At 46.5% G+C, this 125,923-nt stretch overlaps 5 protein-coding genes and 1 pseudogene across 8 annotated transcripts; 3 read left to right on the top strand and 3 right to left on the bottom strand.

Moving 5' to 3' along the window:
- Positions 1–17,974: 17,974 nt before the first annotated feature.
- Positions 17,975–20,230, top strand: LOC136540264 (uncharacterized). The gene has a single exon (XM_066532265.1). It carries the CDS (start codon positions 18,049–18,051, stop codon positions 19,990–19,992), a length of 1,944 nt encoding a protein of 647 aa, XP_066388362.1. The 5' UTR covers positions 17,975–18,048; the 3' UTR covers positions 19,993–20,230.
- Positions 20,231–37,108: 16,878 nt separating this feature from the next.
- Positions 37,109–40,249, top strand: LOC136540263 (ACT domain-containing protein ACR8-like). Its single transcript, XM_066532264.1, has 4 exons — positions 37,109–37,644; positions 37,771–38,578; positions 39,344–39,448; positions 39,635–40,249. Exons 1-4 carry the CDS (start codon positions 37,583–37,585, stop codon positions 39,989–39,991), a joined length of 1,332 nt encoding a protein of 443 aa, XP_066388361.1. The 5' UTR covers positions 37,109–37,582; the 3' UTR covers positions 39,992–40,249.
- A 2,213-nt stretch (positions 40,250–42,462) lies between these two features.
- LOC136534497 (autophagy-related protein 9-like) lies at positions 42,463–53,624 on the bottom strand. 4 transcript variants are annotated; one of them, XM_066526944.1, is made up of 10 exons: positions 53,316–53,624; positions 51,937–52,570; positions 51,532–51,852; positions 50,581–50,803; positions 50,231–50,410; positions 49,476–49,682; positions 45,055–45,123; positions 44,896–44,966; positions 44,693–44,803; positions 42,463–43,612 (listed from the first exon to the last, which is right to left on the bottom strand). In XM_066526944.1, exons 2-10 carry the CDS (start codon positions 52,509–52,511, stop codon positions 42,712–42,714), a joined length of 2,658 nt encoding a protein of 885 aa, XP_066383041.1. In that variant the 5' UTR covers positions 52,512–52,570; positions 53,316–53,624; the 3' UTR covers positions 42,463–42,711. The 4 variants fall into 4 exon arrangements, with proteins under 4 accessions (XP_066383041.1, XP_066383028.1, XP_066383023.1 ...); XM_066526931.1 differs by having other exon boundaries at positions 45,046–45,123; positions 53,310–53,623; XM_066526926.1 differs by having other exon boundaries at positions 45,046–45,123; positions 53,316–53,623.
- A 2,303-nt stretch (positions 53,625–55,927) lies between these two features.
- On the bottom strand, positions 55,928–64,663 carry LOC136540262 (geraniol 8-hydroxylase-like; annotated as a pseudogene).
- A 1,249-nt stretch (positions 64,664–65,912) lies between these two features.
- On the bottom strand, positions 65,913–66,710 carry LOC136540260 (protein TOPLESS-RELATED PROTEIN 2-like). Its single transcript, XM_066532263.1, has 2 exons — positions 66,327–66,710; positions 65,913–66,232 (listed from the first exon to the last, which is right to left on the bottom strand). Exons 1-2 carry the CDS (start codon positions 66,404–66,406, stop codon positions 66,046–66,048), a joined length of 267 nt encoding a protein of 88 aa, XP_066388360.1. The 5' UTR covers positions 66,407–66,710; the 3' UTR covers positions 65,913–66,045.
- A 29,311-nt stretch (positions 66,711–96,021) lies between these two features.
- Positions 96,022–96,426, top strand: LOC136537320 (predicted GPI-anchored protein 58). The gene has a single exon (XM_066529331.1). It carries the CDS (start codon positions 96,022–96,024, stop codon positions 96,424–96,426), a length of 405 nt encoding a protein of 134 aa, XP_066385428.1.
- Positions 96,427–125,923: the final 29,497 nt, after the last annotated feature.

Here is a 125,923-nt window from a genome sequence, read left to right as displayed (position 1 = left end):
CGTGGATAGTGTAAGAGGGCCCACACTGATGCACCTCCATATAGGTGCCAAGCGAGTGTTTGCCAGAAAAGAGTAAGAAGACAGAATGACATACTATACCCATTTGCTTTTTTGACCAGGCGTGTTAGACTGGACTTGGCAGAGAATAGAGATAAATAAATACAACGAATAAATACATTTATGGCGTTCGAGTTTTTGATGCCTGTTTCGAGCTCAAGGATGGATCAGACTCTTACAATGCTCTGGGACCGCTCAGACCACTGAAGTGCTCGGGGACTACCTAGACCACTGCTATGCTCGGGGACTGCCCAGACCACTGCCATGCTCGTGGACCGCCCAGAACACTGAATTGCTCGGGGACTGCCCAGACCACTGCTGTGCTCAGGGACTGCCCAGACCACTACCCTGCTCGTGGACCGCCTAGACCACTGAAGTGCTCGGGGATTGTCCAGACCACTAACGTGCTCGGGGACTACTCCGACCATTATCATGCTCGGGGACTGTTCCGACAACTGATGTGCTCGGGGGCTATCCCGACCACTGATCGGAGAATCGTTCTTCTCGGCTACATGTGATATGTACTCACATATAGTGGAGAGATATTTATTTAGACCTTGCTACAAGGCTCATACTTCGCCTTCCAGCAAGCTTGGGGACTACATCGGTACGATGCACCTGCCGATGTATCTCGTATTGCTTGTTCAACAATTGGGTTCTTAACTTAACTGGAAATTCTTTTTAGACCCTAGCACCACGTGCCTACTTCACCTACTACCAGGCTCGGGGACTAAGTGGGCACACTTCACCTTGTGGTGAATGTGTTTGTTTTTCGACCACTACGCCTCTGATGATCAAAGATGCTACGCTCCAAGACGCACTTACATTTCTTTTCAGAAATACAAGTGGTCACACTTCCCAGGATAGAAATCTTTTTCTTTTTTCTTAAGAGCACCATACATTCTTCGGACAACCTATTTCTCTGGCGACAACGGTGGTCGAAAGATGTCAAGGACTCGGGCATAACTTGTCGGAGAAGGTCGAAATGGCGTGTCGCAGCATAATACATGGTGCTCGGGGACTAGCTGTGGGGGTATTAACCCCTATACCCTTACGGCTAAGCTTGGACCGGCTCAGATCGATGGGTCCGGTCCATCCAAAAGACGGCGTGCGGCCCAGCCAACCTGGTTGGAGTCCTGCGCAGGGAGTCAAGGCGGATTTGGCGATCAAGCAAGATCCTGGTCGGTTAGAATAGGAATCCTTGTCCGGCCACATATGGCAATTGTAACTGACTAGGATTAGTTTCTAGATCTATAACCCTACCCCCGGACTATATAAGGCGGGCAGGGGATCCCTCTAAAAAACATCTCTCATTGACATACAGCAATACCAATCAGACGCAGGACGTAGGTATTACGCCTTTTTGGCGGCCGAACCTGGATAAAACCTCATGTCTGTCTTGCGTCACCGTCTTGTTTATGACTTGCGCATCTGTCTGCCAACAATCTACTATCTTGGGCATACCCCTAGGTAGACTGCCGACCGTATTTTGTCGATAGGATGCATAAAGAGCTCATCACTAGCCATAATATGCTAAAAGAAGAATATACAACTCTCAAGATAAATCATGATAATCTTGTTATTGCTCAAGAATTTTTATCCAATGAGCCACATGATGCTACTAATGATGTTGTTAAGATTGATATAGCTACATCATGTGATGATTTAATTGTTGAGAGCATTGAGCAAGGATCTAGTAGTAAAGGTAAGCATGTGGTTGAAACCGACAACTATGATGAGTATGTTAAGCTCAAGCATGATAATGAAAAGCTCAAGAAAGATCTTGAAGAGCTCAAAACCACCAACACTATAGTGCTAGAAACTCTTGATCATGATGGTGATTTGATTCTTGAGAATGAGAAGCTCAAAGAAGAGAACAAGAAACTCAAGGAAGAGAAGAATAATGATGTACTCAAGGAAGAAAACAAGAAGCTCAAGTTGGAGAAAGAGCATCTCAAGATTGGATTGAGCAAGTTCACAAGAGGCAAGCATCTTCAAAGTGAGCTACTAATGAACACCATCATGAATATTGATAGAAGTGGCATTGGGTATTTGAAAGCTCTAGTTTGGTTTTGGTTAATTGATGAAACCCTAAGTGCTAACCTAGTTTATCAAGATGATTATGAGATAGGTAGCACTACTCCAAGTGATGATGCAATGGCGAAGATCATGACAATGGTGATGGCATGGTGATGGTCAAATGCAACTTGGAAAAGAAGAAAGAGAAAAACAAAAGGCTCAAGGCAAAGATATAAAATGTAGGAGCCATTTTATTTTAGTGATCAAGACACTTAGTGAGTATGATCACATTTAGGATAGATAGCCATACTATTAAGAGGAGTAAAACTCGTATCGGAATGCGGTTATCAAAGTGCCACTAGATGCTCTAACTCATTGCATATGCATTTAGGATCTAGTGGAGTGCTAACACCCTTGAAAATATTTGTGAAAATATGCTAACACATGTGCACAAGGTGTTTGCAGGGTTGAGATGGGTTTGGGATTCGGTACTTTTGGAAAAATGAAATGTCTATTTTCTATTGCGCCGGATGTAAAATTCTTGGTGGTTAGCACATTTGAGCAAGGGTGAAGAAGTTAGAGTTGAAATGGAGTTGGTCGAAATGATGCTGGCGTTGGTCTACTGACCGGACGCTGGGTCACTCAGCGACCGAACGCTGAAAGGCTGCGTCCGGTCAAGCTGTCAGACAGCACAGCGGGTAGGTTTGAGCACCGGACGCTGGTCTGCGTCTGGTCAAGGTGGACCGGACGCGTTCGGTCGAAAAAACATGCCTCGGGGAGCTTACTGGAAACGATCAGACGCTGGGGCTTCAGCGTCCGGTCAGTTTTGATCGGAGCGTCTGGTCAGCTTCGTAGCCGTTGAAATCTGATGAACAACATTTGAAGCTGGTGACGCGTGGCGTCCATCGAACGACCGGACGCTGAGGGCCAGCGTCCGGTCAGTATGACCAGAGCATCCGGTCAGAGCGTGTTTTGACCAGTGAAGGGGTATAACGGCTCTATTTGATTGGGGCTCTATTTATAGCCCCATGGCTGGCTAATGGGAAAACTCTTGCACATTTTCATTGACATAGCAACCTTGTGAGCTTAGCCAAAGTCCTCCCACTCATCTCCATCATTGATCCATCATCATTGTGAGATTGGGAGAGAATCCAAGTGCATTACTTGAGTGATTGCATCTAGAGGCACTTGGTATTCGTGTTGCGCTGCGGATTTTGCTTGTTTCTCTTGGTGGTTGCCACCACCTAGACAGTTGGAGCAGCGGTGGAGGATCGGCACGAGTTGGTGATTATTCGTGGTCATCTCCGGTGATTGTGAGGGGAGTTGTACCTTCCCCGGTGGAGCGCCGAAAGGTAACTCTAGTAAATTGCTCGTGTCATTGAGTTACCTTACTTGTGGGTCGGTTCTTGCAGTGTCCAATCGTATGGACAAGGTTTGTGAAACACCTCTTAGCCGCCGAACCACCAAGTGTTGGTCGACACAACGGGGATGTAGCATGTTGGCAAGCACGTGAACCTCGGGAGAAAATCGATTGTCTCTTGTCTTTGGCATTCTCCTGGTGATTGGCTATATATTCATCTTGTGATTGGTTCATCTCCTACACGGCGGTATAATCACCCTACTCACTTATTTACATTCTTGCAAACTAGTTGATACAAGCTCTTTAGTATAATTAGAATTGAGAGCTTGCTTTATTACTTACATTCATCTAGTTGAGCTCTTTAGAATAGCAAGTTTGAGAGCTCTTAGTGAGTAGTTACATAGCAAATTTGTGTGCCTAAGTAATCATTGCAACTAGAATTATTGGATAGGTGGCTTACAACCCTTGTAGAGCTACAGCAAGTTTGCATTACGCTATTTGTCATACTAATCAAATTGCTCTAGTGGATTTGTAGATTTTTAAATAGGCTATTCACCCCCCCTCTAGCCATATTAGGACCTTTCAGTATTTGACAAACCAAGAGAAGAAGGCTCAAGCTCAACAATAACAACATAAGTCAAAGTCAAAGAGGTGTTTTGAGTGTGGACAAGAAGGCCACTTTGCCCATGAGTGTGAAACTCCACCACCATAACCCTTGCCCAAGCATGCTAGACCCTTTGCTTTTAATACTCATTACATGCTTAGAAAGGACTCTAGTGGAAAGATGAAAGTCATATTCTAAGGACCTCCCAACAAGAATAGGCCTAAGAAAATTTAGGTTACAAAGTCACTTGTTGAGAAAGCCAAGGGCCCTCAACAAGTTTGGGTTCCTAAAGCTTGGTCTCTTGTGTGTAGATGAACTACAAGACCGGTGGAAGTCATTGGGTAATTGATAGTGGTTGCACACAACATATGACCAGTGATCCTCGTATGTTCACCTCACTAGATGAAGAAGTAGATGGACAAGAAAAAATCACATTTGGAGATAATTCAAAGGGCAAAGTTAAAGGATTGGGCAAAGTGGCAATATCAAATGATCATTCAATCTCAAATGTGCTATATGTTGCTTCATTGAGATTCAACTTGCTATCCATTGGACAATTGTGTGATCTTAGCTTTCAATGCCTATTTACCGAGAAAGAAGTGGTTGTATCCAAGAAAGATGATGATCAAGTGATATTCAAGGGATTTAGATATAACAACCTATATCTAGTGAACTTCACCTCCAAATATGCTAATTTGAAGACTTGTCTATTTACCAAAACAACACTTAGGTGGCTATGGCATAGAAGACTTGCTCATGTTGGGATGAGCTCACTTAAGAAGCTAATGAAGAATAATTTGGTGAGAGGGTTGAAGGATGTGAAGTTTAAAAAAGATAAGCTTTGTAGTGCATGTCAAGCCAACAAACAAGTTGCAAACACTCATCCTACAAAAGCTTTCATGTCAACCGCAAGAGTGCTAGAGCTCCTTCACATGGACTTATTTGGACCAACAACATACAAGAGTTTGGGAGGAAATCTTTATTGTCTTGTGATTGTTGATGACTACTCAAGATACACATGGGTGTTCTTCCTTCATGACAAATCCGAAGTTGCATCATGCTATAAGAAGTTTACCAATAGAGCACAAAATGAGTTTGAAGTGAAGCTCAAGAAGATTAAAAGTGATAATGGTAAAGAGTTTAACAACACAAATATTAAAGCCTATTGTGATGAAGTTGGAATCAAGCATGAGGTCTCCGCAACATATACTCCTCAACAAAATAGTGTAGTTGAGAGAAAAAACCGGACATTGATCACACTAGCAAGAACAATGCTTGATGAGTACAACACTCTCGAAGCTCTATGGGCAGAAGCTATCAACACCGTATGCTATGCATCCAACCGCATATTCCTTCAAAAGTTTCTTGACAAGACACCTTATGAGTTGCTTAGTGGGAAAAAGTCAGACGTCTCCTTCTTTAGGGTGTTTGGTTGCAAATGCTACATCTACAAGAAGCGACAATACCTAGGGAAGTTTCAAAGACGTTGTGATATTGGTTTTCTTGTTGGTTACTCATCAAAGTCCAAAGTATATAGAGTATTTAATCATACCACTAGCTTGGTTAAAGAAACATATGATATGGAATTTGATGAATCTAACGGCTCCCAAAGCGCACATGAGAATCTTGATAATATAGGTGATGAACCATTGAAGGAAGCAATGAAGAATATTTCGGTTGGAGACATCAAGCCTAATGATGATGAAGATGATGTACAAGTGATCAATCCACCTTCTTCATCAAATGTGCCACAAGATGGTGATAAAGATGGGAGAGTAGAAAATAAAGACACTCATGTCTCTCGTGAGCAAATGGTGGTACAAGCACAAGATGTTGATGCTCCACAACCTCCCCCTCAAGTGGTTGATAGAAGAAATTTACCTCTACTACAAGCTCATCAACAAGATCTCATCATAGGGAGTCCATCAAAGGGAGTAATGACTTGCTCTCAAAAGCTTGCTTCATTTATTGAACATCACTCTTTTGTCTCTTGATTTGAGCCTACTAAGGTAGAAGAAGCCCTTCAAGATTTGGATTGGATAAACGTCATGCATAAAGAGTTGAACAACTTCACCCGCAATGAAGTTTGGACTCTTAAAGAGCGACCACAAGGTGCAAGAGCCATTGGAACAAAGTGGGTATTCCACAACAAGCAAGATGACCAAGGCGTTGTTGTGAGGAACAAGGCAAGACTAGTTGCAAAGGGGTTCTCTCAAGTTGAAGGGTTGGATTTTGGAGAGACCTTTGCATCGGTTGCAAGACTAGAAGCCATTCATATCCTCCTTACATATGCATCACATCATGAAATGAAACTATATTAAATGGATGTGAAAAGTGCATTTTAAATGGCTTTATAAATGAACTAGTCTATGTTGATCAACCTTCCGGGTTTGAAGACCCTAGATATCATAATCATGTTTATAGGTTGTCCAATGCGCTATATGGGTTTAAGCAAGCCCCAAGAGCTTGGTATGAGCGTCTTTGGGATTTCCTCATTGAGAAGGGCTTCACCATTGGGAAGGTCGACACCATACTATTCACCAAGAAGCTTAATGGATATATCTTCATTTGTCAAGTATATGTTGATGATATCATCTTTGGATCATCAAATGAAGATTCTTGCAAAGAGTTTGGTGAATTGATGTCGAAGGAGTTCGAGATGTCAATGATTGAAGAGCTTACATTCTTTCTTGGTTTTCAAGTCAAGCAAATGAGAGAAGGGATTTTCATCTCTCAAGAGAAATATACTAATGATCTTCTCAAGATATTCAAAATGGACGAATGTAAGCCAATCAAGACACCAATGCCAACTAATGGACATCTCGACCTAGATGAGGGAGGTAATACGGTTGATCAAACTCTCTATCACTGTATGATTGGTAGCTTATTATATTTAACCGCATCTAGGGCCGACATCATGTTTAGTGTGTGTATGTGTGCTAGATTTCAAGCTAATCCTAAGGAAACTCATTTGATTGCTGTAAAAAGAATCCTTAGGTATCTTAAGCACACACCAAGCATTGGCCTTTGGTATCCCAAAGGAGTTATATTTGAATTAGTTGGCTATTCCGATTTGGATTATGCCGATTGCAAAGTGGATAGAAAAAGCACACCCGGAGGGTGCCATTTGCTTGGTAGATCACTTGTGTCTTGGTCCTCCAAGAAGCAAAATAGTGTGTCTTTGTCCACCGCTGAAGCGGAATACATTACCGTGGGTGCTTGTTGTGCACAAATACTTTATATGAACAAACTTTGCTAGACTATAGTGTAGTTCTAGAAAAGGTATCTCTTTTGTGTGACAATGAGAGTTTGTTAAAACTTGCTAATAATCGAGTTCAACCCTCTCGCACCAAGCACATAGATATCCGTCATCACTTTCTTAGAGATTATGTTGCTAAGAATGATATTTCACTAGAAGGTGTAAGGATCGAGGATCAATTGGTGGATATCTTCACTAAACCGCTAGATGAGGCAACATTTTGTAGGTTGAGGAATGAGCTCAATGTGCTTGATTTTAGCAACTTCACTAGAAAATGAGCTTGTGTTGTCCCTTGCATTGCATTGTAATATACAACATGTTTACTTTGTGGTAATGCACTTAGGGCTTGTCTAACATGGTTAAGATAACCGCCAAAAAGCGTGCAAAGAAGCTTAACCTTGGATCAAACTTGACAAGCAACTAGAATTACTTTCAAATATTGCATTGCATATGCATGAATGTTGTTTTGTCGTTTCTCTTCAATCACCCTTTTTATTACCAATTTTCTTAAAAAGAATTATAACCTAAGGGAAAATATTTTAAAAAATTTGAGGGATTGAGAGAGGTCACTCACATCAGTCCCAATTGGTGTTTATTTAGATCTTATTAAAGTTGGGACTTGATTGGGAATAGGTAGCACGAAGGACTTTGAAGAATTACTGAAGAAGAGTGACCGAATATTGGACCAGACTCTGCTCCCCTGCGTCTGGTTAGTTCACAAGCGGTGAACCTTTGCTATGAAGGAGTGGCCGGACGCTAGAACAGTGTTCTCCCTGCATCCGATCAGAAGGTGATCCTGCGTCTGGTCAAGCGAAGAAGATGAAGACAGGAACGACCGGACTCTATCTGCGTTCGGTCAATTGGGATTGGACACATTCGATCGTGACTCTAGTGGATTTGGATCTCTCTAGAGTCGACCGAACTCTGGGTGGCAGCATCCGGTCGTTGCCACCGAAGTGTCCGGTTAGTAGAAATCGTGCGGGACTCTTATCTCGTTTCCTTTTCTAATCCGTCGGGGGCCACCATATAACACCGTGCACACTAACCTATTCCGCATCCACGCCCGTGCCAACATCAACATTTCCTGAGCTGCCACACCGCATGCCCTAGCCATGCTACACCGCTCACCGCGCTGCCCTACTCATGAAGTCCGCACCGCTCCTACGCCGCTGCTCCCGCGCTGCCGTCCCATGCCTCTGTGCTGCATCGCCACGCCCATGCCATCCGTGCCCGTGCCTTCCTTGTGCCATCTCACCAATACCGCGTGCCACCCTTCACTGCACGTCGTGCCCTAGCACCAGAGCCGACAGCTTCCTTGCATTGCATCTCCATGGCTAATCCACAACAAATTGCTGCAACCCTAACCCTAGCCTCGCATTGCCAATCTGGTGGTTCCTTGATTCGTTCCTCTTCTCGTCGGTTCACCGGTTTATCAGGTAGCAAGCCCTCGATTCTAATTTCATACCTATTGCTTGCTTTCTTAGGGTTTTCTATCTCTAGATGTATATTGAAATTATTCATATATCCGATCTATTCCATCGTGTAGTGAGTCGGTGTTGTTGAGGTCTCATTGGCAGTTGTCAGTCAACTTGAGGCTAAGCTCGTGAGTATGGATCGAGGCCAAGCCTCGAAAGTGTCAGTGATAGTTGTTTCTAGTTCGAGGTAGCAGATTGTTTCAGATGGCACATGCCAAGAATGCTGGAGGTGGTCCTGGTGATGAGGATCCGAGGCCTCTGCCTCGCTTGCCTACTGATGTGAAAGGTAAGGCAACGAAGAAGATGGCGACAAAGAAGAGGAAGTATGTAGATGCTGACACATAGAGAGCAACAGTAGTTATAGCTGTTGCAGATTGTGTAGAGAGAGGAGGTGCTAGGAGTAGAGTACAGATTACAGATCAGCTTTCACCAGCATAGAGAGTAGCTATTGAGTAGGTTGAACATCGTCATGGTAGTCCAGCTAGGACTGTCATGCTTGAGGGATGCCATGTTGCTTTGGAGGAGCATTAGCCTTAGGAGGAGCCACAGCCAGCAGAGCAGACTCAGGAGGGAGAGCAGGCCAAGGAGATAGAGCAGGCACCATAGCTTCGCCGCTCTAGTCGTACCCATACCTAGGTGACACCGAGGCTAGAGACACAGTGGAGGGGTTCTCATCCACCTCCTAGACCATAAGGTTCGCCTCCAGTGACTCATTTGGATTTGAGGGCCACCACGGCCAAGTAGGTGCAGCAATTTAGGTTTATGCAGTTTGAGGAGTGGTTCCTGCCTAGGAGGGATGAGCGTGCATCAGAGGGCTTCTACACACCACTGCATGAGGATTTTTATAATGCATATCTTAATAGTGGGGCAGCATTTAGGTCCTAGAGGGTTTGTTATATTGAGGCCATTATAGCAGCATCTGGAGAGTAGATTTGCCCTTACCTATCTTATTTGCCAGGGCTGATAGACTTACTTAGACGGACAGGTAGATATGTTCTATCTTGGGTTCAAGAGTTCTATGCTACACTTTGGATTGACCCACAACATAGATTCATTCACTTTGCTTTCAGATGTAGAGATTATAGGCTGATGAGCTTTAGGGTTAGGGAGATTCTCAGGCTTCAGGAGCAACCCGTCCGGCTACATGAGGTGTGCTATGGTCAGACAGTGCCTCCTAGATGTCCACATGGTGATCTTGTGGCTCCTACAAATTTGGTCTGCCATTGCTTCACAGAGCCATTCGTGCGAGGGGTCAAGCAAGACACCCAGTGACCTCACTCCTACAACTAGAGTACTTGATGCTATAATGAGAAGGACCCTGCTTCCGAGGATGGGATATCGCGAGGGGTTGACCCGCATTCAGTTGTGGCTACTGAACTCTCTGATGCAGCTGTCGATGTTTTACCACCGATAGCCTACCACGGGGGTACCCAGGGCAGTATGTTCGGGCTTTGACGTATGCTGAACTCGATGGTTAACGCAACGCGAGAGACAAGCAACTTATCCTAGTTCGAACCCTCGATCATTGATCGAGTAACAGCCCTACATCCAGCCGGCGTTAGCCTCTACGTTGGATTAATTATGAAGTGTCGTACAATTGTTCTTCTATCATATTCAGCCAACTCTGACTCGTATCTGATCCAGGCTTCCCTACGCTGCCTAGCATGGTGTTGGCGCCCTTGCTTCAACTTGTTTTTTCTTTCTCTAGCTTATTTCTGACTCTCGGTTTCTCCATCGTAGCCCTAGGCAAAGGGTGATATGTTGGATTCTGATTCATCTGATGACCTGACATCGGGTGCTTCTGGGGGATTTAATGGTGACCGAGGACGTCAAACCATGAGTACTTTCTGTGTGTGAGCCGTTCTGTTATTGGTGTTGGTTTTCATATTGTCGGAGTTGCTGATAATTTCAGTAGATGCTTCATGATTACAGATCGAATCCCCTTCTTGATAGGGTAGGATTGTTGTTGTTGTTGTGCCGACTAGTTGGGTTCCGCTATCTTCAGGAACAGAACCTGGCCAGTGGATGATACAGTCTTGCGATATTATCATTAGCACGAGACCCTCCTGGGCTCCCGTCAGTGGTATCCCAAGCATTAGATTGAAGGATCTTTCGAACTGTCCCTGATAGGATTTTGCCATGTTGTCGAGCCCAAATGGAAAAGAATTCGATTTCTTGAAAGAACTCTGAGTGTAATCCGAGTTGTTTTGGGTTGTGCTCTGGAACCCTACCGAAAAAGAACTCGGTTTCTTGAAAGAACTCGAATAAAACTCCACCTTGGACACGGAACTTGAATTCGAGTCAGATGCGCGTAGCCGTGAAATCTAATTTGAATCGGATATCATGAGCTGTGTGAATCTTCTGGTGAGCTGATCCGTCGTAGTTGTCGAAATAGGAAATTCTTCATGATGATCTGGATCTTTGAGGAGATGGCCTTGAAGCTTGCCGTAGTTGTCTGCCTCGTAGATCCATGAGCCGAAGATGAAAGTTGATCCCGTCGGGAAGATCATGTTATCGAGGTCCATCGAGCTCTCGGATGCAAAGTCACCAAAAGCCCCTACCTGGCGCGCTAGCTGTCGATGTTTTACCACCGATAGCCTACCACGGGGGTACCCGAGGTAGTATGTTCGGGCTTCGGTGTATGCTGAACTCGATGGTTAACGCAACGCGAGAGACAAGCAACTTATCCCGGTTCGGACCCTCGATCGTTGATCGAGTAACAGCCCTACGTCCAGCCGGCGTTAGCCTCTACGTTGGATTGATTATGAAGTGTCATACAATTGTTCTTCTGTTGTCCCCCAGGAGCCCTATCCTTCTTTATATAGTCAGGAGGCCAGAGTCCTAGTCGGTTTACAATGAGAGTTCTTAGTAGGATTACTGAATAGTACTACTACTAAGATTATATGGGAAGAATCCTAGTTAGACTATATCTTCTTTCTCCCTTGCGGGGTATCCTATGGGTCCCGCATCGATAGCAGCAGACTGTATTTGATATTTGGGATTTCTTACTATTAGAGATGGAGGATACTATTGCAGAGGGGTTTAGAGGTCACCGATAGTTGCCCTATGCTCATTGGATTACTTTTTTTATTCATAGAGCAGTCATAGTGAGGCCTCCTGAGATGCTAGCAGAGTATTCTGGTGCTACTACAGAGTTTCTAGCTTATAACATGGCCTAGATGCTCCGTCACAGCAGGTCAAGTGCACCTAGCTAGTCACACCATCGTCTAGAGGTGCCTGAGACTGTAGCCCAACAGGATGAGATCATTAGGGGTATAGCAGCTATAGAGGAGAAGGAGCTTGATGCTTAGCAGGAGGGAATGGTCGAGAGCGACCCCAGTGATAGTTCAGATGACAACTATTAGGATATCCCTCATATGCCTCCTCGACGTCATGACCATGAGGCCGGTAGCTCTAGTTCAGCTCCACCTGCACCACAAACAGACCTTGCTCTACTTGAGCGGATGAGGCAGGATCAGGCTCGCCAGGCTCAGGAGACCGCTGCTACATTTGCATAGTTCTAGGCCAGACATGATGAGTTTCAGTGATAGCAGCAGGCGATCCAGCAGCAGCAGCAACATGCCATGCATCAGCATCAGCTCCTCATGCAGTAGCAGTTACTCGAATTTATGCAGCATGTAGTTACTGTTATTGGGGCTCCACCGCCACAGCCTTCACCCTAGATTAGCCAACCTACCACCACTTCTACGACTCCAGCTTTACAGTCTAGTGGGCTTTAGAGTCAGGGACAGCCAGCGACATAGTTTCCTTCACCTATAGAGTAGGTGTCCTAGTCGTTTGCCTCGCCAGTGCTAGCTCCGCAGTTCACATCTCTTTAGACAGGCTTCACACCAGCTCAGACTTCCTCGCTGCTTGTGCCATATACCTCAGTCTTCAGGAGCCTTGGTGCGACCTTCAGTGAGTTGACAGGGTAGCCTACTCCACCATATCTACATGTCCCTGGGCCTTCCATAGTTGCACCTATTACTGGGACTACAGAGATGCTCCCTTCTTCAGTTGCATCATCAGAGCCGCCTGCTATAGTTATATCTGTAGAGTCACAGGGCACACCAGTCCCGAATCTAACCCAGATCACTTTAGTATTGCTTCCAGCTATAGAGGGTCATACAGCTCAGAGCTTAGGATCAGATGATGATGGCACATAGTTCTAGCTCGCTCCACGCACCTCAGCGCCCGACTCGTCCGCTGTAGCCCCGCCGACCGACCCTTAGATTTTGGTGTTTGATGCCAAAGGGGGAGAGGAATCGAGTATGTTAGACTTAGGGGGAGCAATACATTTAGGGGGAGTCTATCTATTATATTTGGTTTTTTATGTGTGATACACTATTATGCATTCATGTATTTACTTTCATGCATCAAACTATATTTATGTGATAGTGATATCAACGTGATCATGATATTCATGTGATATATGACATGTGTGATCTCTACTTTGAATTATTTATATGTCATATCACTTGTGTTATGCACATTTGCTTTGTTTCCACGTTTAACTACGATGCAAATGAGCTTTATTACTTGTACTCATGCTTATTTTATATCTATTGAGTACATCATGTTGGCTTGGGTTATTTAAGCTTGCCTATCTCTTTCGTTCTTATTGTCAAAAGTTTATATGAACCAAGCATGTTGAAAACCTCAGCTCTTTTACATACTCGAGGTGGTATTGTCATCAATCACCAAAAAGGGGGAGATTGAAAGCATCTAGGCCCTAGTTAGGTTTCGATGATTAATGACAATACGTGATTACTATAACTAATATATGTTTTGTAGATGCAATTAAGTTAGGTCATGGTAATGGCAATTGATTGGGCAATCATGGTTGTCATACCCCTACGATGGAAATCATTTTGGTTTTCAAATAATGGACGACAAGGTTAAGGATGGACTAGTTCTAAGTGTCGTTTGGTGTTGAAGAGATACTTAGAGTAGTTTAGGACTTTGTTTTTCCTTTGGCCGTACTATTAAGGGGGGTATAGATGGGTAGCTTGACCTAGGTGAGTCTAGTGGGTTAGGTATGGTGCACACTTGTTAAATCTAGCACTAGGTAGCTTCTAAAAAGCCCTTAGATTAATTGGAGCAAACTTCATTCATATATGATTGTGAGTTGGAAGTGAATGGAGGGTCAAATGTTGACCGAACGCTGGTTCCGGTGTGATCGGACACTGGCGCAGAGTCCGGTCAGTTCATTTGGTCAAGGTGAAGTCATCTGGATGCGACCGGATACTGAGCAGCAAAGTGATTGGACGCTGGGTGCTAGAGTTCGGTCAACTCCAGTAAGGTTCTAGAGAGGGAGAATCCTGATCGGACGCATCCGGTCAGTGATGACCGGACGCTGGTCAGGTTCTGGCTACTGACCGGACGCTGAGCAGCAAAGTGATCGGACGTTGGGTGCCAGAGTCCGATCAACATCAGTAAGGTTCTAGAGGGCAGTTTTTGTGACCGGACGCTGGCTAGTGTTCGGTCACAACTTAAACTACATAGAGGCGGGTAAACTGACCAGAGCGTCCGGTCACCTTGATCGGAGTGTCCGGTCACCCTGTAGAGGCACATAACGGTTTGTTTTGAATAAGGGGTTACAAATACTTCCTCTATTCACTTAAGGAATCACTTTTGCTCATTCCAACAGCTAAGAAACACTCTTGAGAGTGCCAAAAAGAGCAAGGTCCTAGTGAGATGATTGAGATTTGAGAATCCAAGAGAGAGACCTCATTAGTGAAAGCAATAGTAGCAAAGTGTGCATCTACCCTTCTTATTAGGCTTGTCATGGTCAAGTGAGAGTTCATGCTTGTTACTCTTGGTGATCGCCATCACCTAGATGACTTGGTGGTAATTGGGAGCTTGGTGATCATCCGATGAAGCTTGTGGATGACCCAACTCAAGTTGTGAGCGGTTGTGGGTGATTCACCACGACAGAACATCAAAGAATCAACCCATAGAGAGCACTTGATCCTTGTGCGAATCAAGGGGGAGCTACACCCTTACGCGGATGCTCCAACGAGGACTAGTGGGGAGTGGTGACTCTCCGATACCTCGGCAAAACATCGCCGCGTTCCTCCTTCTCTCTTTACTTTAAGCATTTACTTTGAGCAATTCAATTCTTGTCCTTACATTCATAGAATTGTCATGCTAGAGTAGGATTGGAACATAGGTTGCTAAACTTTTGTGCGTTAGAATAATAGAAATACTTTCTAGGCACAAGGGGTAAAGTGGGCTAACCATAGGGTTTAATTATTGCAAAGAATTTTAGAATTAGCCCAATTCACCCCCTTTTGGGCATCTTGATCTTTTCATGGTCATTATCCACTCCTCTAGCTAGACAGGCAAGCCGAAAGTCTTCGAGCCATATACTGGGATTCGTCTCCTCAGTATATTTGGTGATGTTGGTAGGCAGTCGGAAGCGTTATGGGGACGGTGCCTTCTGGATGCGACGGCCAAAGGCCCGTGGTCCTAGGCCGTCTAGGCTAGGACTTCGGTCGTCCAGTCGGCAACCATGCCTGGGGCATGTTTTCCCGCTCCCCTCGATGGTCCGGCTAGGGCTCGTGCCGCCTGCTCTCACTGCCCCATGATGGACGTCATCATCACCCCGGGCTTGACGCCGATTGTTGATGACGCTGCGAGCGTCTCGGTTTAGCCTAAGGCGTTCATGCACAGGCGGTCAGTGTGGAGCGAGCGCCGGGTAAGGTTGTGGTGCAGTTGCGGCCTCCTATTCCACGCGGCAGCGACTGTAGTGGTGAGTGGATGGAACAATTCGACTAATGTGGCCCCATGCCTCCGGTAGGGAAAGAGGTCACGAGTCGGTGTCGCGACGTGGAGCTCTCCGCCTGTTGAATGATAGTGGTTTCCACCAGCGCCCGAAGGTTCTTGTGGATAATCTGCTAGGGGAACCGGTCCCGGGACAGAGGGTGGCTAGATGCCATGACGTCGCCGATGCTAGTGCCATTGCTTTCAACCTCGTTATCCTCAAGGTCGTGGAAAGAGGCAGGAGCATAGCCCACCGTCCCCACGAATTTGGATGTGAGAGGGGGCGGCGTCAGCATCCTTCAGAGCCCCCATGCGTACATGTCTGTGGGGGGACATGAGGCCATAGGGGAACCGGTCGCATGGTGGTCGCAGTGAGGACAATGGGGTCCCTCCGGAGAGTCGGCGGAAGATATTAAATAGGGAGTAAAGAACAATATGTATGTTACTCACAGTGGATTTTGAGCCCAGCGTGGGCTCGGAGCGAAGCGCAGTTGCCTTATCGTTGGGGTTGCTGGGTGGCCCGGAGCCCGTCGGAGGGACAAGTGCCTCCTCGCGGAGGTGAAGCACGCCGAGCCGGTCAGCGATGAAGTCCAGGTTTCCGAAGAGGAAGGTCTGGGACGGCTTGAAGATGGGAGGAACCCACATCCCAATAGGTGGGAGTGTGGGAAACTCCAATAAGCCGAAGCTAGTCGTATCGCTTGAGCCTGCCATGATGGAGATGGCGGAAAGATGGGCCATCTGATGACCAAAAGCATGAATGTACGACGTCCTCCCCATGAACGGCGCCAACTGTCGGTGTGAAAATTGACCAACAAGTAAATATTTATCGTTTTGCCGTACGTTGTGATCGGATGTGGCCTAACACTCAATGACATAAGGTTTATACTAGTTCAGGCAATGTGCCCTACGTCCAGTTTGAGTTAGTCGATGACTATATTTCTAAGCCCAGGTGCTCGAAGTTTGTTGTGGGGTTACAAACGAAGAGGAATAAGATGGGGGTGTCAGAGGTCCGGTCGGACTCTGGACTGAAGAGTCAAGAGTGACGGAAGCTTCTACGCGCGCTAAGTATTAGAACGTATGTTCTGTGTAGCTTTAGAATAACTAAAGCTAGCAGAGAGTGAGTCGGAATGATTCGTCTGTTGTCCATTCATTTTTGTTGTCTGTCCCCCCTTCTAGGATGGAGCGCATCCCCTTTATAGGTTAAGGGGATGGCCTTACAAGTGAAAGAGAGAGTGTGTGTGCTACCTAGTCTTGTTGCCCACGCCGTCGGGTACAAAATGGTTTATCGGCGCCCATAATACTGTTGACGCCTGTCTTTGGCAGACTCCATCGTGTTCTTCTGGTATGGTAAATGTCGGCGCCTACCATACTGTAGGACAAATATCGACGCCAACAACACTGTTCATGTTCTGATATGTCTGGAAGGTTATAAAGTACCCTTCTGATATGATCTGACAGTACTATCCTGTAGGTGTGCAGGGTACGATCCTCGGTATTGCGGTTGACTTGAACGTCTTACCTTATCTGCTCCGCCTGATTTCTTGGGTCCTCACCGAGCGGACGTCCCTGGCCGGTCGTTCCCAATAGGCTCCGATCACGCCGATCGGAGAAGAGCCGCAGGCAGAGGTTCGGTGTATTCCCGGTCGGAGAAGCGGGTCGGAGTCGGAAGCAAGCGTCGCCCTTCCCTGACTAGGCCTTCCCGTCGGAGAAGCGGGTCGGAGTCTGATGCGAGCGTCGCCCTTCTCTGGTCAGGCCTTCCGATCGGAGTCTGGATCGCTCTTTCGACCTGCCGTTAGATATCTGGGCCGGCCTAAGAGTTGTGCGTCGTTTGTAATGTCGTCTGCTGGGCCGAGTTTTTGCTGAAAAGTGGACCCATTAGAGATCCCGGGTTTATGAACCTGATAGATGGACAGAGATTTTTACCCATGAATATACCCCTAGATGAAGAATTCTTCCGGTGCCCGCCTCTTTATCATGTAAAACCCCTAGATGAAGAATTCTTCCGGTGCCCGCCTCTTTATCATGTAAAGACCACCGGTTAAGTCGGATTCGATTACCCATTGCCATATTTAAGTGCCGTGTCCCGGCCCAAGCTCGTCGGGTCACGCCGTTACCGTAGTCGGTAGACTCGTCCTGTGCGTCCCCTGTCGGCTGTCGTCATCCATTCCCTTTCGCCAGGCGAGGAGGAAAGGCCAAGCCAAGCAGCGCAGGTGCTGCGGACAGGAGATAGAGGTATCGCCCGGCACCCAGACCCTCTCGTAAGCCCCAAAACCAACTGACATCCGGCCCATGAATCACATCACTAGGCGGCCCCGTCTTGCAGGCCGCCCTCCGTCCCCAGTCCACAGTGGCACAGATCAAGCGTCGCAGCAGTGCGCAGAGGCTATAGATAAAAGTTCGAGGAAGACGACCGGCGAACCAGAGGCGTATATAGCTGCACACACGGGCACAGTGAAACTGGAGAGGAAAAATCCCCCAAAATCGCGAGGAGAAATTTTGTTTTCCGAAGATGCCGAAGACCACCTCGTCGCCGTCTCCCACCATCTCCGCCATGAATCCCCTCCTCCCCTCCCCCTCCTTCCCCAAATCACCCCACCCGCCGGACCCAAACCCTAGCTCCCCGAATCCTAGCCCCTGCAGCTACCTCCTCCACGCCGACGCCGACGACGAGGCGCTGATTCAAATCCCCGGCCAGAGCCCTAGCCTGGTGGGCGCCTCCGCCCCCTTCGCGCTGCTGCCGTCCATCGACCCGGCCCCGCACGTCTCGTCGCAGTTCTACACCTTCAGCGCCGCCTCCTACGGGCTCATGCTGCGCTGCATCCGCGCGGGCCGCTCCGCCTCCTCCGACGAGGTCCGCGGCGCCACGTCGCTCTCCGTGCTCGCCTCCTGGCGGGCGGTCTGGAAGGACCGGAACGAGGACACCGCCTACCTCACCGCGTGGAAGCGCATCCAGGACAAGCTCGCCGCGTCGCCCGACGGCCGGCACCTTCACTTCAAGTCCAACGCTGCGCAGCGCGTCTCCCACGTCGGCATGTGGAGGGACATAGTCTCGGAGGCGCACGCCGACCCCGACCTGCTCCGGCACCTCGCGTTCAAGGACACCGTCGACCGCATCAAGCAGTCGTGGACTGTGGGGGCCAAATTCTACGGTATACCAGAATCATTTATCCGTGTATGTGTTGCTGCATGCTCCGTTTGTAAAGCTGCGCCTGCTGGCCAACCTGATTCCGCTATCTCATCTCCTGGACGTGGGAAGCGGCGGCGCAGGTTTGAATATACTGAGACATTGGATGTGCCGGCTCGAGATGTGCCTCGTAGGTTACAGCAATTGGCTGCCAAGCACAAGGTTGTCCTTTGTATAAGGCAAAAGTATATAAGGTATAAGCCCTTCATGGCTGAGGTGAAAGATTATGCGTGCCACCGTGCTGGAGTGCCGACCTCAAATAGTGGGAGTGCTGCATCCTCAGCCAGTAATTCCGAGGGTAAGAAGGCGCGGGTTCTAAAGCGAGAGCCATACCAGTCAAAGAGGTGTGGTTGTGGGTTCCGTATTCGGGCAATTGTGCCAATAGCTAATTATAATGAAAAAGACAAGACTTTTGTGTACTTGGAGGAGGGCACTGCAGTGTTCAAACTTTACGCTGTGCATTCAGGGCATGAGCCAGGGCCACTTGATGGCAATGCACGAATTGTTCACAGGTTGGTTGGTCATAAGGGAGCTCTTGAGTTTGATCCAGACATTTATGGTGTCAGTGAGGAAGGTGATCCTACCTTTTCAACAAAGGGGGATGAAGATGTTGATATTGATGACTCGCACCAGGCGGTCTTGCAGCAAGTACGGGAGCTGAGATCAGAAGTTCTCTTGCTAGAAGGGAAGGTGGCTAAGATGCACCCTGAATTGTTGGGGTCACTGTCCACCGAGCTGTCTGAGGTTTTGCACAGGATTAGGAAGTTTAATTTGGAGGGTAATGTCTACCAACAGGAGACATTGATGGTAGGCAATGAAGAAGTCAGGGGATGGGGGTCAGGGGATGTATCTCACCAATTAGACCAGCATGATCAAGCGTTCTGCAAGGATGATGAGATGCTTGATGATGATGATACTGACTTTGGCTCAAGCCTTGGACCTATTGTCTCGTGGGATAGGATGGCAGCAGAGTGCGAGGATAGGAAGATGCTCATGGGTGATAGCCCAAAGTGTGACAAGTGGATGCTTAAGGATGATGTGGGTGACTTTGATGCGAAGAGTATTCTTAACTGTGGGGATGATGATGGTGTGGAGGATTCCAAGGTCATCAAGCCATTGATGCATGATGACACCATGGTAACTGACCCAAGTTTGGTAGGTATTCATGTAGAGGGATTTTACACTGGACCAAAATGGTATGATTCACCAGGTTTGGATTCCAGTGTTGATGGTGGGGATAGCAGTTTTAGGCATGGTGGAATCGTGTGAGTTGTGATAGCCTGATATCTGGAAGATCCTGTAAATTCTGTATACTAGATGTATTTAGCTCACACCAGTTTGATTAAGTGTCTTTAGTTGGAGCTTCAGTCAAAGTAACCTGTCTGCCCTGATATATACAGGCTGCATTATCAAAGCAACTTTTGTTTTAACTTGTATATAGTCCCTGTATTGGTTATCTGCTTGCTTAAATACATTAAAGCTATGGTTCTGTTGGGGCGTGCCTTAATATTTTGTGGAGTTACTCTGTGTGTGTGGACCTGCGTGAGTTTAGCAACAGGTTAGTCACAATTATATGTTAGTTTCCTCATTCCTTCACAAGGCTGCATTAGTCTCGTTCTCACTTTGTTGCATTTTAAGAAGTGTCTTTGCTTAATTATACATTTGCGGGCCTGTTCTGGTTTGTATCTTGGGTACAATGATTTAGAAACTTCTGTTTTTATTTATCTCTACCCTCTGAATTTAAAAATTATATATGAGGTAAATGATATGGTATTTTCTGTTATGCATCTGCAGACATTTGTAGCTTAATGATTCATCCATAAATAGATATTGCTTCCTTCTGTGCCTATTGTTGTTGACTGCTTGGTTTGTGCCATGACAATTAATGCTTCCCATGTTGGGATTACATGAAACATGATATCCTGGGAAATGCAAAGTTAGTGTTTTGAATACATTATTAAGATTTCATGTTCCTTTATCCAAGCTCCAGGATGTCTCCATGTCACATATAGTACTGCTCCCTCAGTTCCAAATTGTAGGTTGTTTTAATATTATCTAAACTTTTCTAACTTTGACCATGTTTATAGAAAAATATGTTAACAACTGCAATACCAAATGAAAGCACTATCAAAATGTATTTCATGGTGGATTAAACAAAACTAACTTGAGGTTATAGAAGTTGGTGCATTTTTCTATAAATATGGTCAAAGTTATGGAAGTTTAACTTATTATACTACCAAACTAAAACAACTTACAGTTTGGAACAGAGGGATACTGTATTTACAAGGTTCATGCAAGTTCTTTGACAGTCAACGGTGTTGTTCATACTCATTTTTTATGGAACGAATCCATGCTCATTAAAGCAAACAAGAGTGACATATGCTTCAGTAACATTTACACTTTTCTAGTTTCTGTATTTAGTTCATTGTGTTGCTCTCTGATCAATGTTTCAGGTGAGATTTTCTAGCAATTTCGACTTTGGATAAATGTTATTTCAATGTTTGCAGTTTAAAATATTCCCTCCATTCCAAATTATAAGACGTTTTGGATTTTCTGGATACATAACTTCTGCTATGCACTTAGATATACACTATGTCTAGATATATAGTTAAAGCCATGAATCTAGAAAAGACAAAACGTCTTATAATTTGGAATGGAGTACATTGGATATTTCACTCTCAAAATCTCAAGTGGGACTGAGACCCACATGTAAGTTGTGGGCCTATGGCATGTTTCTAAACTGTGTGTTTATAATGGCATTTTTCCAATTCTGTCACATAATTTGCTGTTTTGAAATGTGATGGTATAATAAAAGGTATGTAAATGTTTGATTCAGAATCTTGGGGAATTAACAATAGAGCAAATTTCACCAATTAACTTGCATGTTCTTAACCTACAAACTGGGAGACTTCAAGGAATGGCAATCTGCATAACTTTTGTATTTCCGCGGTTCAGGGTTATTTCATTCTGCATTTCTGTGTTTGTTAAAGTAGAAGTTTTTATCTTGGCAAGCATATACACAGTACATTGAAGAGGATGACTTCATTTCCTTAGTCTGATTGCATTGCACCATTTCCTTTGCTACTACATGTTTATTGTTGCTGGTGAATTTACCAGCAATATTAATGAACTATAAGTAACCAACCATTTGTTCATGATCTTCGACATATAGGTTCATCAGCATTCAGCAATGTTTGCGATGTGCAGCCTTTCAGCAAGGTTATTGTCAAGCACTGACATCAGATGGTATACCACCAGTTCAAGGTTAGGAGAACCCAGATTCAGTCTTCTCCTTCCATATATGATATATCTTTATTCAGGGGTTATATTGTTAAGTTAGCACGTTTGTAACTAGTGTTCATGCTTTGCGTGTGCCAAATTTCAGCTAAAAAATCAAGCAAACCAAGGTTAACAGTGGAACTAGTGTTGTCTGGTTAAACAGCCAGCTAAAAAATCAAGCAAACCAAGGTTAACAATGGAACTAGTGTTGTCTGGTCAAACAGCTAAGTATGATATAGTCTCGTGATCCCTGCAATTCCTTTTTTTTTTAAAAAAAATTGTAGGATTCAACTAGATCTATGATTTTCAGGAGGAAATTCATAACCATACTTTACATTCATTCCTGAACTGATTGAAGCACTCTGTTGAGGAGAGTCAGTATTAAGATGCTAAATATATCTGGAGGTAGCTTTATGTGGCATGTAAGTTCTTTGTTTTGTTTTTTTGTACTATGGTTATTGACAGCATTTGGAACTTGCAACGGATTTTGAGCAGCTTGCTACAGTGATGGATGTGTGGTACAACCTAAATTATAGGAATGGAATTGGTCCCATCTTAGCTGCCATTTGACATCTGGGTTCTAGAGGCATTCCTCCTTTACCAGTCAGTGGAATAGCTGTTTAGTAGTGGATTTTGAGCAGCTTGCTACAGTGATGGAATATACTATTGTTTCTCTCCTGTAGTTCTCCCATTCCTATGCACATCCAACGGTGGTTGGGATGGGAGCACATGCCCCTGAGGGCAAATTTAACTTTACCCTGTTTAGTATTTACAACCTAATATGATGAAAATGAACTATTCAAGGTGGGGGTTTCTACATGACTTAATATATATCTGAAATAAAGTAAGAAACGGACTGGAGTTTGTTTGTTTGTTTTTCCCTCTACTCTTCTGAGAATCTACTGCCTTTTCCAAGAGTGTAGATGTCCCCTTGATTATGAGACTCTTGGTGGAAGCGAAGCCCCTTAGGGCATGTACAACCCACAGACGGGGTCTGTCTCTAAGCTCCTCGAATTTATCGTACAAACAGGTATAAAGACAGGTCATACAACCCACAGACGGGGCTATGTCTCTATGCTGTTTAATGCTTTGCATGTAGTTAGGATCAACTATAAATAAAATTTTTAATACCATTGTGTGGCTATTTGATAGAAAATGTATAAGAGCAACATTATTACAGTATATTTTTTTAGAAACCATCAATATAATAATTATGTTATATATAGTTGCAACGCCTTTTGTCTAATTTCCTTTGTTTTCATAGCGTTGCCATATGTGATCGATTATGAATATCGTTCTTATATACCATTGTGTCACTAATTGATACCGAACAAATCCTTCAAAGTACTCCCTCCGTCCCTTTATATCTGTTGTCATTGGTGTGTGTGCCACAAGTTTGACACGATTTATAGAAAATACGTGCAACATTTGTATCTCCAAATAAATTTATTAAAAAACTAGATTCAAAGATCTTTTCAATGATACTAATTATGTACTATAAATATTAATATTTTTTAATACATATTTAGCCAAAGTTGTTTCTCGGAAAGCGGAAACGACAGATATTCAGGGACAGATGGGGTAAATCATATATGTATATAATGTATATATTTCATAAATCAAATATAGCATATGTCTTCTTCCCCATAAATGAAATATAACATCAAAAGATGGACGGTTCACGCTTGTTGCCTGGTACTTATAATTGTATTCTAGGTGTATTTCTTCTTTTATTTTTCTATAGGAAAACGGCAAGATGACATGGGAATAACAATTCATATCTCATCAGAACAACAGGACAGGGGACAGAACAACAAGATTAATACCTATAGAACTCGAGGAAGCCGTAGTCATGAGCAGGAGCAGGTCCGGCGGCCAAGGGCGCCCTTGCTCCACTGTTTGCGCTCTTCCAACGCCGTCGTGCTCGACTTGCTCGGGAGAAGAACATATGCAAATCGAGATGAGATGGTATATGCCATGGCGGGGATGGATTTTGGCGCCATTGAACTGCCATCTGCGCGGGCCGCACCTAGATCCCGCGCACGTATGGTCTGGAGACAACGCCCGTACAACGCAGCTTCCACCGTCGCGTCCTCCTCGGAGCACGGGCCGCTGCCGTCGTCTCGTGAGACGACGAGCGTGCCGTCTCTTGGCGTTCGCAGGGGCCTTTCTGCAAAACTTGCGTCACAGAGACGGCTCCCGGAGCTGCGTTGTACGTGCCCTTATGAATAGGCACTATTCAAGGCAGAGGTTGCTGCATGAGTTGACATGGTCTGAAATTAAGTGAGAAAGGGACTAAAGTTTTTTTTCCTGCATTTTTATGATCTAGTCCCTTTTTCAAGATTCTACAACTGTGATGACCGGCACCCATTATACAAGGCGTAGGCCCATGACTGGCTAGGGGCTGCCGGCCAGGGGGGCCTAGGGGCCTAAAAGCCCATAGTTATTTTATTTATTCCTATTATTATTAGAGAAATTATTATTAGAGAGAAGTATAAATACTTGTAAAGACTTGGAGATTGGATTAAGCAGAAACAGAGTTGTTTTTGGCTTCGTGAAGGGAGCCGGAATTTCCTAACCCTAGCCGACTCCTGCGGTTGTCGCGTGTGAACAGTGCCGTTGCTACTGTAGCACCACGAGAGTTCTAGGGTTGCAGCAGCAGCCGCCGCACTCTCGCCGTCACGGCCCCTCGCCGGCGTCGACAGTACAGACCACGTCTTTCCTTTTCCACCCCTATAACTTACGCAGTAACGCCGGTAGGGCATCAAGTCCTGTCAACAACAAGCCCAACTTATGAGATTTTTTATGGAAACTTCTTCCGAATTGGCATAAGGTTTGTTGGATAGCAGTTGATTAAAAAAACAGCACTGGCTCGCATTCTATTCTTAGCTACTTACACAGCACTCTAATCCTTTTTTAGTTTTTGAGATTGCTGCCATCCATTGGTTACTCTGACCTGACCGGGTCTAGTTGCTCTTGTTGGGTCTGAGGAATGGGCTGTTCGTCTGATAAAATTTCTTAGGGTTGATCACAACAGTGAAATATTGGCTTATTTTATGGAATAGTAGGTACTGTTCTTAATGTTTAGTGAGGATACCTAATATGTTCTGTGGGACGATGAATATCCAAATAACTGTGCTGAAGCAGGTTTTTTTTCCTGCTTGTCAGCAGTGGAGATATGGTGATTGATCTTTGCGGTCAGTGAAAGGGCCTTATAAAGCTGAAGTAATTTAAGGAATGGACAGATTTCTGTTCCTTTTGCTTCCAAGTTAACGTTCAATCATTTCAGTAGATCACCCAATTTTCCTGTTAGGGCTGGGAAGTAATCTAAATAATCAGCAAATTCACATTTGGATGAGGGTTGGAACACTTGAACTTGTCATAAGTCGGCAACATGTCTTCAGTTTATTTACTCTGGGAAGTTGTGGTTGTGACTATTCATTTAACTTTTTTTTGGGTAACATTTAGTGCATAGGCTCATAAAGCACATGCAGCATGTTCGTTTGGTCGTATTTGACTTATAAGCCATGACTTATCAGCCAACGAACAGTATTTTTTTCTTACACTAAACCAGCCAACAATACTTTTAGCCATGGCTTATAAGCCAAATCAGCCTAAATGAACAGGCCGATGGTAGTCTGCATACAGCTGACACTGACGCCGACCATGCAAGTGGTGCTCGAAGATCTTTTGTTGGATGCAAGATGCATCTTCTAGTTCTGAAATCCATGTGATGACCTATGTAAAATATGTCGATGCAGCAAGTGTGCTATATGATACTTCTGATAAGCGTGAAACTAAAGTTTATTAAAGGGGCCCATGTTAGCTACTTCCTCGATTAAAAAAAGAAAGCAATTCTCGTGTTTCGGGGAGTCAATAGGTTGACCAAATCTTTTAAAAAATAACACATGTGTGATACCAAATATGTATCATTAAACTAATCATGCAATATATTTTTTACGATGTATCTATTTGGAGTCATAAATATTAATAATATTTTCTATAAATTTGGTCAAACATAAGTTTGGCTCAATCTAAACCTATAAGTGCATCCTTTTGTGACGGAGGTAGAGTTTGGAGTATGAGCCAGTTCTATATATATGTTACCGGAGGCCTGATCTGTTCCCGCTGAAGTCTATGATTTGCCATACCATTGTAGATATCTGATGTTTGATTCAATGTTGCTCCACTATGAGCTCAAATCTGCATGTGTAAACTAATTACCAACATATTGTTCATCTTCTTGTATGGTCTGGAACGAGCTAGATGCCATAAAAATCATGGCCAGAAACTGTGAAAGTGGTGATGGCACAAAAATCATCAGAACTGCAGAACAGTGGTAAAACCATCAGGCTATCACTGGTGGGTGAGTGATATTTTTTATATTCATTGATATAGCATAGGATAAGTATTCTTTTCTTTTTGCGAAATAGTTGAATAGCCATGGTGAAGCAATTTCTTCTGCTTGTCAGCAGTGGAAATATGGTGATCCGGTCATTCATGTTTGCTCTTCATCGAAGGGCCTTGCAAAGCTGAACAGGTGAGAGGGATCGGCAGGCTACTGTTCCTTTTGCTTCAAGTTAATTATTGATGGCAATTGTCCTGTTCACTTGGCTTATAAGCCATACTTTTTCAGTCAACGAACAATATTTTTCTCTCATAACGAATCAACCAACAGTACTTTCAGCCATGGCTTATCAGCAAACATGGCAAATGTTAGATAGCTGCATTACCTGGCCCAGCGTTCCTGTTTTGACTGGACACTGACTTGAATACTAGTTCAGTTGTCTCTAAATCGGTTAACAAGTCACATTTGGGTGAGGGCTGAGCAGCTTATCATTTGTCGGCAGCTTGTGCCAGTTGTGACCATCCATTCATTGAACTGATTTCAGCTTTCAAATTAACAAATGAGTGCGTGGGCTTCAGTAAGCATCTCGTAACAGTAACATGCATACCAGTTGAATATTGTACAGCAACTATGCAAATGGTGTCAGAATGAACATTTAAAGAATACATCCTCTAGCACGCAAATCCATGCATCAATTCAACATAAAAGGGCACTAGTGTGCTATAGATATTCCTGGTGGTCACGGCGGTAACATGGCCATGTTACCTGTATTGCCTATTGCTATGTAGTACGGGCGCGTTTGACATACATGATAATATATGGCCGGTGATCTCCCCAAGGTTTTATCACTGCAGCGAGAGTCGGATACAAGTGAAAGCGCGACTCGTACTGGCACCATGATCGCCGAATCATGGGGTCACTGTCCTGTACTCTTATCTCCGGCTACACAAGAGCTGTTTGGTTACGTTCCTTGACACAGATTGCCTGGCCTGTAGAAGTGTAGAGTTTCTGGATGCAGCTGGAGCCCTGGTCGTTTCTTGCCTGGTCCAGGCAGTCCAGATATACAAAAACGGTTGAGGCTCGCAGGCAACGTTGTCTTGTGAGATTCCTTTACAACTGATATGGATCAAAATTTGTCAGATCAAACCAATGCAAACAACATAGATCTGCTGTAGCCTGCACAAGCATAACTCTATGAGTTAACAAGCAAACATCCAGACAGTCTTTTTTTCCCAGCTAGCTAACTCTACGGTTCTATCAAAACATCCGCTGTGTGTTATTTAATTTCCTTTTCAGCTAACTGTGACGAGCTTCCGCTTCTTGTAGCGTCCTGCGACCATTGTTTCGCTGGGTTTTCTGGTTGTGCCTGGAGGTTACTGTTGGAAGCATTGCGACGAACAATGCCCTTTAGTGCTGAAGTTGCCTCAGGCGCTGGCCATCTGATGGAGTCTCTCTATTCATCTTTCCATTTTGAAAGGACCGAATGGCGCATGGCGGACACAAAAGAGGTGAATGAGATCTTAAATTTTTTTCTCTTCTCAAGAATGAGAGACGATCACTTCCGAAGAAGAGTAAGGATCACTTCCAGGAAGTATCTTCTCAAAATAAGGAAATTCATGATTCAGCCCGTTGTTCTATGGAGAAAAATATGAAACCACAATCAAAGGAATTCTGAAAATCATGAAATTTGACCAAGAGATTCATAACATCATAGACAGCAAACAACAATACCAAAAAATATTTTCAAGCTTGGTTGACCTTCTTTCCAAAAAAAACTCCAAAATCGATCCAAATGTTGTTCTATGCCTTAGCCTTCAAACACCAGGCTGCTGCTCTAGATACCGGAAGCATGACGACTCCGAATGGAAGGAACACAACGGAAGGACGAAAGGAAATATATGTACTGAGCCCTATTTATACACGTTCGTGTCTTTTACAAGGACCAAAATACCCCTCTAACTACTCAGATCCCCGAGAATATGCCTCGTCCTTGAAGGCATCTTCGGTCCACCCCGTCTGCGACCTTCACCGGCAAACGCCTTCCTCTGGTGGGTCCTCTCCGTACGGGCCCCCACGGCCGGTGCCCGCTGGGCCTTCCTAGCAGGACGACGGGACGAAAACGACGAAAGACCTGCAAGACGATATGTCATTCTATAACGGTTAGCTACTGGCGGACTAAAAAGTCCTTCCTGATGCCATACTTTGCTAATGATCGCTCGCTGACGAAAGCTGCAGATGCCTTTCGCCGTAGGTATCGTCGATGCGTCATCCGGCTCAAACGGGTGAAACCGCTGGTCTAGGGCTTTTGCGCCCTCTCCCTTGAGTCAAGGGTGAAAACTACCAATGGCAGTCGCCAATCGTTTCTTCAATGGCCGATTCGACCCACATGGGCGAAACGTTGGTCGAAAGCTTTTGCGCCCTCCTGCGCGAGCCAAGTGAAAACTGCTGCTAGCTTTCGCCACTTGTTTCGTTGGCAGGCCTTTCGTCCCTAGCAGGCGAAACGTTGGTCGATTAGTAGGAAAGGGAGCCCCCCCCCCCCCCCCCCCCTAAGGCCTCCCCCAACACCAAATAAGTTAAAAAAAACTATTACAAAACTTGTCCCACACCTTTACTAACTCGTTGTGAAGATAATCCCAAAGAATCTTTCAAAAAATATTAAAGCTTCACCACAAATTCCTATCAAACTGGAGTTTTCTTCTAAAACTCAAAAGAGATAATTCAATGTGCTCGTAGAAAATCAGTTGAAGGGCAAAGCTTAAATATGTTCCCTTGAGATCATAGCACCAAGGTTGAGCACAAGAATCAATCGAAGATGCTCTACTCAAAGATTTTTCACCAACATAAGATCTTGGAGAAGAGGAGTTTGGTGCTGGGGTTTATCCCATCGTGTACCCATGTCCAAAGGCCCCAAAAATCACTTCAAGATCACCCAAGAAATCAGATCAATTGCAATTCTAAGAATCACCAAGCAAAGATAAAAAAAAAAGCACAAAAAACAAACCAACAGATTCAAAGAGAGGGACACAAGAAATTAATTTAACAAGATTTTCTTCACTTCAAATCAACAATAAATTAATCTATACATCATATTATCCTACCTTCCAACATCCTCCCACTTTGGTGAGAAACAAACCTAATAGAAAATCAAACCTCGCTAAATTCATTTTTATATCAAATTAGCTCACCTAAGAGGAAATCAAATAACTCGAGCTTAACTCCTCTAATTTTTAGATTTTTAGAGCACTTAGCTAACCCTAGGAAATGAACAAGTGGTGGAAAGGTGGAAAGACCCCCCCCCCCCCCCCCCTCTTATTTATAGAGGGTATTACACATTTCAAGAATACCAAATTTAGGATCAAGTTGGTTGGATGCCATAACTGGCTACAACTAAAGTGCAGCTTGCTCAACCTGTGATAGGTTGCAGCACTAAAATCATGCGTCAAACTTTTGGCAAGGAGTACGTGCGCAAGACACACAAGAGAAACTAGAGTTTTTGCGTCACAACTAATTCTGTCAGCAACCAAGCACATCGTTCGACATGAACCATTTAGCCACCAAAGACAAAATGGTTCTAGTTGGTTTTCCATGCATCAGACGGCTATGGGACCTTTATGAAGTCGTTTCACCTCGATGCTAGTTCTCCGGTGATGCTACATCCCTGAGATCCTCCCTTGGGTTTTGAGCCCCAAACCCGGAAACCATCCCACTCGTGATTTTGAGGTTGAAATTGCCAAACTCTCTAGTGTAGCATAGTAGGTACACAACCCCTCAAATGTCGACATGTGTCCTCCAATGTCCTCATCCCGACGGTCCGCCTAGTGCTTGCGACGCCTCGTCATAATTTTTTCCAATCCCGGCCTTGGCTGAGGACAACATCGTCTTTGTCACCATCTCGCATGTGTTGTTGCTCATCGATGTGCCAAGTGCTAGCCATCTTTGGTCCGTCCTCTGGCCTCTTGGCCCCTTGGTCCAAGACCCCGTGTTCGGTTTTCACAACTCTGGTTCATCAACCCATGCCCCTCGCTTGACCTTTTCCAATACCGTCTACCAATGTATTTAACACCTGCACATCCACGAGCCAAGAAACACGTCGCACAGCACATACTAACTCAACATCTTGGTTAGTCCAAATCACAGTAGAACGAGATCAATCAAAGCTCAATCATCTCACCTTGATAACCACTCATTATCTATGACATAGGTACATATCCACCATGTTTTCTCATATTTGTGCTCCGATAACGTCGTGTCCCGGTTGCAGCAGTACCTCTTGCATGTGTGCAGGCAAGTAGAAAGTGACCAAGGTCTGCACTGGTATGAAATGCCCTAAACTCCACTTACAGTATCTACATTGACAATCTAAAAGCTGTGCCGTTTGTTGTACAAGTTCCTTCAGCTTGCAGCAATCAGAGCTAAGCGAATCAGCTAGTAGGCCTAAATACTCACTCCTCAGGTTCTCGTTTAAAAGTTGCAAAGCTCCTCTTAGCGTTGCTTCAAGTCAGCTCTGAATTTCAGTCAGTAATCCAAAAAGGAACCTTTGAAACAGAGTTGAAGTTAAATTTCTTCACTTGAAGACTAGAAGTTGAATTGTGGTTAACTGCTGAATTGAAAATTTGCCTGATCCGAACTGCCCAAACAAAATGTTTTGGGGATCACAAGATTTAAGAGAACAGCGTATACTCCCCTTGGCGCCAGTTTGAAGATCCACAGGCCCACAGCATCGCACGGCAGCATGGCGAAGCCTGGAACTCTGGAAGGGGCTCTGCTAGCGCCGACGCGCGGTACCGTTTTGATCTGACGAATACCCCGGGCGTCCGCATGAGCTGCATGTAATGCTAATGCATCGTCCGCCGCGTCACTCTCGGGGCCCCCGGCCCGCCGGACCTGTGCGGCAGTGCCGTGCGTTCTGCGACGACGGGGAATATATGATCCTGGTGCCGTGCTGCGTGCTATCAAAGTCTCACCTGGAGTAGGTGTTTGGCGGTAGTCTTAATCTTGTTTCGAAATGACGCGCGCTCGTTATGTGTCTGTTGAAAATCATGGGTGGTTTTCACGTATGATGGTGGTTGATCCTGGTGCCGGCGTATGAACTGTTGTGCTGAATAAGCCTGAGATGAGATGTCTCCGAGTTGGGCCATGCATTCGAAAACCTGTTTCCTGATAACGAGGCTGGACTGCAGAGCTAATGAGCAGCATATATAGCTTGATGTGCCGGCGTATGAACTGTTGTGCTGGATAAGTTCGTCATTGGTTTGCGTTACAGTTACAGTACAGGTGACTGAAGCAACGCACAGCCATCGACATAGCGCATGCATCCATCGGTGCTCAACTCGCTTCGCCCGCATCGTAAACTCCATTTTGTTCTTCGTACGAAAAAAAACACAACTCTTGTGTGTGTTCTCGAAAAAGAAAGATCCATCAGCGCCGACCCGGTGCATCCTGCCTACTAGTGCCTATCTTACGCAGCTTTGCATCGAACTTTAGATTGCATTCCCTGATGGATTCTGATCTCGTTTACACCGCTTGACAAAGCTTAAAAGATGCATGATGCGATGCATCGAGGAATGACGAACAAAGGCAGGATCACTCACTCAGGCCTGGCTGGAAGCACCTGTGCACGCAGGCAGCATGTTGCATTTTCAGAGGAAGGAAGCATCGAATGGATAGGCACATTCCTCCCAGGTGCACCGCCCCAAGTGGCCAGAGCATCTCGAACCAAAACGTGATCCAAGCAAGCTCGCCAGCGCGCGGGCAGCCGTCGTGTTCGTCACCCCTCGCGACTCTCGCGGTCTCGCCACAATGCCGAGCTGCATTCTCGCTCGGATTCGCATCGCGTGGAAATGGAATGCGAATCTAACCGCCAAAGAATTTGTTCGACAAAAGTTCCGTTTCCCCTGAATCCATTACCCACGACGCCGCCCACCTGAGTTCTAAGGAGTAGTACTAGTTTTGTCAGTGCTGGTAGGATAGGAAGATGCTTAACCCCTCAGCCTCAGCATGGATTGGTTGGTCGTCGACACGTCAAGCAACAGTGCCAAAACGCGAACGCCAAACGCATGCGAGCGAGAATGAGACCGTGGCAACAAGCGACAGGGACGGAACGGAGACGACAGGTTGGTGAACGAACAGCGACCAACTTCGCCCTGCTGGGACGAGTAGGTACGCAGTGATCGACCTGGATGGATTCTCTGACCACGAGGCCAGGGTAAAGAAAGTAAAGCCTGAAAGAAAAAAGCGGTTGTTCGTCCAGCTGGCCGACATCACCGACGCAACCGAAAGTAAAGCACGGCGGATCGGGCCTCGTGCTAAACCGCAGTTAAGGTATTGCTTAAACAAAGAATGGGAGGACGAGGGTGTCGCTGTCCTCCAAGATTGTGGAGGAGGGAGGAGGATCCTGTTTAGTTCGCGCTTACCTCAGAATAAATGAATCATTAGTAAACCATCACGCATCAGGTTCCTTAATCAGAAATACTAATGCTGCTAGTACGTATCGGCACAATCGCTTTCGTTCGCCCCTGCCGAATCCAGATGATGCGGCGGGGAAATAAACGGATTTGCGGGGGCGAAAAACACGGCGATGCTCTCGGCGACAAATTAATTAATCCACGAACGCGATCCGGCGAAACAGGCGCACATGGAAAGAAATCACAGATGGAGCGAGGTGATGGCGAGCCGGAGGCACATGCGCGCTCGCGCGGTGCGGTGGCGCGCCGTGCAGCGGCACGACGACAGCCGCCCGCCCAGCGTTCGGCCGTGGTTGGTTCCCCCCGTGTGAACGGTGTGATCGATCGACGATCTCCTCGGTTTCGAGAAGCCAGGCGAGCCCTCTTCCGCCCGTCGGCCTCGGGCTGGCCGCTGGCGCGCGTTGCCCACCTCACGCTCGCGGTTCCCCGGCCCCGAGACCGTCATCACATGGCCCGCCGCGTCGCTGGCGCCTCCGCACATGCCGCGCCGCTGGCGCCGGCTCACGTGACCGCGTGGGACGTCGACACGTTCGCGCGTTGCTTGCCCTTTTTCCTTGGAGCCGGCCGAGCCGCGCACATACGCGAGGGCGCGCTGCCCCACGCGCCGTTCCGTACCCGGAGCCCGAGGGCGCACCACGTCGCCACGACCCACGACGGCCAATCGGGTAGCGCCACGCACAACAATTCGCTGCACGTCCCGACGTCATCTCGGCTGATGCCGTGTACCCTGCCCCCTTCTGCCGCGGCCGTGGTTCTACTGTACCAAGCTGTCAAAATTAGGGTATAAACCTGAAGTCAGCCTAAGAGCGTTCCTAACACAAATTATTTATCATCCTGTCCCTTATAAGCTCATATATTTGACCTCCGATTATTCATACAGTACCTTTTACTTGTTCTTCTTCGCGCGCCAACCGCCGTCTCTTAGAGTAAACCTATTTGAAGATATAAATGTTGATATTTGTAAAAGTTAATTGAATTTAAAAAAATAACACTTCTCCTATATTTCAGGTGCCTTAAGACGATTTCAGGCAACACTCTTATACCACAAACTAGTATAAGTAAATTGTTACTTTTGTGATTTGTTATTTGCCTTTGTGTCATAACATATTAAATTTTTGTCCTTGTCTACCCATAGAAATAATTATAAATTGTTAATTGTCTTTGTGCCAAGGTAAACCAGATTTTGTCGGGATTGTGGTTTTGTCTGATAAGTTTTTTATTCTCGGTGACGAAAATTGCAGACTGCACCTACAGAAATTGCAATGAACGAAATATGCAATTTTAGTACAAAATATATGCAATAAGCATCGCCTGAAAGGAAATTAAAATTCAGGCACATGAAATTTAGGAAGTCCCAAAATTTAAACGTGTTTTAAATATAGATGTTCTTTTGGGACAGAGCAAATACCCAAACAAGATAAGTTGATGAAGCCAAGCTGTATGAGCTTAATGTTTTTTTTAAGTAGCTACAGTACGAGACACGTAAAACCCTCCAAAGTGGCCCTTGAACGCTAGTGATGCCCTTTTAGGAGCCGCCGGACGGCGGCGCCGGGTACGTGGCATGCGGGCTACGGCCAATGGTTGTCGCCTGTAACATGGGGTGGGTTCCAGAGTTCAAAGCGCAATGGGCATGGGCCTGCAATGCCTCCAAACCAATGCAGAGTTCCTGTCCACGGAAGGCGACCGAGGACAGGGCGAACCAAGCTGTTTGAGCACGTCGCGTTTGAGCAGCAAAAGCACTGGCGTTCAATTTGGCCGGCGACGTGACTTTGTGATCACCGGAAACGCTCGGTGCCACCACCGCGCGACGAAAGTGTTGGCGTCGGAGCGCAGCGGGTAGGGCCTTGTTGCCGGCGCTTCTCAACTTGGCTGTGGCTCGTCGTAAACGATCGTAACTTTTCAGTCAAAATAGTATTTTTCTCTCACACAAACCAACCAACAATACTTCTTCACAGACCAACAACAATACGAACCAACCAACCGAACATACCGTCAGCCTGCGCACGCAACGCACCGCACCCATCTGCCGGCGGGTGGGCGCTATCCAGGGGGCGCGTTTGCCGGTGCCGCACGCGGGGCGGCGATACGGTCGTTTTCTCGTGTGCCGCCCTGTACGTGGCCATGCGGTCCCAAGCTAGACATACGTACCCCAGCCTAGTGACGCGCAAGTTGGATGGAGGGTCTCGATACGATTCGGGATCGTCACATGCATGCATGGTGATCCAGTAGCCTAGCAGCCACAATGATGCAGTACGGGTCACATTCTTATCGCACCAGTACTGTTTGCTCGAACTTATCAACCGTATATTTATAACGAAATAATAGTATTTTTCTCTCACAACAAATCAGCATCATGGCCGTTTTTCCACAGCCGAATAGGGAGTAACGCCGGGTGCGGCTCTAGCTCATCTATAGATGGCGTGCTTTCGGTCTCCCCGGCGATCTTATCAGCTTGCACCTCCGATCCACTTTCGGCAAGAAACGCCGGCGAATTTACTGCGAGTACGTACGCGCTTCTGTAATAACGCGCACGCACGTTTAGTGTTTACACCATCCTCGCAGTCGCAGTTCAAGGAAAGGAATGGCAAAGGATCCGCTGTCGTTTCGACCTGATTTGTGCAGGTACACAAGACAAATCGACGATCAGAGCACTGAAAATGGACCTAGCGATCGATGTGCATGCGTGTGTACTGTAACTTTGCAAGAACGAATGAACGATCACGTGTGATGTTCGTTCTTCCTCATCATGAGCCCAAAAGTCGCAACCTTGTAGAACTAACCTGAAAGGATCTGCAGGGACGGGAGGAAAATTGTGCAAGCGAAAAAGGGCATGTGCGGAAAGGACGGCATCATTACGATGGATGGATGTGCAGGCCGTACTGGTACTTTTGAATTGCTTCAGTAATTATTATGATGATCTCTCTCCAGATTTCTCCTACCTGCTGCTGCTGCCCCATATGACAGCGTGTGCTTCGCTTGCAAGCAAATCCAGCTGGGGGGAATGGAACCAAAGAGTCCGACGGGCGATCGAATCGATCGAGCAACATCGACTCGATGGAAAGCCTAGTTTATATATATGTGTCTTTCGATTCGCAGGTTTGTCGCAGCAGAAGCAAGCACTGTTGCTGGATGGATTAGACACCAACTAACCTCGATTAATCAACGCCGGCTCATCCTTTCCCGTGAAAAGAACCTGTGATGAGAGAGTCCGTCCCCGTATCCTTTGAAAGAATTCTTTAATTTGCTTGGTGACCACGGGTAGTAGTCTCTTTATCCTTGGAATTCTTGACCCGTTTAGTCTTTTCTAATGTGCTAACACCCTGACGGTTTTTCTCTGACCGAGCGAAATCCGGGCGCCTTTCTTTCAGCTCCAAGAAAAAAAGGAACTTGTCCTGCATATTCCAGGTAATGGTTGGCTTGGACGGCAAGCAACTGGGAAGGAACGCGCGGTGGCACGGGGCTATCCATCGCCCCATCAGCCATTAGAGTCGTGAACAGACGCAGATGCGGAGATGCCTGCCTGCTCGGGACCACCGTTCGGTGGGAGCGGGCCAGCAGCACATATCAGAACAGCGGTGCTTTTTGCCTACGGAGGACGGAGTACGTGCGCGCGTGCAAGCTGCGTGTGTGTGGCAGGTGTCAGGTGTGGTGTACTGGTGTGGACGAGCTCCAGCTCCGCGTGCGCGTGGTGGTGGTAGTTGACCCCGGTCGGTGCTATCAAGGCTCGCCAAGGCCGTAGCTTTCATTTCCCTTTTCCTTTTCCCGTTCTCCGCCTAAGAACTTCTGGCGCCTTTGACGCGGCCCTGCTCGTAGCTGCCTCCGTTCCCCGGGATCACACCGAACAAGGTTTCGAAAGTATGAACGCGTTACATACACCCGTCGTATCTTCTCGCAAGAATGGAAAGCAATGGCCAATGGACAACAGCGATGCTAAAACTAGTTTGTAGTATACACTGCACAAGGGTTGGGTGGTTGGGCACAGCTGAGTACTGTATGCTGTACCCGGCCGTGCATCCAGACGCACGAAAGAATCGGAAAAGGGGTTCTCCGCGACGCGCGTGGGCGCGGCGCCAGGCTGCCTGCCAGGTGCCTGCTGGCAACCACGCATGGGCCAGAGGGCGGCGATCCCCGCCCTTCCTTCCCACGACCACGCCACTGACTCGTCTCTTTCCCACCGGATCCCAGAAGCTTTTTCCACACGGCAGCCGGGCAGCGTCTCCCTTTCTCATGTGTACTAGAGTAGTAGCCTCCTACCAGTACTACAAGTAGTGGGGCAAAAACTAACAAATTTCCCAGCAGGACCCGTTCGGTCCAACCCCAGCAGCCCAACCACGTACCATTCCGATTGCCCGGTCCTCGCCCGCGACCGCCGTTTGACTCCAGAGCCCGCCCCCTCTCAGGCTCCCCACCAATCGGTGGCAAGGGTTGCGTGAAATCGCCGGTCTCGCGCGCCCATTTTAGACGGACGCTGACCGAGACAACCCCGGCGATCCCCACACACCCACACACACAGACACAGGCACAGGCGGAGAGGCCACAGCTCGGCAAGCGGCAGCCAGCCCATACCAGAGCGAAAACCCAATTTTGAACCGCCGCGACGCTCCCAAGTCCGAACCAAATCCACGATCCCTCCGACCGAAACGAAATCTCCCAGGAGGAAAGAAACGCACGCACCCACGCCCCCGCGCCAAAGGAACCGTCGCCGCGTCGCTAGAAACTGAAGCGGAGCAGAGGAGAGGCCGAGGCCAGGAGAGGGTTCCCGGCGGCGATGGAGCGGTACCATCCCTCCGAGGTGTACGAGCTCTTCGTGCGCCACATGAACACCCCGAGGTAAGGGAGGGTGGGGAGGGGGCAATTTCGTCTCTCTTTTTTTTTCTGCGGTTTCTCGTTCTTGGATTGGATAGATCCTTTCGATGGAAAGAGCGGTCGGTGATCGGTCGGCGATGGCTGGCGCAGGGTGGTGGTGGACAACGGCGTGTGCGCGACGGCGACGCTGGTGCAGGTGCACAGCGCGAGGAAGCACGGCGTGCTGCTCGAGGCGGTGGCGGCCCTGTCCGACCACGGCGTCTGCGTCCGCAAGGGCTACATCTCCTCCGACGACGGCCGCTGGTTCATGGACGTCTTCCACGTCACCGACGCCGCGGGACGCAAGGTGGCCGACGCCGACGCCCTGCTGGCGCGGCTCGAGTCCTCGCTCTCCGCGGACGCATTGCCGCCCCGCACGCCGCCCTCCGCCGCCGTGGGAGCTGGGATGCCCACCCTGCTCGAGCTCGTCGGCGCCGACCGCCCGGGCCTCCTCTCCGAGGTCTTCGCCGTGCTGCACGACCTCCGCTGCGACATCGCCGACGCCAGGACCTGGACGCACGGCGGCCGCGTCGCCGCGCTCGTGTTCGTGCGCGACGAGGAGACGGGCGCGCCCATCGACGACGCGGCGCGGGTCAGGCGCGTGGAGTCCAGGCTCAGGCACGTCCTCCGCGGTGGCGCGCTCGGCGCGAGGATGGTCCGGGCAGACGCCGCGGCCGTCAACATGGACCGGAGGCTCCACCAGCTTCTCAACGAGGACGGGGAGGCCGAGAGCCGCGCTGACCAGGCGGAGGCGACGGCGGTCGCCGTGCAGGATTGGGGGGAGAGGGGGTACTCGGTGGTCACCGTGAGCTGCCGTGACCGGCCCAAGTTGCTCTTCGACGTCGTCTGCACCTTGACGGACTTGGATTACGTGGTGTACCACGGCACGTTCGATACGGACGGCGATCACGCCCAGCAGGTGAGGCATCGAGGCGTTTCTTTCGCGATTGATTGATCCCCAAAGATTTTTTTTCGTCCCGGTGAAATAGGTCGGTGCTACCTTGATTTTTGTCGCGCTGATCTAGGGCCGCCATTACTGAGTTCCCAGCCATCTGGAGTTCTTGGAGTTGGAATTCCTGCCAGGAATCTCGATGTTTCCATAGTACTAACTGGCTGCGTTAGGCGCGTCGGACCTTTCTATCAATTTTTTTCTCTCACTTTTACTCCACTTTTACCTTTTGGTTGCTTTGATTGTGATTCTTGTGTGTATGCTTGAAGTTAACCCGACTTTTGTTCATGAAAATTTCCTTTTACTGAAATTTCTGGGCTTGCCATTATAAAACGGAATGTTTAGTTTTTGTTAGTTTCATTTGCATTGCTAGATTATTCTGCTTCAAAATTGCACCCCAGCATAGTCACGACTGCATAATTAACAGTAGTACTTAGCACTATGGCCCGTTCGGCTTACCCCATATTCAGCTCGTTCGATTTGTTTTTTTTCAGTCGGAACAATATTTTTCTCTCGTAACAATTCATAACAGTGTTTTTTAGTCCGTTTCAGCAAACCGAACGGGGCCTATGTCTTGCAAAACTGATTGAATTGCTGCTGCCGTGCAGCAAATTGAATTCAGACACTATACCTATGCATACATATGCACGCCTGTTTACCACGGGTTGATTAACTGAAGCTAAGCTGGCATCTTTTTTTTTTTGAACAAGCTGACATCCTGTTGCTTGGGTGCAGGAGTTCTACATCAGGCGGTTGGACGGGCGGCCAATTAGCTCGGCGGCCGAGAGGCGGCGCGTGATCCAATGCTTGCAAGCGGCCATCGAGAGGCGCGCATCCGAGGTGCGTGACCGCTGAATATCTCCCTTCCTTTCCCTCCATGCCACGCCACCGCAGCAAAAGCACGCGACTCTTTCGTTCTCTGCCCAACTTTCCACTTCACCGCCATGTGTTCGGCCGATATCCCAGCCGCACACCTCTGTCTATTCTCTAACGCCAGACTGAGCGATCCTCTGTGACTGTGCGCAGGGCGTGAGGCTGGAGCTGCGCATCACCGACCGCCGCGGGCTGCTCGCCTACGTCACGCGCGTGTTCCGGGAGAACAGCCTCTCGGTCACGCACGCCGAGATCACCACCAGGGGCGACATGGCCATGAACGTGTTCCACGTCACCGACGTGGCCGGCCGGCCCGCGGACCCCAAGACCATCGACGATGTGATCCAGAGGATCGGCACGGAGAGCCTCCGGGTGGACGAGGAACGGTGGCCGCGCCTGTGTTCGACGGAGGGCGACGCGGGCCGCGGCGGCGGTGCGGGGATCTTCTCGCTCGGGAGCCTTGTGAAGAAGAACCTGGCCAGCCTCGGCCTCATAAGATCCTGCTCATGAGGACGCGATCAAGGGGGGCACGTGCGTGCTCGATGGGATGGATCCTTGTGTAAATATGGGATGGTGCGTGGGTTAGTTTGTAAATGAGTAGGAGTTTTAATTTGCCGTTTCTAGGTTCTAGTTGCCACGTGTACATAGTAGCAAGTGGAGATGGAAGGTTTTAAAAGTTGCTGGTCGGCAACAGCTTGGAGCTTAAAGGACCTCTTTGGTGGGTCATGCCACATTGCCATGCCACGTATCTAACTTTTTACATAAAAATAGATGGATGGAAGAAATATAATATAATATAATATAATATATCCATGTCGAGTTCTAAGTACGTTGTTAGTACCCTATATGGTGGTAACTGAATATTTCTTGATGTCCGTCCTTAGCCCTTGTGGTATGGTGACATGTACGAAAGCTCTGTTCCGAGATCTCGAGGTATTTTTAAATGAAGCAGAGCCGACCAGTGAGAGATTACTATGTCATCTGTGTGTCGTGGTAATGCAATGAAAAAGAGAGCATATGGGTCAGTATCCTGGTTCGGAAGGAAATTACCCTGAATCTTAGACCCGTCAGAGTGAGACCGAGTACTTATTTCGCAAGGTAAAAAATGGATCTCATATTCTCATGTGGTTCACTCAACTATCGAGGTGGTGCCATCTGGCCAAACAAGCGGAATCGGAACAATACTAAATTTTACCCGTTCACATCAAAAGGTCAAATCTGAGATCATACAACGGAATAATGGGCGGAGTATGACGGCTGATCTGACAAAATTCATTTGAACTTTCAGCAAACCAACATCCCTCGTCAAAAGCCCTGCATATGAACGTCCACTGGTCCACGCACAAATTCATCATTTCGAGTACAAGTTTCCTTGCGGACACACTATTTTTCAACCTATTTACCGACACCGTTTCGCTGTCAGCTGAAAACAAAACCATTTGACTTCCTACAGCAACATTGAAAATCGGTTCGGGTAGACCAATGATCCTGCAGTGACATATGTGCTCACGGCTGCCTCTGTGTCTGTCCCCTCGATACGAAACCAGGAAAAGATTCACGCATGCAGCAGCGGCGCGTAATACACTGGCCGGCGCCTCGCTTTCACGGGAGCTGAGCTTTCGCCGACCTCCTCCTCTCGGCTGGCTGTCGAGGGTTTCCGGGACCTGGACTCCTCAGGCTGTGGCTGCCTTGTGAGTTGTGACGACGGAAGGATCGACGCCGACGCTTACCGGGTCATGTGTCATGCATGCCGAACGAACGGAACTGAACCAAGCCTTGGCGGCAAGAAACGAGAAGAGCCCGCGTCTCCCAACCACTGCTGACCTACCGCCCAACTGCCGCGGATCGGACCAAGCCTGGTACGAGACGCCCGGCCGCGGATCGCCGCCATTGCTTTCGGGGCAGCTGCAGTTGCGGTGCGGTAGATCAACTCGGGGGAAAATGACCGCCCAACCTTTTTCCTAATTCCTATTCCCGCCATCTCGCCGCGGACTCCTCTCTCTTCTCCCGTTGGTGCGTGCGAGAGGGAGGGGGGAGTGGGGAGAGATCAGGTGGGAAGTGTATGCTTGGGACGGGCCGTTGCGTTCGTTGCCGGTTTGAATCCGCGAAAACGACGGGTGGTTGGTTGTGGTGGAGTCCATGGGGATTGGGGAGCAAAACGTGCGGGAAACCATCCTGTGTGAGAATGGGTTCGGTGTACGACCGCCATCATCACAATTAATCAACGCCGAGTTGACAGCAGGGCGAGAGGACCCTCTGGAGTGGTCCTTGGCAACCACTACAGCCAGTGCAACGAGCAGAGTTTTCCGAGTTGCGACGAAGTGGTTTTCAAAATTGAGATGATTCCTCTGACACAAAAGAGCTTTTATTTTGCACCATTTTTTTCTCTCCAGATTGTGTGTTTGGAGATCTAATGAAGCAGTTTACCATGAACAGTTACCGATTTACTGGTAGCAAACCACTGATCAGGGTCACCTTCATTCGTGTGACGTGTCGCCGGTCTCAGTCTGCCCTGGAATTCAAGAGCCCTGCTGCTCCAGCCTGCCTGCTTCTATAGCTGCGAGAGTTTGGTATCGACTTGCGTGCGTACGAAACCTACTTTCACACCTACCAAAACGGTCTCGTTTTGTAAGGACAACGATCTCGAGAGCGACAAGAAAGCTAAAGCTGGAAGCTCCTTGCCTGGCTCTAAGAGAACAGAATCACCGTGCCAACGACTTTCTGTGCCCTAAAACAGCAAACTTCATGGCAGAATGACAGAGGCGCAGAGGAATTGCTTCGCTCATCCTGCTGCTGAACTGCCAAGGGCAACAGGATTCCGGCAACGGATCCCACCGGATCTGCAGCCGATCGGGCGTCCGTGTCTGCATAACTGTAGATCTACGACGCACTAGAAGCTACGCCAGGAAAAAACTGGATAGCAATTGCTAGCTAATTCAAGTTCTGCATTTCAATGCTGCAACCTTGCAAGACCTAAACCAAGTCACGAACGCCTCCGAAGTTTTACAGCACTTATGTTGCAGCTACCAAGCACCCTTCCAACTTGTAAAAGAATGTTTCTATCATACCCGCCCTGGACAGAGCAGGAGGTTACTGACCTGTACAAAAGAATCTATGGCTGTTTTGACAGTTTATGGGCGAGACGCATCATTTGATTCTGATGTGGTTCAAACGACAAATTACAACCGTTAACATGCATGCATCAACTAATCCTGAGGAGTTTAACCAGCTTACACAGGGTCACTGCTTCTAGGTATTATTCTTACTGGAAGACCAGCTGGCGCGGGATCTTGATGATCCATGACCAGGTGTCTATCATCTTCATCCTTCTGATGGACATCAGCAAAGTGCAGGCTCAGCCCTTCCTCAATGTCAGAGTCGACCATATATCTTGTCTTGGACAAAGCTTGAGGGCTCCTCCACACGCTGCTGCTTCTACCATTGCTCTGCTCTAGATCCTCCGTGCTTCCCTCTGATGTATCGCCACTGTGATTACTGGAATGAGGATGTGTCATGTATCGATTTCCAAATTCTGGAGGCTCAATGAAGCTGCCCTCGGGACCAGAAGGATATGCAGGGGCATGTGCCCACCAATTGCTGTTAGTGTTATCTTCTGTACCATGGTGCTTCACTGGAGTGTTCCGGAACAAAGCACTTGATGTGGATGCCCCCAGATGACTTTGAACCCTTTCGTACAACTCGTAATCCCACTCTCCGACTTCTTCAATTTCAGATGTTTCCCTTGCTGGTGGACTTGTGCTCACACCAGTCTCAGGGAATGCTTGCTCAAATTGGGGGGCCTCAGCTCTATCCGAGCGTGGTGGATGACACATGTAATACCAGTCCAGGATATATGGATGAGTTCTTTGGTCTGTGTCCAGCAATCCCAAGGGGTTCAAGTTATAAACAGGAGGCAAAGTGGCCTCAGCATGGCCATGAATATCGCTATTGAGTTGTTGGAAGGTATCATCCCTTTGACCTCTAGTGCCTGCCACAAAGCCTGAAGCTTCCATTGCTTGATATTGTGCAAGAGCTTGTTGACGTATTTGCTTTTCTTTGAACCTTTGGAGGTTAGATAAGAATTGTTTGCCATCAGCATTTGGCTCCCATGATGGATAGACACTCTGAAAACTGAAAACAATCATGTAAGACGGTTAGTCTTCATATTGCTGCTCCTGGTTTTGCAATGACAAGAAAATCTGGTTGAACTTTGAAAATCTAAGGACAGGTAACCTATTCTGATCTTGACCTCCCAAAGAAGAGGGGGAGAAAATTGCATAAGTGTAGTACAGGCCTCTATGGAAGCAGCCAAACCCAGGCATGTGATCGAAGAGTACAATATGCAGAGTTGACTTAATAGAATGGTGCTCGCTAAAGCTGTTGATCAGTGCTTGTATAAGACTACTTTTTTTTCCCCTCGAACTACTTGTATAAGACTACTGAACTACGTCTATAGCACACAGAGCAGACCAAGCTGAATGATTCATGCCTGGAATATCTTCAGATCAGTGCTAAAAGATTGTCAGTGCCTATATTCTGCTACATCTATAGTGTCAACAGGGCAGTAACGGCAAAAGGTGTGACAGTAAAAAGGTGCTCTTGTCCAAACTTAGGATAAAAGCAAGCCTTCATATACTAGTACCTTCAAGCGATTAAAGTTAGAAATACTGGATGTTTTCATTTGCCTAGTCAACATCATTTTCCACCAAATCCCCCTATTAAGGCCTGGGAAGAGGGGGTAGGGGGAATGTTCTCAGAATTTTCCAGATTAGTTCACACTTCTACAAAATTCAAAGGATTTACTTCCTGAAACCCCCGTTTCCAAACAGGGACTTAATGTTGATAGGTGCCATTTTAGATGGTACACATTTTACAGGAGCAAACTATCTAAGTAATCTAAGGCACTCAAATGGTACATAAATTTGCAAGCATCGCATTCAACGACACTACAGTAGAAGTACACCTGTTGGGTTGCTGCCCCAGCTAGCTTCCCGGACCAGACAGCACCATCCAGCCCCAGGTGCTCACAAAATCGGACGCCTGGGGGTGCTGCCTAGCCTAGGCAAGCTGGCCACACAACTTCAGAGCAAACAACTATTGAAGTACTACAATTCATCTAATCAATCCTTGACAGCACTTACGATGCACTTGTGATAAACCACACTACATGCCTAGTAAAAAAGTAAAAGAAATATTTGAAATTGCATGTACCTTAAGAATGATTTCTCCATCTTCCCTTGGGAGCTCCTGAGACCTTTAAGAGCATTGAACGGTGACCCATAGTTTCTATTTCCATGTCTTTTGAAGTCAAACAAGCTCAGACTATTGTAAACATAGAGAAATAAATGTGTTAAGTATTGCAAAGGCCAAGCAAAAATAAGCACTACGAAAATAACAGAAACAGAAGCAAAGACCTGCATACATCTCCCACTCCGTCTACATAAATTGTGAAGTCTGAGATGAAGCGCAGAATGTCATCAACTCGCTGTGGATAATGAGAATTCAGAACTGTCAATAAACTTGGATGACATAAAAATCAATGTTGAGTTAGTTCAGAATATTACCTTTGGTACCTCAAAAATAAGCAAGTAAGGAGTGATGAAAATGGAGGCCATCTCTTCAAGTAGCATAATTATAGTATACTGCACACACAGATTGTCAAGTCAATTCTTATTGCCATATAATTGAAGCAGCAAACCACAAAGCTGATTGCCTTAACCAAGATCTTAATGCAACTATGCAATAGACAGATTTCTATGAATCTACATAGCTACCCAAAACAGTTTCTAGCAAAGATCCAAACTACCATTTCCCCCACTAGAAGTAGTGCTCAAGTTAGAATGATAGAAAATACCCCCTCCATTCTTTTTTAAGGCGTATTTTGTATTTGAAAAAATCTTTAGGATATTTTGCATTAATATCTCTTTATAGTCACTTATTACCAAATCAACATCACATTAAAAGTACTTTGAAGAACAAATCTAGTCTTATAATTTTTGAATACTGAACTTCCATATAATTAGAATAATCATTGGTAAAAAAATGGGAAGTTACTTTTTCCAATAAAAATATGCATTGCAAAATTAAATGGAGATAGTAGAAAAGGAGTTGAGAATATTTCTTTTAGTACTGCTATGGCATGGGGAGTTTCAAAAAGGGGTTGTTAGGAACTAGCCATGGTTGGGACAGTCATATGGGCCATGGGCCTCGAGCCCAGTCCAGACATTGGATGGGAGATTACATATGCCAAGGGTCAGCAGCGAGAAGGGCATCAAGCATTACAGAACCAATTAACCAACGGGTTATCTCCTTTCCTAGAACTCTCCCCTCTTACTGTTCCTCTTCTTCCTCTCGATACCCTAAGATTCTAATACTTCCTCCTCTGATTTCCTCCTATTCTCTGCAATCCAGTACAAGGTTGCTAACAATTGGTACCAGAGCCATCGATTCTCGGTTGCTAGCACCATGAATCCCCCTTCCGAGATCTCTCCTTCTACCCAACTCATCCTCGACGAACTCCACAAACTCCACAAGCTGTTCGACAAGTTCGACGCGAGGTGGGCCAAGCAGGACGCCGTGCGGGAGACCTCCTGGGGCGTCACCGTTCCGACCCAGTCCGCTGCTGTCGGAGACGACGTAGTCGCCGACAACTGGGGCGGCCTCTTCGACGGAGGCAACGACTCCGACGAGCAGCACTGCGGGGCGCGATCCATCGTCACCGACAACTGGGGTGGGCTGTTCGAGCAGTCTGCCCACATCCTGGAGGAATCGGCCGCCACCGACGCTGCTGACGGTGCCGACATCTCCCTCGAGCTCGCGTCCGACGCCATCTCCACCGACTCCGTCGCCCTTCCCTTCGCACCTGCGCCCGATGCCGCCTTCGACCCCGAGTTCCACAGCAACGATGGGGACGCTGCCTCCACCGACGAGTCCCACCCCGAGGTGGTCCAAGCCACGCTCGACGCCGCGGAGAGTCCTCGCGGCCTAACCACCGTCATCGACCACCCCACCATCGTCGATTCCATCACCACCGACCTCTCCGCACACCTTCTCGGCGGCCAAGCTGGGCAGGGGTCTGACGCTTGTTCCAGCGCAGCTCCAGCGCCGCTCCTCTTTCGCCGCGCCACCTCTGCCGTCGACGTGCCCGCGCTCTTCGCCCGGGATCGCCCAGGCCGTCACTCCAGTACCAGCTTCTCCAGGACGACCTCGTCTCGCTCATCTCCGCGTCCGCCTCAGCTCCGCCGACCGCGCCGAGCTCCTCCGTGCCCGCCTCGTCTTCGGGGACCGCGGCCTGCTCCTCCGCGTCTGCCTCGGCTATGCGTGCATGCTCGGCACGCGACTAACGAGCAGCGGAGGCATCTGCTCTGGCGTCTCAAGTGGCATCCTCCCTGGCGTCTCGCATGGTGCGGTCGGCGTCCGCGTCTGCATGGACATCGCCTCCATGCCTGTCGAGGAGCGGCATCGGCTCTACTGGCTGTTCGACAAGGCGGTGGGACGCGGTCTGCAACCTTTTCCCCGACGCTCGCGTTCGTCGTCCACGACGCCTCCCACCATGGTAACGTCGTCACCAGCCCCTACTCCACGGGATGAGCCACCAAAGGTCTGGGTCGCAGCCTTGAGTAAGCCTGCCACCATCTCCATTCGTGCCCAAGGGGTGTTCGATGAAATGTCGCACCGTCGACGAACTACAACAGCAAGCGAGCAAGCACCAGTGTTCTCTCAGTATGCTGCTTTGATGTCTGCCGTGGTGCTCTATGCTCGTGCTACTGACAGGGAATCACGGCCACCGTGCAACGGCCTCAAGCTTGCCATGGATGTCACTTCCAAGCTGGTTACCCCGGTGTCGGTTGCAACGATGGCTCCTGCAAGCCTGTCTGAGCTGCTCGGTGGGCCATTCAGCAGGTGCATTACCATGTTTGCCTCTACTCCTATGCTGGGTGTTTTGTTGTTGGATTGCAATGCCACTGTGCGTGAGGTACATCTGGAATTTCAGCAAATGACTGAGTTGAGTTCGGTGATCCCGTGGCCACCTCAGATTCATCAGCGATACATACTCAAGCATGGCTTGGAAAAGGTTGTGGACCTGTGGTCACCATGGCCTCCACCTAGATCGTTATCTCTGCAGGTTGTGTTCCAGAGTTTTGGAGTCCAACTCAGACCAATTCCTTGGCCATTTTTTTATAGTTATATAGCTCTGGTGTCACAGGATTGGGATACAAGAGGTATAGAGCAGATCCATTATTCCTGGAGTTTGTTCGTTGTTCACTTGGAGTGGTGTCTCGTTCTCCGTACTAAGTTCTTCCAGGCTGCTAGCAACTGGTGCACATGCCGCTGTTCAGCTATGCACCTAGAGTTTCCATGGCCTTCTTTCAGATATTCTCATGCTATCCTGAAGAACTGTGGAAAAGTAATTAGAGAGGTGATCTTGGGTCAGCTATGCATCACTGAGGTTGATTTCTTTGCTGCTTTGGATGGTACAGGCTCAATACAATGTTGCTTATATGGTGAGTTATGCATAACCATCCATCCTTGGTTGTTATCTGTTGGGGAGTGTGAATTCCATGATATAGCTTTGTGGTGTCTTTGAGTTAAGCTTTGGTCTGGGACACCAATGGGTCAACAAGTGAAGCTTTTATTTCTCAGCTGTGTAATCAATCCAAAAGCAATGCAACAGAACAAGTCCAAGGATATCTATTACTGCAGCACGTCCAACAGAACTGCTATGAAGGCCAAGACTTGTCCATATCTACTGCTAGAGACAACAGAACTGCAGGGTGTTGTTCATGGAAAGACGCAACTACTGTGGTCATCTTATGAGCTGCTGTCTCCTATTCAGTTTGCTTCTATTTCAGCTGTATCCAGTCTGAGGTTGCTTCAGTCAAGTGTAGTTTCACCGATCTACAACACATGTTGGGTTCACATGAAGCATTGTGGGGTCTGCATCAATTTTTGGAGCACAACTTCCGGGCATCGTCAGCTGGCCAGTCTTGTACAAATTGCAGAGAACAACTATCTTTCAGCACCCCACCACGCAGAGTTAATTGAGAGACAATGGGGTAGTTCAACTCACATCATAATAGAAGAGGTGAAGAAGAGGATTCCTGATCTACTACAGCAATACATCAGAAATGGTGATTCAACTGAGGCTTGTAGGTGCATCAGAGAATGGGCAGTGCCCCTTTTTCATCATGAAGTGGTGAAGCGAGCTCTTACTCTTGGAATGGAGAGTCCAGCTGCTGCAGCTCTTATTGTCAAACTTCTGAAGGAAGCATCTGAACAATGTTTAGTAGGCTATAGTCAGATGATGAAAGGATTCTATCGTATTGATGAGAGTCTTGATGATCTCATTCTTGATATCCTATCCTCCAAGTCTGCAAAGTCTAAACCAACTGTGAAGAATCCTGCAGCTCCACCTGCCCTACACAAAAATGCTGGCAGACACCTTTCCATGAAGGAATTGAAGAAACACAGGATCGTCCAGTTTCCTTGGGATCCCGGTGGTTCCATCCTTCTCTATCGGCTTGGGGGCAAGCCGAATCTTAAGGAGAGGGGAATGTTAGGAACTAGCCATGGTTGGGACAGTCATATGGGCCATGGGCCTCGAGCCCAGTCCAGACATTGGATGGGAGATTACATATGCCAAGGGTCAGCAGCGAGAAGGGCATCAAGCATTACAGAACCAATTAACCAACAGGTTATCTCCTTTCCTAGAACTCTCCCCCCCTCTTACTGTTCCTCTTCTTCCTCTCGATACCCTAAGATTCTACTACTTCCTCCTCTGATTTCCTCCTATTCTCTGCAATCCAGTACCAGGTTGCTAACAGGGGTCAATGAATACAAAGAAAATGGATGGATTGGAAGTTTAGAACACTCATTTTAAAGCTAGATGGTATAGCTTGCACGTGAAGATCTTTTAATACCTTGGCCAGTTGGTATCAATTCTGAGCCAGCTAAGCTATCTTAAATGAACTGTAACTAGAGGTCAATTAGTTACCTGAAATAATGTCTCAAATTCTCTCCGGACAAGTTCGCTGTTCTCTTTACCACGCCACCGCTTTGGCATGTAATGTGTTTGGTGAACCGCGAGGCACATGGCCCCTTCTGGGTCAATAACTTGAAGCTCATCAGCCACTACTTTTCGACTTATAGCTGCTATTGTTCCAAAAACAATAGTATACCAGAGAAGATTTCTTCCAAAAATCTACAGACATAACATATAAGATTCTACAAAGTGAATAAGATACATGCACTACAAAAATACAAAAGAAAATGCTAATATCCCCATACAAGTCACATCAAGTTGCAAAGATCCCTAGAAGTTATTTCAAGTTGCAAATATGCCATAAAATAGTTGCATTTACCACCCCCACAGATCTAATCCATATGCATAATTCTCACTTGATGCAAGTTGTGACCTCACGTGTTTGGCACTTGTTGCCAGCATGAAAAGATTGGGGGGTGATGATGATTAAAACTATGTACTCAAGTCCACTGAATCAAATGTGGTAACCTAATATGTCGTCAAACCCTCCCACACCACCCTCTCCTTCCTATGGTGACCAACTATATATGGAACACTCTGAGCTCACATCAAGGCAAATATGTGGATCCCATAAAGTAAGACTTCATTGGGACTATACTTGTAGGATAAACACGGCTATTCTACCAAGGAGGTATTTGCATCTTGAAGTGACTTATAGCAGGTATTTGCAATTTAGACAAAGAAACAATACAAAAAGTAGGGCTTACATGTCCTTCAAGAATAGATTCACCCACAAATCCAATGATTATTAGAGCACCAGCCAAGCCACCAGAAACAAAAGATACAAATTTAGCTATGATGGAAATCAGTGGGGTTGGAAATTGCTTCAAGTAATTTAAAGAATGAACAACACCGTTGTTCATTCTGTGTCTGAAGAAGTGATCAACCTGCAATGTTTGTAATCACTTTTAGATCAGTAAAACAATACTCGCAGATACTGACTATGAGATTGATTAGCCACAAAAATTAAGAAAGGGAAAGCTGGAGAGCCCAAAGATTCATTTAGATATCAGCTGCAATACAAGAAAAACTAATGATGAGTCTGAGTAGAAGCTACCTCATTATACTCCCTAAAGATCCACCTCGATAAGTTTGACCATCGTCTAGATGATGCTGTACTGGGGTGATTATAAATTTCTTCAGCATGCCTTAGAATGACGTAAACCAATGGAAATATCACAAGGCAGGGTGATAGGATAAGCATTGCAATGCCAACAAATATAAGTCGCTTTTTCAACACATCTGGGCTTGTCAAAAACTCTTTCCTTACACAAAATTTACTGAAAAAAGAGAATGAATGTTTAGTAAAAGAATTCAATGAAGAGGAAGCAAACTCTAGTGAAATAAAACAAATTATTAGTAAACACAATGATTTGAACCATCCCGAAGCAATGTATGAGTGCTTGGTAGAAAGCCATCTGGTATACGCATTGGAAGTTGGGGAGTCTAGATTCTAGCCTGTACATGATATGTTGGATGAGCTTCTGATGGACGTGAGGACTAGGATTCATCATAAATGATCCGTTCTATTTGGATAGGTTATTTAAGCTAACAAAGTAAATGACACAATACATCTGGTCACCTAGAAAATGCTAGTACAGATTGTTTTAGAACTTAGAAACTGCTATGCCAGTATACACACTATGTTCATGTTATGACGGAGTTCTGATATATACAAAGTGCCTCCAGTATTAACTAAAATAAGTAAAATAATAAAAATTGGTATTGACAGTTGGCTGATTTATTTCAGACTTCTAAAGTTCCGATGCAGCTATGTGCTGAAGCAGCAGCTTTAACAGCTTATGCCTTCTTAATGCCTAGTTGCTCCCCTTTTCCTTCCATAAATGGCCTAGTTGCTCTGGGCTAAGCTAATATCCAAAGAAAGAGTACCATGTAAAAACAAGCACATAGCTTGGTCATGTAGAGTCTAAAGCATTTTAGCCAACAATATTTTACAAAAATTAAGAAAGAAATAAGATCCAATGGAAGCAGTCACAGACTTCCTTACCTATCAAACATACTTTGAAAGATGCACCAATTTAAGGTCCATTCGAGGGCCTTTGGAAGTATCAGATAGTTTCTCCTTCCATGCCCATGTGATCCAACAGTCGGGCCAGCCCCAGGCACACAAGAATGAATTGGAAATGAAAGAATGCCTTTATTGACCATCCCTATCAAATAATTTTCTTTCCTCATGATTCTCATGATAATATCATGCTCTGAGAGATCCCTAACAACACAAAGTTTTTGAGATTTCTGGAGCAGGACAACCTTCTCAATTATTTTGGGCCATGATATAGTCTGAATCTCAAGATCATTCACCTTAAGTCTGCACGAAGGTAAACAGGATAAGGGCAAAATAATTGCTATGAGCTAAAAAGGAAAAAAAAAAGCACATAAGCAGAAAAGTTACCTGTCATAGTAGAACTGACGAACATTGAGTGTACTTCTTAACTGTACAAAGAACTTGAGGAAGTTGGTAAGTCCATAAGCTGTCATTATGACCATTGATCCAACAATTATCATTTTGGGCAACGTGAAGGGAACTAATGGGTCATGCTTAATGACCTTCACCAGATCACATGGTTTCTCCCCAGATTCAAGTGCCTCCACTCCGCATTTCAAATGAATAAGATTATCCCAATCAACAAATAAGAAAAAGAACCCGATACAGCATACCATAAAAAGTACATTAAGGACCTCTATTATCCATTTGGTAATGATACACCTGAGCCCTTTTGCACAGAAATATTCGTAAAGCCTTTCAAAGAAAATGTCCAAATCAGGGATATGTTCTTCCTTGACACCTTCGCCATGGAGAAGTCCAGATGGGCTCTCACTTCCAGAACTTGGCAACCTCCGGTAGTCGGACAACTCTATTTCAGGTGGAATATCAACAAGCAGCTGCGCTGATAACGGCGATTGGATTCTCCATGGCCAGTTAAGTCTTGTTTGTGCATGAGTGTCCTTCGAAAGGAAGGACATCATTCATGAAAAGAGAAGGCAGGGCCAGTAGATAGGTCCCTTGCCATGCCAGACACACACACCTATATGGAAAAACAAATATTCACATTTTGCATACCACCATATACTCGATTGAAGTAGCAGCACAATGAAACCAGAGTTCCTCCAAAACTCACAAATTAAGACAAAGTCGGTCAATTAAATAAAAGTGATGTAAAATGGAAAATAATTACTATTTAGAGCAGAAGCAAATCCAAAATTAAGTCCTGGGCAAGCTTAAACAAGTACATTTGGAAGGCATCAAAGCGAAATCAAACATATGAGTAGCTATCATTCCTGAACAAAACGAAATTCTGCTATGCCAAGAACTAAATTTCTACCAGCTTACCACATCTAGCACCAAGCAGCAATAGTTGCAGGTTTGCAGCCGAAGCTGAACTACCCTCAAGTTCTTTGCATCAATGGATTAATCAATCAACTCCTCACTAAGACCAAAATGGCCAAAACGTAATTGTATAACACCTGCTCCCTTCACATATCAAGGGCGTGCTTCAGCAAAAGCAGCTCGATGCCCTACACGGCTAGACCCCCACGCTTCAGCAGCTAACCAATAGGTTGAGCTAACTATCAGCAAAATCCGTACTCTCTACCCACACCACCAACGTCTAAACCATCCCCACAACGCATGACCGGTTCAACTACCAAGGTTGTCAGCTAATTGACGCCAAAACGCTGGAATCAAATCGAACTCGTCCCGTCAATCTATCTATCCACACAATCGCCAGAAAATAAAATCCACGCGAAGAGGAGAAAGGCGCTTACACCGACCTGAGGAGCGCCGGCGATCGGCGGGGCGCAAGCGCGAGGTGTGTGTGTGGTGGTGGTGGGGGGGGGGGGGGGGGGGGGGGGCGCGGGTTGTGGGCAGGGGGGAGAAGCGCGGAGCGGCGAGGGCTGGAGACTTCGCGTGAGGAGGTGACTTGCGGTGGACTGCAGCGCCGCCGGAGTTGGGATGGGGTGCGGGCTGGGGAAATTGCGCGAGGGGGCGAAAGCAGACGAGGAGACGACAGGGAAGGCAAGGGGGCAGCAGGGAAGAGAGGGCGTGCGTTTCAGGAGACGTGACGGGATCGAGGAGGGGAATCGTATGGGAGGGGAATAGTTTTGTTCGTTCCGTTTATCCGCGGGTTTCTTCGTGTGTTGCGTTGCGTTAATCGCCAAGGAATTGGGAATCGCAATGGCTTGCGCGTGGGACCGGCCGATGATTAGTTTATTCATTATAACTGTTGAGCAAGCATGAGGGTTAGATTGGAGTTAGATGCATCTAACCCACCCCAAATCGCCATGTTTGGATCCTAGGGATAGAGTTAGATTTGGTTAGATTGGAGTGAAATAGCCCTCAAGTATCCAAACATGAGGGTTAGATTGGAGTTAGATGCATCTAACCCACCCCAAAAAACTATCCCACCCAAGAGGTGCTTATTTGGGTTAGATTGAGATAGTTACGTGGGGCCCACAGGAATTTGGTCCGCTATGTCCCCCGGCTGCTGCTCCTGTCCATGCGCGGGAGGAAATCAAGGGCGGATCCCACTTTTCTCCTAACAAAAAAATGTTATAACTCACAAACCAAAAACCCAAATTAAATTCCGATTACACCATTGAATTCGTTTAAATAAATCCTTCAAAACAAGATCTCACATGGATATATTTAGATAAAATTTATAGATGATGACAAGTGGCGTCGCTGTTGGTAGTTGCTAATCTAACCCTTGCATCCAAACACCTAAAGGGCTAGAGTTAGTTTAGGGATAGAGTTAGAGTTAGAAACTAACTCTAGCTCTAGCCGAGTTAGAGTATCCAAACATGGCCACTGTCATTTGGGGCTAGAGCTTATCAGACTGTCTACAACAGACTACCCAAATTGTGACCATCCGCATTTTGCGTAGTGCACAGTGCTTTTGTAGGGGAAAAATCATCCTCCAACGGAGTCCCCAAACACAGCAGCAATTTTGCGTCTGACGAAACACGGTACGCAAACTTACGTCCTCTCTCGTTCCCTTTGCATCTCCTCCACACAGGCGGGTCCCACCACCACGAGCTAGGGGACGACCGTCGCCGGGGCCGAGCTCGCCCGCGTCGGGGCGGAGCGCGCCGGGGCCGAGCTCGCCGGGGCGGAGCGCGCCGGGGCCGAGCTCGCCGGGAGAGGAGGAAGGGACGGAGCTCGCCGGGAGAGGAGGAAGGGAAGAGGCGGCGGCGCTCGCGAGAGGAAGAGGACGCTCTGTTGCGCCCGACGGTTGGAGAACGGAGTTTATGGGTTACAGACCCTTTCACTGTGCGCGATGTAAAACCGGCAATGCGTCTCGCTTTTGGGTGCTCTTCGTTGGAGTCAGTCTCACCTTCTTCTTTAGTCCCGTTCGGCTTACCCCATATCCGGTTTGTTCGGCTTCTTTTTTTAGCTGGAACAATATTTTTCTCTCACAACATTTTAGCCAGAAACAGTATTTTTCAGCCAATTTCAATCAAGATTCAGCAAGCTGAACATGGCCTTTTTCAGGAAAGAAACAGCGAGCCGGTACGGACTGCCCGTCAACCTACACATAAAGACTCGTTCATCATTTGGATAGCGCTACAGATAAATAGTTCAATATTTATTTTTGTCTTCTCCAACAACAAGACTCAAAAGACAACCATTTCTGCAAATAAGTCTCCATAAGAGAGGATACTCAGATTTGAGTTATGTATTTCCTAGCATCTAAAATGGGTCTTCCAGTGGCCCCGTTCGACTTGCTGAATCTTGGCTGAAAAATACTATTCTAGCTGAATTGTTGTGAGAGAAAAATACTGTTTCGGCTGAAAAAACCAGCTGAATATGGAGTAAGCCGAACGGGACTATAAGTTTGGATTCCACGATGGGTCTCGTGTGTTGAAGACAGCCTAACATAGTTCTAAGGTCTCCGAGACCCAATTCTTCTTCGCATCAGACGGTGCAAGGAATGATTTCGTTGTTTTCTTTGTGATTTTTTAGCTGGTCCATTGCTGTATATACGTATGTATACGCATGGGCGTGGCAATAGCGCTGCTTCCGGGCCAGCCACGCTTCCACACCCACACCTATGCGCTGCTCGGCTGCCGTACGCCTTCGCATGTGCCGTCGTGCGCTGCTTCTGGGTTTGAGGCTTTGAGCAGAGAGCAGTCAGCGTCGTCTCTCCTCCAAGAGCGGATCAAGCCGGGCAGCCGGTGGCACCACGCACCAGCCATGCACGCACGCGTTACGCGACAGCGACTCTGACGCTGAGATGGATCAGTGACTGCCGTTGGTCCGAGACGTGGCGGTCCGGGGCTCCGGGCTTAAAGCGTTGCGTGCTGCTTAGGTGTTCATGTTATTGGACTAGTTTATCATGTTCATAACCTAACAGGAAGAGGAACATGTCATTACAGGTTTAGAGCTGAACATGATATAGAACTCTGAGATTCTGCGGTCTACATATTACAGTGCTACCAGCGAAAGTTTCCCCTAAATCACCCAACCAGAGAGAGTTTCCCAAAAATCAACCACTAAATCGCCCAACAAAACCATCGGTAACATGGACACATGGTGCCTTAAAACAGTGCATCCTATATATATGACAACAATTCAAATTGGTTTAGCCATAGCCTGGAGTGGCGTAGACATCCCCAGCGTCAACCCAAAATTCTCAGACATGTCCACTCCATTCCTCTCCACATCCGCCGAAAGCCTCCACTGAAATCGGTGCAGCAAGGTCGAGAGCATCAGGTGCACCATGCGAGCAGCCAGCGGCAGACCCAAACGGCACGAGCTCGAAGTCCCTGCCGCGGAAATCGATCTCCTCCTCCAGGAACCTCTCCGGCACGAACTTCTCCGGCTCGGCCCACAGCTCGCGGTCCTGCCCGATCGCCCACACGTTCACCAGGACGAGCGTGCCCTTTGGCACCGTGTAGCCTCTGATCTCCGTCGTCGTTTCGGCTTGGCGGGGCAGCAGCAATGGCGCCGGAGGGTGGAGGCGGAACGTCTCCTTCACGATGGCCTGGAGATACTTGAGCTGCCCGATGTCGGACTCCTCGATCTCTTGTTTGGGGCCGATCGCTTGTGCGAGTTCGTCACGAGCCTTCGCCATCGACGAGGGACTCTGTAACAGCTCGGCCATCGCCCATTCTATCGTGGCTGCGCTTGTATCAGTCGCAGCAGCGAATAAATCCTGCAGAGAAAAAAAAACAAAGAGTAGAATGAGATATTTCGATGCCGCGATGCGTGTATACGCAGATTGCTTCAGGCTTCTTTAATACATGTGTATCCACCTAAATTCACTTCAACACACGTGAATTGATATGAACACATGTGCATCAAACAAGGCCTAATTGTGTGTTGAACCGATTTTATTTGCATGGTAAAACTGAAAAGCAACAGTGTAGGTTGTATTTCCTGACTCTTTTTTCGTTTCTCGTTGATCAGACTTGTTATCGAGAAGCTACCCGGGACGAAGAAAAATGTTAGTCCCTTGTCCTTGAATAAGATGTACGGTACAAAGGTAGTGTGGGGGTATGGCCTCCGGTATTCACGGTAGACTATATGGGCTGTGCTCTCGGAGGCGGTTCAGCCCACAAGACGAAGTCTTGCGGGGCACGACTCTGGTCGGCGCCTTCCGCAAGACATCTGGAAGATATCATGAAAATACTACGAGATCTGTTAGGATATGTATGATCCCAAGATTCCTATAATCAGTTATTACTTTCCGGTTATCTCTCAGATCTAACCGATTTGTAATCCTGCTCTCCGGACTATATAAGGCGGGTAGGGACCCCCTCCAAACACACGCAATATCATACGATAGCTAATACAAACCAACGAACCACAGGAGTAGGGTATTACGTCATACTGACGGTCTAAACCTGTCTAACGCGTGTGTCTCTGTTGCCTTCTTGTTCTTGATCTCACGCTCCCCTGTCGATCAATCTATCTTCATGGGATACCCCTCGGAGGACTGCCGATGATATTTTGTCGACAGTTGGCGCGCCAGATAGGGGTGTGCGTGTTGTTTCTTTGTCGAACAAGATGACTTTTTCCGCAGGCTCTTCGTCCCTCCCGCAGCCTGGCCAGATCTTCACGGTCGGATTGATCTCATGGACCATCAACGCTAACGGAGTCGGAGAGCTCCTTGAGCCGGTGCAGATCGATTCTGCTCCGATCATCCCCGCACCTGCGACTGCAGATCCGACCTTGGAACCGCTTCCGAGGCCTCCTTCATCAACAACTCGTTGCCCGCTTTCTCGTTACCAGAGGAGGCAGATCAACAACGATGATCTGATCGAATCCATCGATCGGGTCGGTCTAAAGCTCGCCGATTGTCTCTTCATCGCCGAATCGGCTCTGGACACTTTGGTTCAACGCCGACCACCATCCGATCCAAATCTATCGGAGGCTGCCCGAAAAACTCCAAGAGTTACAGCTCTACCCTTCGGGCTCACCAACGTCGCTGCCGCTTACCAACATGCCCTGAGGGGCAGATTCGTCGACTAGGTTGAAGACGTCAATCCTCTCGCCGATCCGATAGCGTCGTACGCCGCCGACCAGTCATTCTGTCTAAAGCTAAGTCACGCTTTAATATTTTCCTAAATATTCTCCAATCTCCATATGTCGCCATGATGTTTCTCTGAACTGTTTTCTCCATGTTTGCTCTCCAAACAATTTTTTAAACCCCCGAACAGTCCTGTTGATGCTCGGACGCCTCTAGAGACGGCCCTATCTCCGGCTCCTCCCTACACGTGCACGAGCGTCTGCCCTCTGCGTTATGGGTGGCCGACAGCGGCTCCTTAGCGACGCTTGTTCCTCCTACACGTGTATGGGCTCCGCGCTTCGCGTTATGGTTAACAAGCTAACTAGGACTGGAGACTCAGCTTCACACTAACTGTTCGAGCGGTTTATATTAAATACATCTTCACACCAACTAATCGCCGAGCTACTTACGCTATTTCATCGTCATTGCTGATTTTTCTCCGGAGTTCATATATTTGTACATCATGTACTACCCGTTCTACATATTTGTATTGCAGGACCATCGTCCAGGTGATTGGATCACCTGGTGCTCGGACTTCACCACTGATCAACTGGTCGGACCACTAGGATCATCGACTCTGTCGCCGACCAGTTGATCGGACTGTTCGTCAGTCGCTTCTACTCAATGCTCACTTCGCCGCCGACCAGTTGACCAGACTGTTCGTCGCTCGTGTTTCATCGCTAGTTACACCGAGGACTCCTCGGTGCTCGGTTTCTTCGTGCTCGAGGAGTAAGTGGGCACACTTCACCGCACGGACGTCGCCAGCTACGCCGGGGACTCATCGGTGCTCGGACCTCGCCAACTTCGCCTGGAACTCCTCGGTGCTCAGTTATCGCCAGCGACGCCAGGGACTCCTCGCTCCTTAATGCTCGGTCATCGCCAGCGACGTCGGGACTCCTCGCTCATCGGTGCTCGGACATCGCCAGCGACATCGAGAACTCCTCGCTCCTCGGTGCTCGGTCATCGCCAGTGATGCCGGGGACTCCTCGCTCCTCGGTGCTCGGTCATCGCCAGTGACGCTGGGGACTCCTCGCTCCTCGGTGCTCGGTCATCACCAGCGACGCCGGGGACTCCTCGCTCCTCGGTGCTCGATCATCGCCAGCGACGCCGGGGACTCCTCGTTTTTCGGTGCTCGGACCTCGCCAGCTTCGCCGGAAACTCCTCGGTGCTCGGACATCGCCAGCTTCGCTGGAAACTCCTCGGTGCTCGGACATCGCCAGCTATATCGGGGACTCCTCGGTGCTCGGTCATCGTCAGCAACGCCAGGGACTCCTCGCTCCTCGGTGCTCGGTCATCGCCAGCGACGCCGGGGACTCCTCGCTTTTTGGTGCTTGGACCTCGCCAGCTTCGCCGGGAACTCCTCGATGCTCGAACATCGCCAGCTATGTCAGGGACTCCTCGGTGCTCGGTCATCGCTAGCAACGCCAGGGACTCCTCGCTCCTCGATGCTCGGTCATCGCCAGCGACGTCGGGACTCCTCAGTCCTCGGTGCTCGGTCATCACCAGCGACGCCGGGGACTCCTCGGTCCTCGGTGCTCGGTCATCGCCAGCGACGCCGGGGACTCCTCGGTGCTCGGACATCACCAGCGACGTCGGGGACTCCTCGCTCCTCGGTGCTCGGTCATCGCCAGCGACGCCGGAGGAGTCCTCGCTCCTTGGTGCTCGGTCATCGCCAGCGATGTTGGGGACTCCTCGCTCCTCGGTGCTCGGTCATCGCCAACGACGCCGGGGACTCCTCGCTCCTTGGTGCTCGGTCATCGCCAGCGACGCCGGGGACTCCTCGCTCCTCGGTGCTCGGACATTACCAGCGATGCCGGGGACTCCTCGCTCCTCGGTGCTCGGTCATCGCTAGTGACGCCGGGGACTCCTCGCTCCTTGGTGCTCGGACTTCACCAGCGACGCAGGGGACTCCTCGCTCCTCGGTGCACGGTCATTGCCAGTGACACCGGGGACTCCTCGGTGCTCTCTTAGTGGTCGGATCTTGCTACGTCTCGTCGGTGTGCTATCAAGCTACTCCATGCTGTTCGGATCAGGGTGCTGATCTTAGGCAGCACGTCTGGGGTCTTGATACGCGCATGTCAGACGACGTCAGCAAGCTTTTAGATTTTTTTTTCTTTGACCCTGCTACAAGATTCATTCTTCATCTTCCAGCAGGCTCGGGGACTAAGTGGTTACACTTCACCTTGCGGTGAATGTGCTTGTTCTCATCTCGTGGCTACGCCCAAGGACTGACTGTCTGCTCGGCTGATCTTCTACTTTCTGACCCTGGCACCACGTAACTACGTCACCTACTGTCAGGCTTGGGGACTAGCTGTGGGGGTATGGCCCCCGGTATCCATGGCAGACCACATGGGCTACGCCCTCGGGGGCGGCCCAACCCATAAGACGAAGTCTTGCGGGACACGACTCTGGTCAGCGCCTTCCGCAAGACATCTGGAAGATATCCTGAAGATACTACGAGATCTGTTATGATATATATGATCTCAAGATTCCTGTAATCAGTTATTACTTTCCGGTTATCTCTCAGATCTAACCGACTTCTAACCCTGCTCCCCGGACTATATAAGGCGGGCAGGGACACCCTCTAAACACACGCAATATCATACGATAGCTAATACAAACCAACAGACCACATGAGTATGGTATTACGTCATACTGACAGCTTGAACCTGTCTAACTCGTGTGTCTCTGTTGTCTTCTTGTTCTTAATCTCATGCTCTCCTGCCGATCAATCTACCTTTATGGGATACTCGGAGGAGGAGTACCGACAGTCAGTAGTTGCATGCTTTTACAGCCACGGAATTGAGTTTTTCTTCTCAATTGACACGTTTTTTGTTACTTAATGGCCTTCGTCCACACATTTTCTTTCGTATATTCTGGATGAGCCCGTGTCTGTATGTAGCAAATATTTGGCCGTTCCAAGTCAATTTAACGCTAGGTCAACATTGTGCAAAACTATATAACTTTTTTCTAAGCGGTCAGCAAAAGATCTGCCGAACTTGTACTGATTTATAGAAGAGTTGAAGCATCACATGTTCTTTACATTTTTTCTATCATGTATAACAAGATTGACGCTAGGTCAACATCGTGCAAAACTAACTTTTTTCTAATCAGTCGGCAGAAGATCTGCCAAACTTGTACTGATTTAGAAGAGTTGAAGGGACTGTACCAACCTGTTGTCCTGTTTTTTTAGTCTGCTAAAAAACCATATAGTTGTGTGGATTTGTCGGTTCTCGTTTAAAATCGTGTTGTTATGTTCAGTGATGTGTCCATAACCAAGTTGCAGAAGTGGTTATAAGGGTTTTGCCCCTATTGTTTAGGATTTTTTGTCCGGCTTCCCTCCCTTACAATCTTAGCCTTCTTCTAATGACGTCAGAGTATCTTCACTAGATCCCCTTTCCCATTTCTCCTAAAATCTAGTATAGCGATTGAGAAAACTGGATTACTACGTATATAGGGAATATGTGCTCCAGAAAATTGATAAAAATTGGATTGTTCGGCCGCTGAAAAAAAAAACCCATTGCTGCTGCAGCTGTAGCTTTTTTCCTCTTTCAAATCTCTGTAGTGGCAGCAGCAGGCTGCAGCAAGGACTTTTTCCTGCAGACGAACAAGCTAAGGCACTGTTCGCTTGGAGAAATTTAGAAGAATCTGGATGAACCTAAAAAAATTTATGAGAATGTAAACAGTGAAATTTCAGCCGGCTACGGTGAATTCCGGCTAGTTTTTCAACCGGCCAAACGCAGCCTAAATATCATCCCTTGTACGTGAGCCTGACATGCTACATAAATCTCCTTTTTCTCCCTTCTTCCTTTCTCTCTCATCTCGTTTCTCATGTATACACCGCAAGCGGGCACGCCCGCAAATGGAGTAGCAGTGGGCGAGACTCAGCGGGTGCGGGCACTGGCGGCGGCAACTCGCCCAACATGGGGGTGCAGGCGAGGCGGAGGACGGGCTCAACTCGATGTGGGGCGTGGCGCAGCAACGGCGGGTGGCTCGCGGCGAGCGGGGCTGCGCAAGGGCATGGTGAGAGTGCAACGGCAGCCCGAGCCGATGGATTTTTTTTACGAAAAGAAGAGTTATATTGGATTACAGTTGAGTCCATCATTACGTCACCAGCTCTCTGGAATACGCTACGTATATAAAAAAAATGCTCTCCATTTATATTGTACCTATGCTTGGATAGCTCCAAATCTCAAATCCAAACGTGTATGACAATTCGTATAGATGACCGTACATGCAAACACTTGGTAAAATGCCTGAGAACATATGCCCAACGAACGACGACCATCATTCCTGCCAGCGACGAAGCCAGCGGGGGGGCTACCCGTGCTCCAGCCCCCCCTACGGCCATGATTTACATGGAGCCCGGGCTTAGCCCGGGCTACCGCCATGAGGAGGAAGAAGAAGGCAAGGAGGGGCTGGAGGAAGAAGAAGAGGAAGCCAGCCCTAGCTTCGTCGATTCCTGGCTTCGTCGCTGATTCCTGCACATGGAGTTGAGAAACTTATTCTTTCATGTGTCTTCCTTCTTCTTCTTGCTGCCACCGAAGAATAAGAAAGACTAATCTAAAACTTATTCTCCCTAGTCTTTCATCGTGGTTAGATCTAACCACAACAAAACAGAGAAGAGACTGGAGAAAATTATTCCATTGTGGCGACATCATCTCCACCTTGACGTCGCCGTTTGAAAAACTAAGTCTCCATGTCGTCATGTCGAGGAAGTTGCTGACTCTGTAGTTATCGTTCTCATCTTCAACAGAGCCGCCATGGAGAAAACGAATCCACCCTGCTCCCTCGTCGTCGCCGGGAAGGAGGAGAAGATAAAACCCTAATACCAAGAAACTTGAGCAGAGACTCTACCCTAAAGAACTTGATCTACTCGAAAATTTATTACAGCGAGATGCCGGAGGGGGAAGGGAGGAGGACTAGCGGTGGTGGAAGTGGGGACCGCTCTCTAAGAGCAAGCGTGTGGATCACGATGTTGCCTCAAATTAAAACCGAGCCGATTGGTTATGGAGGTTAGCGAGAGAGGAATAGAGAAAGGGGATTGAGAAAAATGTCGCTTCTTCTCCTTTTTTTATGGATTGAGGTGGTGATTTTCTCAATTGAGGAAAAATATATAGAGAAATGGGATTGAAAAGACGATGTGTTAAAGCTTGATTTTTGCCTTTAATCTCTTTTATTCCTGATTGTACGAAAATTGGATCACTTATTCTTAATCTATTGAAGATGCTCTTAGAGCGAAGCAAAAGCTTGCACCGTCCAAATGAACAAAGTGGAAGCAAGTTTCCAGGGGCAGTTCTCTTCTATGAACAAGTTTTCCACCTCGAAAATGCTTCTCCTTTAGTGGTAGCTATTCAGTATACCTCGGTTCCAAATTTGAATGTACTTGGGTTTGTTCTTAGTTAAATTTGTTTGAATTTGGACAAATTTATCAAAATTTCGTACGGAAAATTTATAAAACTAAATAAATATAATATATGGATATATTCTACGATGAATTTAATTTAATAATAGAACTGATTTGGACATTTGGTATTGTAGTGTTGATACTTTTTGTGTAGAAAACCTCGTCTACCCGAAGAAGAACCAAAACACCCAGCGTTGTATGTCGTGGTGGAATGGGGAAAGGAGTTACCGTAAGCAATGACAGCAGCGTTTGCCAATCGAAGCCCCGGCCGTCCTCAGCGCCGCGGTAGTCGAGCAACAGGTCCAGGAAGTCGTTCTTGCGTGGATCCCCGGCGTCGCGCTCCTGCATGCGCCGCTCAATCTGCTCGTCGAAAATGGCGTGCAACTTCTTGAACACCCTCACGAGGCGCGCCCTCAGCCGCTGCGGGTCCAACGGCGCGATTGCCGGGAAGAAGTCCGACAAGTTCGGCGCCCCGACGGCCACCGGGAACTCCTCGATCACCTCCATGAACTCACCCGACGCGCCGCGGTCATCAAGGTCCGCAAGGTCGGCGGACAAGATGGTGCAGGACAGCAGGTTAAGGGCCGTCGTGAAGGCCACGCGGCGGACGTCGACGGCCGCGCCTTGGCGCGCCAGTCCGGCCACGTGCGACACGAGCCGCTGCACCTTGCCGCGGCGGGGGCCTGGTGCGCGTCGAGGCGCGAAGAGCTCCGCGGAGCACACCTTGCGCAGGGCGCGCCACCGGGGGCTCCCCGGCGAGAGCCAGCCATGGAGTGCTCGTCGTGCGCGCACGCCCGGGCGGCGTCCGGGACGGAGCGCGTCGAGAAGGCGGCGTCGTGGCGCTGGAGGACGTCGCGCGCGGCGTCCGCGGAGGATGCGTCGACCGTGGTGACCGACCCGAGGCGCAGCGCCATGAGCGGGCCGTGGCGCGCCGCGAGTCGCGCGAGGGAGCGGTGTGGGTGGGCGCCGAGGTCGAGGAGGTTGCCAACGAGAGGCAGCGGGCGGGGGCCCGGGGGAAGGTTGCGGCGGCTGCCGGCGAAGAAGAAGCAGAGGTACAGGGAAGAGACGATGAGGATGGCACATAGCGTGTAGAGGTGGAAGAGCTCCATGGTGAGCTACTGAGCTGAGCTCCGTGGCACGGGTGCATTACTATGCGACGTGGTCTTGTTCTTGTAGAGGCGGACGCCGGACAGGCCCTACGGCACGAGTAATAGTACGTGTGAGGACTTTTTGGAATTTTGCTGGCTGCTAAGCTACGGTCTACGGACCGCGTGATTGGTTGAGCTCCGGCTGCAAAGCTACGGACCGTGATTGATTGAGCCATGGCGAATTAATATCTACGTCTCTGTCGCCGAAAATTGTAAAAAGAAGAAGACGACTAGAAAAATGATAATTCTAGTCCGTTTTTAGTTATGGCGTTATCTATGTATAGGTTCTAGGCAAACTCTTATATCTTATTAGCCGGACTATGGACCTGTTTGCAAGAGCTAATTGTTAGTTATAAAATTAGGTAAAACTAGCTCTAGCCTCTAGTGCATCCAAAGCAGGAAACTAATAGATGATTTATTATTTTTTAAAATCTTTAACTATTGTTAGCCAATTACATGTGATTTAGGCTAATTTTTAGGTCCAACTAGTAAGTAGTCCTACATATTTAAATACGGCTCATATATATATATATATATATATACACGCGCGTGGGAGCTCTAATCATCAATATTTAAGGAATAATAAATAGTTATTCTACTTTGTGACTATGTATTTTTCTGTTTACATCTGTATTAAATTATTAGTTATGAGAGGACAACAAAAAGGATGGGCTGTGTTGCTTTCATGCTGGCCGCGTGACGACAATGTCATCTTGGAATTATGTGACGTAGGACGGAAACTAATATGAGACATAGGTCCCGTTCGTTTCGCTGAAAAGCCATAGGTGAAAGTATTATTCGCTGATTCGTTATGAGAGAAAAATAATGTTCCTTCGCTGAAACAATACGGCTCATAAGACAAGCGAACATGGCCATAGTCACACCTCTCACTACTAGAATCTCGATTTTTTCTGACGGTGCGAAAACCCACGGAAAAATTCGAATACCGTCAGAAAAATATTTTTCTGACGGTGTACCCTCAGAAAAATACCCACAGAAATATAATGACAGAAAAATCCAATTTTTCTGTGGGTTCACCGTCAGAAACAATTTTTCTGTGGGTCTCGCACGCACAGAAAAATTGTGTTCGCCCAGATTAAAACTAATTTTTCTGTGTGTTAATCCACACAGAAAAAAGAAATAAACGCACAGAAAAACTCATGTTTTTTTTCTGTCGGTCTAGGTGAACTCACAGAAAAATTCATTTCGTCCAGATTAAAAAAAATATATAATAGATAGCATACATATAAAGATCCAAATGTTCAACACATTCATTAATGACATCCGGGCTACATAGAGATGATGTTCAAATGATCCGGCATCAATACATTCAAAAGCATTACCATCTCATCTCAAAGTTCAAGTCTCAGTCAAGATGAGTAAAGTACCAGCATGCATCATTGAGTCATATTATACCTAAAACTAAAGCTAACAGATTAGAGCCTATCAAGGGCCTCGAGGTACTTCTGCTTGCGGATGTCAAAGAAGATCTTCATGGAGTAGCGGTTGTCCTCCAGCATGGTGAAGCCGCTGAGGTACCTCTCCACCTCGTCCCACTCACCGCCCTGCACGAGGTCCTCGAAGTGCTTCATGTTGAAGTAGAAGCCCGACTCCTGCTCCAGCCTGCACGGGCAACCGCAAAAAGCATCAGAAATCCCAGCTCACCCAGCAAAGAAAGGCTCCAAAAACCCCATTCATGATCATGGCGAGTACTCACTTGTGCACCGTCTCCTTGAACTTCTCCTCATCGAGGAACTGCAGGATGAGGAAAACCAGCTCCCTGCTAAGAGACGACATGGCTCCCCTGATCACAGTCGGAGCCTCCAGCTCTCAAAAACCCGCCTAAACCTCGGGCCGCCACCCATGCAGACATTGAAGGTTGCTACTGCTACCTCACTTATAGTGCCACAATACTTTTCTAAAAGTACCACAAACTAATAAACTAGTGAATTCTACATTTTCACAACCACAATTGAACATAGTTTTGCAATTCAGTTAGCCAAATCAACATGGATCATGATTCCTGGCTGACCAAACCATGCTTTAAAATGTCCCATGGGGAGAAGAAGTCCAGCACTCCTGAGGCATCAAATAAAAATGACCCATGGGACAAATCAGAAAATACATTTGACAAAAGAAAAGGAAATGAAGGTGATAGTGCCTGGGAGAAGAAGTCTGATGATGGCCATGGCAATTGGGAGCATCCCAGCAACTAGAAATGCCAGGGGAAAAAAGAAGGCAGATGGTAACTGGAAATGCTGGAGATGGAATTGGAAGACCAAATGCCAAGTCTAATGCAGGATCCAGTTGGGGTGAGAAAGATAAGATGGAGTCTGATGAGCATCTGAAAGTCCCAAAAGAATCAGACACATGGAATACAGGGAAATCAAATGAAAGTCCATGGGATAACACTGATGCACTATAGGATTCCTGGGTTAACAGTATTTCACCTGGACCAAAAGAACAAGAGCAAAAGAACTCGAGAAATGGCTCAGATTTACCCATTATCAGCATGACAATTGCAACTTAATTTCACCTGGAGCTTAATTTAATTCTCTCTCTCTAATGGGAATTGAACTGGCCACAGAACTGGTTGCTTGTACTGGTATAAGCCATCCTAGTTAAGCAGCAAACAGAACAAAATATCCCGAGTACCAACTCATAAGGTGCTAAAGTGCAGAAGTTCTCTAATGGAAACTTGATTCATCATAGCCACTCAAGAGTAGTACAAAACAAAAAAAGTCACAAGGTACGCGAATGGTGGAGGCAGGCAAGCGCTGCTCCAACATGCAGGGGTGTGACCTCAAGGACGCATCCCTCCCAGACCCTATGGCTTGAACCCAACATCCATGCGCTGGAAAAATAGCAAAGTGCAGATAAACAATTATCAGCATCATGGCAGCACTTCTTGTTTCACTCCTCTCATGAAAAATAGTAGTCAGTACCACTCAAAACTAAATACACAGTAGTACATTCAGAAGAGTTATCTTAATTTCTAAAATATGAGGTTCGGACCAGCTCGCCTCACCTATGCTAAAACATATATAACAAACGCTAGCCCAGTCATAGAAAATACACCAGAGATAAGCAAGTGAATGAATCAAGTAACAGAAGAGTAAACAGCATGGAGTCTAGCAGCATTGAGATAAGGCACATTCTGGAGGGAACTGAGCATGAAAATTTGCACAAAAATAGAGAGAACTTACAGTCTGTGCTGGAATGCTATGGAACATACCTTATTCTGATAAGCTAGCAACCTAATCAAGTTGGCTGCAACTTTAACAGTAGCTGGTTGTCCAAGCTGGATTCTGCACAGAAGGGTAACTTTAGCATCATCTATCTTGCATGTCAAATATCTCAAGTAATTGTATACCATCATATTTATCAAAGTTAATCTTACATGTCACTTTCATCTTCCTTAAGCATAACAGGGTATGTCAGTTTTTTTTATCAACAATGGCATACAAAAAAATAAGGACTAACATCAAGGCAGGTGCTCTGGTAAAAAAAATGTATTAGTCAAATACTGAAAATAGGATACTACAGATTTTTCAACATGTATTGCTCTGGTTATACAATTCATAGATGGCACACAGGCAATTCATACTGCTTATACTGCAGTTACATTGGCCTAGGTTGAAAAAACTAAAATTGGACAAAAAGAGTGTGCCAATAGGTGCTTAGTATCTATTGCCAGTTTCACAAGCAAGAATTTGCATAAATCTAGCAATGATGAACTTAAACTTTAATATTGATTTGGAGATGTGTGCATTATGCTTCTTTTACATTAGTTAACATTCCCAACAAACCCTAAGGAATCAGAAACAATCATAAATATGATGGCTGGCGATATAATCGCAGCTCAGCATTTCATAGAAAATTTAGAAATTACTTCACAAATCATAATACGAAGTTTAAATCATTTGATGCACCTATTATACCTACAAAAATGATAGCATTTCTTTATATAGGGAAAGGTCTTAATATTGGCACAAAAATATCTCTGTTGCTTAATAATGCATAATAGAAACACAAGTACTGAGAGCTATGTTGTCTTACAAACATTTTGGTGGACTGTGGGCTTCCTTTTAGACAACTTACATGCGTCATATTGTTTCCAAAATTTCACAGAAGAAATACCACAAGACAGTGACCATCTCCAGAAATTTACCCATTATCAAGAGCAAAAGAACTCGAGAAATGGCTCAGATTTATCCATTATCAGTATGACAACTGCAACTTAATTTCACCTGGAGCTTAATTTAATTCTCCCTCTCTAATGGGAATTGAACTGGCCACAGAACTGGTTGCTTGTACTGGTACAAGCCATCCTAGTTAAGTAGCAAACAGAACAAAATATCCCAAGTATGAGCTCATAAGGTGCTAAAGTGCAGAAGTTCTCTAATGGAAACTTGATTCATCACAGCCACTCAAGAGTAGTACAAAACAAAAAAAGTCACAAGGCATAGTTAGGGAAGGGGAGAGCAGCACGGCACGAGACTGGGGTTTCATAGCATCTCCAAGCTGCAGGATGCACCCCCAAAATATTTTTGAATGTGTCACCTCAGTTTTCCCATCTGAAACAATGTAACAAAAAAGCCTGAGAGAAGGAACTCACTTGGAACAAAGAGACAATGTAACACAAAGAAGCGCAGTATACCTGGTTGTCTGCAGCCCTGCCATTGGAGAAATGATGTCATTAGTACCGGGGAAAGAAGCAACAGAAAGGTTCTTATCTGATAATAATGCTGCTCTGAAAATATTTCCAAAACTGAATTTTTTGGATCCGATTACTTATCATTACTAAACTATTTAAAAAAAAACTATCCTCATAGAAGGGCCTTTCAGCAATGCATGCTGCCCAGTAAAAAAATATTATAGTAGAAGCAGCCAAGCAGGCATGCATACTCGGGGAAGGAAAAAAACAACAGCAAAAAAGCCATCAATCCCAAGCATGCTCATATTAATCCTAACAATTGAATACTGATTATTGTGGTGCTCTAGCACCTCCTACTAATCCGAACAATTCGGTTGCTGAAAGATGACAACTACTAATTGTTGTGCAATAACTTAAGAACAAATAACCAGCAAGATTATGCAACTGTATTTTCAATTCTACTACGAACCACATATCAATCTCACTAGATCTCTTTTTAATTTAATTCTAACACAACACATGACATAGAAATATTAACTTTTTACTAAATATACAAATGTTACTACTGCTAGTCATCATATAAATTCACAGGTCTTATCCTTACTGGCACTTAAAGGCACTGGAATCACCAACCCATAAACTGAAATAAGTACAAACTATGCAATGTAAATATGTGTAACAAGATGAAAATATGTGTAACATAATTTTAAACAGATGCAACTATGCAAGCAAAAGCCTAGCAGCTAACAAGGCATACCTAGCACATTTTTTGTCAATGTAAATATGATAGTTTTCCATGAATTGTTACCCGCAGGCTAGGGTTTCGTGGAGCACAAGAACCGACGCGGACCGGCGGGAGGAGGCAGCACCGGTGAGCAGGCACGGCGCCGGCCACCGGCGGAGCCCAGCCGCGCTGCGCTCTCGGCCAGGGGGCTACAGCTCGCCCCTGGCCCGCGCAGCCATCCCCTCCTCCGCCTGGGGTGCGCCGCCGCCGGGCCCCCGCCGCCAGATCTCGCCGGTCGGGAGCGGGAGGGGAGGGGCCACACCGGGGAAGAAGGTAGGGGAGGGGGGGAGAGGGAGGGGGCGGCACCGGCCGCCGGGTCTCGCCGGTGGGGAGCGGGAGGGGAGGGGCCGCGCCGGGGAAGAAGGTAGGGGAGGGGGGAGAGAGGGAGGGGGCGGCACCGGCCGCCGGATCTCGCCGGTGGGGAGCAGGAGGGGAGGTGCCGCGCCGGGGAAGAAGGTAGGGGAGGGGGGAGAGGGAGGGGGCGGCACCGGTCGCCGGATCTCGCCGGTGGGGAGCGGGAGGAGAGGGGCCGCGCCAGGGAAGAAGGTAGGGGAGGGGGGGAGAGGGAGGGGGCGGCACCGGCCGCTCCGAGGAAGAAGGGGAGGGAGGGAAGGTGCGGGATCGGGCGGAGGATGGGCGGGTGCGGGTGCGGGAGGAGGGGAGGGGAGTGTGGGGGGCTGGGAGGGTGCGGCGGGGAAGAAGAAGGGGAGTGGGGAGAACGTGCGTGCGCGAGGAGCCGAGCGGACGAGTCCGCGGCGGGTTAGGGTTAGGACTTCTGGGTTATTTTTCCGTGCGTGGGTTTGTTTTTCTGTGCGTTTTAAAATAACCGACAGAATAATAGCATTTTTTCTGTGCGTGCATTTTATTTTTTCTGTGCGTTTTTAAAAAACCGACAGAATAAATTTTATTTTTCTGTGAGTTCTAATTTTTTCCGTGTGTGTATTGTCACGCACAGAAAAATTATGCAATTATTCTGTGGGTTTTCGTATTTTTCTGTCGGGATATTTTGAAACCCACAGAAAAATCATACTTTTTCTGTGCGTGTCGAAAAAAACGCACAGAAAAATTCTTCACCCACAGAACAATTCGATTTTCCAGTAGTGTCTATATGTGTGGATATACTATAGTCTTTACATTTTTGTCATCAAAGTTGACATTTCTCTTCATAATTCCCAGTAGATGCTTTCTCCCTCCACGACAAATATCGCCAACTCGGCAATTGCGTTCATCCAAGCACTAGTATTGTTTTGAAAACAGCCAATAGCTAGCCTCTCTATCTATGATTCTATGAAGTCATTCACACGTTTTACTCTTTTCCCTTTTTTTCTCTTTACCGGACGCATGTTTTATTATTAACAACAGGAGAACGCATAACGGTAAAAGGAAAATGCATCAAAGGTTGAAAAGCGCAAGTGGTGAGGAACTGAGGATTGGATCAGCGTCGGCCGTTCGGTAATCGGTGATGCTCGTGAGTCGTGACTCAAGCCTGGAGATCAGAGTTCATGCACCACTCTTGGTCGCAGTTGCAGATGCACGCATCGACCTATTATTCCCCATCCTAGGCCATACATAAGTCTTTACACTTGTCAACATATATAAACTTGGATGCCGGCAACAGATCCAGCGTCGCGTCTGTTTTTTTGGGCTTGGATCTGCGGCAACATATATAGTCTTTACACATTTTTTTTTTGGGCTTGGAGTTGGATGGCGGCATCTGTTGCACGAACGTTCGAGAGTCGCGTCTGTTTCGCGCGATGGACAAGGAGTTTGCCTAAAGCACACCAAGACCTCCACGCACGCGTATGCCCTATGGTTTCGCTGTCGTCGTCGATGGATCTGCTGCCGTTACAATCTTCTTGAGAGCTGTAGGAATGTTACAATTACTGGAGCATACAGGTGTCGTAATCCGTCCAGAACATGCAAAAGCAAGAGTTTTGCAGATTTGCAGTAAACATTGATCATTTCCTCTCACTTTCTTTTTCTCCGTCTCTCTTAACATGCAGTGTACAGAGCAGACAACAACCACACCAACTCCCAAGACCCGAGCGGATAGCAACAAGTCACCATCGCATCAGCAAAGGCGCACGATTTCTGCCATCCAGACTCTGTTCATCCTCCGAATGAACTCCTCGGCCCGCATCATGAGCTCATCCTCTTCCTCATCGTCACCACATTTCTCTTGTCCCAATATCATCCTCTGCTCTTCTCGCTTGCCTGCAGCTGCACCTGGACAGCATTCGTGTCAACGTCGGCGACGCACCCCTTGGGGCGGTCGTCGACGTCGTGAGCACAGCTGTGCCTGTGCCTGTGCTCGACGATGCTAGCGGCAGCGGTTGGAGGACTCTCCCATCCTGGCTCCACCGCTCCTCTTCCCTCCTTGCACCTGAATGCCATCCAGCGTTTCAGCTTCGGCGGCTCCCGGCGTCCACTCTCCGCGGCCGCCGAGGAGGAGGACGGCGATGATGATGTGGGAGAAGCAGAAGGCCAGCAGCGACGGGCTGGATGACGACGCCCAGAGAGTGTCCAACTCCATAGAGATTCTTCTGCTGTGTTGGACCGTTGGTCTCTTGGAAGAGGCCAGGCCAGGGCGAATGAAGGCAAGTTTTAGTTAGGTGTTCTTGGATGGTGAAGGAACCTTGGCGCCTCGAGCCTTTATATATGTGTCCCTAGAGTTCGGATTCGGAACCCCCCAAGTGTGTAGAGGAAGATTCTGCACCGTGGAACCCGCGGTCGTGGTCTTCATGGTCTTCCTGCACAAGCAAGACTAATGCATATGGTTTGTATTGCTTGTGAGACGTATATGTTGAGCGCATTGGAGATACCGATCAGGTGCTCTCTAAAGTCTATCCTGACTTATATAGTTCGAGGGCGTAGGATCTCAGATAAACCTCGTTTTTCTTGGTTTATTTTTGGTTTCGTAGTCAGTTACAACTTACAATAGAGCCCTGATAGATCATGTTGTTGGATTTCGTTTTAGTCATATTCATCAGATCGGGATGTATTGCATAGGAATAGAAAATGTGTTTGGGATTTACATGAGAGGCAGAGAGGAGAGTGAGATGTAGCAAACCATCGAAAGCCGTAGTGGTCGAAGCTCCGGCCGGGGTCTCCTTGACGGACACCATCTGCGCGCCGGCAGCGACGTTCGGTGGAGAGGGAGGAGTCGGCGCTATGGCGTCCTCGGCGGCGGCGTGTGCGTCGGGGTGGCGTTGCCGGCGTCGGTGGTGCTTCCCGTCGCTGGCAGCGCCCCTTCCCAAGATCGGGTTTAGGGTTAGGATGTCGGTGGGGTGACTGGCGGCGCGGTGAACCTCGTACTACGAGCCCCGGCCCCCACCTTTCCTTTATAGCGCTGTGCGACGGGGGCCCACCAACCATGTAGGGTTGGCGCCCCCGATCAGGGCGCGAGAACAAGGCCCAAAAGGCCGTTGGGCCTAACTGGTGGGAGATCAAACCTAACATTCTCCCCCTTGATCTCTCATCTATTCTTCGTTCTTTAATTTCGTACTCAAAACTTTCAATTCATATTTTTCTTGCTTCCATCCTATTTCATCACAGATTAGTGCATAGAACTGTCCCATCGTCACAGCAATTAGTGCCGTTGGACTAACAACCACAATACACTTCTCCGTTTTGAAATGTAAACTTTCTTTGGGCCCTTTGTATGTTCGGGAATCATAGGCTTTCCCTTAAACCCATGCTGGCTACGTGTTCTCTGAACACGTTGGGTGGTAAGCCCTTTGTGAGCGGATCCGCGAGCATTTTCTCTGTACTTATATGCTTAAGATTTATTATATGATCCCGAACTTTATCTTTCACAACATAGTATTTTATGTCAATGTGTTTGACAGCACCACTTGACCTATTGTTGTGAGCGTACTGGATTGTTATCACAATATAATCTCAGTGGTTCATTTATATCATCAATCACTTTCAATCCGGGTATGAATTTCTTCAGCCAATTCACCTGCCCCGTTGTCTCATAGCATGCTACAAACTCGGCATACATTGTCGAGGATGTAGTTACGGTTTGTTTGGAGCTTTTCCACGATATAGCCCCTCCTGCGAGAGTAAATACATATCCTGACGTGGATTTTCTTTTATCTCCCGTATAATCAGAATCTGAATACCCCTCTATCTGCAGGGAGTCAGATCTTCTATACGTAAGCATAAGGCCTTTCGTACCCTGCAAATAACGTAGGACTTTCTTCACTAATTTCCAATGTTCAATTCCTGGATTCTTTTGATATCTGCCAAGTAACCCGGTAACAAAAGCTAAGTCAGGGCGTGTACACACTTGAGCATATTGTAAACTTCCAACAGTTGAAGCATACGGTACCGCTTTCATTCGGTCAATTTCATATTGGTTCTTGGGACACTGATGTTCCCCAAATCTATTGCCCTTGACTATAGGAGCAGGTGAAGGACTGCACGCATGCATACTAAATTTCTTCAGGACCTTTTCTATGTATGCCTTTTGCGATAATCCTAGAACCCCTTTTCTCCTGTCTCGGTGAATCTCTATTCCCAAAACGAACGAGGCCTCACCGAGATCTTTTATATCAAAGTTTGAGGACAAGAATTTCTTCGTTTCCATTAGTAGATTGATATCACTACTAGCAAGCAAGATATCATCCACATACAAAATTAGGAATATGTACTTTCCATTCTTGAACTTTGCATAAACACAATTGTCCTCAACATTTTCTTCAAACCCAAAACCTTTTATCGTTCTATCAAACTTCAAATACCACTGTCTTGAAGCTTGCTTCAATCCGTAGATTGATTTCTTCAGGCGGCATCCCATATTTTCCTTTCCTTTTACGACAAAACCTTTCGTTTGTGCCATATAAACATTTTCTTTCAAATCCCCGTTTAGGAAAGCCGTCTTTACATCCATTTGATGTAACTCCAAATCATAGTGGGCTACAAGTGCCATTATAATTCTGAAAGAATCTTTACATGAGACTGGAGAAAACGTCTCATTGTAATCAATCCCTTCTCTTTGCGTGAAGCCTTTCGCCACAAGTCGCGCTTTAAATCTTTCTATATTCCCTTGGGAGTCATATTTCGTTTTGTAGACCCATTTATAGCCTACTGTTTTGACTCCTTTAGGAATATTTTCTAAGTCCCAAACTTTATTGGTACTCATTGATTTTAATTCATCTTCCATGGCCTTAAGCCACTTTGATGAGTGATCGCTTCTCATGGCTTCTTCAAATGAGGTGGGATCATCCCCCATCTGACATTCTTCTGTTTCATAAACTTCATAGTCATCAGTAATAGCTGATCTTCTTATTCTTTGAGACCTTCTAGGTGCCTCCGACACTTGTTCCACATTGGGCTGTTGTTGTTCTTCCTCATGTGCAACATTTGGTTCTATAGGTTCCTCAAGGATAGGTTACTCAAGGACAGGTTCCTCATGTTCATTCATTGTCGCCACGGGAGAACTTGCAATAGGTGTTGGCACTACAGTGTCCTGCACTGTCAGTGCAACAGCAGCAGGTAGCGTGAAGAATGGTTCTTCAACCATCGGAGTGGGTACATGTACCCGCTTCTCCTGTAGGCTGATTTCTCGTGCTACCATGCTCCCCCTGATCATGTTATCCTCCAAGAACACAGCGTGTCTTGTTTCTACAATCTTCGTATGTCTGTCAGGACAATAGAAGCGATATCCTTTCAATCTTTCTGGATAGCCAATAAAATGGCAGCTGACTGTCTTGGAGTCTAACTTTCCTATGTTTGGGTTAAACACTTTTGCCTCAGCTGGACAGCCCCACACACGCAAATGGTTAAGTGAGGGTTCTCTTCCTGTCCATAATTCATACGGTGTTTTAGGCACCGATTTACTTGGTACTCGATTAAGTATGTGAATGGCGGTTTTCAGTGCCTTCATCCATAAACTAATAGGTAATGTGGAGTAACTCATCATGCTTCTTACCATATCCATTAAGGTACGGTTACGTCTTTCAGCCACTCTATTCTGCTAAGGCTCCCCCGGTGTGGAGTACTGAGCAACTATGCTATTTTCCTGTAGGAACCTTGCAAATGGTCCAGGAATTTGGCCATATGGGGTATGTCGCCCATAGTACTCTCCACCTCGATCTGATCGTACTATCTTGATTTTCTTATTGTGCTGATTTTCAACTTCAGCTTTAAATATTTTGAATTTATCCAATGCTTCCGATCTTTCTTTAATTGGAGAAATATTGCCATAACGAGAGTAGTCATCTGTGAATGTTATAAACGAGTCATAACCATCCACACTTTTCACAGGAAAAGGACCACATATATCTATGTGGATTATTTCTAAAATTCCTGTGCTTCGTTTGGCATCTTTCTTAATTTTCTTGACATACTTTCCTTTGATGCAATCAATATATTGTTCTAAATCTGAAAATTCTAAGTGCGGAAGAATTGATTCCTTAACCAATCGTTCCATTCTCCCTCTCGAAATATGGCCCAAGCGACAATGCCATAATTTCGAAAAGACAGTATCAATTCTCTTCCGCTTCTTAGTTACATCCGTAGATGGGGAATCATTCACATTCTCATCACATACATTGTTCGCATTCTCAGCAAGAGATAATAAATAAAGCTTGTCTTGTCGGAAGGCAAGACCAACACATTTATTATTAACCAGTATCTTACACTTGCCATCACCAAAATGGCAATCAATTCCATCATCATCAAGTTTCGAAACACTTATCAAATTTCTACGCAAAGAGGAAACATAAAGTACTTCTTTAAGTCTAAGTACAAAACCATTATTCAATTCTATAGAAAAAACTCCAATGGCTTCAACATTGGCTTGCACTCCATTTGCAACTTTAATCATTCTTTCTCCTCTTTGCAAGGTTCTCGTCCCACTTAACCCCTGTAAGGAATTTGCAACATGAGTAGTTACTCCTGAATCAACCCACCAAGTGGATTTATCATAACATAAATACAGGGATTCATCTACAAATGTAATAAATTCATCACCTTTCTTTAGCAGAGATTTCAAGAAGTCTGGACAATCCCTCTTGTAGTGTCTCTTCTTGAAGCAGTGCTTGCACTGATCCTTTTCAGCTCCACCATACTACTGATTCTCAGAATCCTGGGGTTTCTTTCCCTGTGAATTGGAGGAAGAGGCCTTATCCCACTTAGGTTTTCCTTGCGGTTTAGAATTCTTGCCATTAAAGTTCTTTCTTTTGTTATCCTTCACAAAATGAGCGGATTCACCTTGTGAGGACTTTATCCTCTTCTCTTCTTGAGCACACATCGAGATGAGTCTTTCTATGCCCCATCTTTCAGGCTGCATATTGTAGTTCATAATAAGGTGTCATATTCTTTTGGCAAAGAAGCAAAAATCAAATGAATCAGGAAATTCTCCTCCTTCAAATTCATTTCTTTTAGCTTAGATGCCGTAGTGTTCATCTTTAAAATGTGCTCTCTTATGCTACCATCAGTGAATTTCTCATTCACAAGCTTCTTAATCAGTGAACTTGCTGTGGCCTTGGTAGAGCCAGTAAACTGACTCTTGATTTTCTCAAGATATTCTTTGGCAGTAGCACATTCAGGGATTGAGCCCCTTATCTGTTCTTCTATGGTGGCTTTGGCTACCAACAGGCACTTGCGGTTGGAGATATTCCATTGCCTATATTCAAGGTCATTTCATTCTTATTTTAGCATGATCACGCTTTCGAACAGCGAAATCAACGTCAGATTCATTATCACCTCTCACCGGGTCCTCTGGCTCAGTAGGACACGGTGAGGTGATGGCAAAATCGACCTCTCCCAACGCAAATTCCAATTCATACTTCTCCCGCCACACACGGTGATTGGTTCCATTGAGTATCGGAATGTTGGCAATGTTCACAATGCATTTGCCTCCTGAAATCACACCAGAGTAAGAAACATTTATACATAAAATTTCATGCTTTAACTCAACGTTGGTCAAATTAAAACTTATAATTCATCCATGCAAACATTTTACATCACCGTTGGGCAAAAGTAAAATTAATGCACAACTTCTCATGGATCAAAAATTATAATATTGTTATTAACAACGTTGGTCAGAAAATAACAATATCATAATCGCATCAAAATTATCAGAAATTCATCACTTCTCTTAAAATTAAATTATCCCGTTGGTTCAAATTTAATCAAAAGAGAACGAAAATTATCATGCACAGTGAAAACATTAATAATCTTTTCATATTATTATTTTCCAGAAGCACTAAAAAAATTTTACTGTTTTCTGAGCAAAGTATCGTTGGATAAAATTTGCACAGAAAAATTGTATCAAAATCATTCAAATTCATCAAAAATATGCATCAAAATTGCTTCTGGAAAATAACAAAATTTTCCTTCTTTCTTTTTAGCCCAGCGCGGCCCAAGACGGCAAAAAAACCGGCTCGGCCCAGCTGTCCTCGCGTGCACAGGCCGCACCCAAGCCGCAACCTGGGCCTGGGCCGGCAAAGCGCCGCACGCGCTCGCGCCCGCCTGGGCTGGCGATGGCCCGAGCATCCATGGCCGTTGGTTCTGATCGGACGGTCGTGCGCCGTCTTCGGCCGGATCAAAACCATCGCCGCGCCGGTGCCGTGGAAACCCTAGCGCATTCGCGCCTGCTCTCTCTCTCTCTCTCTTCGCTCTTTCTCTCTTCTCAGCCGCAGCGACGACCGCAGCCACCGAGCAGACGCGAGCGAGGAAGGCAGAGCGGGCAGCCATGGCGAGCCTTTGCGCCGTCGCCGGCCCCCTCGCCGGCACGCGTGCTCCCCAACGGGTGAGCACGCTGCCGTCGAGCGGCCTGGCCGCGACGCTTCCTTGGCCGAGCCCGGCGAGCCAGCGCCCCCGGCTCGGCTTCTTCTCCCGCGCCGGCGAAGGTTCATCCGACGCACCCTAACCCTAGCCCCACTTTCCCCTTTCTGATTTGAGTTGTTCTTTTCGGGTTTATCCGAATGGGAAACTAGGGTTAGGGTTAGGGTTCGTTCTTGCTGATTCGGTTTTCTTTGCTTTCGATTTCTTTCTTTTCGTTCATCCGAATGGAAAACTGGGGTTAGGGTTTCGACCCTTCTTTCTTTCTTCTTCCCCTTCTTCCCTCTTTCGGATTTGGGTCTAGGGTTAGGTCTTAGGGTTCGGCTTTCTATTTTCTTTCCCGATCCAGTTTCTTCTCGGAACCTAGCTCCGGTACCATTGTTGGATTTCGTTTTAGTCATATTCATCAGATCGGGATGTATTGCATAGGAATAGAAAAGGTGTTCGGGATTTACATGAGAGGCAGAGAGAAGGGGAGTGAGATGTAGCAAACCATCGAAAGTCGTAGTGGTCGAAGCTCCGGCCGGGGTCTCGTTGACGGACGCCATCTGCGCGCTGGCAGCGACGTTCGGTGGAGAGGGAGGAGTCGGCGCTGTGGCGTCCTCGGCGGCGGCGTGTGCGTTGGGGCAGTGACGAAGCCAGAAAAAAATTTAGGAGGGGCTGAAACAAAAGAATAGAGGTTTTTTATCTTCTCTTAACCTTAGCCCCTCGTACCTAATACATATATGCATAAAATTTTAAGGGGGGCTTAAGAGGGCTTCACATGCGCAGGATGGGTAGGGGGGGGGCTAGAGCCCCCCTAGCCCCACCGCTGGCTTTGTGCCTACGTTGGGGTGGCGTTGCCGGCGTCGGTGGTGCTTCCCGTCGCTGGCAGCGCCCCTTCTCAAGATCGGGTTTAGGGTTAGGATGTCGGTGGGGTGACTGGCGACGCGGTGAACCTCGTACTGTGAGCCCTGGCCCCCACCTTTCCTTTATAGCGCTGTGCGACGGGGGGCCACCAACCATGTATGGTTGGGCGCCCCGATCAGGACGCGAGAACAAGGCCCAAAAGGCCGTTGGGCCTAACTGGTGGGAGATCAAACCTAACACATGTTACATGCATATCTATGTCTTCCATACCGAGTTGATGAATGTCATATCAGTAAAGAACCGGTTCTATCCTCCATGACCGTACACCTCCTCTTGTAATCGTCAAGTTAACTAAATGTTGATAAAAATTTTAACCTTTTTTATCGGTCAAAATTCGCCTTACTTTCACACGAAGGTGTGATATAAAGTATACGATTATAAATTTAGATGGGAAATTATATAGACTAATTGCTCCCCCTATCTTGTAATATGAGGTGTCCTAAAAATTTTAGGGCAAATTATAGAGCAAAATAAATGACGCATGTAACCCTCTCACTGTAGAGAGATCTTGTGCTTATCATATCTTGAGTCCGGAGGTAGACGCCCGTGGCAAATATGTATGGTAGTTTTGACGAGTTAATCCAGCTAGAATAACTTACTCCCTCCGTTCCTTAATATAAGCCATATAGTTTTTAGCACCAATATTAACGCACGGCTTGGGAGAGGATGTGAGACCGAGGAAAAAAAGGAAAATCAGGCCATCTTCCCTCTCTCAATCAGATTGCTTCCTAAATCTAAGGGGTTGGTTGGGGCATGTGCTATATACGGTGGGAAGGTTTCCAAACTAATCAGCGTAGGAGCTGATACGTACCTATATATTGGAATTTTTCTTTAGAAATCTATATGGCTTATATTAAGGAACGGAGGGAGTATAATTTAGAACAAATATTGTGCTTTAATACCTTATATTTCAGGACGGATGGGGTAGTAAATAAAGTATATCAGAGCTTGATGTTGATAAGAAAGTATCTACGTGGGATTGTGTCATAATATAAACACTTTTGACAAGGCAGAGATAAGAGCATCTCCAAAGGTACTCAATATTTTCTTCCTAAAAATATGAAGTTTTACAACTCCTAAAAAAGTATAGGAAGGAATAAAAAAATCTATCTCCAAGAGTTTCTAATAATCCACTCCTAAAATATAGAAGACAATTTTACATCAGAAATCATATATTATTTCTTAATTATCCTAACTACTTTTGTATATTTGCATCAGGAACCCTTTCCTACTCTTTATTCTTTCCACGCCCTTCCACCTTTAGATTGGCCGACAAACACGCGTGGAAGAGAGAAGATACGCGTATCTCGGAAGCGCATAACTTTACGCGGAACAGAATGACTTTTTCAAGTTCTAAAAGATTATGAGAATGGATTAGAAGTTGTTGGAGAGGTTTTTTCTCTCATCTTGTTAAAAACCAAGAATTAGAAAGAGATTTAGGAAACTCTCGGGATGCTCTAAGCTATTTTTGTTAATGGTAGTCCCCAAATTTATACATATAAACCTTTAATAATATTTATGTTCCTTAAAATAATTGGCGTGTGCGACAGCTGAGATTGATGTACATGGAAAGAATGGACTTTATTGTTCCGAACGGACAGGCAACAACCATCCCGCCATGTTGCCATTGGACATGCGCTGCTGGTAACATTGTTACTGCTTAATCTAATCTTGTGCAGTGAAAGAGGCGACGGTTACTCTGTTCACAGAACTTTTTATCGGGAATATGAATATGCCGGCAAATGGCCATTTTTTTTTGGGTGGTGGGGTGGGGGCGGCGGCGGCGATCTCGTCATGTAGTTGTAGTTTCTGATACCGCAATAGGGCCTAATTATGATATACGGAGTATTCACTTTGGGCTTTAGATTCAATAGTTCATGGCTTCAAGCCGGGCTTGGTTGTTGGGCCGAGCTAGCTTCTGAAGATGCGGAAATCCAAAGTTGTATGATGCTGGAAAGAGAAGCTATAGATGCGCCCTTATCCCAGACTGGAAGAACGAATAACTACGAACTAAGAGCAGGGTATTAGTGAAATAATTCAGATCATTTGGCGTCCTAGCTCGGAGCTTTCCAGCAGAAGATAGTTGTTCTTTATAATCTCACCCACCAACTACTCCTATGTCGATCCCAGCGGTCGTTTCGTCGGTGGCCGTTGAGAGCAAAATCAAATACTAGCAGCGAGCTGGACACCCGCCGCTCTACACACTACTAACTCAGTAGTTGGGTTGACGCCGGCCAAGTATTGGACCATGCATCACACCCCGTGCAACTTGTATGACGCGCACGCTCCACTAGCTCTCCGCTGCTGCCTGCTGGGGTAAGGTAACGTACAGTCGGGAACGCAGAGCGGCCATGTCCCGCTGTTTCAGTCCAATAAAGAAATCCATATCATATACGAGTCATGAGCGCTTGAAAAACAGTGGGGTTTTTCCCACTGATTTTGCAAAAATCCATCAGGGTCTCTGGCCCGTCAAAGAGGCCCAGCTGCTCCGCCCCCTGTATGGGTGAACGGGAGTACTGCATCTGCATGCGTCGTCGGTCAGTGCTCAGTGGTCAGGCAAGCCGCAAGCAGAGGGCTTGGTTATTATGCACGCTGCACGCATAATACTCTTTCCCGATCTTCAGCATGTTCGTTTGGCTGTGGCTTGTCGTAAACGATCGTAAATTTCCAGCTGGAACAGTATTTTTCTCTCACACAAATCAACCAGCAGTACTTCTTCACGAACCAGCAACGATATGAACCAGCCAACCGAACAGGCTGCTTGCTGCTCGCTGCGTGCGCCTTTGAGGTCATGATGGCTTATGTCATGAGCCGTACTTTTTCATCAAAAAAGAGTGTTTTCTGCTTATCTTTTTCAGCAAAGCGAACCGACCTCGCTCAAAGCCGAAGATCGCTGTGACAGCTGGTCCTCGATCGGGCTGGTGTTGCCCGCGAAGCCAGTCGACAGTGTGATTTGGTGGTGGTCGGGGTAGCCACGTGCTGTACCCATCCCTACGAGTATCAATGCGGTCGATGCAGCAACGTACAGTTGCAGGCAATAGGTTAGGTGCCAGTCCTTCAGTACATGTATACAGATGTACTCGTCTACCTCTAGTTCTCTACCTAGCTGTATCGTACCTGTATATACAACCTCTCTCCTTAGTCCTTATTTAGCCTGCTGCCTGCTTATCTGAAGCATGGGTCGCGACATGGAACCGAACGAGAGAGAATTGACCAGGCAGCTAGAGATTCATGCCAGTCCTTCATATGCATAGCTAGGCTCAGCTGAGTAGGTGACGACGACCTTTGCTTTTCCCACACAACGTACGGTAGTATGTATGAGCCGGCCCCTGGTTCAATTGTTCAGTTCAGCAGTTGCATGCACGCGGTTCTCCGAGGCACATCAGCTGTTACCCGTCCGCATCAACGAGTAAAAGGTCAGGTGCTGTCCTGGCGAGTGTGGTCCGCGCATGATGAGACGCCGGTGAGAGCCTTCAATAGTAGATGGACATGCTTCCCGGCCGGCCCATCGGTTGCTAATCAACGTGAACCGGTGTAGCGCCGGTTGCCACGCACCGCCTGTTCCCTGCTCCCAGTCCCAAAATAGAAAATCGTTCTCGCTTTCCGAGAAATCAACTATTTATAAGTTGACCAATTATATATGTAAAAAAATTAATATTTATAATATATAATTAGTATCATTAAATAGATCGTTGAATATACTTACATAATATATTTATTTGGAGATATAAATGTTGTACGTATTTTCTACAAATCTAGTTAACGTTGAAAAAAATGACCTGCACGCATCCCATAACGTTCTTCTTTCTGGGATGGAGTGAGTATGTCGCTTAAGCGTAGCTACGGTATTTGTGTTGTTCATTTTTTTTAAAAAAATAAATAAATATTTTGTAAAAAATATTAACAGTATTTGTATCTCTAAATAAGTTTATTATGAAAATATATTAAACAATTTATCCAATGATACTAATTATGTACCATAAATATTAATATTTTCTTGTATATATTTGGAAGTTAAATACGTTTAACTTTTCAGAAGGCGAGAACGACAATTAAAAAAAGCAGAGGGAGTATTGCGCAGTACAAAAACTTTGGGGGCAAGTATAAAAACTTTAGGAGCAACTACCAAGTACATATATTAGATTACAACTAGCAAAAATGCCCGTGCGTTGCAACATGATTCAAGATCATTTTATGTGTTCCAGCATCTTGGAACCAGAGGCCTTGTATTTTTGAAATACATGTAACAATTAAGTAATTAACTGGATGACTTGTGGAGGGCTCACTACTACAGAATGGACTTATTGTCCCGAGTGGTAACGGCCTTTAGTCCTGGTTACCGCACCGGGACAACGATCCCGGGACTAAAGGTGCCACCTTTAGTCCCGGGTCATCGAGCCGGGACTAAAGAGGGACCTTTAGTCCCGGTTGATGTTACCAACCGAGACTAAAGGCCCTCCAGCCGAGCAAACGTGGCCGCACCCTTTAGTCCCGGTTGGTAACCCCAACCGGGACTAAAGGTTCCTTTTCTTTTTCTTTTTTTTTGTTTAATTTGTTTTCAGTTCAGTTACACGTATTTGTTTAATATATAATATGTTTTTATGTACGTATTCTACGTTGCTAATATAAATACACGCATGCATATAATTACATCTAATTCTCATCTCGAGCATTATTATATTCAAATAAAGTGTGAACCTATATATATTATATATATATATATGTATATATACAACACTTTCATAATCTTGTTCTCGAAAATAACGATGTCAATAAACATTTAATTTACATCATTTATTCCTTAGGATCAAAGTAGAACTCGCCGTTGGGATTTAGCACTTTTTCTAGAAGATATCCTGCTATTGACTCTTGAACTGCTTTCAGATGGTCTTTTTGCATGACCCTTCGTTTCAACCATTCAGTCTTGCATTTGAAATAAAAGGAAAAGTATTAATACATATATATATATATTCATTTAAAAATAAATAAAAAATTGATATATACGTACTATGAGGACATCTTTAGGAGTTCTTCTTATGTGCGCAGTGATAAATTCATAAACGTAGTATCCACACAAGTTATTACCTGGTTCCTGCCGCAAACATCACTGTACGAGAAGAAGATTATTCTCATCATCTCACACGTAAATTGAAGTACGATATAGTAATTAAACACGTGGGGAAGTATATATAGTACAACTTATTGGTATTTCAACTACATTAAGTGGTGCCTTGCAATCCTTGCGATGTTGCCGAATAAACTCTTTCCAAACTCTGTGCGACCAATAATGTACGATCGTTAATAAATTATGGCAAAGTCTATTCAATAATAGTTGTGCGCGAGAGATCGAAATTACCCCTGGATAATGTCTATCATATCTTGGTATAGTGCCCGCTCTTTTCTCAACGAGTCAAAGATTACTAACCGACTTGAGTTTAACTCAACGACAATGAGTATCCAGTGAAACCTGCATTGGTTTATACACACACATACATGCATATAAGTTGTATTGATATTACATAAAATGTGTAGACTATATTATTATTAACACTTACTCAAAGTTGTATGGGAAAAGTATTGTTGTCTTGTCGTGCTGCTTCACGAAGAACATCATGATATTCTCCTGTGCTTCAGATACCCACCGCTCCTTGACAATAATACCGGTTTTGAATACGATATAAGGATCAATAAAGCCAACACTGGTGTCTTGTATTCTTTAGAGCTCTGACATCTGGAATCTGTATATAAATATAAGTTACATGTGAGGATAATTATATACACGTACGTATGGAAGTGAGTTTATTAAATAAAAGTAAGAATCACTTACAAACAAAATGAGCTAATGATTAATTTGTCCAGAGCGTCCATGTGGTATAGTTGATGCAATTCTTCGAAACTAATATGTAAGATGTCATCGCCACGGAAGTAATGATGGTCTCTAAATCTGACAAAGATCCACTGCTCACCCCTGCCACACGCCTGCATGTACCACTTGTTGAGCAAGTACATTTGCGTACCCAATTCATTCAGAGCCGCAGGGTTGTACAGATTTTTGCCATATTTATAAGTCTTCCAGGTATCAACTTCCAGGTTCTGGATTGGAGCTTTGCCCGTCAATTGATCCAAGGTTAAACCAGTATCTTCAAAAAAAGCATTAAGGGCTTGAACCGACACTTCTCCAGAGTTGTCTGGTCGATAGACTTCTATGTTGGAACCATATTCATTAGCAACAACAAGATTTTGCATTGGTTGCTTCTGTTGTCCGAGCTGTGGGACATCTTTCCCTGATGCTCTTTTCCTTTTCTTATCTGCATCATGCTTGCCGAGCTGAACACGGTCCGCAAGTTCAACTAGTACGGATTTTCTACAATTTTCTAACAATTTTCTAAGTTTTTCATTTCATGGAAAAATTAATTCTAAGATCACGTAAGCCACCGGGGACGAGGATGACGCGTGCTCTAGCGAGGCGTGATTTTGATGAACTAATTTAACTTTTGTTTATCCAAACATATATGCAAATCATCATGTGATTTTGAGCTAAAAATGACATATAAAATTATAATAAAGTCCAACATATAAAGTTACACATGCATCTACATCGCAAAATGAGATAAGCTACTAATAAAACATAAGAGGATTAAGTTTGTTACCTCCAAAATCAAAGAGCAACATCAATGGAGGGGGAGAGAGCAAGAACAACAGCAAGCTGAAGAACAGAGGCAGTGAGTTTGAATAGAATGGCTTAGGCTCGGGGAGGAAGAAACGAGCTGAATTATAGGCCGGGATAATTAGTCCCGGTTAGGGGTCTAAACCGGGACTAAAGATTAATCTTTATTCCCGGGGCATCACCCAAACCGGGACTAAAAGCTTTAGTCCCGGTTGGTACCAACCGGGACTAAGGTAAATCTTTAGTCCTAGTTGGTAATACCAGCTAGGACTAAAGATCCCTGCCCCGCGGACGACCGTTGGGCAGGGACCTTTAGTCCCGGTTGGTATTACGAACCGGGACTAAAGGGTCCTTTAGTCCTGGGGAAAAAAATGCTGAGGCTAATGCTAAATTGGGACATCGTTCTAAAGTCTGTTCTCTAGTAGTGGCTAAAAAATTCATCAATCATTTCATGTGTGTTCCAGCATCTTTGAACCAGACTTTATACCGTACCTTGACACATGATGTTCTAATACAATGGACACAAGAGGCCCAGAGATTAATTATTATGTCATGTTTCTCAATTGATCTTAAGAGTGTTTTTCTTTCACGCTACTTGAACTCGTACAGGCTTGAAAAAATATAGGGTCATCATGGAAACGATTCGTACTTTAGTATTAGAAAAAATAGCTAGTATACTTGTGCCTTGTTACGGATTTGTGATGAATTGAAGTAGTTTAGGCCAACTTGTTTTACGCATAGAGCCTGTTTGGTTTAAAACTTAAGAAACATGCGTGACCAGACCTTCCAGGCGGCCAATTTTGGATAGCTTAATTCTTATAACCTGATTGACTCAAGCTAAGCACCTAGTTTTATTATTAGGTTTGATCTTATAAAGAACCTAGCTATTCGGGGCGCCTTTTCACATGAGTTTTCTTATTATTTTTTTGGATCTTCTGTGTCATGGTCGTGGTCCGCCACATATAACGCGCACACTTATTTGCCCCTTGACCCCATCCCCACTCTCTATCTCAGGAGTCCCTCTCCCCTCCGTTCTAGAGCTAGGTAGCCAGCCGAAGAAGAGACGGAGAATGCCGTGAAAAACGCGAACTGGGGAGCCCCGCTGGTCCTATGAGGGGCGGGTGGTGAGCTCGCGATGCTAGTTGTGTGAAGAATGGGTGCGGAGACTGTGGCTGTCTCTCTCACTAACGAACCACTGAGTGCCTATTTGGCATGGCTCCGGCTCCTTTTAAGAAAAAAGGCTCCGGCTCCTGCTCCTCCAGAGAAGTGGTATTTCTAGCGGAGCTGAAGCCCTTTGAAAAAAACATTTGGCAAAATAGGTTCACAAGTTTTAGCTTGGTTGTTTGATATCAAATGTTCTCTTTGATAGTTGATATCAATTTGCAATGTCAGTTGATTAGGTATTTAACCATGGTGACTAAAGAATTCTGATACTATTTTTTTCTGAAAGAAATACTACTAATATATCCAATAAAATATGAGCATAAGCTTATATGTTCTCGTCGTTCATTTGCCCTGTTTGACAGGACTTATTGCTGCTGCGGCTGATTTGTAGGGTTAATTTGTTGTGAGAGAAAAACACTGTTCCATGACTGAAAAAGTAAAGTTAATTCTGACTGATAAGCTCAAGCGAACAGGCCATTGTCTTCACCGTCAAACCTTATTCTTTTACTGCCCATTGTGTTCACCGTCAAACCTTATTCTTTTACTGCCCATTGTGGTAAACTGGTAATGCTTATCTGTTCCCTTCCAAGAGAACATCGGCAAGCTAGCAGCGGAGCTGGTCTTGGCCAACGATCACGGGCTTCTCTGTCTGACTCTGACCACGCCATGCCATATGGCGTGGGGGAGTTGGCACAAGGGGCCTCTTTGGATGAAAGCCTAGAGCGTTTGTTTGGTAAAAAACGTTGCAGAGTTGTCCGAAAATTCGATGGAATTTGTTTGGCGAGGCAAGTTAGAAGATGATTCGTTTGGTTATAAGCCTGTGCCGGGAAAGGCTAATAAAAAATATAATACCATATTTTAAGGCTAATAAAAGGTACAATACCATATTTAAACATATATGGTTACATTTATAATGTATAATAAATAAATAAATCATCCATATATTTTCTCAATTAATAATATATTTGAAATTACAAATAAAGTTAATAGATTTTGTAGCTATTTAAAAATGTCACAAGGAAAGAACGTACGAGGAAGAAAGATAATTGTATTTACACTGCACACACTATGCTACTTTTAATGTGAACATGATGAACCTAAGGGAGAAAGACTAGAAGATATAAAATATACAAGCATTGCACTCACTCATGGCTTGTTTAGTTCCTTCCCTAAAGCTTACTCCCTATCACATCGGATGTTTAAACACATAGAATATTAAATACTCTTTCCATACTTAAAAAATGAAGTTGTTTTGGACAGTGACACGGTCTCCAAAGCATAACTTTGACTACTTATTTTTATAAAGATATTTATCAAAAAGTGATATATGTAAATTTTTGTGAAAATATTTTTCAAGACAAATCTATATATATGATTTTCACATTTCCAAACTCAACAACTTAAAAATTATTCATGATTTATATTCTCAATATTTGATCTGTCCAAAACGACTTCATTTTTTAGTATTGAGGGAGTATAGACTAAAAAATAACTAATTACACAGATTACGACTAATTTACGAGATGATTTTTTAAACCTAATTAGTCCATGATTTGACAATGTGGTGCTACAGTAAAACTACAGTAGACTTGTGCTAACGGCGGATTAAGTAGGCTTAATAAATTAATCTCGCAGATTACCGATGACTTCTGTAATTTGTTTTATTATTACTATCCAAATACTCTTATGTGATATCCGATGTGGCATCCCAAATTTTAGTTGCTGGATTTAAACAACACCTCATTTCACGGAGGAAGCAAAGTACTCCCTCCGTCCCTAAATGTTAGTCGTCACGATTTGCGTGTCAATAACTTTGACTTGATTTATAGAAATATGTGCAATATTTCTATCTCCAAATAAATTTATTAAAAAACTAGATTCAAATATGTATCCAATGATACTAATTATGTATCATAAATATTAATATTTTTAATATATATTTAATTAAAGTTGTTTCTCAGAAAACGAAAACAATAGATATTTAATGACGGAGGGGTAGTAATTAATAAAGGAGAAAAAGGCACTGACAGCACTACGATATCCCACCCAGGCAACATCGGCGCTGTGCGTACATAGGCTCCGTTCCCTAGCGTGAAACTTGGCTGACGCTATGCAGCCCCGCGCTCCACTGCTGTACAGGCATGTGTGCCAAACAAAAATGTCGCCCGGGACCAAACTAAGAGAGCCGTAAAGTGGCTTCTGCCGTCAGGAGCCAGTACGCGTTCTTCCTTGTGAAGTCCACGTGCACCCCGCGTGAATCATCAGTTGGAAGTTCAGCTGGGATCTCCGTTCAAGCTGATCGACCTCTCGGCTCTCGTCCACAATTCACGCGACAAGCGCTGCTGCTTTCCCACGAGACGAGACGAGGCATCGTACGTGCTGTGCCACAGCCCCCACAGGACATGTATTATGTTTACTGTTAGTCTACTGTATAATTACAACCGCGGGTCTGACGAGGTGCGAGTCTGGCGATGGGAAGAGTAACGGTAATCTTTAGATTACTGTATTAGGACGGTGGCGGTAACAAAACTCTATTCCTCTGCTTAATGAAATACGTGCCGACTCACGTTCTCGAAAAAAAAAAGCCCACAGGACACGAACCTTCTCCTCATCTTCAGGCTTCAGGCAGCAATCCACATCTTCAGGCTTCAGGCAGCAATCAAATGCACCTATGCATGTCGAGAGCAAAGCAGCACGGTATGAGCTCACCATGCAACCGCTCCGACGCTTTCCAGATCGTCGTCCGTGTCACCCGTCCGTTGCAGCAACAGAATCAAAGTACACACAACCGAACGCGCGCGTACGCTTGCCATCGATCCAAGAAACAACCGCCTGCATGCATGCGCGCGATCCAGGGCGGGGCTTCTTCGTCGTCGCGCTGGCGTTGATCGGGCCATCTACCTGCTCTGCTCGGGACGAAAGGAAAGCCAGCTGAGAGCTGAAGCTAAAGATGTGCATGCAGCCCATGGGCCAAAGGCCCGGCCCAAAGCACGGTTATTGGGCCCGACCCAAGCACGGCACGGCCCGAACCCTAACCAGGCCCGTGCCGGCCCAAAGCCCGTAGCAGGCCGGGTTTGGGCTGAGGCCTCGGCTCGGTGGAGGCCCGGCAGCTGGAGGGGCTATATAAGCCCCCCCCGCCCCGGCGGACCCCCACCTTCGGCCATTCCCCCTCACTCCGCCCGCGCCCGCAGCCGTTCGCCCGCCACCCTCGCCTCTGAGCTCTGAAACCCTAACCCTAATCCCCACCTTGCCTCGCCTCGCCTCTCGCCACCGGTCGCCGCCCGCCGCCCACCGTCGACCACCTCCCAGGCTACCGCTGTCGTCGTCCACCTCCCAGGCTACCGCTGCCGACGCCGGATGTTGAGATCTCCTCTTCTCTGATCTCTCCCCCCTCCTCGTCTCACTTCTTCCTCCCTACCTCTCTGACTAGTTTGACTCTCTGTCTCTCTCTGACCGGATCTTGGGATCTCCTTTTGTCTCCCCCTCTTCTCCGTCTCGTCTTCGTCTTCTTTTCCATTTCTCCGCCGCCGGGCTCCGTCTCCATGCAGGCAAGTACCTCTAACCCTAACCCTAACCCTAGATCTAGTAGGCAATCACACGAACCCTAATCCATTTCTCGGTGTTTTTGGTTCGCAGGTCGCCGGTGTGTAGCTGGTGCCGCAGGAGGCGTTGAGGGACGGTGCCGGTTGGGTGGGTGCCATCTGCCATGGCCGGCTCTGAGTCCGCTGATGGTGACGATGGTCCAACCATCAACGACGAGCTCAGGGCCACAGGGCAGATCCCCGATGACGAAGACGACATGGGAGATGCTGCTCATCTCTTGTTCTGTAGGAGTGCTGCTCCGACCAACCGAGACGATGCAACGGCTAGTGCTGCGGCCACCAGCGATGCAGCATCTCTGGCTTCGTCCACCACTAGTAAGCACCGATCCCCTGTCTGGGCTAACTTTGATGAAATCATAGAGACAGTGGACGGTGAGGTACGTGTTGTTGCTATTTGTAAGCTCTGTAAGTCTCGTTTATCTGGTAAATCTGCTAATGGCACTGGTCATTTGAAAAGACATGCTCTCATGCAAGAAGAAAACAGAACATGCTAATTTGGTTCAAACTAGGCTTGCTTTGAATCCTGATGGGTCTTATAGGAACTGGGAATATAGGCCTGATGTTGCTAGAGCTGAGCTTTGCCGTTTGATTGCTAGATTAGATCTGTCTTTATCTATTGTTGACAATGATGCTTGGGATGATTATATTCAGCGTGCTCACAATCCTAGATACAAGAGAGTGTCTAGATTCACCACATCTAGAGATCTTTCTAAGCTTTTCAATGAAAAACTGCATCACCTAAAAAATGAAGTAATGCCTGGTGTGTCTTCTGTTTGTTTGACATCTGATATCTGGTCTGGCAATGCTAAGGAAGATTATATCACTGTTGTTGCTCACTACATTACTTCTGAGTGGGAACTTAAGAAAGCTGTTATTGGCTTTAAACTGATTGAAGTGACTCATAGTGGTATTAATATTGCTGAAATTATTGCTGGTGTGCTTGGAGATTGGGGCCTACTTGACAAAGTTTTCTCTGTTAGCCTTGATAATGCATCTGGTAATACATCTGCTATGCTTACTTTGAGTCCTCTGCTTGCTGGTTACTTGGGTTATGATATTGATCCATTGAATCCTAGTAAAAAGATTTATCATGTTGTGCATGAGAGATGTGCTTGCCATATAATTAATTTGATTATTAAATCTGGTTTGAAAAGGCTTAAACCACACATAGAGGTTTTTAGGACTGCAATTAACTTTCTGAATTCATCTAATCATCGCATTGCACAATTCAAAAACTACTGCATTGCTAAGGGTATGAGGCCTCATAAATTTGCTTTGGATATGGATGTTAGATGGAACTTAACCTACCTTATGCTAAAACATCTCATGCCATATAGATCTGTGTTTTCTGTGTTCATCAATTCTCAGTCTGGCTATCCTCTATTGAATGAACAACATTGGTACATTGCTGACAAGGTATTGCAGTTCCTTGAGTTGTTCTATGATTCAACAGTTGTACTTTCTGGTGTTTATTACCCCACTAGTCCTTTGGTACTGCGTCACATACTTGAGATTGCATCCCATCTGCATGAATTTGAACATGATAATACTCTTGCTGCTGTAGTTGTGCCAATGAAGAATAAATTTCTTAAGTATTGGAAGAATATACCACTGTTATACTCTTTTGCATTTATTCTGGACCCAAGGGCTAAGTTGAAAGGTCTGGAAAATGTGCTTGACTTGCTTGCTCTAAGTAACAATATGAGTTACATTGATTACTTTGCTGAGGTTAAATCTGAGTTGCATAAACTCTATGACAAGTATGAATCTAAGTTTGGTGCTGCTAGGCCAGCTAGAACCACCCATCCATCTGGACTGACAGGTAAGAGAAAGCAGGCATGGGGCAAAATTTTTGGAGGATCAGTTTCTTCTAGTCCTTCAAGTGCATCTGCAGGATCTATTGTGCCTCCTGGTCTCTCTGAGCTCACTGTTTACCTTGACAGTGACAATGTTGTGGCATATGATGATGACTTTGATATCCTCAATTGGTGGCATGAGCATAAACTAACCTATCCAGTTCTCTATACCTTGGCTAAAGATATTATGACTGTTCCTGTATCAACTACTTCTTCGGAGTCTACCTTTAGTCTTACTGGTAGGATCATTGAGGAGCGGCGACGGCGATTGGGCGCGGACAGCGTGGAGATGCTAATCTGTGTCAAAGACAAGGAGCTAGGTGAATCCGGTGGACAGCACACTGTGGAGGACAAAGAGCTAGAAGAGTACTTCAAAGAGCAGTACCTTGATGATGAAGCTGGTGGATCATCTACTACTGGTGATGGTTGACTGCTGAGAGCTGAGAGCCTGAGAGGCTGTGAGTATGACTTTAGTTGTGAGAGTTGAGACATTTGAGCTAGCTGGTTTGTAATAACTTTGAACAATTTGAACATTTTAATTTATTGAGCTGGCCGTACTCTTTTTCTTTCTAGGGTTTTATCTCACGAGGTGTGAGTTTTACCTAGAAAGGTTTTTAATGAGGCGGTATTGCACAAACAGCTCAAATCTTTTATTATCTGGTGTTTCTGTGATTGTTGAATATGAATATGTGAACCTGTGATTGTTTGAAGTTTAAACCTGTAATTGTGCTGTTTGAAATATGATGTTTACTGTGTAACGGGCTATGGGCTGGCCCGATGGACCAGTGGGCCACGGGCTCAACGGGCTGGCACGGCCCGATATTCAGCCCACAGACCGTGCCTGAGCCGTCCACCAGGCACGGTGGACTGTTCAGGCACGGCCCGGTGGCCCGGCGGGCCAAAAAGGCCCGAGCCCCATCGGGCCGTGCCGGCCCGTTGCTCATCTTTAGCTGAAGCTGACACAGTGACACAAGCCGCAAGCCCACCGAGGAATCGCTTTTTGTTGTGAATCAGCTCAAAAGAGTATCTCGGACGTTAGAAAATCTCGGATTCAGTTCGATCAGGTCTGATTTCAAACGGGAAAAGCTAGACGGGCGACGCCAAGTCGTGACTCGTGAGTGTATGGGGAGGCCATTTCCCAGTTCCCAGTCTGCTTGCTGCAATGCTCAAGTCAATGCGTACTACGCAGCTCAGACCCACAATCAGGGGAGGGGAACATGACCGTTCGTACCATGCACTCTGAATATCTGGCAATTTCGTTGCATTGCATATTTGCATGGCAGCAGATCAAGTTAAAAAGAAAATCTTGGAAGGCGTGACAAGTGCTGGGTCAACAAAGTGTGCGAGGCCGAAGTGGCCATCCACGTTTATGGGTTGTTCAGACGTTTGCGCCCTACCTTTTTTCCGGACCGTTTTCAGCGAGCCTGCTGCTCTCTCAGCAAGTGGGCTGATCAAAGTCCGCTATGGGCCAAGGCGATGGCTCATCATTGATGCCGCGACTTGCACGCCAAGTTCTGCTGTAGCTAAGAGAACTTGACGCTTGACCGCTCGGGCGAACTGTGAGAAAGGCTTGGAGAATGCAGAAAGAGTGGACCGACTGGCGGGCGATAGGCCAGCTCGACAGTGCTTTTGACTGGCTTCTATGGATTGCCATGGCCCATACATTGCTGCGGTAACGCTGTCTGCCAGAAACGCCACTTTTAATTCGTCAAAGTTTAAGAGACGACTTGTCAAAAGGACGGCCGACGGGGCGAACTCTTAACCGTACGTGTAAATGCAATGGATATTTTTTGAGAGAGAAAAACATACGCAATTAATACACAGGTATAAAAACTGATGTAGATCATCATAGCGCAATCATGCGTGTTCGGATGCGACGCTGCATGTCTTCTTTTTTTTCAGGTCCAAAAAATACTGTCAACTTAAACCTTGAAACCAAGGTTTTAGATAACCGGTAAACCAGCTGAAGTCTTCTTCAAAAGTCATAAAAAGTTACAACAAGATATAGTGGAAAATATTTCCATTTAACGGTTTTTATAGGAAACATGAGAATTCCTGATTATTTTATGCATAGAATAGAAATATGTGGCTAAGAAAATTTATGAACATAAATACTCAAATACATGCACATAGCACTAGGGTAATATATGTCCAAATCCATTACTTAGAATTCATTAATCAACTATTGGCTACGATGAACATTCATCATTCAACGATCAACGACTCTCTAATTAAGTGGAAGGAGAATTTCACTTAATTTTTTCGTTTCTTTTCTCCTTTGGGCATTATGGCCTTGTACTTTTTCTTCTTTTGTTGCTCTTGTGTACATAACTTTCTTTCTTTTAATTGAAATAAAAAAAATATCAGGTAGGGGCTTTCCCTACTGAATAGATAAAAAAAAAACGACTCACTTTTTTTTGTGACTTAACCATCAACGACTCTGACCAATCCTCAATGGAGCGAGCGTTGGTTCGACTTGCCTGGGCTATTGGCCCGTCCAAGAACTGGGCCTGTTCTAAGACAGCTGGACCAGTTTGCCCACGGGCTTCATATGCAGGTGACGATCGGACGGCCCGTGGTGAGCGCGAGCGGCCGAAGAAATTCTCGACGGACCACAAAGAGCATGGCGCGGTGGTGCCCGTTCTGTAGTAGTTGCCTTGTTGGGGCGACCTTTTAATCGTGTCTGTGCCCGAGCAAGACGCGACGGGACGCTGCTGCATTGTCGGCTATCCATAGCAGTCTAGCGTCGGCGCTCGCCGTCGGCTCGCGTCGCTCTCGGGCCGGAGGCGGTCGGTACGTGTGTGGGTAAGCCGGTAAAGCCAAATTTTTCATTTTTTGCTTTTTTTTAAAGTTTTTCATAAATACGTCTCTGGAGGAAAGATTTCAGAATCTGCACCCTTAGCTCGGCGTCATTGATGCTGTCGTCGAGCTAACACGTCTCGGCGCCAGGGTGAATGGCACCGAGCCTTTAATACGTATGGGTCCCAATCCTTTCTCTCTTCCTCTCCCTCTCTCTCTCGCCCGAGCCGAGCAGAGCACCGCTGCCGCCGCGCCCGGAGCCCGCCACCGGCCACCCGAGCCCGCGCGGCCTCGCCCTCGCCCTCGCCGGCGCACGCCAGAGCCCACCACCGACTGCCCGCGCCACGCCGCCACCGAGGCCGCGCCGCGCCCGGAGCCCGCGCCGGCCACCGTCTCCGCCCTGCGCCCGCCTCGAGCCCCGCGCCCGTGCCGGCCGCCCTTCCCCGCTTCCTCGGCCGCGGCCGCGGCGGCCACCGCGCCGGGCCTGCGCCCCGCGCCGCGCCGGCCCCGTGCCACCGCCGGCCGCGCCCACCTTGCTCGCGCCGCACCGTGCCGCACCGGCGCCGTGCCCGCCATGCAGTGATCGTGTCGTGGCCACGTCGCGCCCGCGCCGTGCCGTGCCGCGCTGCCCACGCCCGTCCTCGCCTAATTGGCTACCCGTGCTGACGTCCACGGATCAGTCGTTGCAAAGGTAAAAATTATGAATATGCAATGTAGCTACTTAGTTGGCATTTGTTATTTATCAATTAATATGATGACTTAGGTAGTTGATTTAGTTAGTGATCTAGTGAGATATATGTAAATAGATAGAAACATAGATACATAGTTACAGAGATATAGTTAGATAGCTACTTAGATAGGTAGTTACATATTTATATAACTAAATAGGACCTAACTATTTAGTTAGTACACTGTATCTATGTATATAGTTGTTATCTTATTTACTTAGTTTGCAGTTAGAAAGTACTTGTTAGGTACTATCTATTGTCTATTTTGGACTAAAGGATATGCGTTTCGTTATGTGTTTGAACTAGATGGACAACCTAGTGACCATATATTAGGGAGGCACCGTTGAATACGATCACTATGAATATGTTGAGTTTGTTGACATGCAAAGCGTGCCTGTGTTATTCAATGATAGACCTTCATTTAGTGAGATGCTTGCACGGGCTCGGGAGGAGCTGCATTGCCTTGGAGATGATGGCATTGCAGTTGTTGGTGTATTGCACCTAGGTTCTCCTCCCAACATTCTCAGGCGAATGATCCTAATTGGTTGTGTGGATCAGTGGGAGAACTATGTGAGATCGGCTATGAAGAGCCAGCTGTAATGTTTAGACGTGGTTGTGCGTCGGGTGTTAGTTGATCCCATCCCTCATGAGTTTTCTCCACAAATGGGTCAGCAGACACACATCGACCCTCCCGTCCCAAAATCTGATATGGATATGGAGGTTGCACCTATGGTTTTCGATGCTCAATCTACCCCCAATGCGGTAGTTGGAGATGGTTGTCAGACTCATGTTGTTGTGGCAGATCCTCCTCATGAGATTCCTTTGACACAGAATCATCCGAGTAAGTGTCTTAACCGCATGCTTATTGGGAGCTTAACCCCTTTCTTACATTCATTTCTTTCATTTTTTCCTTATTTATCTACTTATGTTGCAGGAGACATTCCTGAGAATGTGGATGTGCCCCTTGTTGTTGTGCAAGTGCACTTTGGAGATGGATTCCGTGGCTCCAATATTGTTGAAATTATGCATGATTTGGAGCCATATGAGATGGCAAGGGCTCTTAATTCTGATGATGATCGCCCTGTTGGAGAGTTGATAGAGAGTGATGTTGAGATACTAAGGCGTATCATTCTCGGCCATCGTGATCCAAGAGTTCACGAGTTCAGCGATCTTACTCATTCCGATCAGGCATGTGTAGAAGGACGTGATGATGAGCACCTAGAAGCTCCTAAGGCCGGCCCTAACATGGTAAATTGGTAATTGAGAATGGGAGGGTGTTCAATGACCTCCCTACATTGAAGAGGTGGTTGTAGGCGTTTGCAGTGATACGAAAGAGACCTTACAAGGTCTTGCATTCATATGCGGAGCGCCGTTACACAATTGTGTGTGACAAGGAACGCTGCCCATGGAGGGTTTGTGCAAGGAAGCAAACGGTCACCAGAAAGTGGAAGATCACAAAAGTTATTGGGCCACATAATTATGCTGACCATGAGCTGATATTGAGGCATCGGCAGTTGACATCTACCCTCATAGCTAAGCGGTTGTTGGCAATATTACAGAGAGAACCCAACATGAAGGTGATGATAATTATCAGGACCGTTGAGGCGTTGTATGGAGGTTATGTGATAACTTATGGTAAAGCTTAGAGGGCTAAGCAGTGAGCGTGGAAGATGATATATGGGGACTTGGAGGATGTGCACGAGCAGCTGCTAGTACTTTTCAATGCAATTAAAGCGGTGAATTCAGGCATGCATTATGAGTACATCCCAAAACCAAATGCATGGAAGTATGGGAGGTAGATATTCTTCCATGCTTTCTGGTGCTTCCCTCAGTGTGTCGAGGCCTTTAAGCACCATCGTCCCATCTTCTCCATCGATGGTACGTTCTTGATTGGCAAATATCAGGGCACACTTCTTATAGCCATATCCTATGATGCGAACCACAAGTTGGTTCCTTTGGCATTTGCTTTGGTTGAGAAGGAAAACAATGACAGTTGGGGATGGTTCTTGAGGCTAGTCCGGATACACGTGGTTGGGCCTAGCAGGGAGGTTGGTGTCATATCTGATAGGCACTAGGGCATACTTAATGCCATGCGAGAGCAGATAGAGGGGTATGCACCTTTGCACCATCGTTGGTGTACTCAGCACCTTGCCGAGAATCTACTCTGGAAGGATGGTGTGAAGGGTAACTTTGATCTATTCTAGGAGGCTGCTTGATAGCTTGAGGAGAAGTACTTTCAGAAAAAGTTAGAGTAGGTCAGAACCGCATCAAATGCAGAAGGTAGACAATGGCTCACTGGTTTGATGAGGGATTTGGAGAAATGGATGAGAGCTCACGACACTGGTGGATGGAGGTATGAGTTTTAGTGCAGCAACATGGCGGAGTCATTCAATAAGTTGCTATTGGGGATATGTAGTATGCCCACGAATGCAGTCGTTCAATTCACCTTCTATAAGCTTATGGCCTGGTTCAACGATAGACATGCCCATGCATTGAAGTTACGAAGTGATGGAGAGATATGGGCTCCAAAACTGAAGGCACACCTAGAGAAGGCAAATGAAAGGGATGGCACACATGAGGTTACATGCTTTGATCATGCCACATGGACTTATCAAGTCGAGCATAGGGGCGGTACAACGTCCGACGGTGAGGTCCGAGAGTCGAGGATGCATGTGGTTGTCCTCCAAGATTTTAAATGCACTTGTGGTAAACCAAGGCAGTACCACTTTCTTTGTTCTCATTTGGTGGCAACAGCTAGGCATCACAACTATAATATCGAGAGTAGGATACCTCACGAGTTCAGTGTCAACATGCTTGTGCACACATGGAGCCCCCGCTTTGTGCCTTTTCGGGACCCTAGAGAGTGGCCTCCATATGATGGGCTGAAGTACATTGCGGATCTAGCTTACCATTGGAACAAGTGTGGATCAAGAAAGAGAAGAGGCACATGATGGTTATGGATCAGATACCCGGAAGAACGAGGCGTGGGAGAGGAACCCCATTTGTTACTGACCCTGAGCAGTACGAGTGCGGCAAGTGTGGTAGACTTGGCCACAATTCACGAAGTTGCCATTGGCAGATTAGTGAGGTACGATTATTGGTTGATTATATTGCTTAATATATGTCGTATTCATTTAATTAATTATGCATGTAATTGTGTCAATTACTTGTTCATGTTTCATTGCATATTGGATTTCTAACTCATTGACTTTTTTTGTAGGATGACGCAATTCCACCTGCTCGACCCGATGTACGAGGAGACCCACCGAGGACGTCTCATAGCGCAGGGGCAGGTAACAATCTATATGTTTTGTTCAAATTTTGGTGAGCGTACATGTGTTCATGAAGTAACAGGAGACTATGTTTTATTCCATGCATGACATTTCCCTCCTTCATCCTAGAACCCACAGTGGGTTCTTAGACATGCGGTACAATGACAGGTACACTCCTTTCCTATAAAGAGCTGTCCTAGATGTCATCTCTTTTAAGGTTTGTCGTGGATTGCCCAAGTTTAACTCAACGGCCATAACTGCGTTGGTTGACAGGTATTATATTCAATCATTGCCTCCATTTATGGCCATTTGTTTATGTGCTTGCCTTTTTGACATGTAATCTTGATTTGTCTAAAATATAGGTGGCGGCCGGAGACTCATAACTTCCACCTATCTTTTGGGGAGATGACAGTCATGCTCTAGGACTGTCAGAAGATGCTAGGCCTAAAGATTCACAGCAACCCAGTCACCGGGCAGTGTAGGTTAGAAGGCTGGAGAGCATGAGTGGAGGCCTTCCTTGGGCATGAGCTTAGCGAGCAAGGGGCTTGCACTTCTGGAGTTCTCATCTCCTGGCTCCGGCAAGAGTTCGCACAGTGCCCTAAGGAGGCAGATGAGGAGACAGTTGGGTACTACAGCAGGGAATGAATCCTACACCTGTTTGCCTATGTCTCTTCCCCGGCACCATGGGTGACACTGTGTCCTGGATGTCGGTCCACTACCTCAGTGACTGGGACCAGGCGAGTCACTACAGCTGGGGCTCTGCAGTCTTGGGTTTTCTATACCGACAGCTGTGCGAGGGGTGTCATCGAACTTTGTCCAACACATCACTTGGTGGATGCGTGTACCTATTACAACTGTGGATGTGGGCTTGTCTTCTAGTTGGCCATCTAGAGGTTCTGGCTCATCGTGAGTGGTTCCAAGGTCAGCCTCCAAGTCGGCAGTCGACGTGGGCGTACCTTTGGGACCAGGTCAGGGTTCAGTATGTGAGGTTAGAGCGGGCATACATTGAGTTCATGAATGAGCTAGACACGCTGATTGTGGTAGAACCGCCTAATTTAATGCCTCTCAGGAGTGCTTGTCTTCAATTAGACACTAAGCACTCAGGGGAGAACACTAGATTACTCAGTTCCGTCGGACACACCCTAGGAGAGAACCTGAAAATCCACATTTTTACCACCAGAATCACAAATGAGAGAATAAAGCTTACATCATTCGTAACCATTTCTTACATCACTTTTAATACAACAGCAGAGTATAATATTTATTAATATAACAGCGGAATGAAAGCATATTATCAGAGTTATAAACAATTTAATTTAACAGCAAAATGGAACATGTGAACAGAGGTACAGCGGAAATAAACATCTATTAATGACATGATGAGTTATTGATATATAGCAACTATGACAACCGATTGTAAAACTTTCTTTTATAAAAGCATTTAGTGAGAGTTATAAATAAAGACTACGATCACAGCGTAAAGGAATCCTCGCTGAGCCCACCAGGAGGTATCCACACACAAGAGTCAGCTCTAGCATCCACCTGTCACCTGCAACAGGGGGAATAAAACCCTGAGTACTCAATTGTACTCAGCAAGACTTACCCGATAGGAGAAAAGAAAAGACTCCAAGGATATGCAAGGCCATCTGGCTTGTGGGTTTATTGCATTTGCAGGAAGCATTACTAAGTGTGCGTCCTTATATTTGATTTTTATTAATAGCCGCATTGGTTCGTTAACTAACTATTCTATGTAAGCACCTGTGCTACTTTCAAGCAAGTGGTAAGCAATCAGATTTCCTTTGTCCATCTTCCATCTTTCATCTTTCATTTCTTACTACGATGCTAAACCGTAGACAAGCCGTACCGGATAGCCCGGCGATTCGCGAATCAATGCCCCCAGCTGGGTACCCCGAAAACACACGCCCCGCTTGTACCCCGGGCATAAGCAGGACCAACTCATCACTCTCCTGTCCCGGGTGTCCAGGTCCCCGTCCAAACTGGGACTCCAAGCCCCCGCCCCTGAGTCCCGGACTCAGCGCGGTGCAAGGACCTCCTCCACCAAAAACAAACCTAGACAGTCGGTCCGGAAAGAGCCGGATCCACGACAAGAGAGCAACAAGTCTTCCAAGCGCCCATACACAAGTATGTGCTCGGGATAATAAGTCTGTGACCTGCCTAGAGTCATATGCACGATCGGTCCTTAATCGACCAGACAGGGAGAAACGGTGCAACCAAGCTATGACCCGCCTCCGCGGCGACACAACTTCTTACACCCACCAATACCCAAACCATATCCCTGCCCGGTCACCATTTTTCTTTCCAAGTGATAAGCATATAGTACATATTTCCTATATCTCGCGAGTGACAGGTAATCACTCGACTTCTACCGGAGTCCTGTAGCATAGCAATCTACACGATCCTGTCATACTAGTAAGACTCATAGGATAAAGATATATATATGCAAGTGGGCTTCATTCAACTCCTTGAAACTTAATGCACAAATATAATTTAAACTACAGAAAGGTAGGGGTTATGCACCGGGGCTTGCCTGGGTAAGATATATTAAAAGTTAGTATCTGCATCTTCGGATCCTCTACCATCAACTGGATAGAAGCCCCTTGCATCATCTCCCGACGAGAATACCATTACACCATCTTCGGATTCCCAATCACCCTTCGATCGATCCGTTGATCCATCACCGTACCTATATGATATGCATGCGATGCAATGCAAGGATGTAATTAATCAACTGCATCTTCTGACAGCTCGTCGCCGGTGGAGATCCTGACCAAGCCGAGATGAGCATACGGATAAGCAGGATAAGGCGAGTTAGAAATCACCTTCAATCGAACCGCTACCTCAGCTCTGGGCCTTACCCCCAAGCCTGCTCTGTAGCAGCGTTGAACAGACCGGCGGCGACGGGAGTGCCAAATTGGCCGGCAAACGTGCACCTCTGGTTCTCCAAGCGGGTTGGGCGTTTAGCTAACTTCGTGACCTAGCTACTGACGTGAAGAATCGACTCGAGACGGACCACACGTTGAATTTGAACGGCGCCCGCCGACCGCAGCATAAGGGCATGGCAGGGCACAGGGGATGGTAGTGCGCGACACAGGGCGGGCCTGACTTGCTGTGGCGTGCGAGTGACAAGGCGATGGCGCTACGGGACAGCGGAGACGGCGTCCACTCGATGGGACCACTTGGCCTTGCCTGCGCGCGAGCGGCGGAAATGGACAACCGAGTGCGCGGGAAAGCCATCGACAGCCCGACAAGGCGGTAGCACGACGCGACAGCGGAGCGAGGCAGTTGCCGCAGGGTAAATAGCTCGGTGGTAGTTGGATTGGGTGGCGAGGCGGGAACCACGTCGACCCGAAGGCTTCTACCACGGCACCGGCCTGGCCGTGCCTAGCTCCTCCAGCAGCGCGCACCCACCACCCCGCGGCCGCGACCATGCACAAACGGGCCGGCCAAACGGTGACAGCACACCCGCGAGGCAACCCCAGGGCAACAGCAAGGGCGGGCGCGGCACATGCGTGAAGGGCGTCGGAAAGCGACAGCGCGACGTGGTAGAGGTGGTGATCACGGACAGACGGCTGATCGGCCGAAGCAAGTATCATGCACGCTTTTTAAAGTGACACCAAAACTGCCAAACAGTGTGGTTAAGGTTCGACCAACCTCACTAACTCAAAGTCCACACCACCAACTTGCTAGGGAAACACTCGGCGTGACCAAAGAGCGACAAGGGTAAAAGATACGAGAAAGCCAACATGAGTTCGTCGCACAGCGCGCCGGTTCGCGAACAGGGCACCGAACGTAGCTCTTCGTGCGTTCTAAGAGTTTCGAGCCATTCTTGGGATAACCCCGCTACGTCCAACCATTCTACGAACCAAAACACTTACGATGATACAACCAGCGATATAATAATATAAAGTTAGCGTTTAAGGATTTAGCGAGAATTTAAATGCTAACACGTCATTGTCAATCATTTCTGACTTAGGAAATTATAACTTTTAGTTTTGACCGCATCCCAGAACTATTTAACTAGCTAGTGCGATATAACTTGCCATGAGTGATACTTTAAAACCTAAGTTAAGACTTTTAAAGCCCGGGAAGCTCGTTTCGGTAAAACCTGTTAGGTCAAAATTGTGGCGCTAAACAAGATCGTAACACCGGGGTGTTACAACCAACCCCCCTTAAAAAGAATCTCGTCCCAAGATTCGAAGTTGGAACCAGAAAGGGGGAACGCGATTACATTTCATAAATCAGGGATTACACGTCTTCGAATACTACACCACACGGGGATCTAGGGATACATGATTAAGAGCAACTTGGTACAACCGAGACTTAATCCAGAAGTCGAGATAGACGAGGACAATGGAGAAACAACAAAATAATGATTATCCAAAACATGGCATAGCACCAACAAATCTAGAAACAGTCGACTGAGAAGTAAAACATCGTGAATCCTAAGGCCAACTAACCAAGGGAACTTGAACTTCTTCGACGAACTGGATCCTTTCTTCTTCTCAGATCACACCATCACCTCAGACAGATAGCTTCACAACGTCGCCTAGATTTCGTAGTTCAGTTGTGAAAGGGAAAGGAACGGGGATGAAGAAGAAGAGCAAGGACCAAGGGTATCTTAAATAGGCGAACGGGGAGGGAAAAGCAACACATCAACGACGGATGCGGCGGGGATGGAATACACAGACGGTGCATGATGTGGAGCTAAGGTCAGAAACATGGCGTGCTTCCTACGCGAGCGGCGGAGGGGGAAATAAAGGAGAGTAGAGGGGGGTCCGCTCGACGAGGCAGGCGTGCGGGCGGTCGTGTCACCAAAAGAAGAAGGAAAAGAAAGGGAAATGGGGGGGGGGGGGTCCGGTACGGGGACGAGGCGCGAGAGTCGGGAGCCGACCGGATGCTGGAAAAGGAGCAACGCATAGTGCACAAAGACGGTGTGCACTGCACGATGCCGCGGTCACGCGAAAACGGGACGATAATGGACCCGACATCAATGGCGTTCGCAGGGCACGCAGCGAAATAACCCGGCATGCGTAGCACGGTCAACTAAGCACAGGGCTTGGGACAAAACGTCCACTCTGACTTTTGCAACTACTCCCGACTATCCACTGCTGACCTTCCTTGACCACATCCGTCTTTTCTGTAAACCCAGATCATGTCATACTTCCTTTCTTCAAACCATCTCCTTTTTACCTTGAAAGACACTTTTGCATCCCCATTATGGATTTCCTGTTTGAACACCCGAACATTTTCAAGGAGAAAACTTTAAAACAAAACGGTACGGCGGTGTAACTTGGTAAAGGTACTCGGTCAAAAACCTCGATACCAGCGCGTGCCATGCAGCGTCACCATGTGGCAGCTGTTCCACTGGGAGCCCTCGGTTTCGTCGCGGCACCATAAGCTTTTAACCAGGCTACTACTACCAACTTACACGCCATAAAGGCAGTGGGGTCGTAGACCACAGAGTAAGGAGAGTATTGCAAGGGAAAATTCAAACAACCAAAGTTCCCTTCACAACAAGGGACAAGGAATTCAAATCCAACGACGAATTTGTTTTAAAAAGATTCAAGTGTTCTGTTGGGACATCCACAGTTAGTCGATACAGTGTCCAATATTATCCAATCACGGCTGATCTGCTGGTATCTGAATGGCAACTTCTCTTGTAACTCACTTAACATCGCCCTTGAAAACTTGGAGCACGTCTAACGAGACTTAAAGTAAATGAACGCAATAAACACAGCGAAATAATTAAAATGCACGTTCCAACGATCTTATGCGGGTACAACGTACAGGCATTCAGGCTCCATTCTCGACATAGCATTCCCCTACGGTCAGACGATCTCAACACTACGGACGAACAGCAACGACAAGAATACAATACCGGAGGACAGCGACGAAAAGTACTACTACTACGGGTACAACATCCCAAGGCAACTACTCTACATCTTCTTGTGGCAATGGCTGAGTGAGAGGAATCAAGGGCTCTGCTTCTAACACTTCCGACGGCGGAGGTGCTGGCGGTTCTGCATCACCGGTTCTTCTTCTCTCTGGCGGGTGGAGAGGGATCCCTTCCAAGATCGGGGCATCCTGCCTTCCATCAACCATCGACCTCCACCTGGCCCTAGTGAACAGATAGGCCTCACCCAGCTGATGGACATGCCGATCTTTAGCCTCCTTCAGAGATTCCTCCATGGTAGCCTCTCGGCTCTCAGCAGCTGCAGCGCTGGCATGCGCTTCGGCGAGCTGCACCTGGAGCATCTGGTTGAAGACCTCGGCTTCCTCGGCGCGCCGAAGGCATGCCCTCAGCTCCAAGGCTTGCCGGTCATACTACTCATCTAGAGCGAGTAGGTATGTGGTCAAGTGCACCACGGTGGGACTGTCCTCTTGCGCATCCCGCCCTTGCAAAGCCTCCATGCGAGCCCTCCATGCCCGCCGGTTCCTATCCAAAGGTGGAAAGAACCGCATGGGGGTACGGGCAATGGGCTCCTCATAGATCTGGCAGAGGTACCGTAAGGCTTTGCGGGACACAATCTGGTAGGTGTCGGTGAAGCTAAACCCGGTTGCGGTCACACTCCAGGCTTCGGTGAGGTTAGGGAACTCTTCACTCTTCCCGATGTAGACTGTAACCTCACACCGCTCGGTGCCATGCTCCTCATACTCACGGCCCTCATACTCGGGGTGATCATTGACTCTGAGCTTTTGCAGGGTGGCATGCAGGATTTTGGGAAACCCCTCAACATTCAGGCAGTAGGTGCTAACCCAGGCTCCTGCCATCTCTGGCGGTGGTTGCAAGGAAGGCTGATCGAAAAGCTGGCTCAAAGGAGAAGCTAAGCGAGCTAAAGTGCGCTGAGTGGTGGTACCAATGGCTAAGCCAGGCTCTACTTATAAAGGCGGAGCATTCAGTGGTCCTGGCGTGGTTCACCAGGGTTCCCGCGCGATATCACTACGGCGGATCGACCAAATTCCACGAGTTCGAGGCGAGCGACGTGCGATGCCATTACTGACTAGTATGACTGCAGGGCAAGGGTCCGACAAGAGCGCAGAAAGGGGTATGGGGAGACGTGGGTCACGACCGGCGTGAACCACGAGCGAACGCGAAACACGAAGCCACAGTTCAGACCTAACTCTAGAACAGGACGAGTCAGTCGTGCACAATACGACACGCGTGACACCTATGGGTGGCGTATCTGCAAGTAATACGAGTACTACAATGCATAGGCATGATATGCATGAATGCACGTCCTATACGTCCTTTCACTATTGCCACATATAGGGCAATCGTTCTCAGAATTTTGGCACATCGTTCTCTCCCTATAACTAGTTGATACTATCGAACTATGCTCGAGTCAGTGTACCTACAGAAAACTTGATCAAGCCTATCTAAGTCAGTAGAGTGCCATCTATCCTGGATACATAACCATAGTAATAGGGCTACTTATATAACCTCGCATATAAAGGCCCTAACTTTTTGCAACAATGGGTTGTCAAATTTTTATTTAGAAAAGGTTTTCGAAGCTTTATTTCCTCATTTATGCTCTGATACCACCTGTGGCAGAACCGCCTAATTTAATGCCTCTCAGGAGTGCTTGTCTTCAATTAGACACTAAGCACTCAGGGGAGAACACTAGATTACTCGGTTCCATCGGACACACCCTAGGGGAGAACCCGAAAATCCACATTTTTACCACCAGAATCACAAATGAGAGAATAAAGCTTACATCATTCGTAACCATTTCTTACATCACTTTTAATACAACAGCAGAGTATAATATTTATTAATATAACAGCGGAATGAAAGCATATTATCAGAGTTATAAACAATTTAATTTAACAGCAGAATGGAACATGTGAACAGAGGTACAGCGGAAATAAACATCTATTAATGACATGATGAGTTATTGATATATAGCAACTATGACAACCGATTGTAAAACTTTCTTTTATAAAAGCATTTAGTGAGAGTTATAAATAAAGACTACGGAATCCTCGCTGAGCCCACCAGGAGGTATCCACACACAAGAGTCAGCTCTAGCATCCACCTGTCACCTGCAACAGGGGGAATAAAACCCTGAGTACTCAATTGTACTCAGCAAGACTTACCCGATAGGAGAAAAGAAAAGACTCCAAGGATATGCAAGGCCATCTGGCTTGTGGGTTTATTGCATTTGCAGGAAGCATTACTAAGTGTGCGTCCTTATATTTGATTTTTATTAATAGCCGCATTGGTTCGTTAACTAACTATTCTATGTAAGCACCTGTGCTACTTTCAAGCAAGTGGTAAGCAATCAGATTTCCTTTGTCCATCTTCCATCTTTCATCTTTCATTTCTTACTACGATGCTAAACCGTAGACAAGCCGTACCGGATAGCCCGGCGATTCGCGAATCAATGCCCCCAGCTGGGTACCCCGAAAACACACGCCCCGCTTGTACCCCGGGCACAAGCAGGACCAACTCATCACTCTCCTGTCCCGGGTGTCCAGGTCCCCGTCCAAACTGGGACTCCAAGCCCCCGCCCCTGAGTCCCGGACTCAGCGCGGTGCAAGGACCTCCTCCACCAAAAACAAACCTAGACAGTCGGTCTGGAAAGAGCCGGATCCGCGACAAGAGAGCAACAAGTCTTCCAAGCGCCCATACACAAGTATGTGCTCGGGATAATAAGTCTGTGACCTGCCTAGAGTCATATGCACGATCGGTCCTTAATCGACCAGACAGGGAGAAACGGTGCAACCAAGCTATGACCCGCCTCCGCGGCGACACAACTTCTTACACCCACCAATACCCAAACCATATCCCTGCCCGGTCACCATTTTTCTTTCCAAGTGATAAGCATATAGTACATATTTCCTATATCTCGCGAGTGACAGGCAATCACTCGACTTCTACCGGAGTCCTGTAGCATAGCAATCTACACGATCCTGTCATACTAGTAAGACTCATAGGATAAAGATATATATATGCAAGTGGGCTTCATTCAACTCCTTGAAACTTAATGCACAAATATAATTTAAACTGCAGAAAGGTAGGGGTTATGCACCGGGGCTTGCCTGGGTAAGATATATTAAAAGTTAGTATCTGCATCTTCGGATCCTCTACCATCAACTGGATAGAAGCCCCTTGCATCATCTCCCGACGAGAATACCATTACACCATCTTCGGATTCCCAATCACCCTTCGATCGATCCGTTGATCCATCACCGTACCTATATGATATGCATGCGATGCAATGCAAGGATGTAATTAATCAACTGCAATCACGACTCGTAAAATACGACGTACGCCTCTCAAGTTAACGGGCTAGTTCTAACGATGACCGTACTAAGGTTACATGTACACGTTGTCGAATAAGACGTTACTTCCCAAATAGTATTTCAACTATACAAACCCAAGTGGTTTCTTTATTTTTATCCTATCGTTAATGTTTACTCGCAGTAGGACATCATTACCTATTTAGCAACTAATTATTCCGGAGCTACAAAATTTACAGGGAGCAGTAAATATTGCTAGGAACCTACTGTAAAGATTGCAGATCCAATATTGTTACCGATTTATCACAACAATTCCTATAAGTTTATGTTTTTACAATATTAAGTGTCCCACATTAATTATATAGCTCCTAAGAATATCATCAAACTATGCCAACAAAATACACTATTGGATGGATAATGATTTAGGAACCCAACCACACTCTTTTGGTATTTTTATGACTTTTCCATGATTTATTACTAATTTTACAAGTTCCCTGTTTTTGATAAAAGAACAATACTGAGAAAGGAAAAAGGGCCGCTTGGGCTAACACCAGCCCCGCTCGGCCCACGCGCGTAGCGGCAACAAGTGCAGCGGCACAACCGGCCCAACGCGCGGCGAACGGCCCAGACGGGGCACAGCAACCGACCGTCCCGGCGGCGCAGACAGGCCGCAGCCAGCAGACCCGACGCGGCCTACGGCGTGGCGGCAATAGGCCAGACCAGCGATGGCCCAAGACCAGGAGACCCGCGCGCGCCACCGTTTTTGCAGAAACGACCTTAGATCCCAACGAAATTAACCCATAGTCCCTTCCACTATTTGCCTCTTTCTCTGACGCTTTTGCCTAGCCCCCAGACCTTTTTCTTATTCCAACGCACCAGCCCCCCGGCGACTCCACGCGCGACGACGTGGCTCCAACTGGCACTGCCTCGCTGCGCCGGTCAGCAGAGTGAGGCGCAGACCAAAGGAATAGGCCGACGAGCACCGCGGGGCCAAAACGAAACCCAAGATGCCGAGTAGAGACCGAACGGTGACTTCTAACGCTCTGACCACGCCGACGGGCTACAAGCAATAGTGGCGCAACTGTTCCGGCGTCCTGCGTCCTCGGAGATGGAAACGAAAGGATGTGAGAGCAACAGTACCTTACCCCGGACACGGCTACGGTATCGGCTGGAGTGGAAACGACCCGTGCTAGGCTGGCCACGAGCACGGTGAAGGACAGCAGCGCTCCGAGCGTGGCGTGGCCGTGTCAGCTCGTCGCCGGTGGAGATCCTGACCAAGCCGAGATGAGCATACGGATAAGCAGGATAAGGCGAGTTAGAAATCACCTTCAATCGAACCGCTACCTCAGCTCTGGGCCTTACCCCCAAGCCTGCTCTGTAGCAGCGTTGAACAGACCGGCGGCGACGGGAGTGCCAAATTGGCCGGCAAACGTGCACCTCTGGTTCTCCAAGCGGGTTGGGCGTTTAGCTAACTTCGTGACCTAGCTACTGACGTGAAGAATCGACTCGAGACGGACCACACATTGAATTTGAACGGCGCCCGCCGACCGCAGCATAAGGGCATGGCAGGGCACAGGGGACGGTAGTGCGCGACACAGGGCGGGCCTGACTTGCTGTGGCGTGCGAGTGACAAGGCGATGGCGCTACGGGACAGCGGAGACGGCGTCCACTCGACGGGACCACTTGGCCTTGCCTGCGCGCGAGCGGCGGAAATGGACAACCGAGTGCGCGGGAAAGCCATCGATAGCCCGACAAGGCGGTAGCACGACGCGACAGTGGAGCGAGGCAGTTGCCGCGGGGTAAATAGCTCGGTGGTAGTTGGATTGGGTGGCGAGGCGGGAACCACGTCGACCCGAAGGCTTCTACCACGGCACCGGCCTGGCCGTGCCTAGCTCCTCCAGCAGCGCGCACCCACCACCCCACGGCCGCGACCATGCACAAACGGGCCGGCCAAACGGTGACAGCACACCCGCGAGGCAACCCTAGGGCAACAGCAAGGGCGGGCGCAGCACATGCGTGAAGGGCGTCGGAAAGCGACAGCGCGACGTGGTAGAGGTGGTGATCACGGACAGACGGCTGATCGGCCGAAGCAAGTATCATGCACGCTTTTTAAAGTGACACCAAAACTGCCAAACAGTGTGGTTAAGGTTCGACCAACCTCACTAACTCAAAGTCCACACCACCAACTTGCTAGGGAAACACTCGGCGCGACCAAAGAGCGACAAGGGTAAAAGATACGAGAAAGCCAACATGAGTTCGTCGCACAGCGCGCCGGTTCGCGAACAGGGCACCGAACGTAGCTCTTCGTGCGTTCTAAGAGTTTCGAGCCATTCTTGGGATAACCCCGCTACGTCCAACCATTCTACGAACCAAAACACTTACGATGATACAACCAGCGATATAATAATATAAAGTTAGCGTTTAAGGATTTAGCGAGAATTTAAATGCTAACACGTCATTGTCAATCATTTCTGACTTAGGAAATTATAACTTTTAGTTTTGACCGCATCCCAGAACTATTCAACTAGCTAGTGCGATATAACTTGCCATGAGTGATACTTTAAAACCTAAGTTAAGACTTTTAAAGCCCGGGAAGCTCGTTTCGGTAAAACCTGTTAGGTCAAAATTGTGGCGCTAAACAAGATCGTAACACCGGGGTGTTACACTGATGGTGTCTAGTGTAAGTAAATTTTATTTCCCATGCTGGTTTGAAATAGATTAGTATACCATCTAATATCTTGTTTGGACATGTTGCAGGTGGAGTGGGAGTCATACGATGGAGAGGGGGCACTTCCTTTTCAGTTGAGCAACGTTTGTGGGTTCGACGACAACTTCTATAGGATGAGGTGCCCTCTATTCTGCTTCTATGCTGTCGAGTTTCACCTACCAGATAGAGTTGCACACCAATTTAGAGTGAGACAGCTTTGGCCTACGACTCTGTTCTCGACTGGCGTTGACTTACCCAAGTAAGCATTTTGCTATTTCAAATGTCTCATGATGGTCCATTTCTATTAATATGGTGACATGTACATGGATTCAAGTAACGATGAGATATGTGCAGGTTGGATCATTAGAAGAACAGAAAGATTTTTGACTGGGAGAAGCACCACCGGTCCTACATTGAGCAATGGGAGGAGATGCATGACAACATGGACGAGAACAACGAGCCACACATGAACCATGAGTTCATGCGGTACCAAGCTTGGTACCAGCGTGCGACACGTTGCAGGCTAAGGGTACAGTGGACAGAAGATGACTACATCAACATCGAGTCCTCCGACAATGAAGACACGATGTACGACCAATCTACTCATGCAGGAAGGCAGGTGGAGGAAGGACCGATCTTGGACAGAGTGGTAAGTCAATTGCCTTATTTTTCTACGTTAAGTTGCATACCAATACATTAGGCGTTCTTGGACCAACATTAGGAGTTATCTATTTTAGTTAGTGCCACCTTCGATCCGTATCACCCTTATAATACGTTAGATTCTTGTACAAAAGAAAACAAAACCTATTGCTATATGTTTAAAAGTATTATTACTGATAACTTTGTTGCAGGGCAATACACTCAAATGCTCCATTGAAGAGATTGAGCACATTCGGCCGAGAGTCAGGGACAACTACATGCTTAGCCTCCTGGACATAAGATTCAAAATATTATTTCAAACATATTATTAATATGTTAGATTCTTTCAGTTAACATATTATTACACATGTGACTGCTCGTTGTGGTTGCAGGACAAACACGATGCAAGATGTGTATGTTCCTTCTGTAGGCAGAGGAGGCTTAGGTTTCTCTAGCCAAGCAGCTACAGGGGACGGGGACGAGGATGAGGATGATGATGATGATGATGTGGACTAGAGGCATGAGGAGCTTGGCCCCTCTCAGCTCCATGATGCTCCCTTGACTTAGCCTACACCGCGTCTAGGCACTAGGCGACACCGTCCGCATGACCCTTACACTCTAGGTATGAGCCCTCTCGGTCACAAGGGTAAGGGCAAGAGTAGGAGCCAGTGAGGGTTGTGGTAGATGTTAGTATGCACTATTATAGATTTTGTATTTACTTTCCTATAACTATTTCAGACTGTATGGACATTGTGGAATATTTGGACTGTGTTGACATGTTATGTTGGTTGTGACATTCGTTGTGGTTGCATTTTGCTCCTTGGATGATTAAATGTTTGGAATATATAATGATGTCTCTGTTTGTAACTATGGATGCTCCTAAAACAAGGGAAACTCTTGCGAATTTTTTTTCCGTGAATCATTAATCATACTACACTACTAAAAAGGCACAAATGTAGTACATAGATTAAATGTAAATTTATTAGAACATGTATAGTCCAATCATATCGTATAGATGCTTTGTAGATGAATCTAGGGTTACCCAGCAACAGTGAACAATTCTAGGCTTTTTAGACAATAAAAATAGACTTTTCAAATACAAGGACAACATCAATTTATCACTTCACTAACATAGTACTGGTATGCAAGGAAGCACAACTCCACTCCATCTCCACCATCCATCTTATGACTATTTGATCCAAGGGCTGAGGTGAAGAGGCACACAGATCGCTGACATGGCACACACTACTAAAAAAGTCCACATCCAAGACAATCCACTTTTGTCATAGTAAAGGCCAAAAATGTCATGGACATATATTTGTGACGATGCTATGATGAAATCATCTTCGTCATCTTTGTAGCGTCATAGCTGTTGCACCTTGACGATTTTGTGTATTTTGTCATAGATATTGTTACATCCATGACGATTTTCCCCCGTCACTGAACTATTTCAGCCGGCTTGCAGCGTACACGTGTATGGTCACAAGGTTGACACGTGTACGGCTGGTAGATTGACATGTGTTGGGCTCTTTGATTGAAATGTGTTGGGCTCGTAGGTTGACACATGTTGGGCTCATAGGTTGACACGTGTTGGGCTAGTAGGTGTTCTGTGGGCGTTGACGTGGCAGCACGTGGGCGCTGACGTGGCAGCACGTGACATAATGACATTTTTTTTGTCATAGAAATTTGCATAGGCATTTGACGAATTTGAAATAATGCATAGGTACCATACATGGCCAGCCTCAGCAAACATAGAACATAGGTTCATACATCACAGTCAGACTTATTGTTCATACAACCAAAGTTCCCAAACACAGGGGAACCACAAGTTCACACACATCATTGGAACCACCACTTCACACACAAATTCGTTCACAAGTGCCATAACCAACCTGCTCAGCACCAGGGAACTACAGGCAACTACAGAGGTACCTAGCAAGCGCAGGAACAAGCTAAGTAGCTCTGTTACCTGCGTTGATGTTCAAGATGCGCTGAAGTAGTAGATCATTGGCTTCTTGTTTCTTCTTGAACTCCTCCATCTCCTGCTGGGTCCTGAGCACTACTTCTTGGGTCTTGGCCAATGCATCTTCTATTTCTTCACCTTTCTTCTTCAAGGTGTCCAGTTCTTGTTGAAGTAGATTAGCCCGCGTCTTCTCTGCCTGTAGCTATTCCTGAAGTTGTGCTTCTCTTGCAACTGATCTAGCAGATTTTGACCCTGGTGTTTGAAGACCAGCATTCTTCAGGAATGTAGAAGCAGCACTGGTTTGTGAGAGGACCTTGGAAACAATTTCAGTACTGGATCTTGGTGTCTCTAAACCTTCAGCAGGTTGGGCCAACATATTTTCCATGGCACTCTACATCAGAGAGATGCAAATTTGATAAGTTACTTATACAGAAACCATGTTTCAAGAAAAGAAATGGAAAACATCAGATAATCCATGTTACAAGATAAGACAATCATTAGAGAACATAAGATAATCCATGTTACAAGAATGTATGTGTACACAACCATGTTACATATGAGAATATAAACTGCATATATAGCTGCATATATGTGTATGCAAGCACTTTCCATTTCAGCAAGCATATAACTGGATATATAGGTGTAAGCATGTATGACCATTTTTTCTATGTATTTTAATCCCAGCCAGCAATCAATTTTAGTCCCTTCAAGCAATTTCACAAGTAAAGATAGGACCATCCAGACACATCATACAAATTGTGGCATATGATAATCGCACCCAGCAACCAATTCTAAATATAAACTGACATATGTACACAACCCATCCATCAATAAGGTGTAGGGACTCACAAGTGTCTCTTTGACTTGATCTGTCATACCATTCTTCTTACTGGTATGGCATTCCTTGAACATCTCCACGGCATTGACATCATGATCCTTGTTTTTCTCCATCTGTATGTAGTTTGAGAAAGAAATGCAGAAAAATTAGCTTCTGTATCTACACACAAATAGAAAACGTATTGTACTAGATTTTTAGCACTTACATATGTGTACAAGTGCGAGATGTAGCTGCGAGATCTCGTTGACTGATGGTGTTTGACCTTAGTACGGTTGGTCTTGTTCTTCTCAGCTACTTCCTGAAATGAAAACAAGTAAGTTGCAGATAAAGTAGACAAAACAGAGAAGTTGTTGTCTTATGGCACATCATACCCTCCCTTTTGGACTAGACCACTTTGCCACAAGGGCCAGCCACTGTTCATCAGTTATAGTTGGAATAGGGGAAGTTGTTCTGATTTGATCAGCTGGGACACCGATGAAGTACTTCTTCTTCAATAAATATCTAGTCTGTCGTACCCCAGATTGGAGTAGATTGGTGCAGGCTTGCTTTGTTGGGTCATCATTTTCATCAATTGCCAACCTATTCTGTGGAAGTCAATAAGTCATGAGATTTAGCTATTAGCATTTGATACAATGACTTATGGAAAGTACCAAATAGATATTGAAGGTATTTACTTACAGATAAGTGGCCAACGAATTCTTTCATATAGTTGTCTTCATCCTTCTTGTATTCTTTCCAGTGAGTTAGGATAGGCATGCTGGACCTAATGACAAGTCCAGCCTCTGAAGCTAGCTTAGCAGCTTGTAATGGCTTCTCAGGCCTTTTCTTCCCTGGAGCAATTTCAATTGTCAACCTTCTTCCCATCACCTTTGTCATGTTGTCTAGCAATTTGCCCTTTGCTGGTGGTCTTGGTCGCCTTGGAGCACGTTGTCGACCTACAAAGTATCCGCTGAGAGTGTTAGACTAGTCCACCGTTAAATCAAAGAACGTGAGAATGCATGATCTGTTACTTGCCTTCAAGAATAGTCTCTAACTATTCAGAGACATCTGCATTGGTTTGCTCAGAGACAGCATGTTCATCTGCATTCGTTTGCTCATCAAAAACAGACCAGTCCAGAACAGGATCTTGTTCTTCAACTTGCTTCATAGGGTCTGTGTCAGTGTTCTCAGACTCTGGGAAGGTGGTGCTGTACTTTTTCCCAGACCTTGTGGCAACTCCAGGAACTGAATCGCCCTATCTAGTTGCCCTAACCCTTTTCATTCCACCTGGAGGCATCCTGGTGTTCTTCTTTGGTCGACCCCGCTTGGTCTGCTTGTTCTTGTTGTCAATTTCCTAACACATAATGGAAAATATGTTATTATAATATATATCGGACAGCGTGATGCCAGAACCCCCAACCAAGATTGAGAAGAGACCTTTTCTACGCTAGTATTATCAAAATCATCATCTTCTTCCTGGCCCTCTTTAGCTCCAGGAAGATATTCGGATGAATCTGACCGCTCATCAGTTACATTGTTGTGTTTTTGCTTGTTTGGATTCTGAGAACTAACAAGTCCCGAAGCCAAGGTATGAAGATGCAAGGATTCCATCTTCTTGAGGTTCTCCGTGACTTGCAAGTCCCGAAGCCGTTCATAGTACCCTATTTGTAAACAAATTTTAGTGGAATTGATTGCTAAACCCTAAACCCTAAACCCTATCTAGTGGAATTGCCCTACAACTAGAAGACGGCGCTACACAAGGGAACCAAATACAAAGAACAAAACCCTAAAATGAGGAGCATAGCGGAGAGGAACCTGGGCTCGGGGGGCAGAGCACTTTTGTGGCCTGTTTAGGCATCGTCGTTGCGTGGCTCGATGAAGTGGCCGATGTCGAGGTGCGGCTCAATGAAGTGGCCGACATCGAGGTGCGGCTCGATGAAGTGGCCGACGTCCTACTTCTCCATCTCTGGTGGGGTGGACATCATAGGTCATGGCTCCTCCGTCTCCGTCTGTGTTGCGGCGGAGTGGATCTAGGGGGTGGAGTGGCTGTATGAGAGGGCGGCGGAGTGGGTCTGGGTGGCGGAGTTGATTTGGGTGGCGAAGTGGCTGTATGAGAGGACGACGGAGTGGATCTAGGGCGGCGGCGGCAGAGTGGATGCGGAGTGGGTGCGGCGGAGTGAAACGAAATGAGGCCAGAAGAGATGCGGGAGGGGATTGACCAATATATAGTCCTCGGTGAAATTACTATGTTGTCCCTGTGTACTTTCAATGGAGCGGATGCCGGAGGAGGGCAGTAGGGGGTTTTCGGAGGCACCAAAATTGGGCAGGGATAAGCGCGCAAACGCCAGAACCCCTAGGCGGGAGCTGGAAAGCATTTTTCTTTTTTTTTAGAATAAAATTAAATGGTTTTTTCTTTTATGTCTGTTTATTTTATTGAATTGTAAATTGATATTTGCTTCAAAAAAATGTGACAACAATTTCTACATGATTGGGATAAAAAGTAAGTTTGTATAATGCTTTACAATGTTGTTTTTAGTATTTGTAACCTATTTTGATATATGAAGGACATGATTCCAATGTTTTGTTTTTTTAGTATTTATAATATCTGATGTACGCATAAAATTTTCAGTATGATAATATTTTAGGTCTCAAATTATAGGGAGACATACATGATCCTTTTTTTGTATATATATACACATGTAACATACATTCTACTTAACTATAATGTGTGTGCTTCAATGGATTTAAACATTTAGTAAGTTGATTAGCACTTCATAAGATGACATACTATGTGAGCATATGAGAATGACTTGATTAGCACTTCATAAGATCATATACATGCAAGGTGTGCTTTGTTACTATATAACACACATACACACATATATGCTATAATATGCACTTCACATATAACTAAGCACTTGATAAGGTAAGGTCTACATGCATGCTTATATCAACACATATAATTATGCACTTGAGTTGAAAAGATCATACACATGCTTGGTTATATCAATACACATAGGTATATGATGTGTGAGATCATATAGCTATACATGCTTGGTGTACTTATACACTTAACATGGACCATACAATGACCATTAGAGTGCGAGTTGGACAATTAGTGTACATTGATGAAGGTCTTGAATAGTACATTGAAAATCCAGTTCAAATTCGATTCAAAATGAGCTTGAATCATTGATTTGACCACTGTTTGACCATAATGGACCCACCAGTCAGCCTCATCCCATGGTGAACCGAGTCCAGCCATATGGAAGGCTCACTCTAGTGGACCAACCCTGTCAGCCTCTTACCCCAATGGTCTGATACCCCCAATCCGTCCCCAAATCCCCGAATTCCCCAAATCGCCACAGCCGAAGTTCCTTCGACGCCTCGCCGCCGGGACCGCTACCAGGTGCCGCCACCGCTCGCACTACCAACCGCCGCCGCCGCCGCCAGCCGACTAGGGTTACACCTCAATGGCAACCTCTGCTGGCTCAAGCTCGTCACGGAGCTCCATGGAGCAGTCCAGGGCACAGTCCCCATACTCCTCTCCAATTCCATACCACCACCCCCCTACTCCTACACACCGGCTCTGGAGTGCTACTATGGTCAGAAGACTCCTAGGTGGATCTCATGGAGCAATGCAAATCCTAGAAGGAGGTACAATGCATGCCCCAAATACAAGGTGAGTTCAATTTGCATTATGATGTGTTGATTTCAATCTAGGTAATAGTCTACCTGACAATCTGAATGTCTGTGGGTGCTAGGCTGGTGGATGCCCTTTCTGGGAGTGGTTTGATCCCAAGCCAACAGAGCATCAGGTTGAAATTCTTGTTGATTTGCGAGATGCAGTTAGGGTCTTGCGTAGCAAGAATGAAACTCTAGAGCTAGAGAAGAACGAACTCAGTTTTCTGCTAGATGAAGCACATTTGGAGATGGCCAAACTGGTGAAGGAAAAGGAGGAGGCCATGGCACTTGTGAAGGAGCTTGAGGCCAAGGCACTTGCCAAGCCACAGAAGAAGCTGAAGGCAGTGTGTTGTGGTTCACTGATCTTTCTTGCTGTTTTTTTGGCACTGCTGGTGGCAATGTTTAGTAAAGGTGCTCAGCCCATGAAGCTACAACTACCTACTATGAATGTCTGAATTGGCAATGTCTGAATGTTAACTGAATGTATGAGTTAACTGAATGTATGAGTTAACTGAATGTATCAGTTAACTGAATGTATGAGTTACTAAATGTATGTTGATGTCTGAATTGTCACAGTTATTGAATGAGTTATTGTATGAATGAAAAATTGTTTGAGTTAACTTAACTGTATGAGTGAATTTGTTGTATAGACAGATTTTGCTAGAATCTAGAGACAACAACATCCCAAAAATGACAGCTAATCAACATATCCCAGAAATGATAGAATTTGTTACAATCTATAAATAACCCCTCACTCTCTCTCATTCACACACAATACAAGGAAGAAGAGCACTCCTCAACATTTTCTTTCATTGTAGTACCAATGTCTAAAGGGTTATCCAGAGGGAGAGGAAAGGGGAAGAGAACAACCATTAGGTGGGAGGGTCCTCTTGGTCCCGATTTCTTTGAGGAAGCTCTTTATGAGAGGTTCCCAGTTGAGAGTAAAAGTGATTTCACCAAAGAGGCACCACTGAGAGGATACGATGAATGAAAAGAAGAGTGACCAAAATGCATGCATGGTGAGGACTGCTTAGTGCAAATGTTCACCGAGGGAATAGATTCAGGTTGTCGTTTCTTCAAATGCCTGCGAGCATGGGTACTTGCCATTAGTATTTGTTTCTTCAATATGTTCCTTGTCTATACAACTTATATGACATACTTATTGCAGTCTTTCTTGACTGAAGAAAACTGTGGGTTCACTAGGTGAGTCGATCCTTGACCTATTTATCCACATGCGGAGTACATCTACTACCTGCAGGACCGTATCTTCGATCTAGAAAGAGAAGTTAGCAGCGGTTACAAGGACAACAGATAGGACGACAACAACAATGGTGCCGATTCACAAGAGGCACTTTGCAATGATTCATATTGCACCTGCCCTAATCACAGGAACAAGGGTCCTCCGCCGCCACCACCACCAACAATGGGAGGCTACTTTGGAGAAGGTGCAACACAATTTGCTATGTGGCCACACTACTAGGACCACTTTATCTTATTCACATGGCACATCTATGTGTTTGTTGTTTGGTTTATTTACCCTAGTTCGATACATGATCTCACATGCCATTTATGTGTTTTGTGTGTTGAAAAGACTCAAATCTAGTACATAGATTAAATGTAAATTTATTAGAACATGTATAGTCCAATCGTATCGTATAGACTTGGGTTTGGACTCCCAACTTGGGTCGGGACTTCCGACTATCGGAAGTTTTGACTCACATCAGGACTTTCGACTGTCAGAAGTTCTGAGTCACGTCGGGACTTCCGACGGCCACAATCACTACGCAGGCTAAGTGACTGGGCATCAGGACTTCTGGCATGAGTCGTGACTTCTGACTGTCAGGAGTTTCGGTTTACGTTGGGACTTCTGACACCAACAGTCACTGAAAAATATTCTACATGCTTGTGAAGTGCTAGAGGGTCTCTCTTTTAATTTTATTTTTATGCTTGAGCACTATATCTTCCTCAGACCAACTAAGTTTGCATCCCTCTTTATAGTGCGGCAGATCCTAATCTCAAAAACAAAATAAAACCATTAGAGAGTGCATAATGAGTAATAGCTGCGACATATCTCATTAAGATCACATTAGTCCCTAATTTTGATGTCATCAATACACCAAAATCCACATAGGGGGCAAATGCACTTTCAAATCCTCAGTCTGAAACATACTGAGTAAACAACTCATTATCCAAGTACCAGTCCTCTACCACAACCCTGTTGCTGTGGCTTGGCTCACCTATGTTGCTCTGACCTACCTGTCGCCTGTAGTAAGTGGCCTCTGCTTCATCTGCGGCCACTGTGGCCTGAGTGAAGAATGCATCATCCTCCTCCTCCACCTTCAAGCCCATGTCTGCTAGAGCGATGAGCTCGCTTAGTCTGCTAGTGTCGTCCTTATCCTAGTCCTCCTCATCAGATAACACAATCGATGATTGAACGGTGTGACCAGCTCGCGATCTATGCTCATCTAGCTTCTTCTCCTCATACCTTGCATGAGCCACCTCTATAGCATGTTCCTCGCTGCAACCAATCCCTTTATGTATAAAATGCAATCAGTTAGCAACACAATTATATTACATTTAAAATCAGGCAACAAAAAAAAGGCTTTCAAGCACTCACTGGCACATAATGCAACAACATGCTCGTTCAAGACCTGCATCTAAACTCTTGTCTCCTCTCTTGCCCTCTCCTCCTCTAACGTCATCTGCCTCTCCAATCCCCATTTGTTAAGCCCAACATTGATCGGGTTACAAACACCGCGCTGTCTAGCAAACTCACGTATCTTTTCTTTGTGATGTTTAACGAATAGGTTGATGTAGTCAGGTCCATATCCCCTCTTCTGTGCAATTACTTGCCTCCCCTTCAGTTCATCCAAGAACTTAGCTTGACCATCATAGCATTCCCACCTGCATTTCCTAGTGCTCTATTCAAAAGAAACATTATATCATATATGTCTTAGCAAAAGAAACAAAATACGATCTCATGTTTACCACAAAAATAACCAACCTCATCATACTCAACCATATGGCCGCAATAATGGCCTATTCCAAGCTCCGAAGGGACTAGGCCATAGTTAGATTTAACACCACATTCGCATATGATAGGAGGTGCTTTGTAAATTACCCTTTCTTTCTTCTTTTCCTTAACCTTTCACGGTTCTTCCGGCCATTGGTTCTTAGGACCATGCAACCACTCCTTGAAACAACACTTCGCCATTGCAAACACCTAAATAAGATGACATTAGTACATGAACTCATATAGCTCAAGATTTCAACACATACACTTTGCACTTACTTCATGCTTGTTTGGACACATAAACTCCAACGTATTCTCAGGGTTTATCACAGCTCGATTTCTGCAATCGCACAGAGGAGGTTCCTTGAGTAGTCTAACTATGGCTAGGTGCTTCTCCTTAGTCATCATTGGTGGAGGGTTAGGGGGTTGGAACCCACCGCTTGAAGTGCTCATGTGGATGTCTCCCTCTAAACCAATAGTCGAAAAGGAGGTACCTAGGATCAAACTTGTCTGCACCGTCGATCCATTGAAAGAAAAAGCACCTCTCATGGTCCTACACAATGAGATTCCAACAAAATATTAGTAGCATACTTACACAAATAAAGAAAAAAGATAGTGAAATTAATTTCTTACATTAAAATAACTGCATGTGTAGAAGCACCGTGTCGCTATGTCCGGATGTTTCATTTGAAAAACATGGGCCGAGAAACCACAGTCACAGTTAGGGACAGGGAGGTCAGGAGGGACAGAGGCATCTTTGCTAGACACGTTGGGATATAATTCTCGAGGATGACCCCATTTTTGCCAAAACTCCTCCTAAAACATTTCTTGGATCTAACAAAATAGATGTAATTTAACAAACATAAATCAAAACATCACAAATAAATGTCAATGAGAACCATAACTACAATACAACCAATTTTGTTCTAAGAACCAAAAGCAAATAACATTAAACCCTAAACCTTGGGTTTCCCATTTGATGCACAATAATGAACCCATAACATAACTACATGCGCCTTGGTTTGCTAGCTTTTCAACGTATTTGCATCATCCTATGGTTGTATAATACAAATATTAAGGGATAGAATAAAACCCTAAGTAATGATGATTCTTAGGTTGAAAAATCCAACTAATATATACCGAATCGATGCAAAAAAATAGGAGGGGAGCGATGATACCTTGCTCTCAAAGATCTACGGATCAAATCAAAGTTTCTAAGGTCCAATATGCCAATTCATGATGGTAGGGTGAAGTGGGGAGAGAAAAACCCCAAGAGGGAGGAGAAAGAAGAGGAGGAAGGCTCGGGCAGGAAGGTTGGGGCCGGGGTTAAAACATAAGCTCGACATCATTCACCCTGGCGCCGAGCTCGATGCCAAGATCTATGGCGCCGAGCTCCCTACCATGTCACCTCCATGTGGGTCTCGAGCCCAAGAGCTTGGCACCAGGGACGCTGGCACCGAGACGTGTTAGCTCGGTGCCAGCATCGATGGCGCCGAGCTAAGGGTCCAGATTCTAAAATCTTTCATCCAGGGGTGTATTTGTGAAAAACTTTTAAAAAAAGGGCTAAAAATAAAAAAATCGGCCGATAAAGTAACGGCGTGGCGAGTTGGTTTTGGCCACGTCGGCCTCGAGGCAGACGATGGCATGGTGATGTGACGAGGCGCCAAACGGACGCTCACTGCCACTGGATCTTTCTTCACGTATTTGAATATGGCCTCCCAACCTAAAAATGCTCTAAAAGAGTTGTTTAGCCTCTAAAAAGAATCTTCAATTGTTGAACATCCTAGGGTCAAGTGCTGCAGAACCCATGGTGCATCTCTGAGCTAGAGAAACCAACCATGCTAAGCTCTCTGACGTTGGCTGCCACTCAAAGCTAGATGTACTGATGTCCTCCTAGTCGTTGTTGTGCTTGTGTTCTTTCTTGTACGTGGTTTTTAGGTGGAGTCTTGTGAGTTGTTTACGCTTCTGTTCAGGGTTGGTATGCAGTATGCCAATCCCCCTATTGTAACACCCCCAGTGTTATGCCCTAAATAAATTACTAAATCATGCCATGAGCATCATGTTTATGTGATAATATATATGACGGAGTGTGTAGATCAATTTCTTGTAACCTAAAATGACAGATAAAAATATTAAATGAAGGTCGATTCAATAGCTCATGTATATCAAGTAGGGTTTAAAACTAATTTTTATTGAACAAAAAAACTATAGAACATATGTGTAGCACTTAAATAAAGTTTGGAATATAAACTTTGTAGATGACAATGAAATACTTACTATAGAAAAATAACATTGTTAAATAACATTTCTAATAGCCTAGAAATACAACTTGGAATCAAATTCAGCTCATAGACTTAGAAGATTTTTAAGTGTATAGACAGCTAGACAATGCCATGTTTAGCAATTTATTTTGCGAAATCGGGTTAAGAAAAGGTGTTATGTTTTAGCTTGGGTTGGTAGCCTCATATGCCATCTTGAGCATGGTGAAGATGGTTTAGGTCCAGAAGCAACAATTTAGTTGTTATAGACGCTTTAAATTTCATGCACAACACGTTCTCGGGCTAGTTCTCCGGGTGAGCGTGGTCACCACGCCTTGGGGGCACGACGTCGCCATGCCTGCTCGCTCTACGCGCGCACGCGTGCTGCTGCGCATGTCCAGCTGCTCTGACCTAGCTGTGCCCAGGCCACCATTGGCCTCTAGAGCATGGAGTCACTGATGTTGCTTGCGCAGCTAGGAGGTGCTGCCGCCAGCCCCGCCGTGCTGCCGCACTACCGACCCACCCCACGCTGCGATGCAGCCACTACCGGTGTCGTCGCATCATTGTCGCATCCACGCCTATCCTATGCACCTCTATGCCACTGCCGGCCCAGTTCGAGGTCGCCACTGTCGCGTGCACGTGGCCGAGCTCGTCGTCGCCTTATCATTTATGGCTCTATGGCCACGCGGGCCATGCCGGTCGAGGACGTGCGCGCTTGTCCAAAGCGTCTACGCGCGTGCCTCCATGATCATGCCGACCACATCCTACCAGGGTGAGACCGGGTTGTGCCCACCTACCACGCCCCATCTATCTCTTTCTCTCTTTCTCCCTCTGCTACCGTCGTCGAGCCATTCCATCAATTGGCCATCGAGTGATCACCTCCATTTAATTCATCGCATCCACGTCTTCACAATTAGGTGCTCTCGCTACTCGACCCCACCCAGCCATGAAGTAGGCACTGCCAAACTCCAATTTTGGACTTTCCCCGCCGCCGTGCTGATAAGGCCACATCTGGCCTTGGATGTGGGCAACCCTCCTACCATCTCTCCCAAGCCAATTCACCTACACCACTAGCTTCACTTTGCCTCCCTCTCCACCTTGCGCACTCTAGAGGAACCGCTACCGCCTCCCCGTCGCCACTAACATGACCGCGCCACCATGGTGCGCCGTCGCACGGCTCAGCCGCACGTGGCCACACCTCCTCCACCATCCTCCACCCCAACCATGACCTCAGTTAGGTCCACGGTAGTCTACTGATGCTCCCTCGCTAGCCAGTTAGGTTCTTAGGTTCTCTAGATTGCCACGGCAGCTGCGCCATCACTACGGACCACCGGGCATCGCTACAGCTCTCTCCAGCGCGTCTCGCCGCCCTACGTTGCTGCTTGGTGTAGGTGGTTGGACCGTAGTTGAAGGTCGGCCCGGCCGATGGGCCCGCGCGAGCCTTTAGTGGCCAGCACGGTCGCATTGTGTCATCGCCCGCCGTGCCACCGTGCACTAAGCCACTGGGGGTGCATGCGGGTGAATTAGGTAAAGGCCAGTGGGTTAAGTGAGAAGGTTTGAGAGATGAGAAAATAGTGTTAGTACTTAATTGTAAATTAGGAGGAGTTCGAGGTCTCTTTTGCAAAGTCATCAACGCGCGTGGTACTCCCCTGCTGTGGGCCGCCTCACGAGCAGGCCGACCTCGTGTGGCCTGCGTCTATGGGTCACAGCGCGTGTGCTGTGTCGCACGGGCCAC

This window comes from Miscanthus floridulus, chromosome 2 (genome assembly GCF_019320115.1).
Source record: "Miscanthus floridulus cultivar M001 chromosome 2, ASM1932011v1, whole genome shotgun sequence".
NCBI classification, from domain to species: domain Eukaryota; kingdom Viridiplantae; phylum Streptophyta; class Magnoliopsida; order Poales; family Poaceae; genus Miscanthus; species Miscanthus floridulus.
The sequence above is the reverse complement of the archived record's forward strand: the minus strand, read 5'-3'. Positions and strand labels throughout refer to the sequence as shown.

Coding starts and splice junctions, on each gene's coding strand:
- LOC136537320 (XM_066529331.1), top strand. CDS start 96,022: ATGGGTCCCAATCCTTTCTCTCTTCCTCTCCCTCTCTCTCTCGCCCGA.
- LOC136540260 (XM_066532263.1), bottom strand. CDS start 66,406: ATGTCGTCTCTTAGCAGGGAGCTGGTTTTCCTCATCCTGCAGTTCCTC. Junction 66,233..66,326: donor TTCAAGGAGACGGTGCACAA/GTGAGTACTCGC, acceptor TTGCCCGTGCAG/GCTGGAGCAGGAGTCGGGCT.
- LOC136534497 (XM_066526931.1), bottom strand. CDS start 52,511: ATGATGTCCTTCCTTTCGAAGGACACTCATGCACAAACAAGACTTAAC. Junction 51,853..51,936: donor CGTCAGTTCTACTATGACAG/GTAACTTTTCTG, acceptor ACCTTCGTGCAG/ACTTAAGGTGAATGATCTTG. Junction 44,967..45,045: donor TTATTTTTGAGGTACCAAAG/GTAATATTCTGA, acceptor CATTATCCACAG/CGAGTTGATGACATTCTGCG.
- LOC136540264 (XM_066532265.1), top strand. CDS start 18,049: ATGCCGAAGACCACCTCGTCGCCGTCTCCCACCATCTCCGCCATGAAT.
- LOC136540263 (XM_066532264.1), top strand. CDS start 37,583: ATGGAGCGGTACCATCCCTCCGAGGTGTACGAGCTCTTCGTGCGCCAC. Junction 37,645..37,770: donor CGCCACATGAACACCCCGAG/GTAAGGGAGGGT, acceptor TGGCTGGCGCAG/GGTGGTGGTGGACAACGGCG. Junction 39,449..39,634: donor TCGAGAGGCGCGCATCCGAG/GTGCGTGACCGC, acceptor GACTGTGCGCAG/GGCGTGAGGCTGGAGCTGCG.